The sequence below is a fragment of the Acinonyx jubatus genome, chromosome D1 (assembly GCF_027475565.1).
Source record: "Acinonyx jubatus isolate Ajub_Pintada_27869175 chromosome D1, VMU_Ajub_asm_v1.0, whole genome shotgun sequence".
Taxonomy (NCBI): domain Eukaryota; kingdom Metazoa; phylum Chordata; class Mammalia; order Carnivora; family Felidae; genus Acinonyx; species Acinonyx jubatus.
This window is the reverse complement of record NC_069390.1, coordinates 43,957,116-44,080,507: the sequence shown is the minus strand read 5'-3', so window position 1 is coordinate 44,080,507 and position 123,392 is coordinate 43,957,116. Positions and strand designations below refer to the sequence as shown.

Genomic DNA, 123,392 nt, shown 5'->3' with positions numbered 1-123,392 from the left:
GTAATAGACGTCCGCTAAGCCAAGGAGAAATGGGTGTGGATGGTGTCCCAGAGAAGCAGGCGATCCCAGAGTCTGAGAAGCCGAGAGGCCTTCCTCTCACCCCGTCTTGGTGCTCATGCTGCTTCACAGCAGCTGTGCACACAGAGGTATTCCCCAGGGTGAGGTGCTGGAGTGAAGGGCGCCGTGAGTGAGGGCCTCCCTGACTTTCCCCACCCAGGCCCTGGATGTGAGGCAGGAAATTGGGGCTTCTCAGAACTGCCGAGTTTCCTGGAAGCCTATGAGAGCTGAGGCCATCTGGCTTTCTGCAGCTTACTTTCTGATGGTGTTTGTGACCTGGAGGAGGGAGCCCCCTCTGGGGACATAAACGAACTGATCATAAGCTCTGAGTGCCCGGAAGGTGTTCGCGTTGGACGGGAGAAGGAGGCTTTGGGTTCTAGCTCTTGCGGTCTCCACGGCTGTTCACCAAACCCTCATACCCCAGCCCCCTGGGCGGGCTTTCAGCCTGTGCTTGTCAAATCAAACTATGTCTTCTGAGAAATATGATTATTTTGAAGGCTCCTTCTCTAAGAAACCCTTGAACTGAGGAAGGCAGGAAGCCACAGACTCCTGGGTGGGCAGAGCTCACCTGGGTTACCCGCCCCCCCACCTCAGAGGGGAAAGCAGCTGTTCTGAGTCATCAAAGAAGCCTCACAAATAACACCTTCTTAAATGTTAGGATCATCAAAGAGGTAGTTTCCAGCTGGCATGAGGGTACTGAAACGAACACAGGCTTGGGGGCTAGGAGGCCCAGATTCCAGTTCTGCCTTTTCCACCTCTTGGCCATATCTCTTAGCTGACCTCTTGCAGCTGTGAAAGCCAAATAACATCATGGTGTACCATGTGAGCACATTTTTTTTTTTTTTTACTTGTGTAGGCGAATTTAATGTAACATAAAATAGCTTGAGTTTGCACACTCTGTGTTAATTATGGTACTGCTAGCTGCTGCAACAAATAAACCCCGGATGCGTAAAGACTCCAACATAGGGGTCCCTGGGTGGCTCAGTCGGTTGAGCGTCTGACTTCGACTCAGGTCATGTTCTCATTGCTTGTGAGTTCTAGCCCCATGTCGGGCTCTGTGCTGACAGCTCAGAGCCTGGAATCTGCTTCAGATTCTGTGTCTCTCTCTCTCTCTCTCTCTCTCTGTCCCTCCCCCCTCCCTCAAGAACAAATAAAACATTAAAAAAAAAAAAAAAAGACTCCAACATAACAGAGTGAGTTCCCACTCACATGAAGTTCAAGGTTGCTCGGCTAGTGCCCCCCCCCCCCCCCCCCCCCAGTGATTCAAAGACCCTTTCGTTCAGTGGGTCTGCCACCTCCCAGGGCTTCAAATGGGCAGAAGGAGAACAGGGCGTGGAAGACACACACTCCCTTCCTGAAAGCTTCAGCCCAGAGATAATACCTCATTTCTGCTCACACGCCACTGGCAAAAGCTATATACGTGGCCACACCTGGACACAAGGATGGCTAGGAAATGGAACCCTGCCTGGGTAGCTTCCTGACACCAGCTTGTATCAGAGGAGGAGCTAAAACTCTGGTATACGTGCCATGCATCCCCAGGAACAAATCTGGAGAATACACGCTAATTCCTTAACAGTAGTTACCTCAGGGAGTAAGATTAGAGAAGATGGAGAGACTTTCACTTTGTGCTGGAAACAAGTAATATTTTATGAGCACGTGGTAATTTTATAATTCAGAAAAGAGCAATTGGTATGGCTCATTGTACATTTCTGAGCAAATGCGTGGTTACCTGTTGTGACTTTTACTATCAGTCTTTTGTCCAGTCCTAGAATTGGAAAATATCGCCCAAGAAACGAATGCCCTACTAAATGTCCCTCATTAGAGGCAGATGGGTTTTAGGGTGGGAAAGTATGGGGGAAAACAGAGTTTTTCCCTGAAAAAAAACTGTTTTTAATTTTTAAAAAAGTAATCTCGGGGTGCCTGGGTGGTTCAGTCAGTTAAGCGTCTGACTTCAGCTCAGGTCATGATCTCTCTCTTCGTGAGTTCAAACCCCGTGTTGGGCTCTGTGCTGACAGCTCAGAGCCTGGAGCCCACTTCAAATTCTGTGTGTGTATCTCTCTCTCTCTCTCTCTCTCTCTCTGCTCCTCCTCTGCTCATGCTTTGTCTCTCTCTCAAAATAAAAATAAACTTTACACACATAGATAAATACATTTTCACCCTTTTTGAAGTCTCCTTTGCATGAATATTTTTTTAAATTTTAAGGGAAGGGCACCTGGCCGGCTCAGTTAGTGGAGTGTGTGACTCTTGATCTCGTCATTGTGAGTTTGAGCCCCACGTTGGGTGAAGAGATTACTTTTTTTTTAATGCTTATTTTTGAGAGAAAGAGAGCGAGAGACAGCATGAGTGAGGAGGGGCAAAGAGAGAGGGAGAGAGAGAGAATCCCAGGCTGACAGAATCCCCACTGTCAGCACAGAGCAAAGAGGGTAAAAATTTAGGAAGCCCGGAATGGTAGACTCAGAAGAACCTATAGGAACTCCACATGCATTTCTCAAACACGTCTAAAAACATAAATGTAGTTCTCAAAAAAATGAGACGCTATGTCTTAAACAGCAAGATGGAAGAGCCACTCAGATTTTAAAATTTTATTTGGGTATGATATACTTAGTATTGTGCATGTAGAGAATAAGCGGTAATCTGCAGCATGAAGAGGGAAAAGAAAAAGATTGATGATCAATTCTATATAGAAAGAGAACAAAATGGACAAATACCAGCCTGCTCTGCGGATGGACGTTAGAGGGACAGGGAGACAGATGCAGGTGGAGTCAATGGAGAGAGAGCAGGGGGGAAAGATGAGGGGATCTGAGGAAGCTCAGATGGTTATGGGGCCATTCCCAGGCCCTATAACAGGTGGCCACCTCTGAGGAAGACAAGAGGAGTCTGGTCTGGCCAGAATCATTTATTCATTCAACAAACTGTTATCGTGTGCCTACTATGAGCCAGGACTCTTCTAGGTACTAGGCGCAGAGCATTGAATAAACCAAACTCTCATAGAATTGGTTTTTTATTATTTTTATTTTTTTTAATTCTTAAAATGTTTTTACTATTTATTTTTGACAGAGAGAGACAGAGACAGAGCATGAGCAGGGGAGGGGCAGAGAGAGAGGGAGACCCAGAATCTGAAGCAGCCTCCAGGCTCCGAGCCGTCAGCACAAGCCCAACGCAGGACTCAAACTCGAGAACCATGAGATCATGGCCTGAGCCAAAGTTGGACGTTTAACCAACCGAGCCACCCAGGTGCCCCTAGAATTGGTTTTTTAGAGGGAGGAGACACAATACACACATCAAGCCAAAAGTACATGACATATCAGGTGGTGGGTGGTAAGTGCTTTAGGTAAAACTAACACAGGGTGAGGGAGGCAGGAAGTGAAGAGGAGAGGAGGAGAGGAGTGGAGGAGAGAGGGGAGTATGTGTGTTATTTTATGTAACTGGTCTCATGGTCAAGGTCAACATCCCCAGTAAGGAGCCATTTGAGCCAAGGCCTAGAAGAGACAGATGTGAGCCAGCATACAAAAAATTCAATAGGGGATGAATCATGGAGGATGCTATTGGTTGCCCAGCCAACATCCACATATTCCTCCCTGTCTCTAACAGGACCCTTTCCCTCTTGCTGTGATACATCCATGTGACCAGGAGAAAGTTGGACTCTACCTCTGACTCCATAAATGGATCCTAATTAGTCTAGGCATTCCTGGGAAGCCAACCTCACTTACCAGTGACTGGTTCAGGAAGGCAGGCTTAAGCCAGTTAACGCAGTGAATCCCCCAGTCCCTGTCATTGGCCCAGGAGAAGACACATAACCTAAGCTGGCCTGAACAGATTTAAAGAAGGGGTTTATATCTCTGTCTGGATGAGGGTGTTCTTTCTTTCTTTCTTTTTTTTTTTTTTCCTCTGCTGTGATGGACGTGAACAAGGAAGCATGTTGTCACAGCTGCTCAGGACATGGGGACAGCCATCTCTAAACAACGAGGAAAGCCATTCTGCAGACAAAGCCAATACAGAGAAGAGGGCTGAGCTGAGAGAACTGCAGAGAAATGGAGTCAGAGCCCTGATTATTCCATGTCTAGAGCCTACTCTACTTCAAGACTCCCATTATAGGACATGAAGAATCTCCTCACTGTTTGCGCCAGGGCGAGTTAGGCTTTCTGTTCCTTGGAGCTTAAAGGTTCTTAACTAGGACAATAAAAATAATAGCAGCTAACATCTCTTGAGCACTACCTTGTGCCAGGCCCCCTCCTTAAATTTGTCATTTCATTTAATGTTCCCAACAATCCTACAAAGCAATTAAAACTATTATCCTTATTTGTAAAATGTGAGTGACTTTGCCCAAGGTCAAATGGGTAGGTAAGTGGCAGAACCAAAATCTTTCAGAGCTCATGGACTGTGCTCTTACTCACTGCAATTTTTCTACCGATGTATGAGGCAGAGAAATAGAGGGAATAGTGTGGGAAGAAGTCAGAGGAAGAGGAGATGAGGATCCTCTGATAAATTTTGTAATTATATGTATTTTTTTCTCTGCCTGAAATACTCTATCCCCAGAATACCTTTTTTCCCACTCCCACTTCTCTGTTTAGGAGCTTCTGTTTGTTCTTTAAGACCTTGTCTCTGATGTCATTTCCCCTGAGAAGCCTTCCCAGATCCTATCTCCCCAAACCTCCCACCTTCTTGGATCCCACAAAGATTTTTTTCAGATTTTTATTTTAGCCTGGGCTATATATTATGATGTGTTTGCTTTCATAGCTCTTCTTACTAAGCTCTGAACTCCTTAAGGAGGACTGTGTCTAATTAATCTTTGTGATCTTGGTGCTTAGCTCATTGTAGATACTCAAGAAGATTGAATGAACTGAACATCCATCCGTCAATCATCAACACCCTTTCTTGAAGACCCTGTATCTTAGTAGGGAGTATGCTGGGCCCTAAAGAGATGTCAAGCTAAAAAGATCGGGCCTTGTCCTCTTGAAGTACATAAACAAGTCAGGGGTATGTTAGCGTGAGGTTTTTTTTTTAAGTTTCTTTATTTATTTTGAGACAGAGATTGTGCAAGTGGGGGGAGGGGCAGAGAGAGAAGGAGGGAAGGGGAGAGAGAATCCCAAGCAGTCCCTGCACTGCCAGCACAGAGCCCAGTGTGGGGCTCGAATCCACAAACTGTGAGATCATGACTTGAGCCATCCAGGCGCCCCTGTGTTTTAAATATATATTACAGAAACCCAAGTCAGACTAACTTAAGAGAAAAATGTGCATGGGGCAGAACTTATTTGTCCTGGGCAGATTACTTCTCGCTTTAGGAATAACTAAATCTAGATCCAAGGGCTTGCAAAAATGTCATCATGAAGATTAAGCCTTTCTACGTAATCTGCTCTTGGATGGCTTCATCCTCAGGAATTCTTTTTTTTTTTTAACTTTTTAAAATATTTATTTATTTTTGAGAGAGAGACAAAGAGACAGAGGCTGAGCAGAGGAGGGCAGAGAGAGAGGGAGACATAGACTCTGAAGCAAGCTCCAGGCTCTGAGCTGTCAGCACAGAGCCCGATGTGGGGCTCGAACTCACGAGAACCGTGAGATCATGACCCAGGCCAAAGTCGGATGGTTAACCGACTGAGCCACCCAGGCGCCCCTCAGGAATTCTTTTGCCATGTGAAAGCCCCTCACAACTCCAAATTTACATCTGATCATAGCAAAAATAGAGCTTCTTATTCCAGTGGTTCCAAGAAAAGCCCCAGGGGTAACTCTCAATGCTTTTGTTGAATCACCTGTCCCCCTCTGAATCAATTCAGTGACTCTGATTGAAAAGACCTAAGGCACATGCCTACCTCTGGATTTGGGAAGTACAGTCAACCTCATCCAAGTCATATGGACTACAATGGAGAGAAGGTCGTTCCCCAGAGGAAAATCAAGTTGCTTTTACCAAAAAAGGGATAAGATGTTGGGCAGGCAAAAACCAACACAAGTCCACCATAGAAGAAATGTCCTATAGATCAACAGTTGTATGGCAAGGCTATGAATGATACATGTCTTAAAAGGTTATAGTCAAAGATTAGGTAGAGAAATGGGTCACTTCAAGGATCACTGTCTAGGAACATCTCCTAGAAGGAAGCCTATGAACTGGGCCTTGATAGAAAAGTAGGACTATGATAGGTGAAGATGAGAAGGCTTTTCAGATACAAGGAAAAGTGTGAACAAAGGCAGGGAGGTAAGGATCCTTTGGAGATTTTTCTGGTTTGGTGGAAACTTTTGGGTACTAGGGCTGGAACTTTGGTTGGGGGCTAGATCCACAGACAGTCTACTAGTGAACTAACTATGCAGATTTCTTCCATTTATAATCTCAAGGAAGAGTATACTAATTCAGGCAGGTACCAGGAGTAGGATTATTCTCTCCATGTTACCAGTGGGGTAACTGAAGCCCAGTGCAAGAAGTGCCTGCTGAGAGGTCGTCCCACCCAGAGACAGATGGCACAAGAAGCCCTCTATCTAGTCCAGGACAGTGCCCCCACCCCCTCACCACCCATCCACAACAAGACCAACTCTAGGGTTGGGAATCACCAGGACAAGAGCTGTGGCTCAGCCCCAGAGCCAGCCTGAGGAGACATTTGAACAAAACTCTGGAAACAACCATCCAGGCTACCTGACTTGTATGATGGTTAAGAGCAAGGTCTCTGGAGTCAGATAGGCCTGGTTTTGAATCTCAGTTTCATGAGTTATGATGATACCTTGACAAATTACATAACTTCTCATAAGAAGAACTTTATACTTGTTATATGCATGATACAATATATATCATGGAGATGGAATGTACAGCCTAGGGAATGTGGCCAATAATATTGCAGTGACATTGTATGGTGACAGACAGTGACTACACTTATCAATTATACTTCAATAATAAGTCTTTTTCTAAAATATTTCATGTTTATTTATTTTTGAGAGGGAGAGAGAGAGAGAGAAAGAGAGCGCAAGCGAGCTTGAGTGGGGGAGGGGCAGAGAGAGACGGAGACACAGAATCCGAAGCAGGCTCCAGGCTCTGAGCTGTCAGCACAGAGCCTGATGTGGGGCTCAAACTCACTAGCCATGACCTGAGCTGAAGTAGGATGCTTAACCAACTGAGCCACCCAGGTGCCCCTATACTTCAATAATAAGTCTTAAAAAAGAATTTAGTGCAATGTCTGTTCCATGGAGTGGTCAAAAAATGTCAGCTTGAGGGCGGTACTTCAGGCCCGGGAGGCAGATAGACTTTCAGTCACATCCCAGCTGAGGTAAGACTACTATATTTCGTTGATTCTGTAATGGACTTTCCCTACACCTCACCCCCTTAAGCGTCTCCGCATCAATGCATCTTAGCATTGTAACATGATTTAATCGCCAGTGTTTCTTAGCAATCCATGAGATAACAGCGTGACTTACAATCAATGTCTAAATGGGGCAGGTTACCTAATCTTTTGGTACTTCAGTTTCTTCAGCTGTAAAATGGGGATAATAATAGTATTCGCTTTCTAAGGTTGTTGTGAGGGTTAAACTGGATTTGCTTTGCAAATTTCTAGCACAGTGAGGGCTTAACTAATCCTGTGTACCACTATTATTTTTGATTACTCTTACCCAAATCAGATAATGGGGGTGGTGGGAGCTGTACGGGCTGAGCAGTCAGAGCTGTGCAGAGGTGAAGGCTGGTATTGGAGGGCCAATGTTGATTCTCAGACTCAAGCCGGGGGGTTGTGAGGAACAGTAGGAAGACACACAAGAGGCCTCTGGAGTGCAAGGTGGATCGAGGCATTTGGTTTGCAGATGAGGACCGGAGACCATGCCGGGGTACCCACTGTGGCTGTCCAGTGGTGACGGGATGGTGAGTTAAAAGGGCTGGTCTATGGGGCACCTGGGTGGCTCAGTCGGTTAAGCGTCCGTCCGACTTCTACTCAGGTCATGATCTCATGGTACGTGGGTTCGAGCCCCACGTCGGGCTCTGTGCTGGACAGCTCAGGGCCTGGAGCCTGCTTCGGAGTCTGTCTTTCCCTCTCTCTCTGCCCCTCCCCTGCTCGTGCTCTATCTCTGTCTCTCAAAAATAGATAAATGTTAAAAAAAATTTTTTTTTTTTTTAAGAAAAGGGCTGGTCCACATGTTCTCTTTAAACCCTCATGATCTCCAACTATGACAACCACCCTTTGTTAAGTCCTCTATGTGGCAGGGCACTGTGCTAATTGATGTCTTGTCTTGTAAAATTCTATTATCAACCCTGTGCATTCGATGATTGTATTAGGTCAGTTTTATAGAAGAAACCAAGGCTCAGAGAGGTAAATTAACATGTTTAAAGTCATATGACTATGAAATGCCAGAGCTGGAGTTTGAATCTGGTTATTTTGACTTTGTGTCCAGCACCCAAGTCCCCGTGCCATGCTGCCTCTTGAAAGCTCTCCATCGTCTCTCAGTGTATCAGACGGCAATCTTCTCTCCTCACCTCCTTCCACTCCTCCTTCCTCCTCCTACAGGTCTCCACCTCCCAGGCCCACAAATGCCAAGCTCACAAGTCATCTGTTTTGCCAAAATTCTGTTCCGATATGATAAACCCTGGCTGGGCCAGCTCACTCAGCATGATTCAGCCAAAGAGAATAGCGAGGCTGCGTGCCCGGCGTGCCGACCGTCTGAGCTCAGGCAGGATGGGCGGCGCAGGAACCTCAGCCTGACAGATGGCTCCACTCGGCTGTCTCCCTGGGCCTGATGCCAGGGACAGCGCTTGCTCTCTGCAGGAGGGAGGGCGGGAGCCAGGTCGGGTGATTCTCACATGCATGGCTGTCTCTATGTGTGTGGTTACGAATCGAGCTTGCATGGGCAAGGCTGCATGTGACCCAGAGCACACATTTGTAGGTGGCCGGTGTGCGTGTGGATGAATGTGTTTGTGTGTGCCTGGCTGTGTTTGTGTGTGTGTGTGCGGGTATTTCTGTGCACGCAGAGGGGTGTGAGTGTGTGTGTGTGTGTGTGTGTGTTTGAATTTTAAGTTTGCATTCATCCTGGTACGCAAATCATGAGCATAAAAGAGAAAGACTGAGAGGCAGGGAAAGGAGGGTCCTAGGCTTTGAGAATCCAGCCTTCTGACTGTTCCCACGTGCAATCCAGAAATGCTGCACACCCCTCCCTCCATGTCTGCCCTCATCACAGGACCAAGTGACAGCAGGGGCAACAGCAAGCACCCCATTCCCGGGACAAAGTGTAGGCTCTGAGTTTCAGGTTTCTAAAAACAACTTCTTGGCTACCCCTTCTCCCTAAGTACCCCTTCTCCCTTGGCTACCCCTTCACTTTTGTGAATCGAGGCCCCCTCTGAAAATCTGGTGACTAGAATGAATCTTCTTTCCAGGAAAATACCCTCAAAACACACAATTTTCCACAACAATGCCACAGAACTCAGGGGGCCCTCCAAAGCCTATTAGGGACCTCAGTTAGGAAATCAAAAATTATACCAACAGTTACTGAGCATTGACCGAGTTCTGTTGTACTGAGCCTTTGTTAGAGAGATACGTACCTAGAGGAATAAGGTGGCTGCTGTCTGTGAAGAGTGTACAGTCTGGTAAGAGAAATAAAGGTCCACGTGCAACCACAGACCACTGTGGCTAGTGCAGTGGTGGTTGGGTGAAGGAACCGCTAGGGCACGGGAGGAATGACGGAATGCAGTTCTCGACAAGCTCCGGGGAAAGAGTCCCTGAAGAAGTGGACACTGAAGCTGTAACTTGAAATATGAGAAGGTGTTTGTCAAACAGAGAAAACGAGGAAGGACTTTCTGGGCAGAAAGAAGAGGTCATAAAAAGGCAGAGGGAGGCTGCACTGGGGGCGAACACATCTGGGAGAAGCAGGAGGTAGGGCTGAAGAGGGAGTCTGGGAGCAGGCTGTGAAGAGTCATGTGCAGACTAAGCTAAAGATTTTGGATTTTATCCTGTAAGTGGTGGAGAACCATTAGGAGTTTTTAAACAAGAGGGTGGCATGATCTCGGTGTTTTGTAAAGACCACAGTGCACCCAGCACTTATCCACAGACCAGATAAAGAGGCTGTTGCAATAATTTGGGTGAGAGATAATGAAGGTGTGAACAACAGGAATGTGGGAAAACCAGGGCATGGGTTTGAAGAAAGAGATATTTAGGAGATGAACTAGACAAGAATTAGGGGCCTCCATTAAATGTACAGGGATTAAGAAGAAAAAAGGAAGGAATAGTTGAGCATGGCTTCCATATTTCCAGCTTGGGAAGAAATGTGGATACTAGTGCCATTCACTGTGATGGAACCAAGATACAGATTATGTTGTTGGAGAAGAGAATGAGTTCTGTTTGGGACACACTGTGAAACATCCAACTAGAGACATGCATTAGGCAATTGGGTCCGGAGTACTGGGGAGAGAGATGTGGAAGTATAAATTTGTGAGCTGTAAGTAGGTGAATGATAACTCAAGTCACAGGTAATAGATGAGATCATGCAGGGAGAATGTAGATACTGAGTGAGAAGCAAGAACATGGTTAACATTTAAGAGTCCATGAAGGAAGAAGAATTAGAGGAAGGAGGTTGAGAGAGGTTTTATAGGGTTTGGAAGGGTTGAATAGACACCGGGATAGTGTGTGTGTGTGTGTGTGTGTGTGTATAAATTTTTTTTTTTACATTTATTTATTTTTGAGAAACAGAGTGAGACAAAGCGTGAGCAGGGGAGGGGCAGAGTATAATGTTGAGTGAAATAAGTCAGAGAAAGACAAATACCATATGATCTCATTCATTCATGGTATTTAAGAAACAGAACAAATGAGCAAAAGGGAAAAAAGAGAGAGAGAGAGAGAGAGAAACAAACCAAGAAACAGATTCTTAACTATAGAGAACACACTGATGGTTACAGAAAGGAGGTGGGTGGGGGATGGGTGAAACAGGTGATGGGGATTAAGGAGGGCACTTGTCGTGATGAGCACCGGGTTATGTATGGAAGGGCTGAATCACTATACTGTACTGAAACTAATATAACACTGCATATTAACTATACTGGAATTAAAATTAAGAACTTAATTAAAAAAAAAAAAAAGAAATGACAGCAGGAAAGAGGGATTTCCCGGAAGCTGACAGCAAAAAAGTTTTTAAAACGAGGGAGTGGCCATTAGTGTCGAAGGCTAAAAAAAGGTGAAGTAAGTTGAAGGCGAATATAAAAACCGTGCAAGACCAAAAGATAGAAGACCGGAAGGAAAGATGAAATACACAAAACACTAACTAGAGTTATTGCTCTAGGGAGAATTATGGGAAATTTTTACACTCTTTTTTATAGTTGTCATCTAAATATTCCTGGCCCAATCCAATAAGTGTGTACTAAATTTGAACAATGAGAGAGGATACCTAAGGAAGGTGTGGGAGGTTATTAGAACAGGAGACTTCCACTTCCAGCCAAGATGGAGTAGCAGACACTGGGATTCAACCTCCTGCCTAAACCAATTCTAAAACCATAAAAAATATATGAAATCACTGTTTTCAGGCCTTGGACAATAGGCAGTGCAGGGCACCGATCCCTAAAAGTGGGAGGAAAAAATAAGATGAGTCCAAATACTGTACCTCCAGGCTGCGGTGCATGGAGAGAAAACCTAGGAAGAACAGGCAGACTCCCTGTGTTGAAGAGACTGAGCTAGCTGGTTGTTCAGGGAGGTCAAGACGGCCAGAATTCACAGGGTGAGGTACCAGACAAGACAGAGTTGCACTGGAGATCCACAGAAATTTCTCCTGAGGTCTTCAAGCGAGTACTGATAATTGAATGCATTTGAAGAAACTACTTAAGGCCGGGGAAAGAGCACTTGAAAGAATCAGGTAGAACAATTCTTGGAGCTCACATGAGGTTGGAAATAGTTTACATTCCCAACAATCAGAGTGTAGGAACCTCAGAATATGTTGGGCATACGAAGAATACCATATCCAAAAAGATACTGCCTCACAATGGAGCCAAAGTACCCCTAAACTAGACTCTGCTCCCAAAGCAACCTCTAAAGGATCAAACTCTTTCCAAGCAAGTTGACTGAATCCTAGAACAAAACTCAAAATAATTAAGGAATAAAAAAGGCCAGTGCTCAACCATGTAAAGTTCACAATGTCTGGCATCAAATCAAACTTACCAGACATGCAAAGAAGCAGAAAGACCTGTAAGGGGAAGAAAAATCAATCCACAGAAACAGACTCATAATAACATAGATAATAAAGAATTAGAAGACAAGGAAATAAAACCGAGACTATGAATATACTTCAGATGCTTAAGAAGACAGAAGAACGCAGGAACACAGCACACCTTTCATCTTTTTGAATTTCCTCCTTAGTTTCTGGGAGATTTCTTCAATTTAACTTCCAATATTCCCATTGAATTTTTCATTTCTCTACTATGGTTTTCGTATCTCTAGGCTCTGTTTTGACTCTGCATCTTCCCTTATTTAAAAATAGCAAAGGTGGGGCGGTATCTGGGTGGGTCAGTCAGTTAAGCACCCGACTTCCCAGGTCATGGGAAGGCCCAGGTCATGATCTCACAGTTCGTGGGTTTGAGCCCGTGTGGGGTTCTCTGCTGACAGTCCAGAGCCTGGAGCCAGCTTCAGATTCTGTGTGTCTTTCTCTCTCCCTCTGCCCCTCTCCCGCTCATGATCTGTCTCTCAAAAATAATAAACATTAAAAAAAATTAAAACAAAAATAGGAAAGGGGGAGCCTGCGTGGCTCAGTCAGTTAAGTGCCCGACCAGCTCAGGTCATGAACTCGTGGTTCATGAGTTTGAGCCCTGGGTCGGAGTTGGAGTCAGTGCTGACAGCTCAGAACCTGGAGCCTGCTTCAGATTCTGTGTCTCCGGCTCTCTCTGCCCCTCCCCCACTCACACTCTGTCTCTCTGCCTCTCGAAAATAAATAAACATTTAAAAAAAATAGCAAGGAAAGATCTTTTGTCTCTGTAAGTGTATTACCAATAGTGATTTAGAAATTTCCCTTTTCCTGCATTATCTTTCTTTCCTCCAAATTACTTTTATCTGCTTGTTTGTTTGGTCTTATCCTTCCTGTTAGAAGTTTTACTCAGATGTTTGTTAATCCTTGTCCACTCTTGTTTAAGAAGGGACACTAAACACTGATTGCCCATGTTGAGCGCATGGGCAAAGTTTGTGGATTTGGAATTTCACTGTGGGATGATCTTGGGTCATTTGTCAGAGAACACCGCCTCCCCCCCAAGTTAGTATGTTCTATTTGTTTCCTGTTTGGCTGATTAGTTCCTCCATAAAGAGTTTAAATCATGCCCAGAGAAGAGATGCCTGGCTGCTTACATTCTGGGATCCCGGAAGGGGAAGGGAGCTGGGAGGTCTCGGTGTTCAGCCTTCAGTAGACATATATTTATTTGTCCACAGATGGACCATGCATCCCTTAATAGAGGAGCTCTCTCTTTTTTTAATTCTAGAGAATAACCCTCAGTCTTCTGCTGGAGTAGAGAAGGGGTAGTCACTCAGGGGAATAAAATATGGAAGAGGCTAAGAATCTGTTTCTTGAACAGCATTCACTAAATTTTCTTAAATTTACTTTCTATCACCTTTGTCCTCAGTTCCTGAGTTTTTTTTTGACGATTCTGTAATATTGATCAGGTTGGTTCCCTGCTTGTCCCTCTTCACATGTAAGATTTCATTTCTTAGATCTGCCAAGTCAGTTACCACTTGTCCATCCACTTTCCTGCTTCCAAAATTTTATTGCTCCTGTCTCCTCTCATTTACCTCCTATCCTAGTGAATCCCTGTTTCTCTAAATCCCTTTAGTGTAGTTTTCATGGGTTTTCAGGAGAGAGCAAAATTATATGTGTGCATTCAACCCACCATCGTTAACTGAAAGCTCTTGAACACTTTATGCTAATTCATGGATGCAACTCTGAAGGTTTGGACTATTGTCCCCATTTTACATGTTACAGGGGAAATATCCAAGATCACACAGCCAGTACAAACTCAGGTCTGTCTAAACACTATTTATATACAAATATGTACATCCGAAGTTGCAAACCGGAAGCCTGCAGACAGATACAGCCCATAGAGATTTTTATTTGGTCCCCAGAGGGTTTTTAAACTCAGGAAATTTGACATAAAAATCAAGTGTTTGGCTTTGCTTGAGAAATCCAAACATCTAGCAACAGAGGACTTGGCACTCCTAAAGGACAAAATCAGCTGAAATGGAGTTGCATCTGATTGCCTTAAATGTAGGACCCACTCCCTAGTTTGCCCCAGTCCCCAGCATGCTCTATGGTCTTCTACCTGCTTGCAACACTCATGGGTCACCTACCTGGACCCTGTTTTCATTTGTACAAGAGAGAAATTTTTAAGAAGAAAATGAGTCTTATTATACACACTGTTCTAGACATTGACTTTTTTTTTTTTTTAACTTAATTGTAGTAATTATTTCTTGTGTCTGTTTATCTGCCTCACTTACAGCCATTGTCCTTTTACTGCACAAGTGAATCCGATACCCAGGCAAAGGCGTCCTGCAATCAGGTCCTTGCTATTCGATACTATTCCCCTCACCCAGAGCTGATTGATGCAAGGGTAGACACCTGACCGAAGCAGAGTCAATGAATACTCTCTCTTGGGAACTTGAAACTTGGAATGGAGACTCCTGAGGCTAGCAGTCACTAAAGCTGAGTCATATTAACAACAGCACTCCAGGGAGAGGACCCATAAGCTCCTACTACCAAACTCCCCGGGGCTGCCCTCATTCCTTCCCTACCCAGTTTTGGTTATTCAAGAATTTATTGGAGTTTATGAACTACCTAAGTATCCTTCCAGTGAATTCCTCCCTACACACTTTTGTTTTCTTTTTTGCGTAAGCCAAAGTTGCAGATTAATTTCTTATAAATCCATCTCCCCTTTTCCCTATTGGTGCCACTACCCCTTTCCAAGCTTTGCAAAAACAATACCATTAACAATTTTAAACTGAAACAAGTTTATTGAGATATAATTCATACACCATATTATTCACTCACTTAAAGTATATCATTGAATGGTGTTCAGTATATTCAGAGTATATCATCACAATCAATTTTAGAACATTTTCATCACAACAAAAGAAATCTTGTACCCATTAGCAGTCAGTTTCTATTTCCTCTCAATCCCCTGCCCCCTTGGCCTAGGCAACCACAAATCTACTTTCTGTTTCCACAGATCTATCTATTCCAGATCTTCCATATGAATGGAATCATGTAATGCGTGGTCTTTTTGTGACTGGCTTCTTTCAGTTAGCCCAATGCTGTCAAGGTTCATCCAAGTCGTGCCACGCATCGGGACTTTATTTCTTTTCATGGCAGAATTTTCATATTCCATTGCATGGATATGCCCTATTTTGTTTATCCGTGTTGATAGAGATTGAGGTTGTTTCCACCTGTTGGCTATTATGAATAATGTGAATATTCATGTACCAGTTTTTGTGTGGATGTGTTTGCATGTGTTCTGGATTTCTGCTTAGGAGTGGAATCACTGGGTCACGTGGTGGCTTGACGTTTAGCCTTTTGAGGAACCACCAGACTGTTTTCTAAGGTGGCAGCTCTATTGCTACATTCCCGCCAGCAGTGCATGAGGTTCCAGTTTCTCCGCATCCTTAACACTTGTTATTATCTGTCTTTTTGATTATAGAAACCGTAGTGGGTGTGAAGTGGTATCTCACTGTGGTTTTGTTTTGCATTTCCTTGATGTCTTATGATGTTGAACATCTTTTCATGTGCTGATTGGCCACTTGTGGATCTTTTTTGGGGAAATGTCTACTTAAATCCTTTGCCCATTTTTTTAACTGGTTGATTTGTCCTTTTATTATTGAGATGTAAGCATTCTTTATATATTCTGGATAGAAGCACCTTATCAGAGATATGATTTGCAGGGGCACCTGGGTGGCTCAGTTGTTGAGTGACTCTTGTTTTTGGCTCAGGTCACGATCTCATGGTTTGTGAGTTCGAGCCCTACGTCGGGCTTTGTGCTCACAACACGGAACCTGCTTCGGATCCTCTGTCTCCCTCTCTTTGCCTCTCTCTCACTCATGCGCTAGCTCCCCCTCCCTCTCCCTCTCTCTCTCCCTCAAAAATAAATAAATGTTAAAAAGAATTGTAGGGGCGCCTGGGTGGCTCAGTCGGTTAAGCGGCCGACTTTGGCTCAGGTCATGATCTTGCGGTCTGTGGGTTCGAGCCCCGCGTCGCGCTCTGTGCTGACAGCTCAGAGCCTGGAGCCTGTTTCAGATTCTGTGTCTCCCTCTCCCTGACCCTCCCCCGTTCATGCTTTGTCTCTCTCTGTCTCAAAAATAAATAAACGTTAAAAAAAATAAAAGAATTTTAAAAAATACATATGACTTGCAAATTTTCTAACATTCTCTGGGCTGTCTCTTCACTTTCTTGACAGTGACCTTTGAAGCACCTTATTTTTTTTCATTTGTAACCATTATCATTTTGATATATACTCCTCCAGATATTTTCTATGCATTTTAACAAATATGAGACAATGTATATCTCACTGCTTTATACACTTAATAAACTGTGAACAATTTCAATGACTGTACATCATCATTATTGTCTTCACAGTATATATTGTGTGAGCTTTCCATAATCTGTTTAAGTCGTCACCTAGAGTTGGACATTTAGGTCATTTCCAATATTTTGCTACTATAAGCCATCCTTGCACAAGCATCTTTGCACACATGTCTAAATTGCTTGACAGAGGAAAGCAGGACTGAAGCATGTGACAGGTGCAGGGAACAGCATGATGAAGGTCAAAGAGGAGGAGGAGCTCATCAATTCTGTATTGAGTAGTGTGTAAGCTGTGTAAAGGAGAGTAGGAGGAGCTAAGTCGTGCCTACATTGTTGAGGATCTCAAATGTCAGTTTAATAAGCTTTGATTTTGGAAGTCACAGAATTCTTTTAAGTGGGGATTTGACTTGATAACAGCCATTTGATTCCACTTTGATGGAGAAAAAAGTATCGTATAGGTCATAAGATACAGAGAAATCCAATTAGGTGATTTAGTAATAAAAGAATTGTAATGGCATTTGCCTGAATAAAATGTCAATAGAGAGGAGGCTGAGGACTAAAAAGTATGTCAGAAATAATGTGATTCTTTTTTAAAATGTGCATAGAGGTGGGGAAGTAGAGACAGTACATGTACATGTGTTCATCAGGCTAGGCTATGCTGTAGTAACAAACCACCCCCAGACTTCAGTGATTTGACACAGCAAAAATTTGTTTCTTTCCGACACTCTGTGTGTTAGGGGGACTGCTGGAAACAGTCATCAGGGACCTCAGTGTGATGGGGTCTCCGTCATCGTGAGGTCGTAATTTCTGGAGGACAAAACCCCCTTCACAGTGACCTCAGCCATTGACAAGAGCTTGTGGGAAGGTCACATGCCAGCTACTCTATACTTGAGTCCAAAGTGAGATGCTAGTCACCCACGCCTGCCTAACTTCAAAGGAGCTGGGAAATGTGGGGAGTTCATGGACTATCTGGAGAGCACCACTGTCCCTGACATTTGGGAGGGTAGGCTACATACGAATTGTTATAAAGGGAAGGAGAGAGATGAGGTAGTAGCTAGGGGGACAGGAGGTGAGTGGATTTTGATTTTCGTTTGTCTCATTGGAAGAGAATTGAATCTGTTTACAGGACAGGGATTGAATAAGCAATGGAGCATGGTATTGGTCCTAGAGAGGTGGAACGATGGGCCTCAGACAGGAGACCTGACCCTGTTTCTCTGAGATCAGCAGGAAGGAGCCAGAGGAAGTGCAGTTAGGTAAAAGTGTGGGTGTAGAGGCAGGAAACAGAGGACGTTCACACCTGATATTTTTAGTTTCCTAAGAAGTAGGAAGCAAGTCCGTTGACAAACATGGTGATGGTGGTGGTGGTGGCGGGAGGGGCCAGAAGTAGATGATGGACCTTTCGGAGTTTGGAGAAGGTTCTCAAATCTATCTCCACTAAGCCTTGTGTCACTGAGTGGACAACACTAACAACTTCCTCTCTGGTTCACTCATCTCCGTTCAACCTGTCCGGTGTACTATAAGTGGGTGGTAGTAGACAGGCCCAATCAGGTGATGCCATCCTCTGCATAAAAGCCTATGGCGGTTCAAAATCCTTAAAATGCCTCAAAGATCTGGCTCAACCTGACTTCTCCGGCCTTGCCCTCGGTGCCCTCCATGCACTGTCACAGGGTCCCCTTTCATTTGCTTCCTTCTTCCTGCCCCAGGACCTCCACAGATGCTCCTCCCTCCACCCGGAAAGCCCTTGCATTCCACCATGCCCACTCCTGTCACTTAGCTAATCCGAACCATTCCTTTGGTTCTGAAACCAAGAGTCAGTCTCTCAGGGAGGCCTTGTCGGGCCCATCAGAGTAGGGTAGGTCTCCCTGTCGGGTGCCGTTACAGTATTTGGAATTTTTCCCTTTGCAGCACTCTTCACGGCTGTTGAGTACGTTTGTACACAGTGGGCAAAACCTCCTTCCTCTGCCAGACTACAGTTCTGGGAAGGTGGTACTGTGTTTGCGGACTGTTTTTGTCCACTGTAATTTGTTTCACACGTAGCACATTGCCTGGCATGTAACAGCTAATAAATAAATATTTGTCAAGTGAATGAAGGGATTAATCCGTTTTGTTAGTTACTGAATTTGTACCTATTGGGAAGAGATGACCAAGATAGCAATACCGATGAGAGTCCAGTCAGGGGTGACCACAGAGCTACTTTAGAGCCAGTCAGCATGGTTGTGTTCAGCCGCCCAAGAGTAGGGACTGAGAAGGCAGAGATTGGACTGATACAAAGTTTAAGCTTTTCAGAGCGGGTGTGGCAGAAAGAGGATAATGCTGGTTTTCACACTGCACTGTAAGGTCTAGGCTGATAGGGAAGGAAGGGAAATACTAAGATGGGTGATGGACTGGGAAGAATACAGTGAGGCCAACGGCCTTGTGCTAACTGGGGTGTTCAGGAGCAGGCATGGTGGAGCAAGAAAGTGAGGGGGCGGAGAACCAGGGGTGACGTCAGAGGTGCGGTGCACCAGACCTCAAGACCTCTCAAGTGGAGTGGTTCCAGGTCCTGAGAAGGCCCAGGGTATAACCGTGGATATGAGACACTGGTCATTATTGCCAACATTAAGGAATAAAGAGACCAGGATGGTAAATGGCTTCACGTGGTGAGGTCACCTGGTGATGGCAGGACTTGAAGTGGAGAGGACTTTAGGGATCCAGGTGGCCAAATGACCACCACTGCAAAGAGAGTTTGGAAGGTGGCATGTGCCTCAAGGATAGGCCCTCTTGTCATGCTTTCCATTCTTGGGTCACTCATTCAAGAGTCAAGGCCCTGGGACAGAGGGTCTGATGGGTTGAGCTGGATGGCATAAGCCTCAAAGGGAAAGTCACATTGCATGTGACAGAAGGCATCGTGGCGGGTTGGTGTCAATGGGGAATGGCGAGACCACCAATGGAGGCCCCAGTGGAATATGTGAGGGGTGGGCAGCCTCTAATCAAGAGGTTGGAAGATAATTTGGGGAGGTGTGCCTTTGAGGGACAGCCAAGTTTGCATTAAGCAGGAGGTGAAGGGAGTAATCTGCCATGCACTTTAAGTTTATAATGGAGAGTGTTTTGTCTTTTTGCTTGTTTCACAATGGATCAAGGGTGTTCCACCAGTCAAACTAACAACATGTAATAGAGAAAAGACGTGCTCTGGGTCAGAGGTCAGAGTTCCATTTCTGGTCCCATCACTTACATGCTGAGCAACCTTAACCAATCACTTCACCTCTCTGAGCTCAGTTTTCCCATCTGTGAAATGATAAAGTCATAACTGGCTCGTGTGAGGATCAAAGTGATAATAGATGCAAAACTGCCTCCTAAACTCGAAACTGTTGTCCACACGTGAATTGTTATTATCATTATTGCACGGTGAGTTAATGGTAGCATTTGGACTCTTGACTCCCAATTCAGAGCAGCCCTGGGACGAAGGCAGGCAAAGGCTATCTCCATTTTACAGGTTCATTTATTCAAGAAAACTTGCTGAATGCTAATCCTATGTCAGTCACTGAGCTGGGCAAGGGCAATAGTGAGATGAATCAGACGAAGTCCCTAACTTGGGAGTTCATAGTCTAACAGAGGAAACAGACATGGTAACGTGCTAAGTTGTGCTACATGGTATAAGGATGGAATAGAGGATGCTGTGCTAGCATGCAAAAAAGAACAGTTAGGGAGAACCTGAGCACGCTTGGCAAAGGAAGTGGCAGGAGAGTTGGGTCTTGAAGATTAAGCCCAACAAGAGGAGAGATGTTCCACTCCCCGGCGAGTCAGTGGTGGAGACCCAACTTAGAGAGAACCCAGGGCCACAGACATGCCATTATGTGTCACCTCCCCAATGCTCTTTGGACAAAGGGAAAAGAAGCTTCTTTGGTCTCACACAGAAGCTTATTCTCTTTGCTTCTATTAAGGGCCTGGCTGCCATGGGAACAACACTTGCTTGTTCAACAACAACTCTTTCCAATTTGCTGTCAACAACTTACTGTCAGGGTGCAAATGCACAGCTCAGATACCCTAGATATGAGGCATCGGGCTTCAGTTTCTGCCTCCTAGCCTCTTCCCAACCATCTGATGATGGCCGTATTGTCTGACTGGCCTGCCTTCTGGGGGAACCAAAGCGAGCCCAGTGGGTCAACCTGGGAACAGCTTTTGCAGGAAACCAACAGGGCTTTAAAGGAATCATTACTTGTCACACAGCCTATAATTGTGTTACATCTGAATGAGGCTGCTGGAGGACTGCCCCCTCCTCCGGCCCGTCTCCTTTCCCTCACTATTTCCTTCAACAACCGTAAGGAACAACCTGATTCTATCTGGATCCCTTCTTCCTCAATCCTCTAGAGTTCCCAAACTCTGACAGTTCCCTTCTCACTTTTTCAAAGGGCATTGGTGGGGACCCACCTCATTCCTGGAAACTTGGGCACCCAAAGCTGGGCTTTATTCCTATTTCATAGCCAACAATAATGAAAACTATGGTATATCCATTTTCTGGATGAACCTCAAAGAAGGTAAGAGGTGAGGGGCTCCATCTTGGAGGGGTAGCAGAACTCGAGACTGGACTATAGCCTAAGACAAGAGAATAAAGATCGTCAACGTGGGCTGTCCAGCATCCACATCCCCCTTCCTAATAGCATCCTGCTTTCTGTGCATGTTACCTACAGTCTTGCTGGGTGTGGACATCCAGATGCCTTTCGCCCACTATGGTCACCGAAGGGCCACAGTGCTGTGACCTGTGAGTTTTAAGGGAAGTGCCAGAAGTTATCTCCATGTTGAGACTAGCACTGTGTCTAGCCCACAGTACATGTGGAGCAAATGTCATTTCTGCCTCAGGACTGTTACTCATTATTTGTGTTGTTAGGCAAGTCACTTATCTATTCTTTGCCTTGGAGGAGCACCTGGGTGGCTCAGTCAGTTAAGCATCCAACTTTGGTTCAGGTCATAATCTCACAGTTCCTGAGTTTGAGCCCCACATAGGGCTCTGTGCTGACAGTTCAGAGCCTGGAGCCTGCTTCGGATTCTGTGTCTCTTTCTCTCTTTTTGCCCCTTCTTTGCTAGCACTCTGTCTCTCTCTCAAAAGTAAATAAACATTAAAAAAAAAGTAAAAAAAAAAAAAAAAAAAAAAGGAGGTCTGAGGCAGTGGCTATGTACAGAATCCAATCCTCCAGGGAAGCTGAAGGTCAAAGCTCAGAGAATAATTTGTTTAATTTATTTTTTAAATTTACATCCAAGTTAGTTAGCATATAGTGTAACAATGATTTCAGGAGTAGATTCCTTAATGCCCCTTTCCCATTTAGCCCATCCCCTCTCCCACAACCCCCTCCAGTAACCCTCAGTTTGTTCTCCATATTTATGAGTCTCTTCTGTTTTGTCCCCCTCCCTGTTTTTATGTTATTTTTGTTCCCTTATGTTCATCTGTTTTGTCTCTTAAAGTCCTCTTATGAGTGAAGTCATATGATTTGTGTCTTTCTCTGACTAATTTCACTTAGCATAATACCCTCCAGTTCCATCCACGTAGTTGCAAATGGCAAGTTTCATTCTTTTTAATTGCTGAGTAATAACTCCATTGTATGTGTGTGTGTGTGTGTGTGTGTGTGTGTGTATACACACATATATGGAGATATATATATATAGATAGATAGATATATCACATCTTCTTTATCCATTCATCCATTGATGGACATTTGGGCTCTTCCCATACTTTGGCTATTGATAGTGCTGCTATAAACATTGGGGTGCATGGGCCCCTTTGAATCAGCATTTTTGTATCCTTTGGGTAAATACCTAGCAGTGCAATTGCTGGGTTGTAGGTAGTCCTATTTTTAATTTTTTGAGGAACCTCCATCCTGTTTTCCAGAGTGGCTGCACCAGTTTGCATTCCCACCAGCAGTGCAAAAGAGATCCTCTTTCTCCTCATCCTTGCCAACATCTGTTGTTGCCTGAGTTGTTATGTTAGCCATTCTGACAGGTGTGAGGTGGTATCTCATTGTGGTTTTGATTTGTATTTCCCTGATGATGAGTGATGTTGAGCATTTTTTCATGTGTCAGTTGGCCATCTGGATGTCTTCTTTGAAGAAGTGTCTATTCATATCATTGCCCATTTCTTCACTGGATTATTTGTTTTTTGGGTGTAATGTTTATTTTATTTTTTTTGAGCATGAGCAGAGGAGGAGCAGAGAGAGGGAGAGAGAAGATCCAAAGCAGGCTCTCTACTGACAGCAAAGAGTCTGATGCAGGGCTTGAACTCATGAACCGAGAGATTATAACCTGAGCCCAAGTCCGACACTTAACCAACCGAACCACCTAGGCGCCTCTCAGAGAATAATTTTTATCAGCTCCTTGTCTTCCTCTCCTACTGCATCTTCTACCACTTTATCGCTCTGGAGCAAAAAAGAAGCAAGAATCCCAGCCATTCTGTTCCTCAAATGTACCAAACTCATTTCCACCTCAGGGCCTTGTTACTGCCTTACTGCCCTCTCAACCCTTTCTATCGTTACCCTCCCTCTACCAGCCAGTATCTGTCCCATTAGCCTATTTAGTTCCTGCAGAGAACTCATCCACTCCGAAAATATTTGATTGTTGTCACAAAAATGTAAGCTCGAGAGCACAAAGATTTTGTCTGTCTTGTTCACTATATACATGCTCGGACAAGAACGGTGCTTGCACAAAGGAGGAGCTCAATAAGAAAAAAAAAAACCCACTGAATTAATGCAAAATTGGAACTCCTCGTAAGGGAAAATGTCAAGCAGGGAGACTGAGGAAGAAATCCAGTTGTGCTATTGGGACCCGGGAGCGTGGAAGTTCAGCAATTGTGACATCACCTTTTGGGTTGGATTCAGAGGCACCAATAGAAGGAAATAAATACTACTACAACTGTTTTTCTTTTTCTCCTGCAAAAGGCAGTTATCACATTAAAAGGGAAAAAAAAAAGGTGAGGCCACTGCCAGGGGAACATGACACAGTCTGTATGTATGAGTTTATTGGAAGTGCTAAATGAGTAACTTCCTGAATGATGTGGAAAGTGATGAGGCTTGTGGCATTCCGGAAAAATTTGACACAAATTGTGCACTAAAGCAATTCCATGGAATCATGTTTGATGTTTTAAGCGGTCACTGGTTTAAAAGGTTTTGGCTTGAAGTTGTTATGACAGGTGAACATTTCTTATACACCAAAATCCCTGGTATGCAGCTATTCACTCAGCTTTTGGGGGACACAAGAAAGCAGATAACTAGGGTTCTGTGCCCAGCCTTCTGTGAACAAGTAGGAAAAATGAGAAGGGACTGGGGAAGGAGGAGTTGAGACTTTTATTCAACATCTTTTACATGCCATACACTAACAAGTCATGACTTTTCTCATTTAATAACACTGCGAGGCAGGCATTATTTCTATTTTCCAGACTGGGGGGAGGGGAAGGCTAAAACGGATCGACTAGTCCAAGATCAGTGTTAATCGATTACAGAGAAAAATCTGATTCCAGGTTTGACTCCAAAGCCTGTACACTTTATACTCTTGCCTTCCCAGAATTCCTGGAAACCCCTTTGATGGAATGTATTGCTCATCTTTAAAAAAGGCAGGGGGACAATGATATGGCCAAAAAGGAGGCAGGAAGTAACAGGAGAAAAGTCACGAACTATTAGGTTGAATCATATGAAATTTCTGATAGTTGATTTTTTTTTTTTTTTGGCCATAAAAGAGGCCAAAATTATTTGTCCTGTGGATAAAAATCATTATAACAATACTATTAATAGCCACTCTGCAGATTTGTACACACCTTTACAGATTATGTAAAGTGCCATTTCAGTAAACTTTTAAGACAGGAAGGGTAAGGATTTTGTATATTGAGGAAAAGCAGATTTGGCAACCCCGCCCACTTACCAGAGCAGTGTTTGCCCTTAGGGAAGCCCTTAACAGTTGTTTTGTTTTTGAGGCTTCTACCTGTCCTCCACTCTCTGCCCCCACCACGTCCCACCCTCTTACACCACCTTCTGTCAAAATAACTCTGCTTCTACAACACATTCCTAACTGGTCTCCCATGCCCCAAATCTATTTTCCCAACATTAGCCAGAGGTTTCTCTAAATGCAAATGTTTCACTCATCTGCTTAAGATCCTTACTAGTTCTTCATTCCCTACAAGATGAAGTTCAAATGTCTCAGCCTGTCCTTCATGATCTGACCCTTGTCTGCCATCTCCAGCCTCACCCTCTGCCATTGCCCCAACACACCCTGTGCTGAGTAAACCCATCTCTCTTGTGCATGTCCTTCTGTGACTGTACCCAAACTATTCTGTGGCTGGAATGTCTCTGCCGTCCCTTCTCTCCAACCCTCATCTGGCATTCAGCAGGCAAATTTTGGCTTTTCAAGGCTGAGTTCCAATGTCACCTCTTTTGTGAAATCATACCTGCCTTACTTCTGTTACCCATTTTCTGTGCTCTCTCAGCAGCTGGTAAGACTTATTTTTTTTAATTTCTAATGTTTTTATTTTTGAGACAGAGAGAGAGCATAAGCAGGGGAGGGGCAGAGAGAGAGGGAGGCACAGAATCCAAAGCAGGCTTCAGGCTCTGAACTGTCAGCACAGAGCCTGATGCGGGGCTCAACCTCACGACTATGAGATCATTACCTGAGCTGAAGTTGGACGCTTAACCTACTGAGCCACCCAGGCGCCCCTGGCTGGTAAGACTTATTAAACAGTGCTCTGATTAGGTATTTATGTGGGGTCATTAAAATACTCACCAAAGTGTATCTTAGCCTTAATAAGTTCAGGACACAGCACTAGACATATAGCAGGTCTTATTAGTCAGAACCCAAGGACCCTAGAAAGTCTCGGTCTTGTGCCTTAGGTTAGGAAATAAGGGAAAAATCTTATAGGTTGAGTGTCAAAAACTGGGGCACAGTCCTCCAGGACTTTTCCAGAGGTCTTTACATTGAAGGGATAAGCCAGGGACTACCTGAACTTGGATTTGTACTTCCATTACCAAGGCTTATTTTCATTTAAGTGGTGCCTGTGAGTATATGATCCATGTGAATTACGTAAGAACATTTTGGATTTTATAAGTTCTGTTTCACACAGACACATAGGCCAGGGGTGAAGCACCTAGAAATCAAGTTACTCTTTGCTGACCCCATGATAGTAACATATTTTATTTAGTTTGATGAATGAGGAACAGTTTACTAGCAGAAAATATAATGTACGCAATATAAAACAACAAGGGATACACGTGGCCACAAAGACAAGCTATTTAGAACAAGAACACTCAGCCAAATATTCCCATAATACTTCTTTATTACTTCTTAAATTTGGTAGCAGGTATTAACGTGGTAAAAACACTGATGGAGAAAAAACATAACATTGACAAAATTCTATCAACTTTTCTTGGATCTAAGAAAAAGAGCACCATTATTTGATTTCAGCTGGGGGAACACACTGGTCTAGCCAGTAGAACCCTAGTGTACTAGCAGAGATCGTTTGAAAACCATGCTCTGAACAGTCATGAGTCATACCTTTAATCAAAGCTCAGGGCCATTAAAAAAAAAAAAAAAAAAAAAGCGTGACCTTAACTTCATAGAAAGAGAAAATTTTGATTATGATTAATTACATTTACTTTTTAATGTTGGTGGGCTTTAAGAAATGGTTTACATAGCTTAGTAGAGTTCAGTCATTTCCCCAGACTTCTGGAGCCAGATAGGCGTTTTCCCCATCCTGGCTGTGAAGTCCTGTACGGTGATTCAGTCCCCACCCTCTTCTAAGAGAATGCAGCGCTCCCTTACAAGGGGACACCAGCTCTCTGGGTGGGCCCAGAAGAAGCTGTGCTTTCAGCCACTTAAACCCCAGAGATCAAGATCACAGATCTAAAAATCACAAGTGCTGGACTCAGGGACTCTGGCCAACGAAATATCTTAGCCACACCCAGTGTCCTCAGGGGGTAGACAGCATTTATTCTCAAGATGTATTAGTGATATGACAGATGTGAGATTTTGATTTTCTATTCACTTGAGAGTTAGGCAGATCTGTGACATATCCAGATTCATCTTAATGCAGGAAACATTCTTAGAGAGTGGTATCTTTTTTTCCCACCTAACATTATTTCATAGACACGTCAGTGGTGTGATTTAATCCACACCCTCTTATCTTTATAGCTACATGCCTCCTTCATTTGGTCTCTCAGAAAGAATTTATCAGGCATCTACGGTCTAGTGGGTATTCTGACATACACAGCATATAATTTATACCATTTGCTTATTAATACTCGTTGTGGGGTGTCCCAGTTGTTTTCAACTTTCATTATTAAAAATACTATTATTAAAATCTTTGGGCCTCTTCTTTTCAGTTAAGTCTCTCAAAGTGGTATTACCAAGGAAGAGTCTGAGTAGGCAAGGAATTGTATAGCTACTGTTGTACGTGGTCAAGATTAAAGTGTAGGTTTTAATTGTAGATTATATGTGAAATGTATGGTTAGGCCACTGAAGACTAAAGATGACAAGAATCTAAACTAAGGCAATGGTGGTAGGGGCAAGAAGAAAAGATTACAAAACTACTGAGGAAGGGAGGACATGGGACTTGGGGTCTGATGAGATATGGAAGGAAGAGTTAAGGTGACCACTGGGTTTCTAGCACAAGTGACCAGAGAACACAGCAAAGGAACAAGTTTGAGGGGCAAGATAAGCTCATTTCACAATGTTAATTTTAAGCGGCCTGTGGGTAACATCCAGGAGACATCCCAGCTGATGATACAATTTGTTAAAGAGGTAGCTATAAAAACACAAGGCTTTTTATTTTTTTGCACGAATTTTTTCAGCTAGGAACCCTGGAGTTCAGCTAAATGAATTGTTTCATTTTAGAGATAAGGAGATAGGCCCACACAGATGTATCTACTTTCAGAAAGTTACTTAGAGAACAGAGATTAGATTTAAGAAGACTCATTCGAGGACTGTTTCAGCCCACCATGCTGCATCCCACTGGTAAATCTTGTTGGTTTTACAATTATTCAGAAAGACAGACAGAGCTGTTTTCTCAGAATCCCACAATGATACACAGAACCCCAGATGAAAGGTACAAATCCCACTTGCACTCTTGTCACTGCATAACTAACCTCTTAATCAAAGAGATCCTGCCATCGCTAGGTGGAGGAAATAAAGAGAAAAAGGTCAGACTGCTAGAAGTGACTTGATGAGTGACTCGAAATATCACGTTATTACTATCACCTGGCTGCACAGATCTTCGTGCTCAATTTTTAAGGAACTACTCATTTGTCATTCTGAAAGCAAATAAAACCAGCATGTTCATCACAGACCATTTATTATATGAGGTATATGGGCGTGACAGTCACATCAGCTGTGATAAGTTGATAAGCGGAAGTGCCAAAAGCTAATTAAAAAATTGACATGATATGGGTGCCTGGGTGGCTCAGTCGGTTAAATGTCTGACTCTTGATCTCAGCTCAAGTCATAATCTTACAGTTCATGAGCTTGAGCCCCGCATTGGGCTCCACACTGACAACACAGAGACTGCTTGGGATCCTCTCTCTCCCTCTCTCCCTGCCTCTCCCATGCATGCCCCCTCTCTCTCAAAATACATAAATAAACTTTAGAGCTTTTAAAAAACTGACACATGAAGGGGCGCCTGGGTGGCTCAGTCGGTTGAGCCTCCAACTTCAGCTCAGGTCATGATCTCGTGGCTTACAGGTTTGAGCCCCGCATCAGGCTCTGTGCTGACAGCTCGGAGCCTGGAGCCTGCTTTGGATTCTGTGTCTCCCTCTCTCTCTGTCCCTCCCCCCTCATGCTGTCTCTCTCTCCTTCAAAAATAAACATCAAAAAAAATTGTTTTAAATTGACACTGTTAACAAACTATAATTTAAATAAAAATTTGAAGAGAAAAAAATTGACAGAAAAGACGTTATAAAGTTGAGGGCCAATGACACTTCAGTTAAGGAGTTCTTGAGAAATGAAGAAATCTTTTGAAGTAACTGGTGCTAAAAAACAAAAGCATTCAAGTAGAGTATAGAATTAGGACCTAAATTCAGAGGGAGGTATGGAGTGAGTGAGAGCAGGTTTCCAATTGTCTGCAGGTGAAGGAAGGAAGGAGACGGGGAAAGAAATGGAATGAACATTTACTGAAGAGTATGTGCGACGTGCCAAATAGTCACAATTAAATGCAGGCTTTAACTTCATCCGCACATTAACTCTGTTAAGTAGCCATTATAAACACCTTACAGATGAGGAAACTGAGGCACAGAGCAGGCAGTAGTGGCAGTGTGTGACTTGCTGCACACCAGTTGTGTGTGACTGTCTGACACCCTGGCTTTGTATCTGGTTTCAACTCTTACTATTAAGCCTTAACTAGTAGTAACTTACCCTCTCCTAACACTGTAATCTTCATCTGGAAACGAGGATATAATAGTATTTCCTCAGTCATTGGGAGGATTACGTATGCCACAGAAAAAGCACTCAATGTTGCACCCGGTACGTATCAGCACTCCATAAACCAGCTATCACTGTCTAAGAACACAGCAAGTAACTGGAATACAGGAGTCCACATTTTGATTCTAAACTGAACTTCTGCACTATACCTGGTTGTGTCTTTAGGCTCCTGAGATCCTGGGGGTGGAGAGTGCAGCTCAGGGGCAGGGACAGATAACATTAATGGTGTGCTGGGAGTGTGGGTGAGGGCAGTTAAGGCAGGCAGCAGATAGGCCTGACCCTACTTTGAGGACGGTATTTAGAATTGCTAAAACAACAACAAAGTATAATTTTAAACTAAATCTTGACTTACAGGAATGGCTATAAATTATTAGCTAAGAACATTTACCAGTGTGGAAGGAAAAAAATCACCAGTAAAGCTACTTACTTTACCCAATATGTAGCACAGTTACTTTACCTCCGATACTACTGAGTTTCTAAAAATTTGTGGTTCTCTTGTCTTTTTAGATATCCTGAAAGGAGTTCTGTCACCTATATTATTTATAATTCATGTAGACAAGTTTCTCACACCAAGCAGAATAGCACTAATATCAATCTCCTTGCTAACAGAAAAATTACCTTTTTTTTCCTTTTTATAAAAAAAATTTAAGGGGTGCCTGGATAGCTCGGTTGGTTAAGCATCTGACTCTTGCTTTCTGCTCAGGTCATGATCTCATGGTCCATTGAGTTTGAGCCCTACATCAGGCTCTACACTTGTAATTCTCTCTCTCCCTCTTTCTTTGCCCCTCCCCCACTTGCACACATGTTCTCTCAAAATAAATAAATAAACCTAAAAAAAAAATACAACAAAAAAACCAAGCCTTTAAACTCCAATCACTCTAATCCCAAAATGAAAGTAACTTCCTTCCTAAGAGCTCTAAGGGAGCACTGAGAGCTCCCTCTAGTGTCATGACAGCAAAATATAAGGGCCATTAAATTCTCTTGTAAGATTTACAGGTTTATTCATTCAATACCTTTTATATTATTAGGCCCTCACCTGGTGTCAGATGCCATGTTTATTCTCTTGGCACACATCATGGTCCTAATTATATGATATCTTCTAATATGAGCAACCACAACCTTTAAATGTATATTATATCCTAACACAGCACAGTGTGAACATTTTTCTCCAAGCAGTGCTGCTACCCCATTCAGTTCACATTAATTGCATAAAGCTAATAAAATGCTAATGAAGTAAATAGTTTAATGTAGTATAGATATCTGACAAGTGCATTAACTTCTTTCTCTTTGTTCTCATGTAGGAATTTAAGAAAACAGCAATGTGAGCCAATCTGATGCCAACAATCAGCTTTAGTATGTTAGGGAGGCAATTTTCTGAAACTGCCAAGAGAGATTAGACATAGAGGCATAATTCCTTGACACTTTAAATGCAATACTGGTTGACTGTGAATAAAAAACCAAAACCTTTAACATGCCAAGTCACTTTTCCTGTCCTGTAATATCAGCTAAAGGTATTCAATGAATATGGATTCCCCGACCAAGTAAGATTAAGATATACTGGGTTGGGGGTGACTGGGTGGCTTGATTAAACATCCAACTTTGGCTCAGACCCTGGAGCCTGTTTCAGATTTTGTGTTTCCCTCTCTCTCTGCCCCTCCCCTGCTCATGCTCTCGCTCAAAAAATAAAATAAAATGTTAAAAAAAAAAAAAAAAAAGGATATACTGGGTTAAACCAAATTAAGGTGCTTCTTTATTGAAGGAGCTCTCTCAGAATTTCTAGTATGCTAATGTACATGGTGAATTTCCTGTTCAGGACGGTATGAAGCTTTTCCCAAACTTACTTGACTATGGAATCTTTTTTCTCCCAGAATATCTAATGACATCAAAGAAGCTAATGTTCAATGGAACAGAGTTTGGGAAATGATCTAATCCAAAGTTCCATCAGTTCCTCTGCTCTCATCATAAATTTCCAGCACTTGACTCAATGCATGAAACTGACCCCTTTCCTGCTTTCCTAGTATCTTCCCCACTGGTAGCCACTTACTTTGCTTTGGGATCTCAGTGCTCTGGAATCTCAAATGCCTTGTAATCCTCTGGTTCTTTCTGATTAAAAAAGCAAGTGGCTTCAAAGTTTATGACATCATACAAGGTATCAATCTCCTTTATACTCCAAACAAATCATTCTGCTCTCTCTCAAGTGCTGAAATAGGAGATGCCGCTCTCTTTCACACACCTTATCTATGGACACATCCTGAATGTAGCCTGTAGCCTAGCTGGAAGACAAAGTATGACAGTCCAGTGTTCAGACTTGGCTAAAAGACCAGACTACCTCAATCATCCCCAAGGAATGCAAGGGCCAACAGGGCAGCACAGCCAGACTCTAGGGAACTCAGCACACAGAGCCATTTGGAGTCATATTGAGAAGTGAAGGTGCCCAAGCCCGGGTGTAAAGTAAGGCAAGGGGAGGAGTGTGTAAGGCTCGGAGGAGACATGGGAACAGCACAGCTTTTTGAATCCCCTGGAGTTGACTCGTCACAGTGCAGCCCCAGGAGCTGGCTGCCGCCAACAGAATTCCTAACAAATATAAAATAAGACTTGAAGCTAAATGTGAATGATAAAAAGATCTATTTTGGATGATCACTTTTCATTGTTTTTCAGAATATGTAAGATTAGTATGTTTATTGCAGAAGAATGAACCTGGACCACTTTCTTACACCATACACAAAAATAAACTCAAAATGGATTAAAGACCTAAATGTAAGATAGGAAGCCATCAAAATCCTCAAGGAGAAAGCAGGCAAAAACCTCTTTGGTCTTGGCCACAGCAACTTCTTACTCAACATGTCTCTGGAAGCAAGGGAAACAAAAAGCAAAAATGAACTATTGGGACCTCATCAAAATGAAAGCTTCTGCACAGCGAATGAAACAATCAGCAAAACTAAAAGGCAACCAAAAGAATGGGAGAAGATATTTGCAAACGACATATCAGATAAAGGGTTAATATCCAAAATCTGTAAGGAACTTACCAAACTCAACACCCAAAAAACAATAATCCAGTGAAGAAATGGGCAAAAGACATGGATAGACACTTCTCCAAAGACATCCAGATGGCCAACTGACACATGAAAAAATGCTCCACATCACTCATCATCAGGGAAATACAAATCAAAACCACAATGAGATACCACCTCACACTTGTCAGAATGGCTAACATTAACAACTCCAGCAATGACAGATGTTGGCGAGGACGCGGAGAAAGAGAATCTTTTTTGCACTGCTGGTGGGAATGCAAACTGGTGCAGCCACTCTGGTAAACAGTATGGAGGTTCTTCAAAAAATTAAAAATAGAACTACCCTATGACCCAGCAATTTTACTACTAGGTATTTATCCAAGGGATACAGGTATGCCGTTTTGAAGGGACACACACACCCCCCAATGTTTATAGCAGCACTATGAAAACAGCCAAAGTATGGAAAGAGCCCAAATGTCCATCTATGGATGAATGGATAAAGAAGATGTGGTATACACACACACACACACACACACACACACACACACACACACACACACACAATGGAGTATTACTTGGCAATCAAAAAGAATGAAATCCTGCCATTTGCAACTATGTGGATGGAACTGGAGGGAATTATGTTAAGTGAAATTAGAGAAAGACAAATATGGTATGACTTTACTCATATGAAGACTTTAAAAGACAAAAAAGATGAACATAAGGGAAGGGAAACAAAAATAATACAAAAACAGGGAAGGGGACAAAACAGAAGAGATTCATAAATATGGAGAACAAACTGAAGGTTACTGGAGGGGTTGTGGGAGGGGGGATGGGTTAAATGGGTAAGGGGTACTAAGAAATCTACTCCTGAAATCATTGTTGCACTATATGCTAATTTGGATGTAAATTTAAAAATAAATAAGTAAAATTAAAATAAAAGCAAAAAATAAAAAATAAAAAATTAAAAAAAAAATTTTAAGAGAATAGTATGTTCAGTAGGGTGCCTTGGCGACTCAGTCTGTTGAGCATCCAACTCTTGATTTTGGCTCAGCTCATGAGCAGAGGGTCATGGGATCGAGTCCCACATCAGGCTCCACATTGAGCGTGGAGCCTGCTTAAGATTCTTTGTCTGCCCCTCTCCCTTCTTGTGTGCTCTCTAAAATAAAAAGAATAGTATGTTTATTTAAGTTGGGGTTCATAATACTTTTTTACACTGAAGATGGATCTATTTTCTCAAGTTATTTGATACTTCCCCCTAGAGCTAAACGCCAGAGAAAAGCCTTTAGAACACAAGGCATTTTTGGAGATACTGGTTACCGAAACAGTAAGTAAAACTCAATCAAGTAAATCAAGGCCTGTCTCATTTCATGTCACTGAACTTTTCTTTTTAAAGTTTATTTATTTATTTTGACAGAGGCAGAGACAGCACGAGTCGGGTAGGGGCAGAGAGAGAGAGAGAGAGAGAGACAGAGAGAGAGAGAGACAGAGAGAGAGAGACAGAGACAGAGAGAGAGAGAGAGAGACAGAGAGGGAGAGAGATGAATCCCAAACAGGCTCCGCACTGCCAGGACAGAGCCCAATGCAGGGCTTGAACCCAAGAACTGTGAGATCATGACCTGAGCTGAAATCAAGAGTTGGACACTCACTGACTGAGCCACCCAGGCGCCTCCTCCTATCACTGAATTTGCAAATTCTCTTTTTGAGAGAGACACAGTGTGTGCACACACATGGCAGAGGAGCAGAGGGAGAAGGAGAATCTCAAGCAGGCTGCATGCCCAGTGCAGAGCCCAACATAGGGCTGATTTCACAACTGACTATGAGATCATGACCTGGGTCAAAATCAAGAGCTGGATGCCCAACCAACTGAGCCATCCAGGTGCCCCTGTAACTTCTCTTAATAATGTCTGTACATGCACAACTCAAAAGGTCATTTAAATTTATAATAGAAACCCATTTAAAAAATATAAAATTAAAAAAAAATTGAAAAAAGGGGCACTTGGGTGGCTCAGTCAGTTAAATGTCCAAGTTTGGCTCAGGTCATCTCACAGTTCATGAGTTCAAGCCCTGCATCAAGCTCTCTGCTGTCAGTGCAGAGCCTGCTTCGGATCCTCTGCCTCCCTCTCTCTCTGCCGCTCCCCCCATTCATGCACATGCGCTCTCCCTCTCTCTCAAAAATAAATAAAACATTTCTAAAATAAACTATATTAAAAAGTATAAAATAAACTATAACTAAAAGAAATCCATTGCTACATAACTAAAGTTATATAATTATAGATTTATTTATAAAATAACAAAAGATTTAGGAATAGATCTGTTTATTATACTGTGAAAATGGTCTTGGTACATGTGAGAAATATTATATACTTTAAGGACAGCATTCAGAACTGTTAAGACAAAAGACAAACTATAATTTTAAACTCAATCTTGATTTAAGGGAAGGCTATTAAATTATTGGCTGGAATGCATTCAGCATGAACTCAGATTCTATATAACATAAAGCATGAAAGAGTACAAAAGATGTTGGGAGTCCAGTAAGCCCATACCTAAATATTAACTGTAAAACTGCAAGGACTTTTTTTTTTTTTAAATCTTATACACTAGTTTTCTTCTGAGACAAGTTGATTTTATCTCCAAGACTTAAGGCCATTCCCTGTAAAGAAGAATGAAAATGTTTATAATTATTAAAACTACATAAAATCAGTAGGTTATTCTATCTTAACCAAGTCCCCATTCAATAAGACATCAATAATGAGGGGCGCCTGGGTGGCTCAGTCCATTAAGCACCCAACTTTAGCCCAGGTCATGATCTTGCAGTTCATGAATTCGAGCTCCACATCGGGCTCTGTGCTGACAGCTTAGAGCCTGCAGCCTGCTTTGGATCTTCTGTCTCTCTCTCTCTCTGCCCCTCCCCGGCTTGTACTCTCTCTCAAAAATAAATAAAACATTAAAAAGTAATAATGAAACCAAGGATATACAAAACAGACTCAACTCAACTTTACTTTGTTAAGTACTTTTAGTGCTAGATTTACAAATAGTCAATAGATTTGTAGCCTGGATTTCAAAAATTATAGAGAACCCATTTCACAAACACCCTACGGGAACCAATCTGTTTTAGGCAAATAATCCAGAATGACAGGCCCAAAAAGTGGGCCATTTTAATGAAGCAGAAGTTTTATTTCTATTCAGAGATTCTATTCTATTATTACATACATACATACATCTAATACATAAAACACTAGTAAGATAGAGAATACTACATATAGAAATAATGAAGAAATGCATTCTTCCTTTTTATTCAGTTTAGAGATGATCTCAAAAAAAAACCCCAATTGTTACCTGACTCTTTGCACGAATTCTTATGTGGCCTGTAACAGGGGCCTCTGGTCCCTGTTGAATTGGCTTTTCAATGCTGACATTTGCAAGTGCATCTTCTCCAAATATGGAACGGGCATAGAGGTTGGCTGCCATAAAGCCACAGTAACCAGAAAGAGCCTGAAAGAAATTTGCGATAAATTCAATACTTCACTAGACAACTACACATAAGCAGGACCCATCAGCATAGGTAAATTATCATTTTTCAACACAGAACTTACCATGTAGTGATGGTTACATGACTACATAAATGTGTCAAAACTCAGAGAACTATATATGTAAAAAGTGTGAAGGTTACTGGGGTGCCTGGGTGGCTCAGTCAATTGAGCGTCCAACTTCGGCCCAGGTCATGATCTCACAGTTCATATGTTCGAGCCCCACATCAGGCTCTCTACTGGCAGCACAGAGCCTGGAGCCTGCTTCAGATTCTGTGTCTCTGTCTGTCTCTGCCCCTCCCTTGCTCTCTCTCAAAAAATAAATAAACATTAAAAAAAATTTTTTTTAAAAAGTGTGAAAGTTACCGTGTCTGTATTATGCCTTAGGAAAAATGACTTCAATCAAAGACACAACACTTATTCCAGTTTGTATTTTTACATTCCCTGTTTACTTACAGTTTCCTGATTGCACCAGACCTTAAGTTCCAAGAAGGAAGAGACCATTTTTGTTTTGTTCATTACTATATATCCAGCAGCTCACAGAGTACTGGGCATATAGTATTTGTTTGTGTATCTGCTAGACTATTTTTTAAATAAACTAATATATGAATTAAAACCTATTTGGCAGAATTTTACTGGTAAAATTAGTATTATAACATTAGCAGAAATTCTACAAAGAAAAAAATTTCCATAGAGCCTCAGTTTAATTTTTCTTTCTAGTCTTTTTTCATACATATACAACTTAGAAAATTCTGTATTCGAACAGATATATTCTGACCCACAACCAGAGCCAAGAGAAAAGAGGGCATGGACATTTTTAAATCCAGTATCACAACCTATTCTGGAAGGAGCCTTTAGCTGAAAGGGAGAAGACTGACAAGGAAAACTAACTTGACTCTCAACTGGGTCACTGCACTGGGAACAAGCAGGTTGATGCATTCTGGTAGAAAGGGATAAGCGGACTGACGCATTCTGTGGGATAACTTATCTCTTAGCTAGTCCAGAATGACACTGCTTTTCTCATGCTCAACAAAAACAAAAACACACTAAAGGAAATACAACAAAGCCAGGAATCTGCCATACTACTCTCTTATCAGATTTAAGAAGTTCTCAGTTAAATCTTACCTTCTCTGGAGTGAGGCATTTCATGTTGGTTGACTTTAATATATGCTGTAAATAGTCATTTAAGTCAACAATATTTGTGTTAACTGTCACCTGCACAGAGGGAGGAAAAAGGTCAAGGAGATCAGAATCCTAACCATGAGAAAGTTGTGAATTTCTTATCTTCAGGTTGAGAAAACACTCAGATGTCATATAGAACCTCCTCAGTATTTATTGGGGAGGATGGGCAACAAAAAAAGTAAATGACATCTCTACAAAATCCAATAAACTGTAAGCTGGCACCAGAACTTTCATACATAGATAACTTCATAAAAGATCAACATGCTGCATATAAAATATTTCTAATAAAAATTAAGGCCACTTTGTAAAACCTCTTTTGGACACTGGATTCAATGGTAAATTATTATTTATACATGCAATTATTATTTATACATGTCTTTAATGTCTTGATCAATCAGATTAATAATAGAACTGCTCCCTCACCAATTTATAACAGCAACTTACTGACCTACTTGCATAATTTCTGGTGAAGACTAATTTGCAAGAATAGATTATCGAGAGACAGCTTCTCATATCTGACACTTTTTAGGGGGACTAATTTTATCAGACCATCCCTCAACACTAGCCAAATAGGAAGATAAGGAGTTCAAGGAAATCTCCCAAGGACTAACTTTGTTTTCCCATTCGAATTCAGCCCACATCTGACGGAATTCAGCATCAGTGCAAGTTGCAGGCTGGATATAGTCCATGATGTCGATGTGAATATCACTGAGGACTACACAATTTCTGTCACTTGCTGCTCCGGAGACATCATAAACTGCAATATACACACACAAAAAGGTCCTGAATCACCAGAGGCAATCTAAAGGTAAATCTGAATGTTTTACAAATATTAACTAATACTCCCATCAATCCTATGTTGTAATATTATGATTTTCCGTGTTATTATGGATGAGAAAACAAAAACAAAGAGAAGTCATGTAAGTTGCTCAAGGTCACAGAGTTGATTAAGTGGAAGGGCCAGGATTCAAATTCAGTTGGTAAATACACAGCAGTTGCAGTGTGTTAGGCACCCCAGGTGGATATGTAAGTAGGTAGTATTCATGGAGGCAACTACCCTAAGTAGGTGCTTAACTAATAGTTTTGAATGAATACTGAGGAGCCATGGTGCTTAATGATACAATTATTTGCTTCTACGACTGCTTTTTCCACAGCAGAGTCGAAATCTGACTGGAGTCTCTTCTCTTGACATTTCTCCACGTCTTGACATTTCTATCATACTTTCAGAGAAAACTGAGGTTACCAAGAAAAAGTTCCTTCAATTTCTAGCCCCCTTTCTACAAACAAGTTTCTCTCTCTCTGAATCCATTCTCACCTCCTTACCCCACGTATCAGGGCATCTGTGATCCCTGCTTTGGTCCAGGGCTTCATTCCACCAAATCATTACCTCCCTCACTCGTGTGTTTACCTTTGTATTCTCTATGGACTTTCTTCCCTTTGTCTGTAAACATACTCACAGATCTCCCTCCCCCTCTGACTTCTCTTCAGTCTACTACCCTCTCTCATTCTTAACAAAACCAAGGTTCCAACTCAGAAGAGTCTATGCTCACTGTCTATGTCTCCATCTCCTAGTCTTCAACCCACCACCACTGTGCAAGACATACCAAAAATGTTACTTCACTTCACTGATCGCCAAATCCAAAGGACCCTGCTTTTAGACTTCATGCTACTTGACCTTTTGAAGTTTCAGATTCTTTATGAAGAGTTTTCCTTAACTTCTTCTTGACCACATTTCAGATACCTTTGTAGGATTCTCCTCGGCTGACCCAGCTTTCAGTATTCCTGTTCTCTTAGATTCGGTTTTCAAATCCCTCTTCATGCCCTCTCGGGGGGGGGGGGGGGGGATTCTTCCATTTCTATGGCTTTCAAACAAATATTTATCTCTAGTTGAGACCTCCTGTTCAGACTCCTATCAAACTGTGCTTTGACATATTTAGAAACTTTATTACTCAACTTGCTTAATATTTCTTTTTTCTCTCAAATTTGTCCTTCTCTCCTGTTTTCCTTGTTTTGGTGACTGCCATAAATATCAACACAAGAAAGGCAATAAAAAAATCTGAGGGTTATTCTAGCCCCTTCCTCCTCAATCAGTCCGTGTCCTGGGCATTCTATCTTCTTAATACTGATAATATTCAGCCCTTCCCTCCATCCCAACCTCTGCTGCACTGGTTCAGACTCTGTCATCTCTCACCTGTGCTACTAAAATAGTCTGCTAGTTAACCTTCCTGCCTCCTCCAGTCAGTCTTCTATCGTGCTGTTTAATCACATAACTCACTTTTAAGTCCTTAATGGCTCCCCTTTACATTAGGACAAACTGAAATCCTTAGCATGACAAAATATAGCTCCTACTAACCTTCCTAACCTCTGTACCCTCCAGTCCACTTTGAACTCCAAGTATGTCAAATTACTTGCATGTGTTCCAGCTGAATCCTTGCCTATCTGTGGAACACTTAGTAATCTTTCAAAACGACACTTGAGCATTTAGTTGTTCCACAATGCCTTACCTAACCTTCCCTGCCCACTCCCCCCACCACTTTGAGAAAACTGACCAAATGTCTGCACAGACTCCCACTTTCCCCAGCACAAGCTTCCTCGTAGCACTTACCATTCTGTATTACACGTATTCTCTGTTTTCTCTGTATTCTCTATTCTACTTGTCTGTTCTCCCTTACCACAAACTACGTGAGGAGAGATCTGTTGTCCTCACCATGGTGGCCCCATCCCTGACACAGGACTTACTTTAAAGAATGCTATTGACTAAATACCTCTGTGTAAGTTAGTCCCTAGGTGGTCCGGAAACCAATGCCTATACAATGTTTTAGACTCAGTTCAAAAGTTATCCTTTGATAACATATCCTCTTCCTCTGTAAAGCCTTCAGTACAGTCAGCATTTTTCCTGTATGATCTCAAAGCGTACAGTATATAAACTAGCACCAATCACATTGTGCTGTACTTATATATTTACTTATCTATCTCCTCCTTTTGCTTGGCAGTTTCTTGAAGACAATGACCCTCTATGGTTCATTTCCGTACATCCATGAACAGAGTACAGTGCTTACAATAGCAGGTGCCCCATAAATGACGAATGGGTGAATGAATGAATGAATGGAATAGATTCAGGTGCTGTCCTCAAGAAATGGCATACAGCTACTCCTTACAGAAATTCTTTAATAAAAATATTCAAACATCACAGGCTATAAAACAATTCCTTACCTATGTTACCAAAAATTATTCCATTTTCTGTTGATGCTACTTTGACATTAGCTTTAATATTTGCAAAATCATGAGGAGCAAGAGTCAAAGGAGATGGCTTTTCCACAAGTTTCAGATCCCCTGAGAAAACATTGAGATATGGTTAAAAAATTATTAAATCACATATATATTTCTCAAATCATAAATCACACATCTCCCAAAAAATAAAATCTTAAAATGTATGCAACTTAATTGCTTCTAGCAAAATAAGGAACAAGAGAAATGTTACGATTCAAATATTTTGAGGAAAAAAATAAATCATTTAACATCTTATTCACATCAATATGCACATTTTTAAAAACAGTCTTCTCAGAATAATTCTATATTTAATTCGTGTGTGTGTGTGTGTGTGTGTGTGTGTGTGTGTGTGTGTGTGTCTATTTGGGGCATACCATTTTATCTCAATGACTGAATACAAACTTCTCAAAAATCTTAAGTTTTAAATTATAATATACTCCATTATAAACAAAGATAAAATAATCCACAGAAAGACTTGTAAATGCTTAAAAACAGTTTTTTTGTTTTTTTGTTTTTTTAAATACAGGCATCAAGCTATATTGAGGAAGACAGGGCAGAAGTATCTTTTCCCTTGATATCTTAAAGTCCTTTAACTCTTGCTTCAGTCACACAAAATTTCTAAAAGGCACTGTACTCACTATTCCTGTACACAATTTGTATTTTCCAACTTCAAAGCCAGCTGTAGAAGTGGTCAGAGAGAGTAGGATTCATGTGTCTTTATTAAGAAGAAAAAGACATCTCAAGCTGCTAACTGTAACAATATTACTTTGGTAGGTATTAGTTATAGACTCAGAAAATCCTAGTTCTGTTCTAAGGCAATTAAAAATTTAACTAAGTGAACCATGTGGTAAATCCATAACTTTAATAGCTCTTATTAGTATCTAGAAAAACTGATATTTGTTAGATTACTGAACAAACCCATCTGGATGTACCAAGAGCATAAACCTAAGAAAGGCAGTGTCACAGAAGTTCAAAATATTGGGAGCTGAAGGAGACTAAACATTAAATGTAAAACTAATCCTTGATACAAAATGTCACAAAGACTCAAGAGAATTCTTACACTAAAACTTGTACATTTCCCTTATTAATTTGTCATAAAGACCTGCTATGTAATAATATCTTTCCTTTATGGTAAATGTCCTTACCCAGAGTAGCTAACTCTAACGTGCAGTTCTGCAAAGTATCACTGGTTTGGTTCACAACAAGTACATCCAGGACGATATCATACTGGTTGACATGGACATAAGCTTCTGCATATACAGGATCTGAGAAACCTGTCAACTGGGTGACCTATCAAACAAAAATAAAGAGATAATCAAGTTACCAAGACCATTTAACCAAATATATCCCTAGCCAAATGGCTAACTCTGTTAGGTAATTAACAGGTGTACTTAGACAAATCATTTTGAAGTAGATATAATAAAACTATTTTATAACGTAGATGTGGGTAACTGAAACGGAGACATTAGAAATAACAGGTGCTAGACTTTACAGCTGGGTAGGAGAAAGATGAGCAAATACATTAAACATGATCTCCATTTAGGAACTGAATAGATTTGGATACATTTTCAGTTAAATCCCTCAGCATCTAAACTTACTAGTTGCTCTCCAAAACTTGGGAACTAAATAAAATCCAGATCATGTGGTAGTCTCTGCTACCTAAGCTCAGGAACTAAATAGATTATATAGCAAGAAATGCTTGTAATTCCACAAAGATAAATTTTATACACTTCTCCCACCGTATTTTTTAAAAACACCCAAGTATATAGCATTTTAAACATAATATTGTCACCAAAAACACATGCAGCAAAAGAAAAAAAACAGATTAAAACTGGATTATGTCAAAATGAAAAACTTTTGTGCATCAGAGGACATTATTAACAGAGTGAAAAGACAACCTATAGAATGGGAGAAAATATTTGCCAATCATACATTTGGTAAGGGACTTATGATCCAGCAATTTCACCTCTGAGTATAATCCAAAAGAAATGAAAGTAGTGCCTCAAAGAGATATTTGTGCACCCATGTTCAAAAAGCATTATTCACCAACAGTCAAAAGGTGGAAGTAATCCAAGCGTCTATCAACAGATAAATGGATAAACAATTATTCACAATGGAATATTACTCAGCCTTTAAAAAGAATTCTGACACATACTACACCATGAATGAACCCTGAAGAGGTTAAGTGAAATAAGCCAGTCACAAAAGGGCAAATTCTGTATGAATCTGCTAATATGAGGTGCCTGGAACAATCATTCATAGTGATAGAAAGCAGACTGGTGGTTGTCAGAGACTGAGGGGAGGCGGGTCTGGGAAGTTATTGTTCAATGGGCACAGAGTCTCAGCTTTGCAAGATGAAAAAAGTTCTGGGGATGGATGGATAGATGCTGGTGACAGTTGCACAATAATGTGAACATACTCAGTGCCACCGAACTGTAAGGGGCTTGGGGTGCCTGGGTGGCTCAACCAGTTAAGTGTCCGACTCTTGATTGCAGCTCAGTCATGATCTCAAGGTGGGTTTGAGCCCTGCGCTGGGCTCTGTGCTGACAGGGAGGAGCCTACTTGGGATTCTCTCTCCCTTGCTCTCTGCCTCTCCCCTGTTTGTGCACATACATTCTCTCTCTCAAAATAAATATTTAAAAAAAAAAAAGAATACTTAAGAGGATAAATCTGATTTTATGGAAATTATATCACAATTTAAAAAAATTAATTAAAAACAATTAAAAACTCTAATATTGTTGATGTCAATTCCCAATTATAAGGGAGAGAAAGTGTTTCAGTAGTTCCAATTCTGCTACTAACCATATCTAGGACCAATCAATTTTAGATTGTTTACTCTCACCTAATAGATGAAAGGAGTGAACTAGATCATTGATTTGTGAATTTATGTATTAAGAATAGAATAGTTTTCCTAATAAAATCCTATATAGTACTCAAAATACTAGGAATATAAAAAAGTGGGGTCACACTGTTTAAAATAACAGGGGACAAAGGGTGCCTGGTGGCTCAGTTGGTTAAGCATCTGACTTTGGCTCAGGTCATGATCTCACGGTTTGTGAGTTCGAGCCCCACATTGGGCTCTGCGCTATCAGTGCAGAACCTGCTTCAGATCCTCTGTCTCCCTCTCTGTCCCTCCCCAGCTTGTGCTCACTCTCTCTCAAAAATAAACAAGCATTACAAAAATATAATGTAACAGGGGACAGAAGAAACTGAGGGCAGGGTGTCAGAGTAGAGGCCAGAGCCCTGTCCTTTAAAAGTTTTAGTTAATCTTTTAGGATCTCCCAGCTTATGTGTTAGTCTATGATTCCACAAACAACTGGAACAAGTTATAAAACCATCTATTGGACTTATAGTACTACTGCATAGTAAAATACTTTATTGGAATCTGAGGGTTTTTTAAGCATTTTATTTTTTTTTTAAGTTTGTTTATTTTTGAGAGAGGGTGCACATGCATGCACGCAAGCAGAGGATGGGCAGAGAGAGGAGACAGAGGAGCTGAAGTGGGCTCTGTTCTCACAGCAGACAGCCCATTGTGGGGCTTGAACACACAAACCATGAGATCATGACCTGAGCTGAAGTTGGATGCTTAACTGACTGAGCCACCCAGGTGTCCCAGTATCTTGAGTTTAATTCATGTTTCGTGAACCTATTGATCACAGTGACTTGACAAAAACTGATGCTGTGTAACAAGTTATTTTTCTTTTAAAAAACAGCGAGACCATGGGGCGCCTGGGTGGCTAAGTCAGTTGGGCATCCAACTTCATCTCAGGTCATGATTTCACAGTTCGTGAGTTTGAGCCCCGTGTCGGGCTCTGTGCTGACAGCTTGGAGCCTGGAGCCTGCTTCGGATTCTGTGTCTCTCTCTCTCTGCCCCTGCCCTGCTCACTCTCTGTCTCTGTCTCTCAAAAAGTGAATAATGTTTAAAAAAAAAAACAGTGAGACTAGGGGTACCTACCTGGGTGGCTCAGTCGTTTAAGTGTCCAACTCTTGATCATGCTCAGGGCATGATCTCATGGTCTTGAGATCAAGCCCTGCATTGGGCTCTGCATTGGCAGTGCAGAGCCTGCTTAAGATTCTCTCTTCCCTCTTCCCTCTGCATCCTCCCCACCCCCCCAACAAACAAATAAACAAACTCCTGTTTACAAAAATATGGGAGCAGCCACTTCCTAATTACTACTTTCTTTTTTTTTTAAATACTAATTTTAAAAAAAATTTTTTTTTACATTTATTTTTGAGAGACAGAGAGACAGAGCACAAGTGGGGAGGGGCAGAGAGAGAAGGAGACAGAATCTGAAACAGGCTCCAGGCCTTGAGCTGTAAGCACAGAGCCCGACGCAGGGCTTGAACTCATAAACTGTGAGATCACGACCTGAGCCAAAGTGGACGCTTAACTGACTGAGCCACACAGGTGCCCAATTACTACTTTCTTAAGTGGCTAATTTAAATAACTTACCAATGTATTTGACATTTTGTTACCTTGTTAAGTTTAGATGCCAGGGGATCTGCTGCCTCTTTCCTCTGTGTGTTGCCCATTGCTGCCAGCAAGCTCAGCTGAAACTGATCTTCCTTGCAGTTCATTTCATTCTTAGCAGTTAGTTGCATAAAGGAAATGGGGTCATCAGGCTGTACTGTCACATTTCTCTTTTCAGATTCTTTCTGTGTTGAGAAAACAGTACACACAACTCTCTTTAATACAGAAAGGAAGACAGCTTTCTGTAGGCCTATAGGGACAGACTTCACATAGGAGAACAGAAAAATCAACAAAATAAAAAACCACAAAGTGCTTTTATGACTTAATCATATACACCTTACCTTCTGAGATAATTTCTCTTCTTCTAGTTTAGCAGATAACATGTGAGAGAGGGACTGTCTGCATTCCTTATTGAAAATGTCATTCATTAAAGGTGAACATTCAGACAAGACCTTGAGGCACAGGGAAATTCGATCTACATCATCATCTGTAATTGGCTTCTTAGGAAGAGACGATTTTCCCAAATGAAGGATAGTGGCCATAAGCAACATAGCCTCAGCAACAAAAGACTAGAAAAGTAGAGAAATGGATTATTATTGTCACGGTTCTCCAATTCAATAATGTCACTTTATTATAACTCACAATCCAAGGAATAAACCTAATTTTCTCTTCACTCAAATAAGATTTCAAATGCTTTAGATTTTATCGCCATATATTTGATACACCCTTTTCCTTCCTATCTTTTTAACTGTCACCCTCTAATACCTTCATTAACCTTCAACTGAAATAGCAATGGCTTTTTAACTGTTTTCCCTTACCTAACCCCTTCACATGCCAGTGCTATCTTTTTTTAAAATTTCCAACTACAGAAAAGTTAAAAGAATGATACATTTTACCAGTTGTCGACATTATGCCACATTTGCTTTCTTATTCTGCCTGTATGTGTACACTTCCTTTTTTGACTAACCATATGAAAGCAAGGTACTCCACCCCATAAGTACTTCAGCATACACGTCTTAAGAATCAAGGCAGTTTCATGGGGCGCCTGGGTGGCGCAGTCGGTTAAGCGTCCGACTTCAGCCAGGTCACGATCTCGCGGTCCATGAGTTCGAGCCCCGCGTCGGGCTCTGGGCTGATAGCTCAGAGCCTGGAGCCTGTTTCCGATTCTGTGTCTCCCTCTCTGCCCCTCGCCCGTTCATGCTCTGTCTCTCTCTGTCCCAAAAATAAATAAACGTTGAAAAAAAAAAAAAAAGAATCAAGGCAGTTTCCTATACAACCACAATATCGTTATGTCACCTGAGAAATAGAGCAATCTAAAAATACATATACTATACGCTTATATTCAAATACATTTTCCTAATGTCACAAAATGTTTTTATTGTTTTTTTGATCCAGGATCAGCTTCATCAATCTTACTTGGCTATTATTCTCTTTAGTCCTCTCTAATTTAGACCAGTACCCCCTGGCTTTCTGTACTGTTTTCCAGAAATGAAAACCCATTTAAGAGACACTTCTGGGATAAAACAGACAGTGACTGACTAGATGAAAATACTGGAGAAAAGAGGTCTTTCCTTCACTGGGCCTTGACTGATCCTAGCAAACAAACGAATGGCTTCATAAACCCTTACATCTCTTCCACAAGATACCATTATCGTATTACTTTGTCAATTTTACAATAACGTTATATTACTATATCCATTTCCCCATTACCATAAGCTCTTTATTTTTAATAGTTTTAAATATTTATTTTGAGAGAGTGTGCATGCACGCACACACAAGTGAGAGACGGGCAGAGAGAGAGGGGGAGAGAAAATCCCAAGCAGGCTCTCCGCGGTCAGCATGGAGCCCGACACAGGGCTTGATCTCACCACCATGAGATCATGACCTGAGCTGAAATCAAGAGTCAGATGCTTAACCAGTTGGGCTACCCAGGCGTCCCCATAAGCCCTTTAATGACAACAACTTCAGCATTTCCTTTTAGGTCCTTCACTGTTCAGTGCACATAGTAGACACTCAATATTTGCTAGGTAAATGCAGGATAAATAAACTTACATTTTGCTTTTTCTTCTCCTGAACCAAAGCTACATAGCGCAAGGCAATCTTGGTCAGAGTTGTGGCAAGGGAGGCAGCAACAAAGAAATCTCCATCCAGAAGGAATCCTCTTAGGGGAGGTCTGCAAAGCAACCACAAAAAGTGAAACCCACCCACCATTTCTTAAGCAGCATACAGTTTTTGCAGAAATGATTCCAATAAGCCTATTTAACAATCTCACTGCCACCCTTCAGTGAAAAGGATTCTCAGTTTCCTCCTTAGCTTTTAGAATGGAAAAAGGAAAATATACATGGTTTTACAGCTTATCCTCAAAAGATGCTAGAGCCACTGAATATGGAAAAAAAAAATGATTACCAGTGTATGTACTGGAGCCAATGAGCTACATTCAAATTCCAGCTTATCTATTTATTGTGTCCCTATGGGTAAGTTACAAACTTTTCTAACAGAAGAGAAATTTGAGGTATCTTCTGTAAAACGGGGATAATCATATACTGCATTTCAACAAGTTGTTGTTAATAGACAAACTACTTAGCACAGTGCCTAGCATACAGTAAACAACTGTTAAAATTTTAGGCATCATTTTTATCTTCGTTATAAAATTGGGAGTGCAAAATAAGGCAGAAACATCAAATTGTTATTCCATCAATTAGAAGTGGAAAATCTTCAAAATTTGTTTCCCAAGTACTAATACAGACAATGAAACTCACAAAGTTACCTCTACTTTGCATTTTCTATGTGAATAAATTAATTTTAAACAGAACAGTTATTTCAATGAAAATAGTTTTAAGAAGCAGAGATTCAAGCCATTAACACAATTCCTGGGAAAAAGAAATTAAATGTCCTCCTTTCAAGTATCTTAAATGGCTAAGATTTCCATTTTGGTCAAAAAAAGCAAACTAATCAGAGAAAAACCATTTGTCCTATCACAGGAGTGATAACTTAAACAGTACAGATGGTAAGGTACAGGTGCTGCGAATTACCTTTCATCCTCTTTCTTGGTGGGTCGGGAACTACTAAGGGCGCTCTGAGTTGCATACGTGCCCATCTCAGTTACCAACTTCTGAACTGGCCCCACAGTCATTTCCTCTTCAGGTTTTAATTCACCAGCTTCTTTCTTTATTTCTGACTCTACGATTGGGATCTAAAAATCAATTGGAATATCAATTTAGTAATAATATCAACCGCAAGCAAATTGTATTTAAATATTCAATCATTTCTATGGAGGAGGCAATTCCCCCGAGGGGATTTTTGCAACTCTGCATTCAATTTTCTTTCCTTCCCTGGGCAATGTAGGAGGAGAACAGGGCTTTGGAGTGAATGCCACTTACTTGTTGAATGGTTCTGGGCAAGTTAATTAAACTACTTTGAGTCTCAGTTTCTCTCTTAAATGGAAATCTTAATTCTATTCGTACAAGTTACTTTATAGGAAAATGCTTAGGACAGTGACTAAGAGTAGATACTCACTAAGCCTTACTCCTCTATCCTTTCCCCTGCAATCCTAGCCCTAACAGCACCTATGCTAAAATGAAATAAACCTGACTTATATGTACATAGTAACTTCATCAACTACCTTTTTTAAAAAACCAAATGGCTACTATGTATTTATTCAATACCAATCCAATCATCTAACTTAAGAGCTCTTCAATCATTAACTGTCAATTCCCTGACTTCATAAGTGAAAAACCTAAAGTCCAGTCATGTTAAGAAACTTAGATCCAAGGTCCCAGAGTTAATTACCAGCAGAAGTGAAACTGTAACCAAGGTCTCCTGACAAGCACTGTTCTTCCTATTCTACCATATGGTGAGATGAGGAAACACTGCCAGTTTTAGTACAGAAATATTCTAATGTCAGCCCAGTTCTTATAATATTTACATTCTCCTTTCAAAACATAAAGGCTAGCACAGAGTTTTACAAGTCTTTTTTTTTAAACATAGAACCTCTTGTTCAAATAAAACCTTACCCTAAACAGTAAATAATACAGACAATGCTGTATGCAGATCAATGGAAGGGAGAGGGATGCCCCTAATTTCCCACAGCCTCTAAGCCTTAATTATAGAGGTAATTAAGACATATTTTTCAATGTTCTTTAACCCTGACGCTACTAACTAAAAACATGAAAGAAAGCAAACCACCACACAAAAGTCAGATTTACTGAAGTAAATACCACCATTTAAGTAGTTTTTTCTAAAGTAAGACATACCTCCCCCAGGGACCTGCGGACTTCAGTCATCACACTCTGAATGTCCTCCTTGGTACTACAGTATTCTCCCAGGATCCATAATGCTCCTCGGTAAATCCTAAGGGAAGAACACAGTTCTTGAAGCACAGATTGTTCTCTGTGAATTTAAGCTCAAGGAAAACAAGATTCTGCAGTTCCAAGGGTATATGGATGAAATTTTAAAAAAGAATGTAATAAAGGCACTAAATTTCTTTGATTCTCTCCAGAAATCACAAGGATTAAAAAGAAAATAAGTGTTCTCACCCATTATTATTACAAATATTCTAAAACTGGTAAACTCATTAGTAAAAATAAAACACCAAAATGTTTCCCAGAAAGGTGTTATCCTCCATTTAGGACAGAGTTAAGGTAAATTTTATTTTAATCACTTACTACTATAAAAACTGTATTACTTTGATGTAAAAAGTAATTCACTTTTTATTACAGCCACTGAAAAGAATAGACAAGATGCTGAACAGAACTATTAGGAAGGAGTGCAAAGGATTGGTAATACAAAAAACCCAAAAACAGAAGGAAAGCAACAATTCTCTAATTAAAAATGTTAAACTGAATAGAATCTTCAGTCACCTTTTCCCTAAGATTTTCATTAAATTTATTTAGAAAAATTTTAGAAACTAAAGCTCTAAGAGATGATGGACACTGAAGGCAAAACTTAGGTATACTTGTTTTCTCACAAAGGAAGCAAATCTTTCTCACTTCCACAAATATCAATTCATTGTCATATCATAAAAACAATTTTGCAAAACAAACAAACAAACAAACAAAAACAATTTTGCAATGGTCCTTTCTTTTCTATCCAGGCAGATATAATGGAAGTGTATTACATCCCACCTATCAGATGCTTTCAATGAAGCAAAGTTTGGATGCAACAGTCCTTTCTCATTAGCAAAAGCTATTTTAAGGGAAATGCATGATGTCAGATTTGGGCTGCATTTTCAATCCCTCATTTTAGTAAATGCTAATAGGGGATATAAACACTGATATCCAAAAAGTGATACCCTTTAAAAATATGTTCCTTCGCCACTTTAGGATACACCATGTTTTAGAGGAAATACGGATAGAGAAACCTAGGTCAATCATACCTACAAAAACAAATTCTGCCCATAGATTGCAGATTTACAGAGAGTAAGGTAAGGTGATGTTTACTATGACACTTATGTTGGTTTTAGTGTTTTGATTCATTTCTTCTCTCTTGTATTTTCTACCAAATGACCCTTTAAAGATAGAAACGGTAAAATGCTTGCTTGACCTTACATTTAAACAGACGTTAAACCTACTTGACAGATTTAATAGCATGAAAGACTTCAAGCATCTTCTCAACAATAAGCATTCTCAGGTTATCAAAGCGCTGAATGGCTTCACGGACAAACTCCAAGACATCAGCGGCTGCTGCTTCATTATTGTCACTGAGAAATTCCATTAACTGAAAGGAAAAAAAAGAAAAATAGGTAAGTTATATAATTTTCAGAAAGAAAATTATCTAAGTTTTAAGAAGTAAACAAATTCACAAGAAATATAATTAATGATTTTCAAACACGTAACAAAATGTTGAGAGACAAGTACTGTTATGTAAACAAAGTCACAATGTCTTTTCTGGTTTTTGTGCAGCCAAGTTTACTACAAAAAAACTCACTATAAAACAAACGCTGGAAATACACAACTCAAAATAAATTAATTGGATACACCTCAGTTGTAACTAAAAGCAAAATCATTTCAGAGGAAATCTGAAGTTCAAAGATAAAATTTCAAATTATAATAACATACTTCATTTATCTGACAGTGACAGAAGCCAAAGATTCTAGGTATATATATTTTTCCTATAACTAAATCCTTCAACTTTTTTTTTTGTTTTTTTTTTTTTGTTTGAGAGAGTGAGCAGGGGAGGGGCAGAGAGGGAGAGAGAGAATCCCAAGCACATTTCACACTGTCAGTGCAGAGCTCAATGCAGGGCTAAAACCCACGAACCATGGGATTGTGACCTGAGCTGAAATGAAGAGCTGGCCACTTAACTGACTGAGCCACCCAGATGCCCCTAAAGCCTTCAACTTAAAAAAAAAAATTTTTTTTAACGTTTTATTTATTTTTGAGAGACAGAGAGAGAGGCAGAGTGTGAGCAGGGGAGGGGCTGAGAGAGAGGGAGACACAGAATTTGAAAACAGGCTCCAGGCTCTGAGCTGTCAGCACAGAGCCCGACATGGGGCTCGAACTCAAGAACCCTGAGATCATGCCCTGAGCCGAAGTCAGACACTTAACTGACTGAACCACCCAGGTGCCCCTAAATCCTTCAACTTGTAAAGAGATAAAACTATTTGAGAGAAATACTTATTTGCCCTACTGAATCACATATACACAGCATAATTTTGCCACAGGTAATTGTAACAAACATCAATTATAATAATACATGGAAGTACTCATCACTGTGTTTTTCTGTATTTACTTAAAACAAAAAAAATGTTTGTTTGTTTGTTTGTTTTTGAGAGAAAGAGAGAGAGAATCCCAAGCAGGCTCCACGCTGTCAGTGCAGAGCTCAACAGGGGGCTTGAACTCATGAATCATTGAGATCATGGCCTGAACTGAAATCAAGAGTCAGCCACTTAACCGACTGAGCCACCCAGGCACCCCCGTTGTTTAGTTTTTTTTTTAATTAAAAAAAAAAATTTTTTTTTTAATGTTTATTTACTTTTGAGAGAGAGAGAGAGAGAGAGAGAGAGAGAGACAGAGTGCGAGTGGAGGAGGGGCAGAGAGAGGAGATGCAGAATCTGAAGCAGGCTCCAGGCCCTGAGCTATTAGCACAGAGCCCAACGCAGGGCTCGAAACCACAGACTGTGAGATCATGACCTGAGCCAAAGTCGGACGATTAACCGACTAAGCCACCCAGGCGCCCTGTTTACGTTTTTGATGTAGATGTAAGAGAAAGAAGTCAGAGTCCTTAACCTTCTGAGCTTAACAGTGAATATCAAGATCCCGTCTGACCACAAGATTTAGTGAATCTACTAGACAGTTCCAGAGTCTAAGTGCTACATAACTCTTTTCATTCTTTTAGAGAATTTCAAAATTAAAGTCACTGGAATTACATACCACAGGAATAACATTTGCAGCCATATCTGGAAATCGGACAGAACAGGAATGCAATGTTCTCACAAGGAGTTGTCTGTATTTGTCAGTATCTTCATGCTCAGACACATTATTTGTTTTAATCACTTCCTTCTTCAGAACAATAACCAGCTAGAGAACCAAATAAAAGTTAAGTGGGAATTATACCATGTTTGGCCTGACAGCTTACAACAGTGCTTTCTTTCAGAGTTTTGTTTTACCTCTTCAACATTCCTAGAAGAAACAAGATCCAGTGCTAATTGCAGAGTTTTCTTGCGTACTTCTAAGTCTGGTGTGCTCAATACTCTCAGGATGTCCATAACTAGATCCTGAGAAAGAACAAAAACTCCAGAATTAACACAAATATTAACAGAAAAAAATCTTAACCACACAATAGGGTATCTATCACCACCTTACTTCTTTAATCAATACAATCACTAGTGGTAGAAGAACCAGATATCTGGGGTATCCTGATGTAATGCAATATGAAGTATATAATATCACATATGATGCAAACTACAAACATTTACTCTTTATCAAGCTTTAGATCAAACATATAGTTAACAGGAAATATAGGAATCAGAGAAACAAACTGAATGACACCACTGGAAAGTCATTAAATAAACCCACAAGGAAGAGCATCTTACAGGACAATTGGTCTGGTCTCTTCAACAAGCCCACGTCATGAAAAAAAAATACTGCTCCAACTGAGACATAAGGACATAATCAGGTAAGCCATAAGGTCAAGAATTGGACAAGCTAAACAAAAGTACATTTCAGGGACATCTGGGAAAATCTGACTTTGGAGTTGGCATTGGATAATATTAAGAAACTATCAATAATTTCATTAAATGTGATAACATTATTTTTGCTCTGCAGGAAGATGTTATGTTTTAAAGGAATATACTTTAAAATATAGCAAAACTAGGGATACCTGGGGGGCTCAGTCGGTTTAAGCGTCTGACTCTTGATTTCTGCTCACATCTTGATCTCACGATTCAGGAGACCGAGCCTGGCATCGGTCTCCACGCTGTCAGGGGCTCTGCCCCTCCTTCCTATTCGCTCATGTGTGCGCTCTCTCTCAAAACAAATAAACTTAAAAACATGTTTAAAATATAGCAAAACTAATTTACACATGATTTTACTTCTTTAAAACTTTATTTAAAAAAATTTCACTGATAAAAAAGTTCTAAAACTCTATTCCTGTGTAACTTTCACTTACATTCACCAGTTGTTTTTTTTTTAAATATTGATGTTTATTTTATTTTTTTTTTTTAAACATTTATTCATTTTTGAAAGACAGAGAGCGCAAACGGGGGAGGGCCAGAGAGAGAGGGAGACACAGAATCGGAAGCAGGCTCCAGGCTCCGAGCTGTCAGCACAAAGCCTGACGTGGGGCTCGAACTCATGGACCGTGAGATCATGACCTGAGTCAAAGTCGGCCGCTTAACCGACTCAGCCACCCAGGCGCCCCATTCACCAGTTGTTAATTCTGTTGCATATGCTTTATCAAACTCTACCCCTAAACATTGTCGTGTACATTTCCAAAGAAGGACAAGCTCTTACATAACCACAGTACAATGATCAAATTCAGAGAACTTAACACTGGGAACAATGATATTAACTAATACACAGTCTATAATGCACATTTCTCCAACTGTCCCAAAAATGTCCTGTAAATTTTTTGTTGTTGCTCTGATCCGGGATAGCATTGGAGTTAGCTGTCATGGGGCTTTACTTTTATAACAATCATTATTCTCACAGATTAAATAGGTATGTTGATAATTCCATAGAATTCAATTATCTTTTTTTTTTAAGTTTGTTTATTTATTTTGACAGAGAGAGAGCACATGCACGCACACACAGGGGAAGGGCAGAGAGAGAATCCCAAGCAGGCTTCACAGTTTCAGTGCAGAGCCCAAAGCAGGGCTCAAACCCACGAGTTGTGAGATCATGACCTGAGCCAAAATCAAGAGTCAGATGCTCAGCCAACTGAGCCACCCATGTGCCCCCAATTCAATTACCTTTTATTTTCAATCAATTGGAATAATTATTTTTCACAAACTGTAAATTATATCCAAATTAAAATGCGTGTATTTCTATTACTAAGAATATCCAATGCAGTACAAATAGCATATAAGATAACATTAATTCATTTTAGAAAAAAATTTTTTATGGCAAAGACAATACCCCAAAAGACTATGGTGATTCAAAAGTTACATCTTAGTTGACCAAAATTTAAACTGCCCAGTCTCCAAGAATTTATGTTACTACACTTGATCTTAGCCAAAAGGCCAAGAAGTGATTCAAGAATTTATGTTAACCAAGACAGCAAGGCTTAAGTATTATCTCAACTTGAAAAAGATTTTATCTAGGATTTTTCTCTTCCAGATAATGTTTACCTGTAGTACTCGTTCATGAGCAGGATGCTCTTTTAATTCTATCAATCGATCCAGAACTATGAGCTTTACATTGTTGTCACTTTCCTTAATAATTAAATCAATGTAGCACTGAGCAGCAGCCTATATAAAAAAAAAACATGTTTTAAGCACACACCCATCTTAAACACAGAATTTGAAGATAAGGAAAAAAAGCCCCTAAGAAGCCAAAATATATTCACTACTACTGTACTAAAACTTTATGTATTTTCCCCAAAGGAATATGTCCCTCTATTTCCTAAATTCTAATAAATTTCATTTTCAAGTTTAAAAAAGTTAAGAAGCATCACAAATTAAAATAATGAAAAGGGGCTGCTATAGGTAGAAATACCAACAGTCAAAAATTAAGAGTCGAAACTAAGGAAAAGGTAGAAAAAAGCAGACAGAGTATTCCCTAAAATATAGCTATTGAGTATGTTTTAGTTTAGGTGCAAAGTCTAACACACCTGCATTACAGTACAGAAAAATTAAGACCATAAAAATTACCCTGACTCATTAAAAGCAGAGGACAAAGGAACAACCTGAAAGAGCTCCCAATGACCAAAGCTGGAATAACATGACCAATAAAATTAAATAATAATGACTACAATATACAGAATGAAATAGCCATGCTAATATGAAGAGAGAAAGAAAGGGGGAGGGAGGAAAAAGTACAGCTCCTCCTTGCAGAACTCCAATTATTAAATGTAGAATGAGGAAAATAGAAAACCACCATTAAAATATCACATTAACAACCGCTGTACAGGGGAGCCTGGGTGGCTCAGTCGGTTAAGCATCCAACTACTTATTTCGGCCCAGGTCACGATCTCATGGTTCGTGGGTTGAAGTCCCACATCAGACTCTGTGCTGGCAGTGCAGAGCCTGCTTAGGATTCTCTCCCTCTCTCTCTGACCCTCCTCCATGCGCTCTCTCTCAAAATAAATAAACATTAAAAAAAACCCTGCTGTACAGAAATGCTAAAATTATTTGGTTTAAGTCTGAGCAGAAATAGGATATTTCAAAGTATCTTCCCATGTTATTTATGGATTACAGTTTTTTTTTAATGTTTTATTATTTGAGAGAGAGACAGACACACACACACACACACACACACACACACACACACACACACAGTGTGAGTGGGGGAGGGGGAGGGGCAGAGAGAGAGAGAGAAAGAGAGAGAGAGAGAGAGAGAGAGAGAGAGAGAGAGAGAGAGAGAATCCAAAGTAGGCTCCAGGCTTTGAGTTGTCAGCACAGAGCCTGACATGGGGCTCAAACTCACAAGCTGTGAGATCATGACCTGAGCTGAAGTCAGACACTCAACTGACTGAGCCACCCAGCAGCCCCTCATGTTATTTACTGATTACAAAAGAAGAAATCATAACTCAACAGTGGAGAAATCTAGCAGACACCATCTTCACTGACTGATCAAGGTTAACACCACTAAGAACACTTTAACATTACATACTCCTTGATCTAATACACTGAGAAAAGTGTATCACTTCCACAGTATTCTTCCCCAAAACGCATAACCTCAATCTAACTATAAGAAAACATCAAACTCAAATTGAGAGAGACATTTTACAAAGTGACCCCACTACTCTTCAAGTGTCAAGGTCATGAAAAACAAGAAAAGGCTTGAGAAAGTGTCACTGATTAGAGGAGACTAACACATGACAACTATATGTAATGTGGGATCCTGGATTGAATCCTGGTACCAAAAAAGGACATTTTTGTGGGGAAAACTGGTTAACAATATTATTGTTAGTTAACAATATTATTGTTCCAATGGGAATTTCTTAATTTTGACAATTATACAATTGCTATCCAAGACACGGACATTATGGGAAGCTGGTGAAGGGTGAACTTTGTCCTACTTTTACAACTTTTGTTGTTTCGTTGTTCTGTAAGTCTAAAATTATTTCAAAATAGAGTTAAAAAAATTTTTTTAAATTTTTTTGTTTACATTTATTTATTTTTGAGAGACAGAGACAGTGTAAGCAGGGGAGGGGCAGAGAGAGAGAGAGGGAGACAGAATCAGAAGCAGAGTCCAGGCTCTGAGCTATCAACACAGAGCCCGATGCAGGGCTCGAATCCACGAACCATGAGATCATGACCTGAGCCGAAGTCAGACGCTTAATCGACTGAGCCACCCAGGTGTCCCAGAAAATTTTTTCTTCTAAGTCTTGGCAGCTAAAGCAATCAAGTCTCCTATTTATACAAGCTGGCTTTATAGAACAATTCATTCTCTGAATATATTAGAGGTTCATCGTGCAGTCTTGATACAGTAAATTAAAGAGAAAACTTAATACTCCATTGTTGAAAATATGCACTCTTTTTAGGATCCATCATGTAGAATCTAAAATTCATTTCCCAGATCTAGGTTTTAAGGTAATTAAAGTATGGAGAGTGATCTTAAAATCTTCATCATTCTCCAGAAACCAGAAATATTAGTATTCTGTCACTCTTTCTCCCCACATATATATATATATATATATATATATATATATATATATATATATATACGAAAGCAGGAAGGAAGAAAACAACATTGGAGTATGTAAGGAATCTAATAAGTTCACAACATTTATAAATTGTTGTCTCTGTGCCATGTAATCACATAGTAAACTGCAATGCCACTAAATCATAGTGCTAAGACAGCATACGTATCATCCAACTGGCACCAAAAGAAATAAGCAGTACCTTGATTGCAGTGGGCGCACTAGAAAGTGTCACTAATGTTCCAGCGGCTTCATATTTTACAGCAGGGCTAGATGACTGTAGTAAGTTATAGATGCAGCGAATGAAACGAGCCCTTTCTGATGGATTAGCATGACAGACCTGGAGAAGGAAACATTTAGGTTTCAACGGACTTCAGGGATACTTGCTTTCAAACAGATTTTTTATAGTTGTCAGCTTACGGGATGCTACTTCTTATCATCTGAAAGCTAAGAATAGTCTTATAAGGGCATCTGAAGATGTCAGCCAACATGAGATGAGACACTGTGGCTGGTAATTTCAGAAAGAAATAGGTTTTACTTTGGATAATTGTTATAGCTACTCATTCATTTATTCATTCAGTCATAAATACTCTCACAAAAGGTTTTCAAATGGTTTATAATAAAAGATATGCGTACTATACACAAATGAAATAGAAAAAGAAAATGTAGAGTAACAAAATCAAGGACAAATTATTAACCAAGTGATATTAAATTTGATTCTAAATTTTTATTCCAGATGTAATGCCAAAAAGGAAAACATAGCGGATATCAATCTCAATAGCTAATAAAAGGAAAATAACTGTTCTTAAAGCAAGAAAGATAACCCCCTTTTTAAGTACTACTACTTCTTATTGGGAACTATATTCCATACTGTGGAGACAACTAATTTTCTATGTTGTCCTAAATATATTGTAATACCTTTACCTATAAAACAAATTTTTTTTTTTGATGTTGGTATTTCTGTCAGATTTTCCTAAAATATGTACAGTCAAATCTCTCTCATTCAGGCAAGACTCAGAAGCTATTCCCTTTTACTATAACCTGGACTCTGTTAGACCAAGAAGTCTCTGAATAGCAGAGAACCGCTATTTTTGAGAACCTAAGTGGCATCTCTAAACCATAAAATGAATTAAAAGGAACTATAGTAAAACCTTGGATTGCAAGTAACTTGTTCTGCAGGTGTTCTGCAAGATGAGCAAACATTTCTAATAAACTTTAACTTGATAAATGAGCGAAGTCTTGCAATATGAGTAGTACGTGACACCAAATGTCACATGATCGTAATTGAGCCAATGGTTCTCTCTCTCTCTCTCTCTCTCTCTCGATGATGGATTGTGAGTGATCATCTTCCATGCTCGGATGCATCTCAGGCCACAGTGTTTGGCAGAAATCAGTGATTTTTCAGAATGTTGGAAGGTGCCCACAACTGGCACTAGTGTATTTTTTGTCACTTCAAAGCACCTACGGACAGACCTTTGCTTTTCCATACAAGAGTAAGCTTAGGAATACTTTGCTTCATTCTAGGTCAGGCTGCCTGCAGATACAGACCCTTTCCTTTGTTGCCTTATTGGAAGTTACATTAAATACACTATATGACAAGAGTTTATTAATACTGTACTGTAGTCAACATCCGTGCGAGCATGTACAATGGCCCCCAGGCAGAAAAAGGTTGAAAAGAAAGGCGGTAAGAAGGAGATGATTACAGTGAAAGTTAAGAAGAAAATCATTGAGAAGTACGAATGAGGTATACAAGTAGCCGAACCTGCAAGATTTTATAAGGAGGCTACATCTGCATCTCCTCTGAGAAGAGGAAGAGAAAAAGGCGGAGGAATACCTCACTTCGAAAGAGATTAGGAAGATGTGTACAATGTGGGAAACCATGCAAAATTTTATAGAAAAGCCCCACCCAAATAAGGCTGTAGCAGTGTGAGTGATGAATCTGTTTAACGATAATGCAATGTCACATTTCCGCAAAATCCTCAAAAGGAGGCAAAAGCAAGTGTCACTGGATAGGTTCCTTGTTAAAGTTGCATGAAAAGAAAAAGATTCAATTGAGCCAATAGGTAGCAGTGATTCTGTTAGTGATAGTGAAAGTCATCCTACACAATAACCCTCCTTTCTTGTCTCCCTGACACTGGCCATGGAGATTTTCAAAGGTGATGCACGTTAATTTATTTTTCTTTATATTTTGTATTTTCTTTATTACTTTGTATTATGTTACAGTACTATAATCATTTTTATATAAATATTTTTGGGTTGTGGAATGAACCATCTGAGTTTCCATTATTTCTTATGGGGAAATTCACTTTGATATACAAGTGCTTTGGATTACAAGCATGTTTCTGGAATGAATTATGTTCACAAACCAAGGTTTTACTGTATATATTTACAGCTCTGGTTTCAACTTAAATGCCAGTTCCAAATGACTGGTACCCCGTATGGAAAGGGGCTTTTTTCTTTCAGAATCAAAGACAGCTGTAACCAGTAGTGTCTGCTCTAGGTACTTTGTTAGTGTCATCCTATTTAGCAAAGTCATTCCTGATGTATATTTTCGTTGTCCTCCAATGAATGGTATCAATAGCAAAACTGGATGTTATTACATCTTTTATCAGAATATTAAGATGCAATCAATTCTTTCTAAGGCTATATCAAATTTAACTGTTTCCAATAAAGCACTTCATTTTAAAACCCAAATCTCTTACCTAGTTTTAATGGCCTACAATGTCATATTGACATATTTAAAGTCTCTCTATTCTCTTTTACAAACAAGGAACACAGTGAGTATTTAAAGCTTTTCTGGTTTGTTTTTAGATGTCCAAAGTAGTCTGGTGTGTACTCAAGAAAAGACTTGAATTTTATTCCAAAGCCTGATTCACAATCTATTCAGTTACAGAACAGTGCACAATGATTTCTCTAGAACTGTATTGGGTCAAGCCATGAGTTTTTAATAGAATTCTTTACGGAAGTTTAGAAAAACAGGAGTGCTTGGAAAACAAAATAAACCAAAGGGAAAAGAAAAAAAGACTTTCACAGGCAATGCTATAAAATATTTCTACTACTAAAACATTATCCCAGCAAATAAGCAGCATTCCAGAAAGAGATGATTTAACCTTGTCTTAAACTCCTGAAGTTTATTTTACCCCTTATAGATCAGTCTTACCTTGTAAATTAGTTCAACAATAACCAACTGAAGAATGTCTCCAAATGTCTGAACTTGATCAATGCAAGTACTTAGGTAATCCAAAGCTCGATCCTAACAAAATACAAATGTATTTATCAAATTCCACTTCACTCAATAAAAGGACTTAATTGGTGCAACCTTAAACATACACAACTGAATATAAAACAAATGAGGCAATCAGGGCAAAGAAAAATTAAAAGAAGGGGGAAAAAAGGTTAACACATAAATGTAAGAAAAATACATTTTCTAGAAATGGGCCACAAATCTGGGGTCTGGATTTTCTAGCACCTAAATGGAAAAGAAAAACCACTATGTGTTATATGACTCAGAGTACCCATACAATCAAAACAAACCAGCTATTTAGGTGCATAGTTATTCCTATTTCTAAGACCTAAAAGAAAAATCTCATTGATTTTCATATACTGAATGTGTGATATAGAAAACTATGACCTCAACAGTATCTCCACAGCAAAAGTATCAGAAAATTTCACCGAACTTTTTCTGATTATGTCCCCGCCCCAGCCCCCATGTAGGTAAAGTGCATAACACCAAATATACAGGTTAATAAAACCAACACTACAAGAGGACAAAACATTCTGGCCTAAATAAACAGCTTTCTTATAATCTTATTCACAAAGATAAAATGACAGCATCTAGATTTCAGAGAAATGGATACAGTCCCTATCCTTCAGTCTTCAAGCATATTATTTCCCACATTTTGATAATACTGGATAGCAAAAATTCCAAGATTAGATGCCACCAAAGTATGGAGAGTGATTGCCAAGCCACCAGCAGACCCATTCACTTTCAGTACCAGCAGAGCTGGATGTAGAGTTGACACCAACTTATGAAATTTGAAGAGCCTAATAAGGATACACATCTATGCTGAAGGCCACACTTCTTTCAGGCTCAGGGCAAACCCTATACAAAGCTACTACTTTTCTCTGTTAAGCCGTTTTAGAGCTACATCAACAGAAGGAAAAACAGGTTCAAAGCCCTAAAATAGAGTGCCACAAAATAGAACCATAATAATTTCAATCTGGAAAAACTGTCAAGTGGCTATTATTAAATATCTCTCAAATGTTTACTTAAAGTATATGTATAAGCAATAGTCGGGAGAGGGGTTAAGAAAAACTATATTACACAAATCAAGTTCAAAAGTCTAAAAAAACCCCAAAATATACAAACACTTCTACTATAAACAAAATTACTAAAAAATTTGATTAGGACTATGTAGTACTTTTAATTCTCATTGAATTACAGACACAAAAGTATTTTTTAAAAAGTACTTCACCTGATCTGCATGAATTAGCATCATAAATGCATTCCTTTTACAACTTGCATCCTTCTCATTCACCAGAAAATCATGTATCAGTTCAGGAGCATCAGGTATAAGGTGTTCAAAATTCCTTGAAATAAAACAGGTAATATTCATATTTAATAAAAAACTGTTATTTTAGTAACTCAAAATTAATCTTTATCAAGCTTTATAACACTATCAATTGTTTTACCTTTTGAAACTTTTTTTAAAGGTTTTTTTTTTTTTTAAGTTTATTTTTATTTATTTTGATAGAGAGAGAGAGAAAGCATGAACAGGGAAGGAGCAGACAGAGTGGGGGAGAGAATCCCAAGTAGGCTCCACGCTGTCAGCACGGAACTCGATCTCATTAAATGAGATCATGACCTGAGCCAAAATCAAGAGTCAGATACTTAACCATGCCACCCCGGTGCCCTGCCTTTAGAACTTTAAATCAATTAAAATTGTGGGTAGGAGGGGCACCTGGGTGGCTCAGTTGGTTAAGTGTCCAACTTCAACTCAGTTCATGATCTCGCGCGGTCCGTGAGTTCAAGCCCCGCGTTGGGCTCTGGGCTGATGGCTCAGAGCCTGGAGCCTGCTTCCGATTCTGTGTCTCCCTCTCTTTCTGCCCCTCCCCCGTTCATGTTCTGTCTCTGTCTCAAAAATAAACATTAAAAAAAAAATTTTTTTTTAAATCGTAGGTAGGAATCACAAACTTACATTTTCATCTATTAAATTATCAAATTATACGTTTTCTAGTTCAATAAAGAAAAAGGTGACTTATTCCATATGCTATCTATCACCTGAGTATCTCTAATAATTGTCTTTCATATACTTTAGGAATGTAACATCAATGCTCATAATGACCATCTCAAGGTACTAAAAGATTCTTCATTAAGAATTATCAGAGGGGTGTCTGGGTGGCTCAGTTGGTTAAGCGCCCAACTCCTGACTTCAGCTCAAGGCACAATCTCGTGAGTTTGAGCCCCATGTCAGACTCTGTGTTGACAGTATGGAGCCTGAATAGGATTCTCTCGCTGTCTCTCTGCCCCTCCCCTGCTTGCTCACTCACACTCTCTCTCAAAAGAAATAAATAAACTTAAAAAAATTATCAGAAAAAAAAATAGTACCTTGAATTTTATTAATTATGCACTATATTTATTTACTTACTAACCTCCTATTCTGGAAATTAAGTACTTGCAGTATATAGAATAATGAACACTAGCTTAAAAACCATCACCTATGGGAATGCAAGCTGGTGCAGCCACTCTGGAAAACAGTATGAAGATTCCTCAAAAAACTAAAAATAGAACTACCCTACGACCCAGCAATTGCACTACTAGGTATTTATCCATGGGATACAGGTGTGCTGTTTCAAAGGGACACATGCACCCCCATGTTTATAGGAGCACTATCAACAATAACTAAAGTATGGAAAGAGCCCAAATATCCATCGATGTTTGAATGGATAAAGAAGATGTGGTATATATATACAATGGAGTATTACTTGGCAATCAAAAAGAATGAAATTTTGCCATTTGCAACTACGTGGATGGAACTGGAGGGTATTATGCCAAGTGAAATTAGAGAAAGACAAAAATTATATGACTTCACTCATATAAGGACTTTAAGAGACGAAATAGATGAACATAAGGGAAGGGAAACAAAAATAATATAAAGACAGGGAGGGGGACAAAACAGAAGAGACTCATAAATATGGAGAACAAATTAAGGGTTACTGGAGGGGTTGTGGGAGGGGGGGATGGGCTAAATGGGTAAGGGGCACTAAGGAATCTACTCCTGAAATCATTGTTGCACTATATGCTAACTAATTTGGATATAAATTTTAAAAAATTTAAAAAAAAATCACCTAACAATTATTAATTTATAGTCATTTTTGTTTCACTTACACCTCTGCCCACTTCTCCTCCCATATTATTTTGAAGCAAATCTCAGACCACTTATCATTTTTCTGTAAATGTATCAGCATATTATAATTAAGGATTCTTTTAAAAAAAGTAATCATAATACCATTATCATACCTTAAACCGAAAATTCCTTAATATCATCATATACAGTGTTCAAATTTCCAACTATCTTATAAATGTACTAATTTCTGTGTGTGCAATCTAGTTTAAATTCTGATATTTGTGTAGTCTGTACGGTAACTTACAAAGAACTCTACATTATTAACCAGAATACCACTTCCCTAACAGATAACAAAATCTCATGTAATAATAAGAGAACTGTGAAATTACCTAACAATCAACTCTTAAAGTACAAAGACATTTACAAAAATCACATCCTACTTCTAAATGGATTGACACCAGTGATTGTAAAAACCAAGCATTCTAGCCTTATCTAACTGGTTCTCTGAATCATTGTTAAAGTCTAAAATCTTCAGCTTTCCAAGAGCAGGAGTCAGTTGAGAACTGCAACCTTTCTCATTAAAAAATTCCCTCCTTATGCCTCTAAGGGTAAAAAGACAAGAACCACATTCCACATAAAGAGAATTCAAAAACAGGGTCAAAAAACTCAAAACCTACAGGGTTAACTTGACCTAACAGGTTAACTGGTCAAAGCCAGTTAATAAATTAATTAAGCGCACTGAAGTTACTACAGTTAAAAATGATAGGCACTGTAAACTAGAGTCTGTGTACAACTTATTTAAAGGGAGCTAGTGTCATTCAATATCAGCATATTGTTGTCAGACAGAAACTAGGACCCAGTGTTGTCAGATCTTTTCAATGATGACAATATAATGATATTAAGAAAAAAATACTGTTCAAGCCAAACCAAACATTACCTGTAAAAGACATATGACTTGCAAGTAACTGCTTTGGAACCTCCAGGCTAAAAGACTAAACAATCCTCACAAAACTAAGCCGCAGGTGTGTACCTTTACTTACCTATAGATAGTATAGATGGCCAAGACAGCATTTCTTCTAACATAGCTGTGTCGATGCTCCAAACAAGCACGGATAGCTGGCATTAAAGGTTCTAGCAATTCTGCTTCTTTCAATTTGCAAAGAAAACGAAGAGTAGATCCTCGAATAAATTCATTAGGATGCTGAAGATCCTGATAAAATTTAAATATGAAATATTGAGTTCCAGCATTTTACAAAACACACAATTTTTAAGTGCAAAATTTTCCTATGTAAAAAATAAGAAAGTAGGTTTGAGGAAAAAGATCTAGATTACCAGACAATTTCCTTTAGATTCCTGTCTAATCAATTTTTCTCTTTTAAAGTTTATTTATTTATTTTTGAGAGAAAGAGAGAGAGAGAGAGAGAGAGAGAGAGAGAGAGAGAGAGAGAGAACACACACATGTGCAAGGGAAATGTTGAGAGTGGATCCCAAGGAGGCTCTGCTCTGATAGCTGACATGAACTGTGAGATTATGACCTCAGCCGAAATCAAGAGTCGACACTTAACCCGCTGAGCCACCCAGGTGCCCCTGTCAAATCAATTTTTACTTATCACAGCAATGTCTCATATTCTATGTGTCACTATTTTTTATTAAGAACACATAAAAATGTATGGAAAATGTCCAAAGAAATTAACAATAAAACTTTTTACAGTAACTTACAACTTCAGTTCCAAATATCAGCAACTTCTATCTTACCCAAGATCCAATTTTAAAAATTAAAACTAAGCCCATTCCACCAATTTTACAATCAAAAATCAAAGCAATAATCAGAAATAACCATGGTTTGGTTTACCTTTCTGTATGCATCACAAACAAGGATCATTTCATGTAAAAGTCTTCCATCTGGAGTTGTTTTAGGAACAATTTCCCAAAATACTAGAAGTAATTTTTTGATGGTATGATCCTGAAGAGGTAGTACGAAACGAATGATGGTCATCAGAAGCCCAGGAAGCTTTTCACCATTCAGAATCATAATGATCACTTTCTTCAAAGCTTCAGTCTTTGACTTCACATCTCCTTTTTCTGATTAAAGAGAAAAAAAACACACATTTCAAAGGAAAATTCCTCAGATAATTTTACAATTAACAAAACATTTTCTCACTTTATTAGCAGTAATGGCAATAAAGGTAATGTAATAGAGTGGCAAGGGCTCCCCACCTATCTCTGCCACAAATAAGCTGAATGACTTTACACAAGTCATTTATTTCCAAACCTCATACTTCACATATAACATGAAGGCACTGGATTAGATCTCTGGTCCCTAACCCATGGAATTACTGCAGAAGCCATGAATCTACAGATATACCAAACAATGCATTTCTCAAACACATATGTAGCTATTTTTCAAAGTGTAAATAGATGTTAAGATAAGTGCTTCTGAATTCAAAGTGGCTTTTAGTTAGTGTGTATTTCCTCAAAGTTACAACCACTATCATGAGGGGAAGGAGGAGGAAGATCAGTGGCATTTTTTTCAACATTAGATCTTCAAACTCAAAAGGCTGGGAACTAATACACTAGATTAATTCCAAAATCCCATCATATTTCTACAGACTATAAAACTTCAGGATCTTAAGAAATCACCTTAGAAATTGGAAGAAAATTACAATGTACTAGAGGAAAAGCCACTATTTAGAATTAAGGATGACATGTTTAAGAAATAAGTTTATTGTCCTTACTTAGCGTAAAACAATTTATACTATAAACTATTTTATGCAAAACAACCTACAATTTCATATCATTATCACTGCAAATTGAAGAATTTAGGGTAAAAATCTCTTGTATCTCAAATTTGAAGGCAGGAATGTAAGAGGCAAGTACACCAATACAACTGTTTAGATCACAGAAATAAATTACCTGGGAGATGGAACCACAAAGAGGGATGACAGAAGTTTTTAATAATTTCAAGGAGTTATCATGAGGAACAGAATAAAACTAGAAATATAGTTCCAGCAGTTAGAGCTCAGTGGCTATCAAATAAAGAGTTTCTTGTGGTTGCCAAAGAGACAAGAGACTGTGAATGACCAGCTGGTAGAGTTACAGAAAAAATTTAAGCTCTGGAAGAATCATAGCAGGTAAATCAAAATTTCTCTCTAGCCCCCTAAGGCTATTTATCTATTACTAGCTTGGTATGATATTTTTACATGTTGCAAACTAGAGAATATCTTCAAATATTTGGACTAAATCACAGTAAAGGTTCTTGCCAAATTTATCCATCTCACAAGTGTCAACATTTTTGTCAAAAACAAACAAAACAAAAAAAACCATTTTTGTTTAAAACAGACCAATTTCAAATAAATAAATGTTAAAAAAAAATTTTTTTTAATAAATAAACGTTAAAAAAAATTAAAAAAAAAAAAAAAAAGTGGGCGCCTGGGTGGCTCATTCGGTTGAGCGGCCGGCTTCGGCTCAGGTCATGATCTCACGGTCTGTGAGTTCGAGCCCCGCGTCGGGCTCTGTGCTGACAGCTTAGAGCCTGGAGCCTGTTTCAGATTCTGTGTCTCCCTCTCTCTGACCCTCCCCCGTTCATGCTCTGTCTCTCTCTGTCTCAAAAATAAATAAACGTTAAAAAAAAAAATTTTTTTTTTTTAAAACAGACCAATTTCTCATGCATCTCTCCCTGCTTCAGAGTATTATCCTGCCACATATGAAAAACTTGGTATGTGCCACATCAACTCAAGAAACCGAAAAATGATGAAGAATCAATCTGTGCAAACCTTCAGTTTTTAAGTCTGTGAGGATGACAAAAACAAAGCATCAGGAGAGGTGACAGAAGCTGATAGCCAAAACTATGATAAGATGACAGACTGGGCAAAGTTTTAAGTAGCTAAAGTTGGATTTGTGAGCCTAAACAGGTCTTATCTCTGTCCGGAAGCTTCCTGAATATAAAAAAAAAAAAGAAAAGTTTTTTTCCCTAATCTGTTTGATAACATAAAGGATACAAAGTCCAAAAGGCATAAAACTGTATCATTATAATGCTGATGTCTTTTGTTCCAGTTTTTTTTTTTTACTACTTTTCCCAAATTAGCAAATTCTAAAAGTTTAGCAGAAACTTCTAACTGGTAACTAAATAGAAAACCTGTAAAAAAATCTACAATCATTTATATTTCCAGCCCTCTTAACCCCAATTTCCACTTACTCCAACAATTCAAAGTGAGGTAAAGGATACTTTTTTTCCTATATCTTCAAAATTTTCAGAACTTCTTGTCCTTTATGACACTACTAACAAATAAACCAAAATAAACCAAGTACTTCCTACTCCGGGTAATGTAAAGTCATCAGAACTCATATCCATTGACTAATAAAAGTATACATAAAATAACTCAATATATCACCAAACAAAAAAGTATTTGTTACTCTAACTGGAAACTATTTCTAAACTTTTTCTCATATCAACTCTTTTGAGATACAGTAAAAAAATATACAGCAGGGGCGGCTGGGTGGCTCAGTTGGTTAAGTGACCAACTCTTGGTTTCTGCTCAGGTCATGATTTCACAGTTTATGGGTTTGAGCCCCACGTTGGGCTCCGTGCTGAGGAGCCTGCTTGGGATTCTCCGCTTCCCTGTCTCTCTCAAAATAAATAAATAAACATTAAATATATATATGCACATACACATAAAATTTGAGATTTAAGACTACTTATTTCTTTCTTGGTAAGGGGAAGATAATTAAGGCAGCTGCAATTAAAAAAAGATATTGTTACAATTAAGGACAGATTCTGTTCTTTATCTTCCCATCTATAACCTCGGTATTTTAGGGTCTAAAAGCGAAAACTTTTAAATTTTAAGAAAAAAAATAGTGGGGTGCTTAGGTGGCTCAGTGGATTCAGTGTCTGACTTCGGCTCAGGTCATGATCTCTCCATCTGTGAGTTCCAGCCCCGCATCAGGCTCTGTACTGACAGCTCAGAGCCTGGGGCCTGCTTTGGATTCTGTCTCTCTCTCTGCCCCTTCCCGTTAGCGCTCACACGCTCTCTCTTAAAAATAAATAAACCTTAAGAAAAATGTAAAATGGGACACCTGGGTGGCTCAATCAGTTGGGTGTCCAACTTCGGCTCGGTCATGATCTCACAGTATATGAGTTTGAGCCCTGAGTGCTGACAGCTCAGAGCCTGGAGCCTGCTTGGGATTGGGTCTCCCTTTCTATCTGCCCCTCCCCCACTCACGCTCTGTCTTTCCTCTCTCTAAAATAAACATTAAAAAAAATTTTTTTAAAGAAAAATGTAAAAAAAAGTAATGAAAATTTATTAATTTGCATTTCATTCTACTATCTTACATAAACATGAAAAAAAAGGAACTAATGTAGCTTTTGTATATAGGGGTATGGGTTTAAATGCCATAAAGGAGGGTTTCTTTTTCCTTCTCTAAAAATAGATCTCAGTAGAAACCTAATGTTAAGTAGCCTAAAATCAGGAGGTAGTCAATGCTGCTGATTAAGAGGTGGAATGAGGCAAGTAAAATATTGTCTCCTTTCAAACTGCAAATTATCTTCTAAAAGATATTTCCAAGATTTGAAGCATAATTCTCACTCTATTCTTAGATTAGAGTCACCAGTGTAGGTTAAACTTATTTTCAGTAGTTCAATGAAACAAGAATTATTACTTTGGAATGCACTGCTTTAAAAAAATGTTTCTGACAGAATCACTCACAAAAAGGAGACAGAATATACACTTTTAAAATCCACTTGTTTTCTTTTTGTATAAAATTAAACTTTTTTAAACCTCAAAAGCTTGAAAAAGGGTTGGCTTCATTTGTTCAATAGGTGGCGAACCCAAAAGAACAAAGTTCTTTTGGTTTTACAAGCTAAGGAATATGAAGTTCAGTGCACAAAGAAACTAAGACATTCAAGTACACATTCTCAACCTGTTATCTATAGAAAACTGTCAGCTATACTTCAGCATAACATATTAAGCTACACAAGCCATTATGTTATATCTAACAACTAAACTATTATATTTCTTTTGCTTTACTAAGACAAATTGAGATGTTATTTCCAAAAACCAATATTGCAAGCCTAAATGTAACAAGTTTCCATTTTCAGTAAGACCAAAGGTCTATTAAAGAGATCCTAGAAAACAGTATTTAGACAAAATTAAGTATTTCTAATTACAAAGAAACTTGAAATGAAAAGGAGCTTTTTTTTTTTTTTTAATTTAATGTTTACTTATTTTTGAGAGAGAGAGCGAGCAAGCAAGGGAGGGGCAGAGAGAGAGGAAGACACAGAATTTGAAGCAGGTTCCAGGCTCCAGCTGTCAGCACAGAGCCCGATGTGGGGCTTGAACTCGCAAACCGCAAGATCACGACCTGAGCTGAAGTCAGATGCTTAACTGACTGAGCCACCCAAGCACCCCGAAAAGGAGCTTTTTATTTTCATTTTTTTCTCCATTTAATTTTCAAAATATTATCAGAGTTTACCTAGATCATTTTTTAAGCTAATTTCAGATGGTGGTTCTGAATCCATGGGCACGTTAATTAACGTATAGCACACGTTCTCAGCAGCCGTCATGGTTTCGGGATATAATCAAATCTCGATACAAGACTTAAGGATGATAGATGCCAGAAAATCTAGAAAAAGAAATACAAGGCTATCGTTACAAGTAAAAAACCAAAAACACAACCAGTAACTATTGTGATCTTTACTGTCTAAAGTTCATTCCGTTTGGCTAGTGAGTTTAAAGTATTAGAAGAGTGGGATCAGTTTATATGTGGTCCCATAAAAATAATGCCTAACAATAAAAAACACGGTCTGCCTCGGTCTAAGGTATATTATCTCCCACCCCACAAACCCGCCCAGGGCTTGAGAATGCTGTACTGCAACACTAAGGCCCACAATACAGTGACAGTCCTCCAGCCCCACCCCACCATTTAACAGAACAATGATTTTTGAACATAACACACAATCTGAACTGCTCAAGAGACCTGCGCACGAGTACTCAGCTAAAAACCAGAAACATTTCGCGTTCATGGGTGGACGCGACTGCGTGTCCGAGGGTCAATGGGTGCGCTGCACCCCACCCCTCCTCTTCCTCCTGCAAGGCAGCCCCTCGCCTGGAATGGTGAGTCCCGGAGCCCGGGAAGAGATCAAACCCCTGGCCAGTACGCAAGGACGGGAAGGGGCGTCTGGCCCAGAGCTTCCCAGCCCCCCGTGCCACTTGGCCAGGCCCGGACGCGAGCGGCCTAGTCGCTCCCCTTCCTCATCTTCCCGCCGGAGAGCCAGTTCCTCCGACTCAGCCCGGCCCAACACGCCTCCGAGATTGGGGGCTTGTAGCCCGCTACCTGGCTCCAAGGGGCGGCAGCTAGGGCAACGGTGGGACCGTCGACTCCGGCTCCAACCCGCAGCAGCAGCCGCCGCTCCGCACAGTCTTCGGCTGACGTGGAAGGGGGTGGGGGTTACGAGGCCAAGCCACCTAGCGCCTACGGCAACTCAGAGAGGACATGCCTTCTCTGTCCTGCGCTTGCGCTCTGCAAGTACGCTGCAAGTTTCTTCCTCTAGTCCACGGTTGTTTTAGACTACGTTGGGGACTGGAGAAGCATTAAGCTTTCCCCGCAAGCCAAGCGCCGAATTAAGCGCTGTGGTTATTTAAACGGTACTTAGAAATTGTTTCTTTCAGGAACTGCAACAGGCAAGGGAGGAGGTGCCCGGAAAGAGGAAAATAGGGTTGTGTGGTCCAGGGGGAAAGAGCACCAGACTGGGAGCTGGAAGCCATTTTCTAGTTCACCCACTAACAAAACAGGGAAAGTAACTAATTCCTATTTGGGAAAGTCGCCTCATTTCTTCTAATAGGTAACACTAGATTCTATGAAGATCCATTTCAGTTCTTAACGTCTCCTCTCCAATAGTCTGAATCTCTGCCTCTGCAGTTAGGCTGGGTTTACTGGAACATTAAGGCCACTCTTTATCTCGTAATGGTCCCTTTCACGATCCTTTTTGAGCACCCAAGAAATTAACTTTTTTTTTTTTTTAACGTACAAAGGGAGATTAACGATTTTAAAGGATTTTTACCTGTCTCCACAAACCTAATTGTTACAGCTACAATCAGCCATGGCACCTTCAGTTTTGCCCATTTGAGGTTCCATGTGCCCCCACACATCATCTTCCCAGCAAAGGTTTTCTGCCCAATTATCATTAAACATTTTTTTTGAACCCTTGAGCAAAATACTGTGAATACAAAGACATCTGACAGAACTTGCCCTTAATAGGTTCACTTCAGTTAGGAAGACAATACAAATATTGCTTCATGTATCCAGAATCTAGCTATTTGAGATTTTTAGAACCATCAAGCAAAATGTAAATTCTTCAAGCGCCCAGAATATATCACGAAAGTCACCCATTTATAGCACTTTCTAAGAAAGCTCTTCAAAACCCGTGCATTGATTAAAAAAAAATTTTCATCGAAATAATTGTGGAGTGATCTAGAGATCCCATATACTATCCCACTAGTTTCTTCCAGTAGTAACATTCTGCATCATTATAGTACAATACCAAATCCAAGAGATTGACATTGATATAATTCAGTCCTTACCTCATTCTGATTCACCAGTTTTACATTCACTGTGTATTTAGTTCTATGCAATTTTACCATATTTAGATTCATGTGACTACCACCAGAAATGATACAGAACACTTTTAAAGATCCCTCCTGCTATCCTTTTACAGTCACAGCCACTTCCTTCCTTAATCTCTGGCAAGTCTGTAATTTCCCATATCTCTGTAATTTTTTCATTTCAAGGATGTAATATATATGAACTATACAATGTAACCACTGAGATTGTTTTTTCATGCAACGTAATTCCCTTGAGATCAACCCAAGATATATATATATATATATACATATATATATGTATATATATATATATACACATACACACAACAGGTTCTTTCACTTCCATGTGTTTAACATGAAATTTTTCAAGTACAGTATCTGGTTTCCAAGCCCACATATCAAAAAGTGACAATCTGTTGGCATGAAATAAGGCCCCCAAAAGCGTAAAAACTAGACAGCAATATGAAAGCTCAGTTTAGAGCCACTATGGTGTAGGACCAACCACACCCACTTCAGTTGCCCTGGAGGATCATTGTGTTACAGAAGAAAATTTGAGACTTAACCGTGACAGAGTCATTAAGGAAACTATTAAATGTAAAGAAGGCAAGAAAATACAATGTTTTAGAAAATCTCATTTTAGGTCTGCACTTAAAATGTCATTGGTGGTGTATATGTATTGATGTATATTAAGTACAGAGCTTGTTCAACAGATATCATGACCTTGAAAAGCCTATTTCTTCCTGGTTTATAACATGCACCTTGTTTTGGGACTTCTATTTTCTATTCTATGTAATTATATCATTTTGAATGCATGTGAAATTTAAATTTTTTGAGAGCAAAGACCTTTTAAGAGTCATATACCAAGAATCATAAAAACAGGCATCTAGGAAATCAAGGCCTAAAGAAAAGGGACTTGCTCTCAAATCACAAAATCATCAAACATTGAGAAAGCTGTTCCCACAACCTGAATCCTGTGACCCACTTTACTGCCTCTTATTTTTTAACCATGAGTTCTTCAAAGCTGTACATATAGATGTCTAATAAATTCCAGGTAAATTGATTGTGTATCAGTGATAGGTTTTATGAGAGGATACAACTAGGAATTTTATTGTTTATCATTAACACAGACTAAACAGAATGAATATAACACACTAGACAAAGTGACAATGAAAAGGCATTACAACGAACTCTGTACAAACAGTGGAGTTGACTGAATCTTACTGGGGTGGAAACGATTTTAAATTCTAAGGTCAACGTATAAGACTAACATCATATATTAAAAAGATTACTAAAATCGCCTCCGGGGATGCCTGGGTGGCTCAGTCGGTTGAGCATCTGAGACTTCGGCTCAGGTCATGATCTTGCGATTTGTGAGTTCCAGCCTAGAGTCAGGCTTTGTGCTCATAGCTCAGAGCCTGGAGCCTGGAGCTTGCTTCAGATTCTGTGTCTCCCTCTCTCTCTGCCCCTCCCCACTTGCACTCTGTCTCTCTCTCTTTCTCTCTCTCAAAAAAATCTTTAAAAAAAAAATCTTTAAAATCGCCTCTTAAGTACTATCCAGATCACATTTTTTTCCCACCTGAGCACCAGTCAAGTAATTGGTTTACATTTAGGAACAGGTACAAAACGATATACATTATACATGTTATCTTTAAACAACAGAATCACTCAACAAGACAGAGGCTGGCACAATGATAGGCACAGAAGAGACCCGCCTGAGGCTTTAAAGATCAGATTATGAAATTTCCCACTTATGTTCCCTCCTCCAGACTATACTAGCTATTGAGTCTGAAGGCCTGTGGGAGAACTCCCTCTTCACTTTGCGTTTATGAAAGTTGCATGTGCTTAATGCAAATCTATTGTAGGTCAAATGGCCACATGGTACTTGTGGTCTCATCCCAAGCTCAAATAGCAGATTCCTGAGGCTACTTTCAGAATACAGACCCAACACCTCATACGCATTCCTATATTTAGTCAGGTCTTTCCCTCAACAAGTTTGCCAGAAAGCACCTAGCACTTTCCCTTCAAGAAGCTAGAGATTTAAATCTACTCAAGCTTTTAAAGTTTTAGGTGATCTGGAAAAAAAAAGTAAAGTAACAATTTATGAATTTTAAAGTGTCCAAGTTTTCACATAAATTCTCCCATTTAACCTTCACACTAATTCTCCAAAGGAGTTCCTTAAAATAGAGCTAAGTAACTTGCCTGAAGACAATGGTAACTAATTAGTAGAATTAGGTCTAAAATCCAAATTCCCTATCTACAAATGAACTGCTCCTTTCTAGATAGGAATCTCAGGAAATAAAAAACTCCTCTCGGCTTCTTAGCAGTGAAATGTTGGATTGTTTTGTAAATCAGATTTCCTCAGATTTCATTTTGCATGGCCTAAGATAAAAATTGTTCTGCAATTTCTGCATACACCACTCACAAAAATAATGGAAGTCAGCCTAAAGATTACGATGGAGTGGGGCTGGGCAGGCTGAGAGGAAATGATGGTTTGGGATTAAAATTTCCCTTTGTTATTTTTGCAGGAAGTTCCCTACACGGAGGCCAGAGCTAGCACTACTGCCATCTGCTGGTTGGAAAGAAAAACCATTCATATGTTAATAGTCTCGCTACTATGGTGGTTGCAAAGGGGAGGTTTCTTAGGTTTATTAAGAAATCTCCAGGGTTGAACTTTGCAAGTTGTATTCTGAAACAAATCTCCATAGATTCTCATGTAGCAAGTCCACACACAGGGAACTGGTATAAGGTTGTGATAGATAAAAGGTATTATTTTCCCTGTCATTAAACATAAGGCAATTTAATTTGGCAAACATGGCAGATGACAAGTTGTAATCTCATACTATTTACAGTTGAAGCTACTTAAAAAACAAAAACCCAATACACCAGCAGGTGAAACAATTTTATTTCACAGTTGTCTTTAAAACCACAAAGACACTATGTTCTTCATATAAAAACATTAGTACAGATAACTATACTTTCTAGAAAATGATTATATAGACCCTCTCAAAAAAAAATGCATACCATCATATGGTTTCAGAGAAGAAACCATATGTGCTTGGGAAAAACACATCTGGGCTGATTCCTAAAACATACCATAAGACCACCCTGCATCTTTTGGTTCAAAGTATACATTACTGTCATCAGTACGTGCTCCTGAATTCTTACATATTTGATAATATACAGATAGACTGGTTTATGACTTAATGTTCCATTGGTTCATCAGCCTTTTCTGCAGGTTCATCAGCAGGCTGAGCAGGCTGTAAGGGGAAGAAAAAAACAAAACAGGTCAAAAAAAAAATCACTTGACTAATATATACTTCTTATCACACTTATTACAGTCTGAAAGAATTTATGAGAAAAGGGGTTAGGAAAGATTTTGGATATTCAATTTTAGTTGACTGTCCTGTTAAAATTTCTGAACAAAGTTTTGTTTTTGTTTTTGTTTTTAAACAGACGTAATTTTATAGGTCTGAAAACCAAAGCATCACTGAACAATTCCAGCATTTTACCATATTGTCTTGGTTAGGAATAAAGGCCTTCCTTTTATCATCACTACTAGCCTTAGAATATAATCAGTAGATTTTAGGCATTCTCTTCCTCTTTAGCACTAATAAACAGAGTGAAAACATGGTCAAACCAACCAGCTGTGTGGAACTCACAGCATTCTCCCCAACAGTGCTGGTTCTTACCAACAGGTTTAAATACAATGCAAATCTTGCTTCTCTAAATCGTACCAACAATATCCTCTCCAAGGTGAAAAAAAAAATTCACACTGTAGAAAACAGTGTCTCTCCAGAACACTTTATTTTCAATTATACAACTATCAAATAAGTATCTGTAAATAGCCAATGTGTATTCTTTTTTTTTTTTAAAGAAATTTTATTTATTTTTTAATGTTCATTCACTTTTGAGAGACAGAGACAGAGCACGGGCAGGGGAGAGGCAAAGAGAAAGGGGGACACAGAATCCGAAGCAGGCTCCAGGCTCTGAGCTGTCAGCACAGAGCCCAACGTGGAGCTTGAACTCATGAACTATAAGATCATGACCTGAGTGGAAGTCAGACGCTCAACCGACTGAGCCACCCAGGCGCCCCGCCAACGTGTATTCTAAATATTCAACCAAAAAGACCAGTATTTCCTGACCCTTTTCTCAGTATTTGTGAAGAGCCAACTTAGTTTCCAGAAGGTCCCCAATGAACTTTCCCTCAGTCCTCACTCCTATAGACTCTTGGCCGGCCCTGTGACTTGTTTTAACCAATAAAATGTGCAAAACTGATGCTGCGCCACTCCCGAGCCTCTGCCTTTTAGAATGTCTGGCAGCTTCCACTTTGGAGCTTTTGAACTTTTACAAGCTCTGAGACGCTACCCTGCTGAAGAAAGGTTCTGAGAGGACACAGCCATCCTAGCAGCAGTCTCAGCCTTCTAACTGTCCCTCTAAGATATACCAAGAAAGTCTGAATAAAGAAGACATGTGAGGGGAAGCTTGGGTAGCTCCCTCAGTTAAGTGTCCAACTCTTGATTTCAGCTCAGGTCATGGTCTCATGGTTCATGAGATTGAGTCCTGGGTTGGGCTCTGCTCTGACAGTGTGGAGCCTACTTGGGAGTGTCTCTCTGCTCCTTCCCTGCTTGTGCTCGCTCTCAAAATAAACAAATAAAATAAAATAAAATAAAACAAAACATTAACAAAAACAAAAAACAAAAAAAGGGGTGCCTTGGTGGTTCAGTTGGTTAAGCATCCAACCTCAGCTCAGGTCATGATCTTGTGGTTGGTGGGTTCCAGCCCCACATCAGTCTTTGTGGCGACAGATTGGAGCTTGGAGCCTACTTCGGATTCTGTGTCTCCCTCTCTCTCTCTCTCTGCCCCTCCCCTGCCTTGCACTCCATCTCTCTCAAAATTAACATTAAAAATTAAAAGAAAAAAAAAAGATGCATAAGTAGAGCCATCTTGGATGTTCCAGCCCCCCTGCTTCAACTGACTTCAACACAAGAGGCCCTAAGTAAGACTAGCAAAAGAATTATTTAGCCAGTCAACCCATAGAATTGTGAAAAATAGCAACAGATAACTAGATTATCAACCCTCTTTCACTTATGTAGATAACCGCTCCCTCAGTATTTCACATTACTCAGTTCTAAGTTCTCCTACTGTCATTTGAATTATGAGCCTACCTCAATAATTAAAAACAAAAATGGTAGGTTTACACACTTGTGGTAGGAACAGCAGCTTATGACAGAACTAAAGTCTCTGGTGTAATGATTAGTTATATACCTGTGCCTTTCTCTGTGGTCTTTCTTCAAGACCTTCCAGGAATGGAGATACATCATCATCATCATAAATCGTAAACTCCAAGTCTTTACCAACAATTCCAATGGAAACATTCTGAGGGGGAAAAAAAGGTAAAAATTAAAAATCAAGAGAATTTAGGTTGGAAAAATGTTTATGATTAAATGGGTGAAACAAAGCAGAATAAAAGTTTATATAGCACTTAAATAAGACTTGAAAAACACTCAATGTAGAGAAAAAAGGAAGAAAACTGTAGACTCTTATAACTTGCAAATTTCATATTTTGATAATCACGAGTAACTTCAAAGGTCTATGCCACCAAGAAATTCGCAAGTTGAATCATAATGAGAATGTGCTGCAGACCAGTGTAATGGAGCAAGTCACTTAGCTAAGCAGTAAGCCTAACTCCTAAGAAACAATCAGGTTTGTTTCTTGTTTAAGAGATGATGGTTGTTAACAAGGAAAGAGAGTAAGTAGTGGGTTATAAAGTGCTGAAGTTGGTGGGCTCCTAGAACTATGTTCTACATATTAAAATTAAAGACCAATTCTTAAAATGCTCAGTGAATGCTATCCAGTGTAAAATTAAAATTTTAGTGAAAATTTGAGGCATAAGGATATATAGGCCTTCTCTCAACGATTTCACTGAATCATTATCCACGATTCAGTAAAAATATGAAATCAGAAACCCAGATACCTGAGCAAACTTTTCCAAAGTGTACATGTCAACAGTTAACTATAAACCCAAATTTTAAAAGACAGTCATCTTCAGTGATAGCATTATGGGTACTTTAAACAAATAAAAATAATTTAATGTACATTCCTGATTTCTTTGAAAAAAATTACTTTTATGATAGGAAAAATTATTTTCAAAAGATTATCAGGCTATAAATTCTTCACATATATATTACATAATAATTATCTAATCACTGTAACAAAATGGATTTATAAAATGCTGACTGATACCTATATTCTGGTTAATGATCATTCCTGCATTGTACTATATGGGTCCCTAGATCATTCAATCTCTTCTCCTGGACATCTTCTAACATTTTCCATTCTCATTTCACTGAGAAAACAGAAGCAATTAGAAGAGAATGTTCACAAGCTCCCATGGTATCATATCCCTAGATCCTCTCCCTTGCTGTGTTAATGAATAGTCCAATTTCCTCTCTAAGGTCTGTCTACCTTTCTTCCACCTGTGTACTATTTAAGGACACTGGTCTAGCAGTTTTTCTCATATTCCTCCTACATAAATGTTTCCCTTTACAGGGATTATTCTTATAACCATGCACCAAACATGCTGTAATTTCTCCCATCTTAATTAAAAGAAAAACAAAACAAAAAACTTCCCTTCATTCTCTTCCAGTCACCACCCATTTCTCTGACCCTGCAAGAGAAAATCTCCACAGAGCTGCCTCCAGTCCATCCTTGCCCATTCTCTACTGATTCATCCCTTTCAGGCTTTTGGCTCACCATTCCAATGAAACCGTCTAGTCGAGTCCCCCATTACATTTAATTCTCACTCCACATCTTCCTTGATGTACTACCAATTTTTTGTTCCTTCCTCCTTGAAACAGTTTCTTCATTTGCTTTCAAGAACGTCTCACTTTCTAAGTTTTCCTCCTATCTCCCTGGTCATCATTCTTAGTCCTTTTTGCTGATACTTACCTTCCAATCTCTGAAGGTTAGAGTTCCCCTGGCCCAGGCCTTAAACCTCTTACAAAACTATGATTCCTTTAGCAGTGTCATCCAATCCAGTCTCAAAATGCCATTTCTACATAAAGACTCCAAAATTTGTAAGTCTACGCTAGACCTTTCTCCACCAAACTTTAGGGGAGACACATCTGATAAATGCCTTTTTTTTTTTTTTTTTTTTAAAGTAAGCTTTACACCCAACATGGGGCTTGAATTCACAACCCTGAGGTCAAGAGTCGCATGCTCCACTGACTGAGCCAGCCAGGTGCCCCAATAACTGCTTATTTTATATCACCAATGGACAATAGGCATTTCAGGTTTAATAAGTCCCAAGCTAACTGCCTGATCTTCCACAACTCCCACCCCCAAACCTGTCCCTTCTACTGTCTTATCCATCTCAGTAAATGTAAACCTCTCCTTAATCTATCAGGCCCCAAATTTTGAAAACAACTTGTTTTGTTGTTGTTCTCACACCCTCACAACTAATTCGTTAGCAAACATTTTTAGCTCTGATTTCAAAACATACCCCAAACTGAACCACTTACCTCCCTCTCCAACTCCACAGCTCTGCTCTAATTCGCCACGTTCTCTCATCTGCATTACCTTAACAGTTTTAAAACTATTTTCACCCATGTTGCCCACTATAATCTGTTCTCAAAATGGCAACGAGAATGACTCTTTAAAACCCAAATCAAATCATGGTATTCTTCTGCTCAAACTCTTGACAGCCCACTCAGAATAAAACCCAAAATAACTACAATGGTTTATACATGATCTGGCCTCCATTTATCTGACTTTATTCCTTCTCTTTCTCTTGATCACTGACTCCAACACTACTAGCCTCCCTGCCTCAACTACAAGGAATGTTCTGGACTCAAGGCCCTTATACTTGTATTCCCTGGATTAATCTTGTGCTAGACATCTGAATGGCTCACTCACTCACTTCCTTTAGATATTTTCCTCAAATTTCACTTTCTTGACCATCCAAGGCCATCCTTGACCACCCTATTTTAAATTTTCCTCAGCACACCTCCTTCCTATACCCAGATGGTCTTTCTCATTTTAACCTGTTTTATTTTTTCTGTGGCATTTATCACCTTCTAATATATTATATAATTTACTTATGGGTATATATTCTCGCCCCAACTTGGATAGTATGTTCCATGAAGGCCAAGATGCTTGCTGTGCTTATATTCTCAATGCCTAGTGTCTGCATGTGGTAGGTGCTCAATACATATATTTGTTAACTGAGTTAATAATACAAAAAGGTAACAGGGCGCCTGGGTGGCTCAGTCAGTTGAGCGTCCGACTTCGGCTCAGGTCATGATCTCGCAGTCTGTGAGTTCGAGCCCTGCATCAGGCTCTGTGCTGACAGCTCAGAGCCTGGAGCCTGCTTCAGATTCTGTGTCTCCCTCTCTCTCTGCCCCTCCCCCGCTCATGCTCTCTTTCTCTGTCAAAAATAAATAAACATTAAAAAAATAATAATAATACAAAGGTATTCTGACCTGCTAAAGAAATGTAGGGCATTCTACATAAAACTTACTGGCTTTATTGCTTTACACCAAAAAGAAATGTTTAAAAATCATTGCAAAATCAGATCACTTAGTGAATAGCTTAAAGAGAAAGAATGAACCAAGGCAAATCTCCCAAATTGAAGAACTGTGTACACTCCTCTATTACTTATACTTATGAAATAAGTGATTGACCTGTAATGTTAAAACTTCAAGTTGAAAAACATGATTATCTACCTTTGTAGTTAGGTCCTGTTCTGCAGGAAGTGTCTCTCGTAAGGCACGCAGACCATGTTTAACCAGTTCATTCAAATTGCCTATGTAACAAATTAACAATTATTTCTTAATTTCATCTTCACATGAGGCTGCTTTTACCAGGTCTACAGTCTGTTATTATGGTTTTAGTCACATAATAAATATATCACAATAAAAAGCCAAAATTTTAATGTTTAGCCATATAATCTTCTAATAATAATAAATAACATTGCTATTATTTTACTTAAAGAGGAGAATACATGATTTTTGTTACTAAATTTCACCTTTATGCTAAATTAAATGAGAATCCTCACTCACAAATGCTACAGCTCAAATTTTTGTAAAATGTATTCTATGGAATTTATTTGCTCTTTATAAACAAAGTCTCCAATATTTCTATGTGGCCAGTATTAACCTGATACCAAAACTAGACAAAGATATCACAAGAAAATAAAACTACAGATCAATTATTCTTATGAATACAGACACAAAAAAAACCTCAACAAAATATCAGCAAAATGAATCCAGCAACAATTATGTTTATGTAAACATTTCTATATATAGTTACTATTATAAATCATGATCAAGAGGGATTTGTCCTAGGAATCCAAAAGCTGGTTTAATATTCAAAAGCCCAATAATGCAATACACCACAATAGAATGAAGGGTAAACAACCACACAGGCACCTAAAGAGATGTCCAAAAAACATGTGTTAAAGTCCAAGACCACTGTTTAAGCAAAGCACTTGAAAACCTGCCCCATGATCAAATCTTCCATCATCATTTTACCTTTCTTTTTCATAGCTACCCTAATTTCTTGTCTATGCACTACTTATACAGAAATGTCTATGTGGCTAAAAATAACAACAGAATCATAGAAAACTAAAAGTTGTCAACAGAACTTATAATTGGTAACCAATACAGTGGTTCTCATCTCTGGCTCATCTCTGGAGGGGACCAAAAAAAAATTACTTACACTCCATAAACCCAGACATATGTCTCTCCAAGTAAGTACGAGCTGATTGAGAACGTGCTCCAATGGACATAGCTCTACAGTCAAAATAGTTAGCAGAGGGACAGGTCTGGAAAATGTGAGGGCCCATATCCTACCAACAGAAAAAAAAAAATACACATACATATATATACATACATTACATATATATATATGTACACACACACACAATTTTTGACTTTGAGCTAAAAATTACGAAATTTCTAGTCAGTTTTGAAAAATCATCAAAATATAACAAATATTCTATGAACTTACATCATAACCAGCAATAAGCAGTCCAACACCATATGGTCTCCGGCCATATCGTTGCGTTGGTATCTGGGTCTCTTAAACTAGTTAAAGAAACCGTTCTAACAAGGAATAAAGTACTATCTTTTTTTTCAAGTTAAACATTATTAACAAAGAGCTTTGGTTTTTTAATTGCTGCATAATCCATCACAGCAAAGAGAAAATAAAAGAACCATATTTCTTTGGCCCCATATTAAAAAACATTGGGAGGGGGTGCCTGGGTGGCTCAGTCGGTTGAGCATCCGACTCTGGCTCAAGTCATGATCTCAGGGTCTGGGAGTTCGAGCCCTGGATCAGGTTCTGTGCCGACAGCCTCAAGCCTGGAGCCTGTTTCAGATTCTGTGTCCCGCCCCACCCCCTACCCCCCACCTCCCCGCCCCTCTCCTACTCGCATGGTCTCTCTCTCAAAAATAAATAAACATTAAAAAAAAAAAATTTTTTTTTTAAATGTTAAGACTCTCCACAAAACCTAAGAATGAGTGCCAGCAAAATGATCTCCTCTTATGTAGAGTACCTCATCTATTTTGGGTGAGAGGTTAAGAATTTGGGGGGACATCTAGAACCACCAATAAACAATGCAAATCTCCTCTAGAAATGATACTTGAATAGTTTTCCTGAATTGGGCTTCTCTATGTCTGGAATAGGGCTGATGAAAGAGCAATCTAATGCTTTACTTAGAACATTTTTCCATGGCAAAACTTCCCACAATTCTAAATTTTAAACATTGTTATTGAAAAGTAACTAACCTTAAAGTTTTCAGAATCTTACCTAGCCTATGTATTATATTCCCAATAATTAACATAAGCATTATGTTGTATTTTATATAATAATTAACATAAGGATTAAGTATCAAAATTCTTTGAATTTCACATCCATAAATCCTAACATAAAAAGGATACTGCTTCCAATTAGAGATACAAGACGAGACACAGGAAGAGGTCTGTCAAATACAAATCTGGAATCCAAACACTCCTGGCGCATAAAATTACTAAAAAAGAAACAAGAAAAATTAGTTATTTCAAATCAGAGTTATTTCAATCTAAATAAAGTAGTTTGATTTCTTTTTGCTTTTCCTCACATGGATTAAGAAAGACATGCCACAAGGATGCATTTTTACACTGAACTCTGGGGCATGATGAGGTTTTTAAAAAGACTAAATATTCCTTAGCTCTAGATAAACTTGGTCTCTGAGTAGTTTAGAGAAGGCTGAGCAAGAGAAAAAGAGCAAGCTCTCTTTTCTTACCCTTTCCCACTGTCAACAAGATTGTCTTAATTCTAGGTCTTAAACCAGCAAAAAGAGTAACTATTTGCTTTTTTTCTTGAAAGCTGACTGAAATTTCCCCGAAAGAGCAAATGCAAGGAATAGAATCCATACAAGGACAGTGCTACATGTTCCTGCCAATGTTGCTCCTCTCCATAAGCAGCACTCTAAAGGAGACACAGAACACTAGACTATTGAGTCTCACTGTTAAACGTACCAAGATTCAAGCAGATGTAACGTTGGGGAAAACAGAATTCATGCCTAATGATTAAAGACAACAGGATAAACAACAGGGAAATGGATATGCACCTTTCTTTCCATGTTGCTTTGCCTAGTTTATGTGTATGTCACATCTGGTAATCAAATGTTGACTGTGGGAACCATGCTATTTGTTCACTACTTTTATTTAAGCTCATTTCCCAAGGCTATCTATACTGCATTGCCCAATATGGCAGGTATTGATTACATGTGACTATTAAGCACTTAAAAGGTGGCTAGCCTGAACAGAGATGTACTGGAAGTGCAAAATACACCTGAAATTTCAAAGACTCAGTACAAAAAACAATGCAAAATATCTCATTAATGAAGTTTTTACATTGATTACACATTTACATGGCAGTATTTTAGATACATGGGGTAAATAAAACGTTTGACCATGGAACATATTTTACACTTTCAAGAGCTCTCAGAAACCAATAATGCCGTCACTATCTTGCCAACCTAAGAGAGCAGGCGACTCACTGGATAACTCTAAAATCTTCAACGGTGGCATTACTATTTGCGTTTCGTGCGTATATTCTTTCTTCCCTAATTAAATCACAGGCTTGGGGCACCTGGGTGGGTCAGTCAGTTAAGCGTCTGACTTCAGCACAGGTCATGATCTCACAGCTCGTGGGTTTGAGCCCCATGTCGGGCTCTGTGCTGACAGTTCAGAGCCTGGAGCCTGTTTCAGATTCTGTGTCTCCCTCTCTCTCTGCCCCTCCCCTGTTCATGCTCTGTCTCTGTCTCAAAAGTAAATAAACACTAAATCACAGGCTTAAGAGATTAGTTTTGGCTAACTACCTTCGACCTCCCAACACACACATTCATAAATTACCTGAAAGGCACTGCGTTAAGTGCTCTACATGTTAGGCTATTCAACAATAACTCTGAAACAGAACATACTAAAAGCATCAATGGTGTAAGTAACTAGCCTCACCTCAAATCCTAAGTGGTTTCAAAGCCCCAGCTCTTCACTTATATGTGTCTCATCTCTATCTCCTCTGGACTCTCACAGAAATCTACCTGTTCCTCTCCACTTTCTACCTTGTATTAAAGATATACTACTAGATTTTAAGTTCCTAGAAGACAAGATGTATATCTGACTCATACATACAGAATGAATATCCAGTAATGAGCTTCGCAAAAAATAAATGTCTTACAAATACTGGCATATTAAAGTAAGGGTAGTTCTGCCAATCCTTAGAAACCAGACAAAAGTGTCAAGCTCTTCTTAGACACAACATTGTCTCAAACAATAAACACTGAGTTAACAAGTATCGCATTATGACGTGACTTCTCAAAAGCTTTAATCTTAACATGGCTAATTGTAGTAGTTACTACTACAGGGATCAAGAAATGGAATACTTAGTAACTGAGCCCAAATCCAGTAAGGTATTCACAATCTGAACTTCCAAACTCTGCCAGACAACTTCCTAAAACATCGTATCTTGATGAATCCAAATGGATGTTTCTTTTGCTTTTCAAGATCATACTCACCATAACAGTCTAGCATCAGCAGTAAGTCCCGCAATCGAGATACCAATATGGTTGTCAACATGGAGAATTTTTTTCTGATGAGCTGCAAGCTCTGACTGTGCTCTCTAAACAGAGACATTACAGAACATAAAAATACGTTTACGATTTTATTACCGACGCAGTGAAACTTCTATCTGACAGTTCCATTTTCTACACGAGGAAGATTTATTTACTGCTGTACTTACCTTCAGTGCAACCAGCACTGCATGGGTTTTTGACTTCAGACCAACTGTGGCTGAACCTTGTTTAACAGCTTCCATTGCATATTCAATTTGATGAATCCTGCCCTAAAGAGAAAACAACACATGTTAGAGTCATCTTGTAAGATCCTTTTATATATTTAAAATTGATTTAGTGGTCCCAAATCTCAGGGGAGTATGGTTAAATCTCAAATGATTTTTCTTTTAAACTAGGAAACTTATTAATGATAAATTTAGGTTCCAGGATGTCTAACATGATTATATTCCATTTTGCCACAGCTTACACTTTCATGAGTTTCTAAAGTCACTTCACAGATATAGTATAAAACATTTTTACTGGGACACACGGGTGACTCAGTTGATTAAGCGTCCAACTTTGGCTCAAGTCATATGTCACAGTCTATGTATGGGTTCAAGCCCTGTCGGGTGTTGTCCTGACGGCTCAGAGCCTGGAGCCTGCTTGGGATTCTGTGTCTCCCTCTCTCTCTCTGCTCCTCCCCCACTCACGCTTTGTCTCTCTCCCTCTCCAAAATAAACATAAAAAAAAAAATTAAAATAAAGAAAACCACAACATTTTTACCTGAGGGCTCCAAACAGTGACATCATTGTCATACTGGTTGCGAAACTGAAAATAAAAGAAAAAAAGACCTGTTAACTTAAGAACACTACAAATTCCAGTTTTTAACAAGCTCTATCATTAAAAACTGTTCTCCCATCTGTTTCCATTCAACATTAACACCTGCTATTAATACAAACTCATTGGAAGATTACTGCTATACTCAGTTGCAAGCAAATTCTAAATTTACCATGAGCTACAAGGGAGGAGCAGATCTAGATGGACCCATCTTTCCAACTTCCAATTCTACCACTATCTATAGCATTCCCTTTGGGTTCCGTTCCTAAAGTTCATAGTGTCACCTTTCCTTCCCATCTCTGCTTAGGCTCTTCTCTTATACTGGGCCCTAATAAATGATCAAAAGCGCTTTTTCTTTAACCTCACTCAAATGTCTATCTCTCTAAGTCTTCTCTATTTTTCTCCCAAAATTCCAACACATACTCCCATCAGTTCTTTATCTACACTCCCTTTCTACTTTATGATTAGGGACATGTCAGATTTATCTTTGAACCCTTTACTGCACTTAAAACGGTGCCTTGTACGTATAAACATTCATATTGAAGAAAAAACACAAGAATGTTCTCGGGAAGTTAGATGTTAACACAAATAGCTACAGAGCCAGAACCATTACTGCTTTAATAAGGGTACTGAAACAAGTCTACCAGCACAATATTGGGGAAATAACCCGGGGGGTGAGAAAGCTGAGTGCTGGAATGGCAGACATGAGACTGGAAGCCCCGAGCCCTAGGCTGTGTCCGTGATAACACCACTTCTCTCAGCCTCGGTTTATTCACTTGGACAAAGTGAATGAAAAGAACCCTTTCTGATCGAGTGTAGGGGAGAGAAAAATGAGACGGGCCCACAAGGAAAATGGACGCTGTCCTGGAACCCAAACCCTGGGATCAAGCCCGCAGTGGCAGTACAGGGAAGCCGCCAAGTCAAGTCCCTATTTCCTCCTCTCCTACATAGAGCACGAGGAGCCATTCTGAACCGCTCGGAACTACTCCGGCTGTAGGAACTTGAGGGGCGAGCTCATCTAGTTGACCGAGGAGGTAGTGTCCCAGGCCCGGCGGAAAGCGAAACAAGCCCGGGAGAAAGGCCGCACTGACTACCCATCGCCCCTCTCCCCGCCAGGCCGGAGATGCTGAATCACTGCTGGAACCCTCCTGTCGGCCGAGGTTCCCATACCCCGTGGCCCCAGGCCGCTCTGAGGATGACCGAAGTGGCGGCTCACCATCCCCCAGTCGGCGGATCTTTGCCCCAACCCTGCCTGAGCTCGGAATCCAACGCACCATGGTTCCGGCGCGGGTCTGGCTGCGGCCTCCAGCAGAGGTGCGGACCCAGGAGCGCGGCCGAAACTACCGCTCGGCGATCTACAAACAAGTCTTCGGATTTTGACGGCGGCGGCGCAGGGCAAGGCAATCTATCCCAGAGATATCGATAGGCTCCCAGCGCTACCCCACCCTCAAACTCCCAGATCACCCCCCCAGTAGGCGGGGCCTCGTCAGGAGGCGGGGTTGAGATTGGCGGGAAATCTTGGGCGGGGAGTGCCCGCGGCGGCTGAGAGCTTCGGGGCGGCCACTACAAAATCGCCCTTCTCGGATCCTCAGTGATTATTACCTGTGTATTGCCGATTCCCTCCAGTTTCTCACCGCTCGGCTGATACACCTGAAATCGTTCGAGACGACGCCTGCGACTACAGGTGATGCAGTGTGCCGCTCGAAATCTCTCATTCAGGGTCCACAGAGATTTGGGGTATTGTGTGACTGGAAGAAGAGCGAGGCTGTAAGAAAGGCCACAAAATAATAGTTCGTTTGTTTGTGTCAACCACCCTCTTCGTCAAGTACTTTGTGTACACGCATTTCTTTCTACTTCGGAAATCCTTTTCTCCATTCCCTGGAGAAATCATTTTTCAAGGCTCTGTTGCCATTGGTCCCTCTTTAGTATCATTACTGGTTTTCCCTACAAGACTTTAAACTCCATGAGGGCACTAATGCCTTTCTCTGGTGTCAAAATCAAGCACGATGCTTGTTTTTTCTTTATTTTGTTATAATGTTTTAATCGGGTAGATCAGACCACTGAGAAAAACTGGACATTTTCTTCTGAAACACGTATTTTCTCTGTTGAGAACTTTTGGCAAATCCACAGAGAGTTTAGCACAGCTCTGCAAACATCTGCCAATTTAACACCTACCCTGTACCAACGTTGACATATTTTCTTTATAAAGTAGGAAAGTTAAGTACCTAGACTCAGGCAAGGTCCACATTGAAAGTTTGGTCCTTAATGATCTAAGCTTTTGCAGATGAAGTAACAGACTCAGGTCACTTCTGTGATTTGCTCGAGTTCAGAGCAATTTAGTATCACAGTCTGTTTAAACCTTTCACTTTGATATTTTGGTCTTTTTTCCTCTGTCAAATATTTTTCAGGTTAAATAGGACTCCCTAGTATTCTGCATTATGAACATACGATGTTTTATTTAACCAAATCCCTGTTTAATATTTAGGTTCCCCCCTACTCACCAACTCATTTATGAACTGCTTGGTACATAGTTTTGCTTGTATACGCCAATACTTCCTTCTTTAGAATAAATTCCTAAAAATGGAATTGCAGAGTCGAGTGAAATGGATTTTTCCAAAGCTTTTAATAAAAAGTGCTAAGCTGCCCTCCAGAAATGTTTTATCAGTTTATACTCTCCACAATAGTATATGAAACCTCCCTGGTGGTCTAGTGGTTAGGATTCGGTGCCAACCACAATAGTATTTGAGGGTGCCCTCCTCCTCCTTAAATTCACCAACACTGGTTGTTGTCATTTAAAAAAGAATATATATTATATATATTTATTATATTATATATATTAATATATATTATTTATGAATTATATATATTATTATATTATATCTTTTTTAATGTTTATTTATTTTTGAGAGAGAGCATGCAAGTGAGTGGGGGAGTGGCAGAGAGAGAGTGGGACAGAGGATTCGAAGCAGGCTCTATGCTAACACCAAAGAGCCCGGCTCAAACTCATGAATGAACATGAATGAGATCATGACCTGAGCCAAAGTTGGATGCTTAACCAAATGAGCCACGAGGCACCCCAAATTGTTGTCATTTTAAAAATCACTGTTAATTTAGTGGATTAAATTAGCAGATTGTTCTCTTCTGTTTCTCTAGCACCCAGCACAATGCCTAGCATATACTAAATGCTTAATAAATATTATTTAATGAATGTTGAGTGCAAAGTAACTACTCATTTAATAATTGTTATATAGTACATAAACATTTTGGCAATTCTTTTCTGCATATGCGTATATTCACATGCTTCAAAAATATGTGTAATAAATATATAATTGTTTTTAGAAATAAGATCATACTAAACTGTTTTATACTACACTTTAAAAGTTATGGCCATGTTTTCGTGTTCATAAGTAATGATATATATTATTTTCAATAGTGACATAGTATTCCATTGCGTAGAAATACAATAATTAACTAAACTATGGGTGAACCATTAGCTTATTTCCAAGTCTTCATTATTATAAAAATACTATAATGAATATTTTTATACATACACACATTTTTGTACTTTCCTGATTACCTCCTTATGATGAATTCATAGTAATGGAATTGCCAGGTCAAAGGGAACTGGCATTTACAATTATGATAAATATGGCTAAATTACAAAAAAGCAAAAACTTATATCAATTTATATTCTACAGTGGCTGAGAGTCCACTTTCTTTATACTTTCACCAGCACTGGATAGGGTAAGTACTTTTTACCTTTATCAAGTTGATAGGCAAAAAAAAAAGAGGAAAAAAATCTCTTTAATTTTACTTGTATTTTTTGCTTCCTAGCCAAAAAAAAAAATCTTTTCATGTATTTCTTGTCTGTTTATGTTACTTTAGTGAATTGCCACTTAATTCCCTTCCTCAGTGTATTATTATTAGTCATTTTCTCATTGATTTCCAGGAGCCCCTGCCCTTAGGTAGTTAACCTATTGCTACCGTGTTACTTTTGTAGAAGGAATGTATTGAATACAAAGAAAAGAAACCCAATGAAGCTAGTTCAAGTAAAAGTTAAGGGGAGGGACAGCATGGGGGATACTGTAAGTATGTAACAGGGAATCACGTAACATCAACATAGGGATTTTTTTTTAAAATGTCTACTTATTTATTTTGAGAGAGAGGGGGAGAGAGAGAGAGAGAGAGAGAGAGAGAGAGAGAGAGAGAGAGAGAATCCCAAGCAGGCTCCACACTCAATGCAGAGCCCCGTGTGGGCTTGATCTCACAATGGTGAGATCATGACCTGAGCTGAAATCAACGGTTGGACGCTTAACCCACTGAGCCATCCAGGCACTCCAGAATTTTTTTTTATTTACTAAGCTACTCCTAGTGCCTAGAACAAAGCCTAGCATAATAGTAGGTACTCATTAAATATTTGTTAAATGAAAAAATGAAAGAATGATGAATCTCTCACTCTCAAACTTGTCCTTTTGATTGTTATCTCCTAAATAAATATTTAGGGCTTTGTGATATATCCTTCATTCACAGTGATTGGCTAGACTCTTCAGAGGCTCATATCAAAGCTTCTCTCATAAGCCATCAGAACGGGCATTTGGTTAGCCTTTTGGTCAAAACTGAAGGTCCTAAGCACTTACTAAAGTTTTTACATGACTTTCAGCTCTTCATGTTTTGGGGATTTGGCTTAGGATGCATCTTGGTCTTTCACCAAGAGTTGAAAAATTGATCAGTAGAGATATTTTGTAGGAAGAGTGGGTCAGCAAATGTAGCAGTACTTCTTCAATTTCACTCAACACTTGTAACTTTATGCATTCTTTGGAAACACCTCTTTCCTCACCTTACCCCAATGAGCAAATACTGGCAATCTCTTGCTTGCACTTGGGTAAATATATGTCATCTGGCAATCAGCTCAATGTCAGTTGCTTGCATCTGTGCTATATGCCTCCAGCTTCTTTCTGTGGGGGTCTCTTTACTCTTCCACGCGACTTTCTTCAGCAACCCATATCTGATCCAGATATCCATAGAATGGCTTTGCCTCACACCTCTGAGTATAGATTTTGACCACTCAAAACTCATCTTTGCAGTTAGCCAGCCATCTTCGCTTGTCCAGATTCCACTAGAATGTTGGCTCCATGGAGGCAGGGGCTTTTCATCTATTTCATTCACTGCTGTAGTCATCTGTGTCTGGTATAGTACCTGCTTAATAAGTGCTACTGAGGGGCGCCTGGGTGGCTCAGTCGGTTGAGCGTCTGACTTCAGCTCAGGTCATGATCTCGCGGTCCGTGAGTTCGAGCCCTGTGTCGGGCTCTGTGCTAACAGCTCAGAGCCTGGAGCCTGCTTTGGATTCTGTGTCTCCCTCTCTCTCTGCCCCTCCCCCACTCAGGCTCTGTCTCTCTCACTCTCAAAAATGAATAAATGTTAAAAAAAAAATTAAAAAAAAAATAAGTGCTCCTGAAGTATCGAGTGAATGAATGCCTCAAATATAATCCTGACGTGAATCCACTGTGACCCCCATAACCCCCAGCTCTAAGGGACATATATCAAAGTTCCATTAAAGCCTCTCTCCCTGGGCATGAGGTGAGGAAAAACCAATGTCAACACACTGCACATTAAAAACCCTCTCAAAATCTTCTAAACTTCAACTTTTTTTCTGACTTAGAAGTGGATACACAGGTAAATTGCAAAAGCAGCCCCCCCCCCTTTTTTGCAATTTCTACTTTTGGTGGCCTTCCACTTTACTGTGGAATGTGGGAATAATTTACTTTCTTAGAACCATACACAAAAATGAGATAGAGTCTCACTTTAACATCCTGCTACACACATATAACAATTGCACTTATTTGTTTACATATTCTCTCCATCTATTAAATCACCAGCTCTTGGAGAACAACGACACGCACACACACACACACACACACACACACACACACACACACACATAAAGTGTCACACTAACTAGCGCCTAACATAGTTTAAAAAATCAGGGATGAATAAAAGTACCTTAGCAGTACTAGTAATAATTCCAGTGTATTGCACAGTACCAAAGATTAGTGTCCAACACTGTCTTTCCAGTACCCTTCTAGGAGAAATCTTTAAATTTGGAATTATTTTTTTCTATTAAAAATATTTTTTAATTAAAAAAATTTTTTTGTTTATTTTTGAGAGAGAGAGAGAGAGAGAAAAACAGAGCACGTGTAGCGGAGGAGCAGAGAGAGAAGGAGACACAAAATCTGAAGCAGGCTCCAGGCTCTGAGCTGTCAACACAGAGCCTGATGCAGGGATTGAACTCATGAGCTATGAGGTCATGACCTGAGCTAAAGTCAGAGACTTAACCGACTGAGCCACCCAGGCACCCCATTTTTAAATTTTTTTTAAACGTTTATTTATTTTTGAGAAACAGAGAGAGACAGAGCACAAGCGGGGCAAGGACAGAGAGAGAGACAGTGGGGCATAGAATCCAAAGCAGGCTTCAGGCTCTGAGCTGTCAGTGCAGAGCCCGATGCGGGGCTTAAATGCACAAACTGTGAGATTATGACCTGAGCTGAAGTCAGATCCTTAACCGACTGAGCCACCCAGGCGCCCCTAAAATATTTTTTTAATTGAAGTATAACTGACATATAGTATTATATTAGTTTCAGGTACACAACATAGTGATTTGACAATTTTATATATTACATAATGCTTACCATGGTAAATGTAGTCACCACCTGTCACTGTACAAAGTTAATTACAATATTACTGACTACATACCCTATGATGTACTTTTCATCTATGTGACTTATTTATTTTATAACTGGAATTTTATAACTATTAATCCGTAAATTTGGAAATATTTATAACAAAATTGTAGGATTGCTTTCTCCTTGTGTTACTGTGTTAGATAGTCTCCATTGCCGCTATAGATCTCACTGTCCCTTCTCCAGTGGCTTCTGTTTGAGCTCAGTTGATGGAGGGCACTAGCAGATCAGAAGGCAGTGGGAGAAAGAGATCAGGGTATTTATTAACCTCCCACCTTCCCTCCATGTTGGCCACAAGTCAGCAGTGGTACTATATCGTCTCTTGCTGTTTCATTGCCCACATTCTGATTACACTGTTTTCAGTTGTGCCTTTGGAGTGTGCTGTTTCCTGCTGGGACCCTGACTGATTCAATAATATCTAAAAATTTTACAGGGTGCAGGAGGTATATGATAATTTTTTTTTAATGTGAGAAAAACCCGTTTTCTTTTCCTGAAGTTGAGTTTGTATTATACCTCTAAGAATATTAATACTAGTAGATCTGAAACAGCTGAAATAGAACCTAAGATTATGATATATACCCTTCTCTGTTTTTTACCTGTTCAAATATATAGGATAAAAGCTTATAGTTGGTTTTATTTTTTTTTTCAAAAATAAAAGGAATACACATTTATTTAAACTGTTTCAAATGCGAACAGTGTGGAAAAAAATCCCCTATGTAGAGAAAAATCCCTATTAAAATTTTAGTGATTTTTTTCCCTACGATAATATATACCTAAAGGAGGAAAATTATCCTGAGAATGTATTTTCTAATATTTATAGTTTGTAATACATTGTATTTGCATATGCATATTGTAGGTATGGCTCTCTTATTCCACAGAAGTAAATAATTGCATTTCTTCAGATCAACTTGAATCTAAACCTGAGCTCCCATCCTGCCATGCTGGTGGGTAAGTCCGTCTCGGTTACTGAGCATTTCCTCTCCATCTAGGATTGTACAAAGTTTCTAGGGCCTTAATTATCATGGAAATACCTGGAAATTATTTAGTTGTCTGTCCACATTGATTTACTGCTAAGATTCCCTTTTATGCCATCTTCCCTTCAGGTCTCATGACTCTGATACTCCTTTACCACCCTTGGAATCAAATGAGTGAATCTAGCAGCCCAAGCACCCAGGTGCAGCCTTCCCCTTTGAGGTTTTGCCACCATCCTGGGTTCTGTCACAGAGCAAGACAGAAGACTTAGCTGCTTACTCAACATTTGAGCTTCAGACTTCTAAGTCTTAAGGAATCTGTCTTCCACCTCACCTTCAAAGGCATTTCTGTCCTTTGTTTCTCCTCCTTATTTCAAAAGACAACAAGAGCCTATGTTTTGCTTTTTGCCTTACAAAAATATGAGGGTCTGGATACTTGCTTGAATGGGGGTGAGGGGCAGGGGGATACATAGAATTAATATCTCAACAAAATAACCTGCCACAAAAATTTATATCAAATTATAAATGCTTTTTTTACCCTGCTTTTTTATTTAAACATTATACCATAAACATTTCATGCCATGTGCTTTTGTAATTTTTAAGTTTTCCTTTATTATTTTCTAGAGAGAGAGAGAGAATACAAGCAGGGGAGAGCAGCAGAGGGCGAGAGATTCTCAAGCAGGCTCTATGCCCAGCGCAGAGCCCAGTGTAGGGCTTGATCCCATGATCCTGGGATCAGGACCTGAGCTGAAATCAAGAATTGGATGCACAACCGACTGAGCAATGTAGGCACCCCTAAAATCATGTCACATGATTTTAAATGTCTGCATAACAGTAAGATCCTTCATCATACAAATGTTTCATAATTTATTTAATTGACATTTCATAGCCTTTAGATAGCTCACTCTAAATGCAGTCTTATCTATATTTACTACCTTTTTAAATTTTTATTTTTTCTGGTTATTCAGAAGCTAAGGTTCTCTTCTGGTAATAACTAAAGCTTGGAATAGAACAATTGGAACTAATGGACATAATTTGGAAGACTAACAGTTTAAAGTTTTATCTAAACTCCATAACATAATTTCCCTCCCTCGGGATTACCAAAAGTGAGGCCTGTACAAAAGCCATTGGCATACTTGAGTTGTTTAGAAATATTTTTTCCAGAAGTGAAGCAATTATTACAGAATATCATCTAGATAGTTGAGTAACAATGAATGTTACATGTCCATGGGAAAATTTCAACTTGGCTCTTTTTATACTTTATTTTAATTTAATTCTAAAACATCCTGACCCAACAAAAAATGACCTTTAAATTGGAGCATAGTACTGCTTTTTTCATCTATTCTTTCTACTAAATACCATTATTGATCTTTTGATCAAATTTGCAACTACTGGTTAACAGTCAAGTTGTACCCTGAGCAAAGTCCCCACATCATTCTTGAAGGAACTGAAAACCATTAATACCCCAAGAGACCAAATGTCTCTTCTTTTGGTTCACAAGTGAAGTTTTGATATAAGAACTGCTCTAAAGAGTCCAGCCAACCACTTTCAACTCCCGGAGCCACCAATATGCCCATAGAAGGGAATGATGAAAAGGAAAATTTCTGGAGTCAGATATTTTTCACTCATTCAATATGTATTTGTTGATCTTACTGTATGCTAAGCATTATCACTAAGATACTGAGAATACCTCATAAACAAACAGATCAAAATTCCAGAGGAAGAATATAATGAGATGAAATCAGAGAGGAAATGGGACAGGGGTTACAGATAATATAAGGCTTTCAGGCCATAGTAAAGACTTTGAGATGGGAAGCTACAAGAGGATTTTGAACAGATGAATGTCATGACTGACATTTTAAAAAGATTATCCTGACCCATGTGCTGAGATCAGATTATAGGGGTCAAGCAGACTAACAAGATCCAGACTCTTATAGTAATCCAAGTGAGAGATGACAATGGCTTGGACCAGGATTGTAATGCTGAGATGGTAGGAATTAGTTGGATTCTGCATGTATTTAGAAGGTGGACCCATTTTCCTAATGGGTTGAGTGTGGCATGTAAGAGAAAGAGAGGTTTCAAAATGGCTGCCATTATCGTCCTGAACAAATGGAAGAATGGAGTCGCAGTGAACTGCAATCAAGGAGAGGTGGAAGGAGCGGATTTTGGGGAGAAAGATGATGATATGATTTTATAATATTTCAACTTTGGGATGTCTGTTAGGCATCCTAGTGGAGTTAAGGCATAGTTTGTTGGCATATGAGTTAGAGTTCAGTGGCAAGATGGAGGCTGGAGATCTAAAATTGGGAGTCATCAGGGCACCTGGCTGGCTCAGTTGGTAGAGCATACAACTCTTGATCTTGGGGTTGTGAGTTTGAGGGGTATAGAGATTACTTAAAAATAAAATCTTTAAAAAATAAAATAAAATAAAATTGGGAGTCATCATCATAAGGAAGTTATTTAGAACCACAGACTAAAGAGTAGATAGAAAAGAGTTCCAAGAATTGAATAGTGGGGCACTCCAATATTAAGACAGAAATGGGTTTGTATTTGAGCTTAGCTACTTACAAATTCTAAGATCTGTAATGCCTAATTTCGCCTCTCTGAACCTTTGTTTTATTGTTGTTGTTGTTGTTGTTGTTCTTGCTTAAACCTGTAAAATGACATACTTTGGCTAGTATCTTTTATGATTATTGTGATGACTAAGTGAATTTTTCATTTATTTTTATTTTAAAAAAAAATTTTTTTTTCAACGTTTATTTATTTTTGGGACAGAGAGAGACAGAGCATGAACGGGGGAGGGGCAGAGAGAGAGGGAGACACAGAATCAGAAACAGGCTCCAGGCTCTGAGCCATCAGCCCAGAGCCCGACGCGGGGCTCGAACCCACGGACCGCGAGATCGTGACGTGGCTGAAGTCGGACGCTTAACCGACTAGGCCACCCAGGTGCCCCAGTGAATTTTTCATTTAAAGTGCTTAACACACTGCCTGGTACATGGTGAATACTCAGTAAAATATTAGCTGTTATTATTATTTTTAAACCAGAATTTGTTTTCCAAAATGTTGCTGGTTGCCTTGGTGATAATATACTCATAGACTCAGTACAGTAGCAATACTTATTATTTAGCTAGGTAAAAAGTGGCAAACTGGAAGTGTCCAGTGAGCCACTCACTCCTCCATATGTAATATCTTAAATAAGTTACATTTTTAGCCAGGAGCCTTTTTTCCAACTTGTTAGCTTTTGAAGTCCTCCTAAATATTTAATTTTGTTTGAATCCCTTTTGAAAGTTTTTAATTATTTTATTTATTTTTCATCATTAGAAGTTCACTTCTAATCCCCATCACCTATTTTACCCATCTTGCCCACCCACCTCCCCTCTAGTGACCATCAGTTTGCTTTCTATAGTTAAGAGTCTGTTTCAGGGCGCCTGGGTGTCTGACTCAGTTAAGTGTCTGACTCTTGATCTCAGCTCAGGTCTTGATCTCAGGGTCATGAGTTCAAGTCACATATTGGGCTCTGCACTGCACATGAAGCCTATATATAAAAAAAGAGTTTGTTTCTTGGGGGGCACCTGGCTGGCTCAGTTAGTAGAGCATGTAACTGTTGATCTCAGGGTCATGAATTCAAGCACCATTTTGGCATGAAGCTTAGGTAAAAAAAAAAAAAAAGTCTTTCTTGGTATATCTTTTTCCCTGCCTTTGGTCATTTGCTTTGTTTTATTAATTCCACATATGAGTGAGATCATATGGTATTTGTATTTCTTTAACTCACTTATTTCACTTAGCATTATATTCTCTAGCTCCATCAATGTTGCATGGCAAGAGTTCGTTCTTTTTGATGGCTGAATAATATTCCATTGCATATGTATACTGCATCTTCTTTATCCAATCATCAGTCGATGGACACTTGGCATTTCCATAGTTTGGCTATGGTATATAATACTACAATAGACACTGGGATGTGTGTAACCCTTTGAATTAGTGTTTTTGTAATTTTGGGGTAAATAGTAGTGTATTATAGGGTAGTTCTATGTTTAGTTGTGTTTTTCTGAAGTTTTTTTTCTTTTAAAAAAATTTTTTTTCAACGTTTATTTATTTTTGGGACAGAGAGAGACAGAGCATGAACGGGGGAGGGGCAGAGAGAGAGGGAGACACAGAATCGGAAACAGGCTCCAGGCTCTGAGCCATCAGCCCAGAGCCTGACGCGGGGCTCAAACTCACGGACCGCGAGATCGTGACCTGGCTGAAGTCGGACGCTTAACCGACTGGGCCACCCAGGCGCCCTAAAGTTTTTTTTCTTTAACGCTTATTTTTGAGAGAAGGTCGGGGGCAGAGAGAGAGGGAGACAGAATCAGAAGCAGGCTCCAGGCTCTGAGCTGTCAGCACAGAGCCCGACATGGGGCTTCAACCCACCAACCCTGAGATCATGAACTGAGCTGAATCGGAGGCTTAACCAACTGAGCCACCCAGGCGCCCCATGTTTGGTTAGTTTTTTGAGGAACCTCCATACTGTTTTCCACAGTGGCTGCACCAGTTTGCATTCCTACCAATAATGCACAAGGCTTCCTTTTTCTTCACATCCTCACCAGCACTTGTTGTTTCTTGTGTTTTTTATTTTAGCCATCCTGACAGGTGTGAGGTGATATCTTATTGTAGTTTTGATTTATGTTTCCCTGATAGTGAGTGATGTTGAGCATCTTTTCATGTGTCTGTTGGCCATCTGGATGTCTTTGGAGAAAGAAGATTTTTTGTTTTGTTTTGTTTTGTTTTGTTTTGTTTTGTTTTGTTTTTAGTGAGAGAGAACTCCAGCTGGGGAGAGGGGCAGAGGGAGAGAGATAGTGAATCTTAAGCAGGCTCCATGCTCAGTACGAGCCTGTCACGTGGCTTGATCCCATGACCTGAGTTGAAATCAAGAGTCGGAGGCCCAACTGACTGAGCCACCCAGGAGCCCCAAGAAGTTATTTTTATTTAGCTGCCAAGATCTATGAAACATAATAATAGAGACTCTCCTTTAAAGTTTTGGCATTCAGTATGGGTGAGTGCTATAAAACTAAACATGTGACTGGTAAACTGAAATAAGGATGTACTTCTTCAGCAGATTTGAATAATCATTTGGTCTGGAAATCATTTCGTCCAGTATAGGAAGATGTCTTCTAAATTTCAAAATAAATGACCTCTTATTGTCTTAGCAAAATAAAATCTATTCTGATCTCATTTTTTACAGAAACCCAACCCAAGATTATTTGGGAAACCACTTTCTGTATTAAAAACACACATTTCTTCCTTTAATAAGCCAGAGCCAGCATTTTTTTAGTGTCAGGGTGACTTTAGCATTTCTTTTCTTTTTTTTTTTTTTTTAATTTTTTTTCAACGTTTTTTATTTATTTTTGGGACAGAGAGAGACAGAGCATGAATGGGGGAGGGGCAGAGAGAGAGGGAGACACAGAATCGGAAACAGGCTCCAGGCTCCGAGCCATCAGCCCAGAGCCTGACGCGGGGCTCGAACTCACAGACCGCGAGATCGTGACCTGGCTGAAGTCGGACGCTTAACCGACTGCGCCACCCAGGCGCCCCAGCATTTCTTTTCCTTTGGCCTATTGCTGAGGTGACAAGGGTAAATTGAGAAACAAAAAAACTGAGACATTTTATGCTGGAAAGAGCATTCTTATAAATAAGCCAAAATTTTTCATTTGTTGTATTTCTTTTTCTTCCCTCATGACGAGAGAAAAAATTCAAACCCTAACCTATCAGTAGGCTAATAATTCTTTAAATATTGGTCATGATAAAAAATAATGTGGACATTAGGGGCGCCTGGCTGACTCAGTCCATGGAGTGCGCGACTCTTGATCTCAGGGTTGTGGGTTCAAGCTCCATGTTGGGTGTAGAGATTACTTTAAAAAAATAAATCTTATGGGGCGCCTGGGTGGCTCAGGTCATGATCTCACGGTTCCTGAGTTCAGGCCCCGCATCGGGCTCTGTGCTGACAGCTCGGAGCCTGGAGCCTGCTTCGGATTCTGTGTCCCCCCCTCTCTCTGCCCCACCCGTGCTTGTGATTTGTTTCTGTCTTTCAAAAATGAATAAACATAAAAAAAATTTTTTTTTAATAAATCTTAAAAAAAAAAAGGTAACGTGCCCTTTAAAACCGACGTTTTCTAAAATTGAAGTCCAAAGTTAGTGTGCAATTCCCTTCTCTGCTGCTAGGTGGCAATTAATGCTCTGGAGAGAAAAAAATCTGCCCCCCCCCCCTTCCCCACCCAAAAAGATATGTGTATTTTCTCTTCCATAAGGTAAGAATTCTCTTAAGGATAATATTCTCTTTCCTGTTTTGTTTTGTCCAAGTGAATTTACATTCACCTTTTCCTTTAATTGTTAAGAATAACACATACAAATCCAATGCAGATTGCTATAGCTAGGGAAGAATAGATCATATCTTTGAAAGAGGGTGGTTTCCAAAAAGGAGTGTATGTTCATCAGCGATATAGAGTAGGAAGTGGCTATAATTTCCCTGTGACATTTCTTTTCTTTTTTCAGTTTTACTAAAGAAAATTTCCTGTGGAAGGAATTATAACTGGCCCATGCCAACTTTATGCCAAATGTAATATAATTAACTATAAAACAAAAATGGAGAAAGAAAATAATTTTAAAGACCTAAAAGCAATTCCAGTGTGGCAAAGCTGCTTTTTCAGGTCAACTACAGGAAAAACAATAAAAAGATTCTTTATCAGAGTCACAGACTGGTACAATATTAAAAAAACAAACAAACAAACAGCAAACCAACAACTTTTTTTTTTTTCAGACAACCTATTCAGGTTTACCTATTCCTAACAAAATTATTTAAAGACTATACATAGTTTATGTGTATGTTTACATCTAGTGACTCTGGTCTACATCCTTTAAAAAAATGTGCTTAATCGTATACATTTCTTTTTGTGACCTTCCTTACCAAAAGGATATATATAGTGGGTGTTTGCTTCATAAAATTCAAAATATCAAATCCCTATTTAAAGAAGACTCTCAGTTTGGGTCTTAAAGCAAAAAGACACTCCCCAGGCTGAACTTAATGAAGCCTAACACCAAAAAGAAAAGCTGTTTCTGGCATTCTAGGCTTTCCCTGCATCCAGATGGCCTGTCTGTAGCCTAGCCAGAACCAGACCCTTCCTGCTGCCTTTTCTGCTGGCCTTGGATGACAGCCCCAGGCTACACCGGCTTCCATACCCCTTTAACTCTTCAATGTCCAAGCTTTTTAAGAGACTGGACTTCCAGTGTGAATTGGGTTGAAAGAGTAAATCAAGTTTTAAGCTTAAAGTTTAGTTTATAAAATATTTATCCACATCACCTTCCACCCGGCCCCTCCCATAGGCTTCCTCCCCGGGTAGCTCAGCTAGCCAATTGGCATCAGAAGAGCACCGTTTGGAAGGGAGTGTGTGTGGGCAGCTTGCAGGTGAGGACAGGGCTGCCAAGGCAGACCATGCGGTTTGTCCTGTGCCTACACCCAATACCTGACTTGTGCCTTTCCAGAGCATGTGTATACACACAGCAGTTCTGCTGTTTAGGGTGTGGGTAACTTTAAAAAGTATTTTTTTTAAATAACTCTCTGACAAGACTTAGGTTCAGCAAACAAGAAATGCATAAATGGGAGATATAAAATGACCATGCATGGATTTAAGTGAGAACGTCTCTGAAGAAGTCGTGCCAGAAAAACCTACTCTGTGTTTCAGAAGTGCCCTTGGAAATCTTAACTGGTAGCAGCCATTGTTTTCATCGTGGGTTTTCAAACGTTGTGTGTATATGAGCATTTCACCAGAAGGGAATACACAAAGCTGACTTCACACTCCAAGGCAGAAATCCCCATGGTTTTGCTTTTCTCCACATAGACAGATGCTATTAACTGATTTATAAGGGTGTTTCTAAGTTGGTCAGAATAGATATTTTTGCATGAAAGCCTATGACTCTGTATCTTTTTCCTTATTTTTGAATCTCATTTCTTAGTTCTGTGTTCCCTATTATTTTAATTATTATTATTATGCCTGTTGCCAAGCTGTTTTACTTTCCGCAGAGTTGATTAGAGACCTGAGAAATCTAGGCCAACATAAAGTCCTGGTTTCCAGGTCAGACTACATGAACAAAGGGGGAAAAAAAGGCAAAAGTGCTAGCTTTCACAAAGCTCTTAAAGAAAACAAAACCAAAGCAAAAAATGCAAAGGAACCTAGAGCCTTAGTGGGTGGAGTTTAAATCTTTTTTTTTTTTTTTTAAGTTTATTTATTTTGAGTGAGAGGGCATGAGCATGAGAGGGAGAGAGAGGAAGAAAGGGAATCTCACTGCACTGTCAGTGAGGAGCCTGAGGTGAGGCTTAAACCCACAAACTGCATGATTATGACCTGAGCCAAAATCAAGAGTTGGATGCTTAACTGACTGAGCCACCCAGGCAAGTAGAGAGTGGAGTTTAAAAACAGGAACCCATGGAAGGAAACATGACAGGATAAAAAACTATACAGCACTGAGATGAAAAGAAAGTATTTAAAAGAGTGAATAAAAATAGATTTTTCAGTGTTTAGCCCGGAGTACTGCGGGTCTATGCCAAGCAATAGAATCTCTCTCCACAGCAGACAGACGTAAAAGGGGCACTGGGTGGGGCTTCCCATTTGTGGCTGCAGAACTAAAACACTTCCCTTGACCCTCTGCACCCAGCTCACTCTGTTCACATCTTCCCTCACCTGATCTCAGCTTCACCATTTACTTCTCTGCATTTGCCTGGCCCACAGATGTTGTCTTCTGTGCCATGACCTTGTCTCCTTGCAACTAAGTTGATGAAAATTGGGACTCTCCATCCCACTATGTTGTCTCAGGCCACATTGCATAACATTCCTCCCTGTTGGACCCACTCCTCAGGATTCTCCTTTCCATGAAAAAAGCAGTGAACCAGATGGGCATTTAGGAGAGATTATGTCCTCAGGAGAGATAGGGTATCACTTATTATTCGATGCACATTTCCAGAATACAGGCTGAGATCACCTAAATCCATACAGAGCAAAAAGGGCCATCATTTCTGGTTGTAAATGTCTGTTTTTCAGCTTTACTACCTTACTAACGATTGATACCTGATGCATTGCAATCAGATTTTCACAGAACGATAAAATACTACTCCCTCTAGGACGTCAATGTTAGAAAAAAAAATTTATGAAAGCAAAAAAGGAACTAACAAATAGAGTTCAATGTCAATTTTTCTTAGAAAATCTGAAGAAAAGCCCAATTAGAGGGGAAGACTATTTTATAATAATTCATCTACTGTGGGTTTAATGCTCCTTTTTTTAAAAAGTGCTTTTTATTTCTGTGAAGAGAATTTTACTTCCCTTTCATTTTGAGGAGAGGGACAAAAACTTGGGAACACTATCCCTGCATTCTAGAATAAAAAGAAAATTGCTGGCATGAGAAATGTTATGAATTTGTGAAAAACGATAGCTTTATTTCCTAATTAGAATATTGCATTTTTCTTCACTTTCCCCATCACCATGAGAGTATATATGTATGTGTGTATATATATATATGTGTGTGTGTGTGTATATATGTATACACACACACACACACACACATATATATAAAGGCGTCCTTGCCTGAAAGCCTTTGACCAGATTTCACAATGTTAGTCCTGTGCTAATAAGAAGTCTTTATTTAGTTTCTGTCTTTCCAAACAAGCCTGTAAGTTTCTAACAGAGCAAATACCAGTTTGGTCCTCTCTGTCCTCTGTCCCTTGACCCCCAGCTGAAATCTGGCTCAGTCTGTTCACCTGAAAAGATGAAACTAGACCCTATTTCTGTAGCATATTTTTGTTCTGATGCAGAGCCACACAGAGCTGTGGAGAGTTCCAGGCAGGCCCAGGGAGGAGATAGAGATTGGCCGCCATCCAGTTCAGCTGGACGAGAAGTTCGCTTCCTTGTCCTCTCACACACAGCCCCTTCCGTGCTGACCTTTGACTAGCTGGCAGTGCTCTTGAGCCCTGGCCCTGCTGCTGCTCTGCCCACGTTCTTCCTCTTCACCGCACTCTCAGTACTTCTTGGAAAGAGGAGAAAGCCAGAGGAGAAAGGGCTGGGGAGAGGAAAACTGCAAGCCCTGGATTTTTGAGCCTCTAAGGATTTTCTCCCCATCCTTGATAAGGGGTTCTGTAATATAAAAGGATGTCAACAGGGCCGCCTGGGTGGCTCAGTCAGTTGAGTGTCCAGCTTCGGCTCAAGTCATGATCTCACAGTTTGTGGTTTGAGCCCCTTGTCGGGCTCTGTGCTGACAGCTCAGAGCCTGGAGCCTGCCTCTGATTCTGTGTCTCCCTCTCTCTCTGCTCCTCCCCTACTCATGTGCTGTCTCTCTCTCTCCTTCAAAAATAAATAAAAACATTAAAAAATAAAAATAAAAAATAAAAGGGTATCAACATATGACATGCAAAATTCACAAATACTTGGAGAATTTACCATGACCTATGCATCAGGGTAGATAGCTTACAAACCTCAGAAGAACGTGCTAGCCCTTTTGCGAATATCCCATAGTTTTTTCTAAACTCCATATTTAATGGAACATTTTGCAAATGGCTTGCTTCTTTTTTGTGGTTATTATTATCAGTAGTTCCATTGTAGAGGAATAGATTCCAGGAGAAATTACGATGCATATAGACAGTGATCAAATAGCTTAAAGAATTTAATGCTAATGCCATTAAAAGTGCAAATGATTTTTTTATAATCGTTTGAATAATTTTGAAAGAGACCCAACCAATACATAACACCATCTATACCATGTTTAAAATTTAAGAAAAAGTAAATAATATGGAGTAACAATTGTAAAATTACCTTTATCATTGTAAAAGTAAAGATTTGATTGTATTTTCCTGATTTTTCTTCCCCTTTGATGACTTTAGTGCCAGTGGCTCAGTTGCATGCTTGGCCTCTCTCCTCCTGCTAACTTTGTACAAACAATGCCCTCCCTCATTTGGGGGTGTCTATTACCCTTTCATCTGGCCTGCTCTATTTACCTTCCAAAAGCTGGCATTCAGCTGAAACCAGAGGGAAAAAAAATCTTTCCCCAGTTTGTTGGTGACTTGTTGAAGGCAATTGACTGCTTTTCAACAGAAAACATTTCCTTCCCCTATTGTGTCACCTCTACTCCTTAAAACACTCAATAAAGTTCTGGCTGAGCCTTTCTGTGATTGCCAGACAATGGCTTCCTTTAAAAAAATACTTAGAGGGGCGCCTGGGTGGCTCAGTCAGTTAAGTGTCCGGTTAAACATCTGACTTTGGCTCAGTCATGATCTCACTGCTCCTGAGTTCGAACCCCACCTTGGGCTCTGTGATGACAGCTCAGAGCCTGGAGCCTGCTTCAGATTCTGTGTCTCCCTCTCTCTCTGCCCCTCCCCAACTCATACTCTGTCTCTCTCTCTCAAAAATAAATAAACATAGAGAAAAATACTTAGGGGCATTGAGGATGGCACTTGTTGGGATGAGCACTAGGTGTTGTATGGAAGCAATGAATCACAGGAATCTACCCTCAAAATCAAGAGCACACTGTATATACTGTATGTTAGCTAACTTGACAATAAATTATATATATATACTTATTATATATATTTATATATACATATATTTATATATAAATATATAGTACTTATATATAATGTAAGTACTTATCATGTATATATATACTTAGAAGCAACTGGTGTCACAGACATGGGTATTTTCTTAAGAAAAGAGTCATTGGGGCGCCTGGGTGGCTCAGTCGGTTAAGCGTCCGACTTTGGCTCAGGTCATGATCTCGCGGTCCATGAGTTCGAGCACCGCGTCGGGTTCTGTGCTGACCGCTCAGAGCCTAGAGCTTGTTTCAGATTCTGTGTCTCCCTCTCTGTCTGACCCTCCCCCGTTCATGCTCTGTCTCTCTCTGTCTCAAAATTAAATAAATGTTAAAAAAAAAAAAATCATTGATTTCCACCCATAATGTCTGCACAATAAAAGGTACCATAGAACTAGAAGGGGCTTCCCAATCCTACCCATGAATTTTCCAGGGAAGGGAAGTGAGGCCCAGAGGAGTAAGAGTCTTGTCCAATTTCTAGAGTGAAGATTCTTCATTGTTTCTGTACCATGAATCACCTTGTCAATCTGGTGAAGCCTATGGACTCTCTCTCAAAATAATGTTCTTGAAAGCATGAAATAAAGTACGTGAAGTCAAACTCTTTCCTTATACCATAAACAGATATTAATTCAAAGTAGATCAAAAACCAAATGTAGAACTTAAAATGATATAATTCTTAGATGAAAACATTTGTAAACATGAGTATGACTGTAGATTAAGGAATGGTTTCTTCTGTCTGTTTTCTTTCATGTTTATTTATTTTTGAAAGAGATAGAGCATGAGTGGGGGTAGGGGGGTGCAGAGAGAGAGGAAAACAAAGAATCTAAAGCAGGCTTCAGGCTCTGAGCTGTCAGCACAGAGCTAACACAGGGGCCTGAACCCATGAACCATGAAATCATAACCTGAGCCGAAGTCAAATGCTTAACGTACTGAGCCACCTAGGCACCCCTCTTCTGTCTTTTTTAAAACAGCTTTACTGTGGGGCACCTGAGTGGCTCAGTCAGTTAAGCGTCTGACTTTGGCTCAGGTCATGATCTCATGGTTCATGAGTTCAAGCCCCTCATTGCATGGGGCTGCTTGGGATCCTCTGTCTCCACCCCCATCCCCTCCCCCCCACTCAGTCCCTCCCCTGCTATGCCCCTCCCCTGCACTCTCTCTCTCTCTCTCTCAAAAATAAATAAAAATTGGGGTGCTTGGGTGACTCAGTGGGTTGAGCATCAGACTCTTGGTTTCAGCTCAGGTCATAATTTCACAGTTTGTGAGATTGAACCACACATTGGGCTCTGTGCTGCCAACACAGAGCCTGCTTCAGATTCTTTCTCTCCCTCTCTCTCTGTCCCTCCCCACTCACGTTCACTTGCTCTCTGTCTCTCAAAAGAAATAAACTAAAAATAAACAAACATACATTAAAAAATAGCTTTATTGAAATATAATCTATATACCATAAAATTCATCCATTTAAAGTATATACATTTTAAGTATTTACAGAATTGTGCAACCATTATCATGGTCTAATTTTAGGACATGATTTATTGATTTATTGAGTTTTATTTTTTTTTTTTATTTTTTTTTTAGGAATCTCTATACCCACCATGGGGCTCGAACTCACAACCCCAGAGATCAAGAGTCACATACTCTTCTCACTGAGCCAGCCGGAAGCCCCACTTATTTATTTATTTATTATTTAAGAAAAAAAAATTTTTTTTTAATTTTTTTTAACGTTTATTTATTTTTGAGACAGAGAGAGACAGAGCATGAACAGGGAAGGGGCAGAGAGAGAGGGAGACACAGAATCGGAAGCAGGCTCCAGGCTCTGAGCCATCAGCCCAGAGCCCGACGCGGGGCTCGAACTCACAGACTGCGAGATCGTGACCTGAGCTGAAGTCGGACGCTTAACCGACTGAGCCACCCAGGCGCCCCTAAGAAAAAAATTTTTAAACATTTATTTTTGAGAGACAGAGAGAGACAGAGCACGAGCAGGGGAGGAGCAGAGAGAGAGGGAGACACAGAATCTGAAGCAGGCTCCAGGCTCTGAGCTGTCAGCACAGAGCCTGATGAGGGCTTGAACCTGTGAACTGTGACATCATGACCTGAGCTGAAGTTGGATGCTTAACCAACTGAACCATCCAGGTGCCCAGCCCACTTATGTATTTTTAAACAATAAGGAGGATTTATTGGTTTATGTACAGACATGACCAAGCAGTGACACCAAAGTCTGGATTTTTCTAAGCCTACCTGTTCTTTTCTTTTTTTTTAAGTATTTCTATTAGATTAAATCACATGTTAGATAATTCACTCATTTAAAATGTATAGTTCAGGGGCACCTGGCTGGCTCAGTTGGTTGAGCGACCAACTCTTGATTTCAGCTCAGGTTGTGATACTAGAGTCATGGGATCAAGCTCCACATTGGGCTCTGTGCTGAGTGTGGAGCCTGCTTGAGATTCTCTCTCAGCCCCTCTGCCCCTTTCTAGCACTAGTGCTCTTTCTGTCCTTCTCTAAAATTTAATTTAAATTAATTAATTAATTAAATGTACGATTCAATAGTTTTTGGTGTATTCACAAAGTTGTGCAATCATTGCCTAGGCAATGGTTTCTTAGATATGACATCAGAAGCACAAGCAACAAAGAAAAAAGGTAAATTATACTACTTCAAAATTAAAAACATCTGTGCTGCAAATAATACCATCAAGTCAGTCAACCCATAGAATGGGAGAAAATATTTGCAAATTATATATATGATAGGGGACTTTTATCCAGAATATATAAAGAACTCTTACTGCTTATAATTAAGGGCAAATTACCCAGTTAAAGAATGGGCAAAGGATTTGAATAGATATTGCTTCAAAGAAGATATACAAATGGGCCATAACCACATGAAAAAATACTCAGCATCATTAGCCATTAGGGAAATGCAGCTCAAAACCACAGTGATATACCACTTCATACCCACTAGGATGCTATAATCAAAAAGATACAGAATAACAAGAGATGGAGAGGATATTAAGTCAGAACTGGAAAACATTGCTGGTGGCATAAAATAGTACAACCACTTTGGAAAACAGTCTGGCAATTCTTCAGAAAGTAAAACATGGACATATCATAGGATCCAACAATTCCACTTATAGGTATAAATCCATTATAAATGAAAATATCCATCCACACACACGTGTACAGGGATGCTCAAAGCAGCATTATTCATAAAAGCTAAATAGTTGGCATAACCTAAATCTACATTGATGTGAATAAACAAAATGGCCATCCATTGCAATGGAATATTACTTGACAGTAGAAGAAATGAAGTCCTGATACGAGGTGCAACTTGGATGAACCTTTAAAACATTACACTGAGTGAAAGAAGCCAGTCACAAAAGACCACACATTGCATATTTATATGAAAGGTCTGGAATAGGCAAATTTATAAAGATGGAAAGTAGATTAGTGGTTGTCTTGGGCTGAGGGATGGAGGAGAGGACGATGGAGAGTGATTGCTAATGAGTATGGGTTTCTTTTCATGATGATGAAAATGTTCTAAACTTAGATTATAATGATGGTTGCGTAATTCTGTGACTACAGTAAAGTCGTTGTTCACTTTGAATGGGTGAACTTTATGGCATATGAATTATATCTCAATAAAGATGTTTAAAAAATAGAATACATAAGAATCCAAAGGAAACCAATTCTATCGAAATAGTTATCAGAATATTGAAAAGCAAATATGATACTGTAAATATGTGCTTTAAAAAATTTTTTTTTAATTTTAGGGTGAGGGAGAGTGTGTACACAAGTCAGGGAGAGGAGCAGAAGGGAGAGAGTTAAGCAGGGTCCACACTTAGTGCAGAGCCCAACGAGGGCTCGATCCCATGACCCTGAGATCATGACCTGGGCCTAAATCAAGAGTCAGGCGCCCAACCAACTGAGCTACCCAGGCGCCACTATGTGCTTCTTTATTAACGCATTAAATTATAAGATATAGCAGTAAATCTATTAGCTACCATAATTTTGAAGTAGTGATGAATGGACATGATATTTTGAGATATCAGCAACAAACGTAAAAGCAATAAGAAAATGTCTGGTTTCTATTGGTGAAACGTCTTAAGTACTGCTAATAATACTCTATGGTTTCTTGTCTTCAGTGATGATCAAAGGACTACATGGCACATTTAAGCCAACAAATGGGAAGAAGTAACAGGGCAGAGGTTGGGGAGATCCTTAATGAAATGCTAACTTTCAGTGGCCAATGATGTGATTTGTTTCCCTTCCAACTTCACTGACACCCTGAATTCTGTCTGTAGACCCCCTGGGAGCTTATCAAGAAAGGTAGTGAAAAGCTGGTTGAAAATCTTGGGGCATCTGGGTGGCTCAGTCAGTTAAGCGTCCAACTTTGGCTCAAGTGATGATCTCACTGCTCGTGTGAGTTCAAGCCCTGTGTCGGGCTCTGTGCTGACAGCTCAGAGTCTGGAGCCTGCTTCAGATTCTGTCTCCCTCTCTCTCTGCCCCTCCCCCATTTGCACATGCTGTCTCTCTCCCTCTCTCTCTGTCAAAAATAAACATTAAAAAAATTTTTTTTAAAAGTCTATGCCTCATGACTTAGTCCAGTTCTCTATCTAACCCTACTCTTTTTTCTCTTTTAATAAAGGGGAATAGGTAGAAAAGACTGAATTTTCTAAGTTCTAAAAAGAGTGAGACAGTTCTAAAAAGAGAGGGACCTGAGGTTTGCCAGCATGGGAATTTCTACAGAAAAAAGGATTCTGGTTATAACCCTCCCCTTCCTACTCTGTCCCAGCCCTCCCCTCTCCCCAACTAAATGATGCTATAATGCTTTTCCCTTTCAACAGAAGACCGTTGATTTCAAGAAATAATTGTAATTTAGAGCTCTAGAGTGGAAATGTGAATTTTGCAGTTTTCTGAGAGGGAATATTTTCAAGAGTTTGCCTCTGAATGCCTGGCAAAGCAGAAAAGCTGCTCGCAGAATCTGAATCGGTGGGAAATGGTGGGTAACCAAGTTCCCATCACTGATTCTAGATTTTGCAGAAATTTAGCCACTTTTTGATTTACAGGGAAGTTTACCAGGGCATGCCATCATTAGAGACAGCTACTAATATACTTGTGGTCACTAAGAGGTGGGATGGAGGAAGACAGTCAAGTTTGCCTCTGTTATATTCACACAATAAATATCAGATGATTACAATATGTATACACAAAAATAGTAAATATTTTTTAAGAATGAGAATAGGAGGTGTGACATTTCTTCCATTATTTGAAATGTGGGGCAAGGAAGTTTTTGTGTCCTCATGTGAACTGTGCCTTCTTTCCAAACCACTTCCACCAGGTAATATGATACTGCCTGATAGAGTAGTACAACCTGGAGCATTGATGGGTGCCTGAGTGGCTCAGTTGGTTAAACGTCTGACTCCTGATTTCAGTTCAGGTCAGGACCTCACGGTTTGCGGGCTCTGGCTCCTACGATCTCACAGTTTCTGGATTTGAGCCCCATGTCAGGTTCTGTGCTGACAGTGCAGAGCCTGCTTGGGATTCTCTTTCTCTCCCCCTCTCTCTGTCTGCCCCTCCCTACCCCTCAAAATAAATTTTAAAAAAGAGAGAGATTGGCCATTAAGACTGGCAATCACTTCAACACTGGAACTTAAAAGTTTAGGCACACCATGATTTTTCTGGGTTAGAGAAAAAAGGATGTGTTTTGACGATGGGGTTTTGTAGTTTTTTCTTTCATCAAAAATTCTCTGGGCAATATACTTTGTGCACCAAACCACTAGAGTTATAATGACAGAATATATAAAATTCACATTATCTGGAAAATCCAGGTTGAATAGCCATCAAGGGTATAGATATCACAAATCAAAAGGATTGGAGTTGCAATAAAAATGGACAGGAAATGGGAAAGGTCCAGAACAAGATCATTAGTTGGGATTCCAAACCAAAGCAAGATCATGAGGTCAGATCCTGGCAGTGGAGGTCCAGAGATCCAGATACACACTCAGAACAAGGATTAAGAAAAGACACCAGTCAAAAACCAGAAGAGAGGCAACCAGATGAGCTCAAGGCTCTGGGGGATGAAGGTGGGTAGCTGAATACCCAGGGCAATGCTCCAGTACCTGGAGCTCTCCGGGGTCTGATAGAGAGGGATTCCCAGGCAAGATAACACACTTGAGGCTCCCTAACAGCTTCTTCCTCAAGTCTGAAGATTGGTGGATTCTTTATTTTTTATTTTTTTTATTCTGTTTCCAACAACTTTTTTTTTCAATATATGAAGTTTATTGTCAAATTGGTTTCCATACAACACCCAGTGCTCATCCCAAAAGGTGCCCTCCTCAATACCCATCACCCACCTTCCCTTCCCTCCCACCCCCCATCACCCCTCAGTTTGTTCTGTTTTTGAGAGTCTCTTATGCTTTGTCTCTCTTCCACTCTAACCTCTTTTTTTTTCTTCCCCTCCCCCATGGGTTTCTGTTAAGTTTCTCAGGATCCTCATTAAGAGTGAAACCATATGGTATCTGTCTTTCTCTGTATGGCTTATTTCACTTAGCATCACACTCTCCAGTTCCATCCACGTTGCTACAAAGGGCCATATTTCATTCTTTCTCATTGCCACGTAGTACTCCATTGTGTATATAAACCACAATTTTTTTGTCCATTCATCAGTTGATGGACATTTAGGCTCTTTCCATAATTTGGCTATTGTTGAGAGTGCTGCTATGAACATTGGGGTACAATTGCCCCTATGCATCAGTACTCCTGTATCCCTTGGGTAAATTCCTAGCAGTGCTACTGCTGGGTCATAGGGTAGGTCTATTTTTAATTTTTTGAGGAACCTCCACACTGCTTTCCAGAGTGGCTGCACCAATTTGCATTCAAGATTGGTGGATTCTAATTGGGACAGAGTTTAATCCCTACAAGGCTAACCTGCACCTGCAAATTGGAGGAGGGGAGAGATGGAACAGAAGCTGGGGAGTGGGGAAGGAGATGGAAGTACTGGCAGCAGCGGCTTCAGTTGTGCAAGATCCCACCAAATCAATATTTATGTGTGTGTGTGTGTGTGTATATACACACACACACACACACATAAATATTGAGTTACATATAGATAATAATATTAATAGCCACAGCAATAATAATAGCTGATGCTTATATAGCACGTGTTACTGTTGTTAGTACTTTACATATGCTAATTTATTTAATCTTCATAACACACCTTCTAAGTCATACCATTATTATTATGTTCATTATGCAAAAAAGGAAACAGAAGCACAGAAAAGTTAAGTGATTTGCCCAGAGTCACACAAGTAGTGATTGGTAGAGGTGGGATTTCGAAGTAGGAACTGGCTTCAGTCTTCCTCTCTACTCCATAGCCTTGTGTGTGTGTGCGTGTGTATGTGTGTGTGTGCGTGTACGTGCGTGCATGGATGTGTGTGATGTATACTTACCCATACACACAGGAGTATGTGTGTGTGAACACGTGTGTTTATATATGTATGTATACTGACATGCGCGCGCACACACACACACACACACACACCCATGTGTAGATACAGCGGTAAGCTGGAGGTTGTTTGTACTGATTTACTGGAGGCAAATGTGGACATCAGTGCTTTCAGTGGCATCATATCGGTAGCTTGAATTTGGTGTTGATGGGAGTATTTTACAGCATGGAAATTGCCAAAGGCTGTACACCAAGACTTTACTTATTTGAAGGGCTGACTTTACCAGAACACCACTGGGTTCACATATCGCATAGATATATTATAAACCACACAAACTAAAAATCCCCAAATAGAAAACAAAGTTTAAAAATACCAAAACTGCATAATAACTTTATTTTGACCTGCTTTCCTTCTCACTCAGAATGACTAAAAGATCAATTAAAAATATTTCTTTAGAAGATACTTGCTATAAAATGTTAAATTAAATTTCATTATAGGAAAAAATGCCTTGATACTGCTAGGTGGATAACATTGATAGGTCCCTAGAGCTGCTATGTTGCTAAAAGAAAAATACTGATTAAAAAAAAAAAAAGCAACCCTGGTATTCCTGGTGTTCCTGGTTGCTGTTTTTCGGTTAGACTGCTGATAGAGTCAGCAATGGAAAAGATACATTACAATGTCTCTCTTAAGGCTTTTGATGAAATGTGCCTATGGGTTGCTGCTGTGAATCTTAATATGAAACTCATTGCCTCAGATCTGCACAACTTTTGTTGTTTCACTTAGTACAATCCTCCGGATGTGGATTAACTTCCTTTGCTCAATATTTATTATTTCATTCACAATGAAATGGGAACCATAAGCATTTTAATAAGTGGGCTGTAAGGCTTCTAAATCTCACTCTAGCCTTAGAGCGAGCCCCATGTGCAATAATCTGTTTTTATAATTTCCTACAGTGAAAATTAGACCTAAAGAGATGTTCTTGCCACCTCATGCAACATGGCAACAGTAGGCAGCCTGCACCCTTGGCTCCTCCTGGCCAAGTGAGCGTCAACAGTGTGCACAAGACCAGAGCTGTGGCCAGAGCCAAGATGACAGGAACAGGTTCTGTCCTGATATTCCAATTGCAATAGGGTGGCGGTGATAGGCAATAATAGTACATGGAACTGGATGTTTCTTGCCTTAGCAAAGCAAAACATGTAAACTCTTCTAAGACTCATCTTACACTGATGCCTGGCATTCTGTATTTAACAAAAATGTGTTTTGGGTGAAATGGTTATCTGAACAAGATTCTGAGCACAGTCATTACTTGTAATCATGCTGAGAGCAATGGAGACCATGACTTCCCTCTGGGGCTATGACTGCAGCTCTCCATCTCAAAGGACAGAGCTGAACACACTAGGTTATTATTATTATTTCAAGTTTACATAAATAAAAAAGGGTCATTATGCATGAGTTGGAGGAAAGCAAAGCTCAGAGTAAATATGTTCATGTATTTCATAAACATTCATGTGTTTCATAAATAGTCAAGGAATCAAATCAAAATAAAACAGCACAACTTGATAGAAACATTATGCTGTTTTATCCCCAAACCAGTTGAAGTGAAACTGGTTAAAAACTTCATTTTCTCATATACTGCCTTTGGAAGCCCAAATTTATACCCCAATTACTCAGAAGCCCTAACATGCTAATGGCATATCCATTTATCTTGATAGATAAAGCTGTTGCAAAATCATTCATGAAGCCAGTTGGCCGGTGTTTTTTCCTTGCTTTATTGAACATAATGAATTGATTAAGATTGGGAAGATCTCATTACTAATGAGGAGAACCCTGCTTGTGCCATTTTAAGAAAACCAGAGAAGAAAAAAAGATTGAAAAGAGAAACAAAAAGCAAGCAGAGGATACTAGAGAATACAAGGTAACTAAACAGAGTTCAAAGGAACAAGCTTAGTCTGAATTTTATTCTTGCTGCCATGGGTGATGTAACTTAAACTTTTCATGGGAAAAGTGATCTTGAAATCTATTATTATTATTACTGTTACTACTACTATTAATTATGTTTTCTTATTCTTCTGTAAAGTAGAAAAATAGGGTAATACTTCTTAATATACGCATAGATATATAGGTGAGGAATTACCATAAAGATTGCTTTAAGCACTTTCACATTCAGAGTTCAGTTTTTTCTTTAGAACATCCATTATTTCTCTGCAAAGAGCAGGAGGAAATGTCATGGATTTGCCTGTCCTATGCTACATTATTGATATATCTGAGGTTAGATATCTCAACACAGCATACATACAATAATCCGAAAAGATATTGTTACCCACTAAGCCAGACATGCCTAGGAACATTTACAGCGAGACCACTCAACACTTAACAGTATGCACTCAACACTTAAAAATCTGACTTCAAGGATGCCTGGGTGGCTCAGTCGTTCATGTGTCGTTCTTTGGTTCAAGTCAACATCTCATGGTTTGTGAGTTTGAGCCCCACATTGGGCTCTCTGCTGTCAGTGCTAAGCTCACTTCAGATCCCCTGTCTCCCTCTCTCACTTCCCTTCCCCCACTCATTCTCCCTCTCTCTCTCCCTCTGCCTCTCTCTCAAAAATAAACAAACATAAAAAATATGATGTCAGTAACATTATTATTGGATCATTTGTATCCAGCAGATTTTACCCATAGTCATGGGTACTGCACTTAACAATTATTCTTTAATGGTTACAATGATATAATTTTTTAAGTATAATTATTGAAAAATGTTTAAGATAATTCTTTTGGATGCTTCTGGTGTTTAGAATCACACACTGAAGATCTTCTAATATAATTAGTTTTATACATACCATTATCAGTGTGTGGCAGGTACAGGAAGAGTAACCCAAGAAATTATATGCCTCTTTGAGAGTTCAGTTTAAAGTCTCTGTGCAACTGATTGGAACAGATCCATGCAAAATCATCCCAAAGAGACATGAATCCTAGGCCTACAGGAATGGCCTGTTATTTGATGAAAGAGGTGGTGAGTTGTGGAAGCATAGAAAAAGAACAGTCTCTAGGACAAATGGTGGTGGTGTTCATCCAAGTGGTCTCCTGGGAGACAGTGTCCTAGCCAAATGCCTCTGAATATTGCAACTCCACTGGCAAGGACATTCTCAAAGTGAACGTGGATCCAGGGAACTATAGCCAATGAACTTCCCATGTTTTCGGCTTTCTTAGCACAATGTAGGTATGCCTAATGTGGAATTGATACATCAGGCTATGACTGCTTGACCTACTTATTTGTTCATTCATTCATTCATTCATTCACTCATTCATTCATTGATTCATTCAGCCTGACCCCTTTAAATGTTGAATTGTCCTAATATCCCTGGTTCTGATTCTAGGCTCATTAAGCAACAGTGTAACTAGCATCTTGATTGTCTCCTTTAAAGAGAGCAGACTGGGCTAGTGGATGTGACCTGTTGCTGTGATATTTATTGCTCATTGCCAATTAATTAAGTGGCTTTTCTGGTTCAATGTAGTTTGGGCAGAATGAATTGTTAAAACATTAATTTCATTTTGTTCTCCATATATTTTCCCCCCACATTTCAGAAGGTAGTGAGGCTTTGTAATTCCTTTCCATGGGTATTTTGGCAGGACCAAAAATAAAAGCAGCTTCAAGTTAGTGGTTTTTCCCACCTTCTGGAAGAGCTAAGCTGATTGAACAGATGATGCTGGGTGTCCTGGAGAACAGAGAGAGAAAGGATAGAAGAGAAGTAAGAGGCTGCTCCAGGAGCTTCCCCAAGGCAGGGCAGGGGGAGATTTCAGAGCCTGAGAAGGTATAAGACCTCAGGGGGAAAAGGCTGCATGGAATACTCAGGGAGGTTGGATTCTAGTCGCTGAATACTACTGAGTCCCAAGCATCACAAAAGCCGCAGTCACCATTTTTGGGAGAACCCTTCAGACAATAGTGGGTGTCTGTGCAGTAACCACACCAACGATGCCTTTGCAAAGAATTACTTAGGTTGAATTTCCTCCAACTTATAGGATGGGGATTTGGAGTTCAAAGTAAATTGATTTAAAGAACAGAGAAATTTGAGGGGTACCTGGGTGGCTCAGTTGGTTAAGCGTCCAACTTTGGCTCAGGTCATGATCTCACAGTATGTGAGTTCAAGCCCTGCATCGGGCTCTCTGCTGTCAGCACAGAGCCTGCTTTTGGATCCTCTGTCCCCTCCTCTCTCTGCCCCTCCCTGACTGGTGCATGCTCGCGCGCTCTCTCTCTCTCTCTCTCTCTCAAAAATAACTAAGCTTTAAGAAAAAAAAGAAGAAGAACAGGGCATCTGGGAGGCTCAGTTAGTTGAGCGTCCAACTCTTAATTTTGACTCAGGTCATGATCTCCTTCAGAGATCAGAGCCTCCTTGAGATTAATTCTCCCTCTTTCTCTCTGCCCCTCCCCTGCTCTCTCTCTTAAAATAAATAAATAAACTTTTTTTTAAAAAAGAGAAACTTGGCTTTTCTGGAATATCTGAGTGTGGCTGAGATTGTCATCCATAGCCCATCAATCTTATGAGCTCAGTTAAGAGGAAATCCATGCTCAGTTTGCAAGAAAATCAAGTTTTTCAGCTGAAAAGCTGAGGGCCAGACATTGGGCTATAGTAATAGGTGCCATTTTGTAAGGACTCTCAGAATCTGCTAGTTGCCTTCACTTCATTTCCTGAAGTGAGCATCTACATAAGCGCCCAGCCTGTGTGCGCGCGCGCACACACACACACACACACACACACACACACACCTCTTTGCCTTTACCATATTTTGGTTTTTTTTTTTTATTTTTTTTCAACGTTTTTTATTTATTTTGGGACAGAGAGAGACAGAGCATGAACGGGGGAGGGGCAGAGAGAGAGGGAGACACAGAATCGGAAACAGGCTCCAGGCTCCGAGCCATCAGCCCAGAGCCCGACGCGGGGCTCGAACTCACGGACCGCGAGATCGTGACCTGGCTGAAGTCAGACGCTTAACCGACTGCGCCACCCAGGCGCCCCAACCTTTACCATATTTTGAAAGAAGCACTATTCTTAGACAAATTTTTATAATTTCTCCTAACTCTTCAAATATCTTTTAAATATTTATTTTTGAGAGAGAGACAGAGGGTAAGCAGGGGAGGGGCAGAGAGAGAGGGAGACACAGAATCCAAAGCAGGCTCCAGGCTCTGAGCTGTCAGCACAGAGCCCAATGTGGGGCTCAAACTCACAAACCTGGAGATCATGACTTGAGCCGAAGTCAGACGCCCAACCAGCTGAGCCACCCAGGCACCCTGCAACCCTTCAAATATTTAAATTATCATTTTATACAATCTATAAATAGCTTGCTAAAATAATCTCCAAAGTAACAAGATTTGCCTAACATTTTCCATAGCATCTATTTTTTTTCAACTTTAGTTTGAAATAATTATAGATTCACAGGAAATTGCAAATACAGTACAGGGAGGTCTGGCATACCCTTTACCCAGTTTCCCCCAGTGGTAACATCTTATACAAGAATAGTGTAATGTCAAATCCAGGAAATTGACCTTGGTACAATCAGTAGACTTTACTCAGATTCCTATTTCATATACGTGTGTGTGTGTGTGTGTGTGTGTGTGTGTGTATAAATGCCCAGGAGTATTGATTGTTGGTTCATGTGACAAGTATATGTTCAGTTTTGTAAAGAAATTGCCAAACCATTTTGCAGAGTAATTATACTGTTTTGCATTACAACCAGCAATATGTGATAGAGCCAATTTCTCCACCAACATTTGGTTTTGTCACTATATTTTATTTTAGCCATTCTCATAGCTGTATAGTGAAATCTCATTGTGGTGGTTTTAATTTGCATTTCCCTAATACCTAATGATGTTGAATATATTTTTACTTGCCACTGTATGTCATCTTTCTAGAAATGTCTTTCCATTTCTTTTGCCCATTTTCTAATTGATTTGTTTGTTTTCTTACTGCTGATTTTTGAGAGTTCTTTATGGCCCCTTACAGATGTTTGGTTGAGATATTTTCTGCAATACTTTTTGGGTTGCAAATACTTTCTCCCAGTCTGTGTCTTGTCTTTTCATCCTCTTAACGGCATCTTTTTGACAGGTTTGCTATTAAATTTTTTTTAATGTTTTATTTTATTTGAGAGAGAGAGAGAGAGAGAGAGAACAAGTGTGGGAGGGGCAGAGAGAAGTGGTGACAGAGGACCTGAAGCAGGCTTTGCACGGACAGCAGAGAGCCTGATGCAGGGCTTGAGCTCACAAACTGTGAGATCATGACCTGAGCCGAAGTTGGACGGTCAACCAACTGAGCCACCCAAGTGTCCCAACATGTTTGCTCTTAATAGAGCAGAGCAAACATTTTTAAGTTTGATGAAGTCCAATTTATCAAATTTTCTCTTATGGGTTATGCTTTCAGTATTATGTCTAAGAAATCTTCACCTAGCCTTAGGTTCCACAGATTTTCTCCTTTGTTTTTATCTAAGAGTTTTCTAGTTTGACATATTACATTAAATTTTTTTTTAACATTTATTTATTTTTGAGAGACAGAGACAGAGTGGAGGGGGGCAGAGAGAGAGAGAGGGAGACACAGAATCCAAAGCTGGCTCTAGGCTCTGAGCTGTCAGCACAGAATCTGATGTGGGGCTCCAACTCACAAACTGAAGCTAGAGGCTTAACTGACTGAGCCACCCAGGCACCCTGACATGTTAAATTTTAATATATGCTCCATTTTGAGTTAGTTTTTGTATAAGGTGTGAAGTCTATGTTAAGGTTCATTTCTTTGGCTATGGACATCCAATTCCTCTAACACCATTTGTTGAAAAGACTATCTTTCCTCCATTGAATGTTTTGTACTTTTGTCAAAAATCACTTGGTTATATTTGTGTGGATTTGTTTCCCTATACTATTCCATTAATGAATGTATCTATCCCTTCGCCAGTATCTCACTGTTTTGTTTAGTGTAGTCTTCTCATATCAGATCCATTTTTATTCTTTTATTTTTTTAAGCTTATTTATTTTGAGGGAGAGAGAGAGCAAGTGGGGGAAGGGCAAAGAGAGAGGGAGAGAGAGAGAATTCCAAGCAGGCTCCACACTGTCAGCACAGAGCCCAGCGTGAGGCTCGAACCCATGAACTGTGAGATCATGATCTGAGCCAAAATCAAGAGTAGGACACTCAACCGACTGAGCCACCAGGCGCCCCAAAATCCATTTTTAAAAAACATTTCTTGGGGCGCCTGGGTGGTTCAGTCGGTTGAGTGTCCGACTTCGGCTCAGGTCATGATCTCACGATTTGTGAGTTCGGGCCCTGTGTTGGGCTCTGTGCTGATAGCTCAGAGCCTGCAGCCTGCTTCGAATTCTGTGTCTCCCTCTCTCTCTGCCCCTCCCCTGCTCATACTCTGCCTCTCTCTGTCTCTCAAAATTAAATAAATGTTAACAAAAAATTTAAAAAAACCATTTCTCTGAAAAATAGCTATCTTTTTCTTTGAGTGCTTATATATGCCAGGCATTGCTTTAAGAGCTTCATAAGCATAAACTTATTTAATCTTCACAAAATCCTATGAAATGATAATATTTAGGCCCATCTTATAGATGAGAAGTTAAGTAGCTTTCTTAAGATGCAGATTTGGAACTCAGGCCCACATGCTAGCCACCATGTTTCTGTGCTCTCTGAGGTGAGCAGATTTTTATCTCCTCACAGAAATGCTTTTACTGGACTCTGCTCTGGCATTTTGTCACCAGCCTACACTGAGAGCCATCATAACGAACAGCTCAATGAAACTTACTGCACTTACTGGGCATTTACTGGGCAAGTTGATGAGGATGTGGTTCACTAGGTCACATGATGCCCTCTTTAGGAGGACAGATGGGAAAAATGTCTCTCAGATCTCAGTACCAGGAATAGATAGATTTCTCCTGAGTAAGTGGTTTGTTTTTATCTCTTGGACATGGTGAAATTGTATAAATGATTACATTTCCCACTTTGTGCTGGATGCTAAAAAGCTCAGAGTCAAATTTTCAGCCTATCTTTAGCAATGATGTGTACGAGATCTAATATTACGTATGACTTCATCTTACGTTTTCTACTCTAACTTTCTTTTCTCCCTTATTTCCTCTCTCACTCACTTTTTTTCTTTAGTCTTTCTAAAAATCAAAATATACAAGTGTGTAGTAGAAAATAAAATAAAATACAAAGCTTTTAACAACGGTAGCAAAACAAAGTGGCAGTCTCTGCCCACTCCTCCCCACCTGTGATTTCTGCTGTGCAGTGCCAACCATACTCACATCGTTTAGCTATTTTTTGTGGTGCTTATTCTGCCTTTTTTTCCCTTGACTTTTCAATTTAGGTATTATCTCATTTCCTATGGCATAGGGTAGGATTTTGCTTTCTCATACCACCCTTTACAACACACACCCTTCAGCTGCAACCATCCTCCCATTATAATTATCTCACAATTTTGGCTAAACTCATTTTTAGTATTTAGATTATTATGCCTATGGAAATACTGTTCACAGGTGAGCTGCTCACTGTTCGCTTTGTATCTTACATAATAGTTTTGTTTTCCCTTAGGTTAATAATTATCTTTTTTTAAATTTCAGTTTCATAGGGCAATCATTAATGTCTACTCAAGTACTCTGACAGAATTGTAAATTTCTCCTCCGTCAGTGTTGTGTTTGTTTGTTTGTTTGTTTGTTTGTTTTTCTCACAGACACCTATTCTGGTGCTTTCCATCATTCAGCTTAGGTCCGGACCGGTAGCTCTCTAGGCCAGCTGTCCAGCTGCCATCCCAAGACTTCCCTTTTACATCATTTTAGGAATTTCTTCTGCATCTCTCTTTTGTTGGATTCCTTGTTTGCCAGATCTCATATTTTCCTTTTGGTTTACTCACTTCGTTTGGTGGAGCTCATCCTGCAATAGCTTCCTGAGAAAAAGTTCATAAAAAATAAAATTTTTTGAGACCTAGCATGTCTAAAAATGCCTTTGTTTTAGCATCACACTTGAATGGTAGTCCGGGTATAGGATTATAGGTTGGAAATTATTTTCCCTTGGGATTTTAAAGGCATTGCTTCTTTGTTACCTAGCTTTTCACCTTGCTCTTGAGAAATTTGATGCTAACACCTCCTACTCTCTGGAAGGTTTTGAGATCTTCCCTTCCTTCCAAATGTTCTGAAATTTCACGTTGATACACCTTAGAACAGGGTCTTTTATCATCTATTGTGTGGAATGAACTCAACACAATGAACCCTTTTCAGTCTGAAAACACATTTCCTTCAGTTTTGAGAAATTACCATGTATATTCTTTTTTTAATGTGTGTCCTTATTTTCAGCATTCTCTCCCCTCCATTTTCTCTGCTCCCTCTTTCTAGTACTCTTGATTCAATTGTTGGATCACTTAAACTGATATAATTTTCTTCCTATCTTTTCTTTTTTTTTTTTCTTTTCTGGGAGATTTTCTTCACTCTGTCTTCTAACTCTTCTAGTGAATTTTATATTGTTAGCTTTTAAAGTTCTATCTGGTTCTCTGACTGTCCCCTTCCCCCATTCCTGGTTTTGTTTTGCTCTGTTTTTAAATGACATCTTGTCCTTGCTCTGTGGGTGCAGTATCTTCTCTTACCTCTCTAAGGATATTAATTTTGATGTTTGAAGTTTTCTTTTACATCCTACATGTCATCTCCCGCTGAACTCTTTTTGTTTGTATTTCACATTAGTGACTTTTCATAAATGGCTGTCTATTCATATTAAAGAGTGAGACACTTAAATGCCCCCCTGTGAATAGGCAGAGCTTGTTGACTGTTAGGATTCACAGTAATTTAACATATCTTTTTTGGGGGGGAGGGACCTCCAAATGTCATTATGTGAAGATCTTTTCTCTTAAGCTAGTCAGTCAGTCAGAGGAATTCTTTTGCATGGGAGTTTATAAAGTGGCTTCTAGCCTTCTGGGAGCTTATCAGGTGAAAGGGACTGGAGGGTGGGGGTGACAGGAGTTCATCATTCCTTATAGAGAGTTTCATTTAATCCTCTGTCTTCCACTGTGTCTGGTGCACCAGACCTAGAGCCTTTGACCCAGCCTCTCAAAAGAAGAAACTGCCTGGCCTCTTTTAGGGTGGTGAAAGGGTAGTCACTTGGCTGTGCTGTTGCAAAAAAGATCTAGGCATTTAACTGGTCATTATAAAGACTTTGAAATAATCTTTTCTTCCTATGCCACATTCCCATCTTCAGAGGCACCTGGTGTCTCCAATTTCAGAATATTCCAGGGTTCTGGGGTTCAACTTCTCTTACTTCTTTCAGCTTTCTTTGATTTGTCCCCATGTAAGGGAGCCTGAGTCCTGATTCAGGAGTAAAAAAAAAGTTTGCAGTCAAAGTCAGAGAAATGGTACCTACATCAGATACAAAAGATGAGCAAGAAACAAGAAGGGTTCTGAAACTGAAAGAGTAATCATATTAAAAGTCACAGTCTTTGTCTACCTTCTCTACATATTTCTCCATTTGAAAAGACTGCTCTTTGAGCTACTGTGCTGAAGAGGACCAGTAGTTCCTTCTGCTGACCCCAAACGGCCCTGAGGGAGAGGCAAGGCTGTCTGTAGAAGAATGAATCCCAAGGTCAGAAACCTGGAGGTTGTAAAAAGATTGAGAAGTGTGTCCAGGCTTGAGGACTAAGGTTAACGACAAAATGAGGATGGAGAAGGGCCAATTTTATGTGGCTCTTGATGTCGAAGTGCCCAAGAGGGCCTGATTTCTTAAAGGAGCTACTGGGGCGGGGCCTGGGTTGTGGTTTCCAGCCTCCCTGTCCAGTTGGCCTTTGAAGACTGACTGGTTGATAGAAATCTACTGGTTAGGGACATTTCACTTTATTACACTAAATATAGTGGGCCTTTACAAAACTTGGAGGCCTTCCTACACAAAGAGAATGCTGTTAATATGTTCTCCATCCAAGGACATGAGCTCTGGGTTGTTGTTCCAGTGGGATGTGTGCTGCAAGACTCAGCCAGAGCAGCCATCTGCTGCCAACTTTGGACCCTAGGGAATCTGCAAGAAGGAATGATTGTGTCCTTAATA

The 123,392-nt window shown here is 39.8% G+C and overlaps 2 protein-coding genes, 2 long non-coding RNA genes and 1 pseudogene across 5 annotated transcripts; 1 reads left to right on the top strand and 4 right to left on the bottom strand.

The window, feature by feature from the left end:
- Nucleotides 1-34,222: 34,222 nt before the first annotated feature.
- Nucleotides 34,223-70,553, bottom strand: COPB1 (COPI coat complex subunit beta 1). Its single transcript, XM_015087579.3, has 22 exons — nucleotides 70,397-70,553; nucleotides 69,536-69,685; nucleotides 64,920-65,149; nucleotides 64,108-64,277; nucleotides 61,196-61,310; nucleotides 59,881-59,973; nucleotides 56,923-57,060; nucleotides 54,205-54,324; nucleotides 52,024-52,131; nucleotides 51,788-51,934; nucleotides 49,987-50,132; nucleotides 48,671-48,767; nucleotides 47,450-47,610; nucleotides 46,470-46,590; nucleotides 44,759-44,986; nucleotides 44,423-44,602; nucleotides 41,092-41,236; nucleotides 39,890-40,009; nucleotides 37,288-37,433; nucleotides 36,620-36,709; nucleotides 35,304-35,459; nucleotides 34,223-34,617 (listed from the first exon to the last, which is right to left on the bottom strand). Exons 2-22 carry the CDS (start codon nucleotides 69,624-69,626, stop codon nucleotides 34,558-34,560), a joined length of 2,862 nt encoding a protein of 953 aa, XP_014943065.1. The 5' UTR covers nucleotides 69,627-69,685; nucleotides 70,397-70,553; the 3' UTR covers nucleotides 34,223-34,557.
- LOC113603540 (uncharacterized) lies at nucleotides 53,965-54,108 on the bottom strand (annotated as a pseudogene).
- Nucleotides 70,554-74,546: 3,993 nt separating the features above from the next.
- Nucleotides 74,547-86,985, bottom strand: PSMA1 (proteasome 20S subunit alpha 1). Of its 2 annotated transcripts, none has more exons than XM_015087580.3 (10): nucleotides 86,872-86,985; nucleotides 85,544-85,588; nucleotides 84,949-85,050; nucleotides 84,725-84,828; nucleotides 82,605-82,693; nucleotides 81,673-81,743; nucleotides 81,382-81,511; nucleotides 80,388-80,467; nucleotides 76,930-77,040; nucleotides 74,547-74,921 (listed from the first exon to the last, which is right to left on the bottom strand). In XM_015087580.3, the coding sequence occupies exons 1-10, from the start codon at nucleotides 86,872-86,874 to the stop codon at nucleotides 74,865-74,867; spliced, it is 792 nt and encodes a 263-aa protein (XP_014943066.1). In that variant the 5' UTR covers nucleotides 86,875-86,985; the 3' UTR covers nucleotides 74,547-74,864. The 2 variants fall into 2 exon arrangements, with proteins under 2 accessions (XP_014943066.1, XP_026928875.1); XM_027073074.2 differs by lacking the exon at nucleotides 86,872-86,985 and adding an exon at nucleotides 86,814-86,832.
- Nucleotides 86,986-87,035: 50 nt separating this feature from the next.
- Nucleotides 87,036-93,798, top strand: LOC106989116 (uncharacterized). Its single transcript, XR_008290452.1, has 3 exons — nucleotides 87,036-87,281; nucleotides 89,296-89,341; nucleotides 93,191-93,798. It is a non-coding gene; the product is annotated as an uncharacterized LOC106989116 (long non-coding RNA).
- On the bottom strand, nucleotides 87,142-104,243 carry LOC128311822 (uncharacterized). Its single transcript, XR_008290453.1, has 3 exons — nucleotides 104,138-104,243; nucleotides 88,099-88,171; nucleotides 87,142-87,362 (listed from the first exon to the last, which is right to left on the bottom strand). It is a non-coding gene; the product is annotated as an uncharacterized LOC128311822 (long non-coding RNA).
- Between the last annotated feature and the right edge of the window lie 19,149 nt (nucleotides 104,244-123,392).

What these genes read in the sequence shown, in the direction of transcription:
- PSMA1 (XM_015087580.3), bottom strand. An exon ending in CAGTGCTGGTTGCACTGAAG is followed by an intron (nt 84,829 to 84,948) that starts GTAAGTACAGCA and finishes GTCTCTGTTTAG; the next exon opens with AGAGCACAGTCAGAGCTTGC. An exon ending in AACAGGACCTAACTACAAAG is followed by an intron (nt 77,041 to 80,387) that starts GTAGATAATCAT and finishes TTTCCCCCTCAG; the next exon opens with AATGTTTCCATTGGAATTGT.
- COPB1 (XM_015087579.3), bottom strand. Translation starts at nt 69,626, where the DNA reads ATGACGGCTGCTGAGAACGTGTGCTATACGTTAATTAACGTGCCCATG. An exon ending in TAGCTTAAAAAATGATCTAG is followed by an intron (nt 65,150 to 69,535) that starts GTAAACTCTGAT and finishes CTCTTTAATCAG; the next exon opens with AAAAAGGAGATGTGAAGTCA. An exon ending in CTCATGAACGAGTACTACAG is followed by an intron (nt 52,132 to 54,204) that starts GTAAACATTATC and finishes GTTCTTTCTCAG; the next exon opens with GATCTAGTTATGGACATCCT.